The 144,179-nt window shown below is 43.4% G+C and overlaps 1 protein-coding gene across 1 annotated transcript; it reads right to left on the bottom strand.

Moving 5' to 3' along the window:
* Window positions 1-44,918: 44,918 nt before the first annotated feature.
* On the bottom strand, window positions 44,919-138,203 carry arhgef10la (Rho guanine nucleotide exchange factor (GEF) 10-like a; the record flags this gene model as incomplete). The annotated part of the gene is made up of 26 exons (XM_079218260.1): window positions 44,919-45,466; window positions 46,005-46,127; window positions 50,825-50,996; window positions 56,631-56,773; window positions 59,539-59,696; window positions 60,548-60,759; window positions 65,274-65,360; window positions 80,358-80,479; window positions 93,298-93,398; window positions 105,485-105,612; window positions 106,838-106,953; window positions 109,719-109,882; window positions 110,741-110,886; window positions 112,728-112,898; window positions 114,106-114,198; window positions 119,460-119,576; window positions 120,622-120,801; window positions 121,965-122,042; window positions 122,927-123,027; window positions 124,188-124,296; window positions 125,108-125,203; window positions 126,336-126,457; window positions 126,539-126,622; window positions 128,610-128,770; window positions 129,782-129,822; window positions 137,928-138,203. The coding sequence occupies 26 exons, from the start codon at window positions 138,201-138,203 to the stop codon at window positions 44,919-44,921; spliced, it is 3,849 nt and encodes a 1,282-aa protein (XP_079074386.1).
* Between the last annotated feature and the right edge of the window lie 5,976 nt (window positions 138,204-144,179).

Genomic DNA, 144,179 nt, shown 5'->3' with positions numbered 1-144,179 from the left:
AGAGGGTGGGCTGTAAGATGTGGGCTTTCGATATCTATATTTGTGCATTACAGGTGTAAGGAGGACTGGCACAGGATGACCTCGTTCCACCCTCCACAGAAGCTCAAAGGACTTTCCTTGAATGAGTCAAAATTGAAATATTGGAATACGCAGCAATATTGCATCTGTTTTGCACTTGCAAAATAGGGCTGGGAAAGTCATTTAGATGTTTGTGCAGCTTTAGTTTCGGTGCACCTGTGTTCTCCGTGTTTATGCAGATCAGTCTGCGAAAACATGCAGCTCCGGAAGGCCGAGTGGGACTCGGAAGACACGAGGCGGTCATCAGTAGGAGTGCAAAAACGGAAATCAGTTTACAGAAGAAATAATACGGCCGGTGATCGGGTGTGGAGCGCTATTTACCTGCTGGAAATGATGGTATTTACCGAGCCATCACCTGGAGAGAGGCTGCTTGCCTCGCTATGACTGATGCTTGGCATGCGAGAAAAGGGAGAGAGACTGCTTGTGCAAGCAAAACATCGACAAGATGGAAAGTAAAAGGCGATCCGCGAAGAGCACCCTCATCTTTTGAGGTGTTTGGCAGTTGGCTGCCGTGTAAGCCCCCGTGCATCAATCACACATGGCACAGATGTGGACTGTGACGAATAGACTCCTGACAAGATGTGGCGATGACAATCAGCTGGACAAAGAACTTGAATGATCGTTTCGGTTTCCAGGTGCAGTCTGAATGTCCTCGTTTCTCGGAGGAATTTTATCTTACATGCTTTACAGTTGATGTATTCTGTGTTTAGCAGTGAATTGGAGGCAGAGCTCATGTGGCCGAGCTGCAAGCAAATCAGCATTGCTCCTTTTGTCTTTAATATTTATCATCATTTGCATAATGCCATTTGGATTTCAGATTATTTCACACTGCAAAAACCAATTTCAATGGCTCCGTCATGTCGCTCTCCTATGTGGCCATAATGGTCATCCAACTGTGTAATTGGACATTTTAAACTGTTAAGGAAGTCCGTAAGGAGCCACACAGTGGAGCAGACCAGGGCATTCATGTTGAATGACAGTTGAATACGTTAGGAATATGGCCGTCACTGTCCACCACTTAACTGCGGCGTCCGTTTAAAATCCCTGGTTAATGCAGATTATGTCGACATGTCCATTAAATGCTGCACGGAGTGATGAATAACATTACTGCCATGAGCCATAACCCTTCAGAGATGAACTACAATGACTGTCAAATGACCTGAATAGGAATTTGTAAAAAAAAAAAATACAAATCATTCCACAAGATTCTTTTTTTTAAATTTATATATATTTATTTTGTTGTCATATATCCTCTTGGAATATCTGCTAAAGAGATTAGTGGCTGAGAATCAGTTAGAGTTAACTATGACAAGAGAATGACACTTCATTTAGATGGTGAAACTTGCTGGTGGGATTTCTGCAGGAGTGCCACCAAGCTGGGTTAATACTGTGTGTGATGGCAGCTGACAGGCCGCCTTCTGGGAAAGAGCATTTGGGATTCTGACCTTTCCTTTTGACAGAGGTCAGTGTATTTTCTGTGTCAATACATACCAGCTCCAGCTCGGCTGTTGTCACAGCGGGAAGAGTTTCAAAACCCTCCAAAAAAAAAGGGAAGAACGACCAGTTGTGTTTACAGAAATCACATGAGACGACCCACATGTGGGCTCCAACTACCCAGCATGCACGGCTGTTCAGCACTTGATGACCGTACAATGTGAATGGTCACGTTACGATTTATAAAGCCTTTTAACGGACCGTTAAAAGGCGATGGTTGACCGAGGCCACGAATGACTCACGTAACTAGTGACTCACACGGGATACAAATGTCTTCCGGACGAACGTCCTGCGTTTTGTTCAAACACACATTGGGTGTACGTTGGATTCAGACTTCGACCGTCGAGGAAACCACTCTTCCAGCACTCCGGAGGAGTGATCTGTTGGTTGATAACCAATCTGGGCTACAGACACAACCCCATCACTGTAAGTACGTTACAGCACTTCCCGAGCACGGCATCATATTTCTGGTCTTGCATCTCGTGGTCAATACTTGGCAGCACAGCTTCTCCGCACTCGGCCGTAACATTCGAATAGCCTCGAGTTGGAAGGACTTCACTGTGTAAGAGCACCGCCCCCACATCCTGCTTCAGTGAGCTGAAGGACTGATATGCCTAAAAAAAAACACTACAACTGCGAGGTGGAAGGTTGGGTTATTTAAATAAACAAGAATTTGGGAAAAACTCTCAATCACATGCCAAAATATAATGGAAAAGTGCACTATTTTTTCCCCGCTGCTGCTGCACACACTGACACCTCCGTCCTGAACCCTCCATCTACTGTTACTTCTCTCCTTGGTCTCTTTCAATCCTCTGACGGTCTTTACTACCACACAGAGTATCATCAGCGCTGCCGAAGATGAAAGCCAAATCAGTCATCCGTGTTCCAGTCTCATTCACTGAGCAGAATGTATTATATAAATCATATACATTTGAATTATTCCCATTTCAGTGGTTCAATATTTAATTTGGAGGGGGGGCTACTTGGCAGGAGGTTAGTTTATCCCTTGACAGTGCTTTGCGATGGAGGACATGCTCGCACTTTGAAATCATTGTTTCACAGTCACACAACGTACAAGATAAAAATTCTAAAAAGGGGGAAAATTATTATATGACCCATGAACTTTGACTTCATATGGTCCAAAGAAGAATTAATGTGTTGCAGTCTGTTTCACTTGGCTTTTTTTTTAAAGACGCCGCAGAATAATTGCTGCTCGATGGTCGCACCAGCTTATGTTTCTCTTCATTTCAAGAGCATGTCCGCAATTAGACTTCATTTAAAATTAGCTCCAGTCTGTCCATTTTAAATGGAGTAACAGAGCAGAGTACGATTCAAGTTTTCTCTGTGCCTTGGCAAGGCAGCTGTTTGAGCAGATATTAGCTCCTTTTAGCGCGCTGACCACTTCACCAAGCCCGATAATATAAGTCTGAAAATTGGATATGGTCACTGAGGGACAAGGGGACGGAGGAAATCAGAATTACTCCTCATTTGTATGTGATTTACATTTTTTCAATTGGTCTTTAGAAAAAGGCCAGCGTTGGACTCAATAAGAAGATTAAAAGCAAATATAGTTTTGTCAAACCAGGGGCTCGGGTGAGAGCTATTCAGTTTCACGTCAGCTTTAAGTCGAAGATTTGCTGTCAGGCCCGGTTGCTACTGTAGCTTATTGGGGGATTTAAGTGGCTTTTTTGGCCCAGGATCTTTTAACCAAACGCGCTGTGTGTTATTTCAAATCCACATTAAAGTGAGAGTTGTGGGTAAAAGAAAGTAGGATTGCACAAAAGTTGTGAACACTTTTCGGAAGCTACTATGAAGTCTGATATATTTGACGCCGCTATATAGGGCTGGGCGAAATGAAGAGATAAAAAAATCAAACATCGCAATACTTTTTTTTAACCAAAAACATTGATATTGTGTCAATTACGGGTTGACTATTGAAGCATTCACTAAATATTTACACAATTATATTTTTCATGAATAAGCAGTGCGTGAAGGCAAGTCAAGAAATTACATCACTTTACTGTAATGCAGCTTTTAAAACCAGGAAAAAAGACAACACTTATACCATATTATGGTATTCAAAATCTAAAGCAATATTTAGTTCCATATCACAATATACATAATTATAATAAACCAGTAATAAACCACATCAGACCAACCAGTGTCTTCACTGGGAAAGGCAGCTTTAAATGGGTTCAATAATTCAGCTAGAAAACGGATATGATTGGATAACACTAATACATTGTGACCTGCCTGGATTGTACGCAGACTCCGGCTGCTGAATCCATGCATCTGGCCAGTTGCAGTGCTGTCTTTATCAATCTCAAAAGCGTGTACACTGTCACGGCTTTGGACTTTTGGTCGGGAAGTGACCGTGACCGGGTTAAAAAGTAGAGAAAGATGTCACAACAGGCCGCTGGATGGATCCCAACGTAAGCCACAACAGCTTAGGCCTGCTGTGCTACACTTCCTGCTGGCGGGGAAGCGTGCCGCCTTGGGAGGCAGTGGAGGATCGGACTATCCTGTCATTTGGTTGTCATCTGACCCACGTCCCTCAAGTCCCCTGCAGTCACTGCAATGACAATTTCACGCCATGAGCTTCCTCTCCTACCTGGCCTGCAGAATTCCAATGAGTTGACAAATATCAAGAAAACGCTGTTGCACATGAGAATGAACGGTTTCTCATGCAAACAAAATAACCCCCGCCGCTGTGAAGGTATAATACTTATGAAATATAAAATGATGTTGCAGCCTGTGTTTCTGGGAGTTACTTCCTTTTCATTTGTACTTTGAAAGCTTTGTTTAGTATGTCAGTGCTCACTTAGGGTATGAAGAAAACATCAGTCTTTTGCCTCAAGTCAGGACATTTTTCTTCTAAACAACAAACAGATATTCCATGTTTTTTAAAGGGTGTTGGTGGAGAAAAAGGAGAAAAATACAAAAGCTCTGAGTAAATAAAGTGCAGTCAAAAGATAAGTACAGGGACGGATATGAGAGTTCTACCAAGGTAAATCAAAAACAAACTTTACTTTTTTGCGGTGAAATCCTTTTATTCCATGCAGCGCGTCATGATGGCAAAGCTCTGATAGTCTCAGCTGTGATCCATCCAGAAGACATTCTGCCTTTGCATGTTCCTGCAAACCAAGGAAACATGTTCCATGAATGAATACTTTATATGTCAGACTTGCAGAAACACATGCCGAGTAGTGCCATTCAGGTTGTATTTCATGTAACATTGTGACATACCGTAAAAGTCGGGTTACAAGCCACTCCTACCTCCGGTCAGTGTCCCCGCTGTAGCAAGCTAGGAGCCGCGTTAGCTAGCCCGCGCTGCTGCTGCTACCGCCCAAGGTAAATCTGATTTCAATCTGAACGACACAATCATAACATTTATTGTTTTGTATTTTTGTCGCCAAACACAGTCCTCAGCCCGACATCAGCCACATTTCGTCAGCTTTATGAGAAGCAATGATGTACATTTTATGATTATGACAATGTTTTGTTTTTGGTGCAGATTTACCCCTCTGCCCAAGTCGGGTGTCGAGCCTGGTCCCGCTACCTTCGATGGTTTTCGGGGAGCTAGCGGGAGCTAGCAGAAGCTAGCAGGGAAGTAACGGAGCACTAGCAGGAGCCCCAGCTGACAACAGCGGGGAGCTAACGGGGACACTGACCGAAGGTAGTAGCGGCTCGTAACCCGACTTTTACGGTAATAGGTTGTGGTAAGGAAAAAGACCACATTTTGTGTTTAAATCATTCTTATTGTGCCGCAACAGTCTCCCACTTTGCAGTGCATGCTGGGGGAAGGAAGATATGTCTTCTGTATGAACGCTGGTATAAAACATCATGTTATTGACATCACATGGTCTGTGTTTCCTCTGTCGGCCTCAACAGGGCTTAATTGGCCACACTTCAGAGGGACAATGATCCTAAGCCAAAGTTGCCTCAGAAGATTATAAACTGTGAGCTTGCAATCCACCAGACGTAATTGGGTGCTTAAAAAGTTAATAACTTTTGATTAAAAGTGCTCGTCAGCTTTTTAGCACATCACATGTAATCTGTGACCAGGGCTCCACAAGCATGCATGCTAATGACGACCATAGGGATTTAATTAAACGATTTCCCTCCCCTCACAGTTTATTTGACTTCACGTTTCAAATGCATTCCAACTTAATTTCACAGACGGTATGATTTGAATAATGCCTTCGCATAAGCCACTTTGAATTTAATTAAGATGCCTGTTTGTCTTCCCAAATCAACAGATGCCCCGGTCTTAGTTCAAAATGTGTTTTGCCAGCCTGAAAGAAAAGAGCCTGGCCTTGGATTACAAAGTTTGTAGCTCAAAAGGTGTCAGAGGGCTACATGGAATATGAACATTTAATCTTTTTTCCTCCTCAGCAATACATAATTGCATATTTTAGTACACTCTAAAATCAGATGTATTGGCTAAACAAAAAGGAAAAACCTTTCTGAGTTTTAACAACTTTGAAATTTAGTTCAAACAATGAACTACACTGATTTAGGGGGGAAAGCTTTATATATAATACAAAAAGTACTTAATTACTTACAACCGTTTAGAAAAATTCAGTTGCTCCATTTATATTTGCTTCAGAATTGTATTTTCTCTTTTCCGTATTAGTGCTGTAGCTTTGAGGAAATGAATGCATTCAACATCTTTTTTTTTTTAAGCTGAAGTTTTGAAGAATTTGAACACACAATATTTAAACCTAGAGAAAAAACATTTTCCCCACAATCTATAAGTTATTATAAATAAACGTATTACACTGCTAAATAGGATTAGCATTAGCTACATGTAGCAGTACAACATATTCCATCGACTACAGTAACCCAACCTCCGTCCACATGTCCACCTTTTCATACCAACATTATTTTTTACAATACACCCTCACGGCCATCAAGCGGTTCCTCGTAATTCCCCTTTGTGATTCCTCGTGCATGTTGGTTGTATTGCCTTGATGGCGTGTTGTATTTCTTTGTTCTTCTACCCATGTATTGTACACTTCATGCTACATTATGGGCCCCCTGTTCTTTTGTTCCATTTGCTCAGGCAGCTGTGTGTTTCTCCACAGCTTGACCATCTAACGGCGACTGCAACTGATGATGTACATGCCTTGAAAACAATAAACAGATGTTGTAAAATAATAAGTGGTGGTAATAGGTCCCCAGAATTACTTTTTCGAGTGTCCCAGCGACAAGGGAAATCCAATGGCTCGGAGAGTATCGAGCAGGGCCCATTCTCATGACAAACTGCCCTTAGGTGAGGTTCCAGTGGAGAATAATTGAGTAATGAAAACCTAAATCAGATTTCTCAAAATTGAAAAATTGATTTTTCCACTGTGCGTATCCCACTGTTGTGGGAGCTGTAAGTATATCAAGCCAATTCAAGGCCATCCAAATGTGTTTTGTAAAGCTGCATTTAACAATCAGGGTCATTATACAACTCTTTACAAAGCAACAAAGCACATGAATATAAAGGAGACCTAAAAATAAATGAAAAACGGAATATTTAGAAGCGCGCATTTGTGTAATGCTGGTCCAATCCGCAGAGGAATACAAGATAAACCGCAGAACAGGAAGCTTCAGGAAAGCGCATCGCGGGGATAAAGGTAAAACAGTAAGCTGCCCTAAATCAAGGGGTGTTGTTTACGATCCCACTTCCTGCTCAGCGTCCAATGGAAGCATTCTCCCCCCTGAAGGCCTGTTAACACGCATACGATAGCCCTCCTTGTCACCTCCACGACAAAGCCGTGAACCGACGCACACGAAACCCAGAACAAAGCTGCTCCTGAACAAAAACAGGCCAACGCTTTGTTCTGTATTCATCAGCCCGATAAACAGTAATAATCACAGTAATGATGTCTGTTCAAGGGCGCTGGGGGAGCTGCGGGGAGGTGGATAAGGGGCATGTGCAGGGAGGAGAAGGGTGTTGTTAATCTGAGAGGCTTGTGTGGAGTTTAAAAGGGACAGGGAGGGGAGCCACGGCTGCTCACACTGAGATAAGGCTGCCTCCCTGCCACTGGTTACCACCACCTCGGCCCCTTCCCAGTAAGACTGGGCCCCGCTGCTCCCATCCTAGGCCAGGGGTATTTTTTGCCTGCATGCGATAAGATGCTCCCGAGCATTGCGAGAATAAAAAAAAAGCACAGGTATTAGCCTGCCCTGGTCTTCACAAAAGGAATGCCGTCGAGTCACGTGAGGATGAACCGAGAGGAGCCAGACACTGTTCTGGGCGACCAGATAAGTGGGGCTCTGACAAGGGTTCAGAGAGCGGGAAGGACCGCCAGCGGCAACCCCTGCTGGGCCAGATGAAGACCAGCTCACCATGTGGTCACATCAACCACTGCCCAGTCACCACAGCAGCAGATTTATGTTGTGTGTGTTTATCTGGTGGCTTATGCATAGATATATATAGAATAATCACAGCATTATTCCTCCATTAGGCTCGCCCTTTGTGAAGGTTTACAAAGTGTTTCACATTTCACAGCTGTGCCGACGTTTTCCTCGATGCCTACTAGACGTTGCCACCGAAAAGTATGTGGGCTGTTGTTAGGGCACCATTATACAGTTGGAAAAACCGCTCAAGGAGGCATTTTTGGGAATATCTTTTAAAAGTGATTTTTTTGCAGGTATAAAAAATGTTCCCAAGACTTTGCTGAACTGATACATACAATAAACACAAGTATTGGAATTAATTTGGGGTTCCTACGACAACTCAAACACGGGGGATAAGAAAAAAAAGTCGGTTCCACCGTGCTTAAAGGGTTAAAAGGTCAGGAGATTTCGTTTGCATATTCTGAATATGCATTATTACACACACAATTATTGATCATTCATATCTAAGTCTTTTAAAAGGATGAAAGCTCAGCATGTGAGCAGAGTAGATGCATAAAACGCCTAAAAAGAAAAACAATATTATCTTTTCCTGCACATATGGCATTTGTTGCACGATTAAAATATATCCTCTTTTACTTTCCTCCGGGAGATGCAACATCAATTAGCAACCACGGAAAGAATAAATGTCATTGTCAGTATCCCCTCCCAAAATGTCTGCCATATGATTGTACATTGATTATGTATGCTGTATTAATCAGTTTCCCGTATCGAATGGATACTTCTCAAGAAGTTCCTGCACCTGGTACAACTCTACAGTGAGTCCAGGCCGACTTTAATTACAACGTGCACGCTAGCTGCTAGCACACGAGAACTCGCCTGATTGAAGTAAACAATGTGAGATTGTCGGCACATTTGTGTTTAATTATGGGCTGCGGCGCTCGTGTTCGGAGGATCCGCTCCCCGCTGTCTATTAAGTGAGCCGCGGACTCCGTCTCAGACAGGGGAGTGAGAATGTTTCATTTAAGAATGTACTTTCAGGGTGAACACTTGAAGTGTCAGCCATGACAGGCAGGGGGTGGGGGCTCAATGCACCGCTGAAAGAGAGGACATAAAACAGCTGCTGGTGGAGAAGCAAAGTGAATCACCATTAATGCAAGGCCTGTAATTATTCCCCTCGATTTATAAGATGGATACGCTAAAATGCTATAACCATGCATCTGAGATGTTTTTCTTTTTACCTTGATATCACCAAATATCACCTGCCGCGGAAATGTGCTTTAAGCTTGAGGGTGAAACTGCCAAAACACTTCTGTCAAGCCGTTGCAATTGTGGGCCGCTGTTTTTGCACAAACTCCCCCAAAAACAACAGCAGTGTATCCCATCATGTCGTAAACTGCACCAGCCCTCAGTGATTTCTACTTACCTTGCTGTTCTTATCTGGACTTTCAGGAATAAAAGGTCCCTTTAGCTGAGTTGATAGTTACGTTCGGGCATTTCCATTACCGGAGATGTTTCGGGGAGCGGGGGAGCAAGTTGTTTATAACTGGCTGCATTTATCATCTCCCCATTTGAAAGCCATTCAGGTTGTATTTCATTTAGGAGATCTATATGTGAGATAGAGCAGTCTATTAAAATTATTGCACCGATACAGAGCGCCGTCAGCAAACAAGCAAATAAACAAAAAGCCGTAGGAACATACGCTGTCTGATTAATTAAGAGTTAGCAAGCGATGGTGTTAATTAATCCACTTCTGCTCCCCACACACACACACACACACACGCACGCTGCATCAATGTGGCAATCAAAAGTCGAAGATGATCGTTATCTTTGAGAGCGTGCTTATTTTTGTGCGACTGTTGATTAACAATTCTTTCGCAACTTTCTGGTTATCAAAACTGTTTTGACCCTTTTGGACAATCAGCGAGAGATCTTTAATTTATGTTATTTGCGGAAAACAACAAACCCCAATCACAGATTACACAAATGTCCAAACTTTTGTGGAAACTTCTCCCAGGAAGGAGTTTTTGTTTTGTGGTCAGAGACAACACTGTACCTGACTTCAGCCATTCAGTATAATGTGTGCACCAACTGCACATTTTATCACAGCGAGCCAGATGGTGATCGGGTGTAGTGCTGTTGACTCAGAACGCCTCGAGCACCTGCTTTTTAATCCTCACTGTTTTGGCAATATGAAGCCTATTTTATTGGAATGCCACGGCAGTGGGTGAATTCAAATTGCCGTCATACAATATTAATTACACAGTGTCTCAGCAAAATTGAAAATTATAAAATATGCTAGGTCATAAACAGACATTTATTTTGTCTCCGCTTTTTTATTTCTTCAGGAGATTAATAAAAAACTTGTAATTATTATGTATTTGCTCATAGGTTCGAGATATATCTGGATTTGAAAAAATGTGTATGCAGACAGCCTTTCTCATAATATCTTGAGGTGCTTGGTTGTGCGTGGTTAACATTGTGAGGCGATTGCAGTTAGGTTTAGGCTACAAAGCTACTTGGTTTGGGTTAAAATAATTAGGACTGTCCATATTATTAATAATTCTTAGTCGACTAACATTCACACGACTTTATCTTTTTTTTTCCACAAATAATCACACAAAAGCACCACTTTATCTTTAAGCAGACATGCTCATACATTTCTCTGAGATAGTGATTCAGAATGAAAAAAGCTTTATGAAAAAGAAATCTTCCACTGAGACCAAAATTACCTAATAGTTGACGAACCAAAAGCCCTAGAAAAAAAATGGTTTGGTTAAAATAAGTACACTACAGGCATCAGGTCATGTGACTAAAAATGTATTTTAAAATGTAAACATTTGGTTGAGACTTTCTCGCTCCTGATACTACATCCATTGCTTTGAGCATCTCATAATGAGGCAGATGGGTTTTCCTTAGTTGAAAGCCTGGTGTGTCTCATACGGGCGCTAACGATGCATTGGACATACGCAGGTATCAAGATGCCGAGAGTCGCTTCCTCTTGAGACCCAGGGAGTGAGACCAGGGTGATCACTGCATCACAGCTGATACAATAAAATAAACTATAAACATCATGGACCAAATCTCCAGCTGATGAAATACTGATTGGTAAAGAGAAGGCGTGATCTGTCTAAAATGCTAAAACTTTATACAAAATAGCGTCAAACTTCGAACTCATGGCAACGCGGCATCTTTGCACCCAATATTTCACAACATGGGAGGGGACTTTTTTTTTTTTTTACGTTTGACATTTCACAGGAGCAACAAGGATTCGGCAAACTTATACTTAGATACTTGCTCATCTTCTCCGAACATGTCTTGAGGATCCCAGCAGTGCTCACACATTACACACCAGCTCCTCCCTTTATATTGCTTAACAGCATGTTGAATATGACACTTGACAAGCAGGAGAAAACTTTCTGAGCCGCCATAGCAGCTTTTATTGCAGAAGGCTTGTCAACGCAGCGTGGGGGCGTTCTCTGATATTAAACTGGACTCTGCAACAAGTGCGGCGACAAGCTGAACAAGTCATGAATATGCTAAACTGCAATTTCTACCCAGGATATTGAATGTAATTTACCCGCGGCTGCAATTGTTGCACGACGGAGAAGAAACGGATTGTCAACACCTCTGATCTCTGCAGGAAAACGGTGCAGAGACTCCGTGGTTCACCGCAAGGCAATTTATTTACAGCCCTCCACTTGTGGCTGTGTAAATATTCTTCATGAGAGAGGAAGCTGTCAGCAAAGAACTGCACTTCATCAAGAAACCAAACCCTTTCTTGTCAGTGGCTAATGTGAAGGAGTGTATCACGCCCGGACGTACGCCCTCCGAGTGGCGAGACGCGCGGACTGTGGCGCTGTCACGAGTAATGGGCCTCCCGGAGGAACTCCGTTATGATGTGTTCCTGTTTTATGTTGAAAGTCCTTGCCTCTTGTGTCCTCTGTCCCCTGCACTTCCTGCCCATGTGATTGTCTGCCCTGTCTGCTAATAGTTTCCTGCTATGTCCAATAACCTGCCCCTTCCCTGTGCATTTAAACCCTGTTTGTCTCCTGCCCCAGTGTGGGATCGTACTGGGGTTTTTGACTGGGAGTAGACCGTGTTTGCCCTGTCGGATCCCCGGTTTTTGTGATTCCTGTTTCTGTTTCTACTACCTTTTTTCCTCTCGGCCTGTTGGAGGCTTGTCCTTAGTTTTTGCACTGTTGCTTTGGCTTTTGGGTCCTTTTTCTTACCCCACCCCGTAACAAGGAAGTAGCGCCCGATCTATAATGGCAGTCGCCACAGGAAGCAGTGGGGTTGTTGTCATAGAAGAGCCCACCGTGAGTATTTATTGGGGTAGACTCGAGGATTCTTGCTGCTTATTACATCATACAGATAGTTAATGCCAGTCGATCCCCCCCGCCCCCAAAGGCTGGTCACGCTGCGTCTAGAAATGACATTTCTCACCAGTTAGGGAATGACACATCTGCCTCGCTATTACACGCGTCAAAACTGCGTGGGAGAATGAGGGGAAATAAGCGTCCGTAATTTGTCTGTGTTGCGTGCGACTCGCCCCAAGATTTCAGAGTGACCTCCCTAAGGAGCCGTTATTGGATTAGACTGTCACGCCACCGGACGGATGCGTCATCAAACACTTTTATTCTCCTCGGCCATCTTTATTACACAGGATATTTTCGGAGGCTTACTGATAAAGAGCTGTTATGAATCACTTACGGATGGATGCTTAGCCCGCAGTTAGAAATGGACAGTACAATATGAGAAGGAGGCCTCTAATTTGATTTCATTATGTGGCTATTGTGCCATTATCAGGTCTCTTTCATCAGGTTGGGAACCATTAGCATGAAGCCCTTTCTCCCTTCAATAGTCTCTAAATGGAGGCCTAGATGAGGCCTGTGGTCTATTTAGAAGGCCCTCCTGGGGGCTAACGAGAACACCACTCAAGGATGCATAATTTAGCCATATGCCTCATTCCACGACTCTACATGCTACAATATTTGAAATATTCATAGGTTGTTTAAGCTGGTACATTTATAGATCAGTTTACATCTATAGGTCAAAGCACTTCAACAAATGTAAACACTTTGCAACGTCGCGTTTTCTATCTCAAAGTCTGTTGTGGTAGTAACTGATGCTTTATAAAAGCTTAATGCTTATCGTCTCCCGCAGCTGTACACACACACACACATTGGTAATTGACATTAGACAATATATTAAGTGAGTTGTGCCTGACTTCACACTCGAGTAAAGCTGAAAATATTAATTTTTGCCTCCGGTGATGATGTGTTTATAAGCTCCCAACTAACACTGCAGAATCAATAATCACCCCTTGCGCTTTAACAGCCCACTTTGTCATCCCCCGCCTTCTATATTTACATGTACAGTATTGTGTTTTTTGCTCTTTAATGAACACCGTGAGGATTACTTTCTTGGCGTCTGGTATAATTATGTGAAGCACATTTTTGTCGGGCTGTTTAGAAGAAACAACCACCATTTTGACCAAACAATGCGTAAAGAGGGACAATACCTCTCATCACGCAGCCCACTCCTTAGCAGCGGCGTCGAGAGGATAATAGTACCTCTGTAGCCGGGGATGCAAATGCAAGACAACTTGAGAACAAAACCATAATTGCTTCGTGACATGTATTCTCCCAAACATCAGAAGACTCCTTTTGTGCACATTAATAAAGAAAATTCATGTGAGGCAATGACCATCATTTAAATGATTTATCCCGTACTTTTAGCAGACGTTGTGAAGGTCAAAGCACCTGATAGGGGTCAGTTTAAAAGACAGTGCTTTAACTCTCATCCTACTAATTTAACATACAAGGACAAGACGGACAATAATATACTACTGTGACATTTTTAGTTATATGTAATTAATGTCATCTGAAGGAAATAAAGACAATCATTACAGTGACAGATAATTTGCATATATATATATATATATATATATATATATATATATATATACACACACATGTTATTTTTTCCCTATTTTATGTTATATTACTTTCTCCTGCAGACAGTCTACCTAACCTGCTGATGGTGTGTGATCCTTTAAATGAGGTCCATGTCAAACATGGACTCAATAATCTATTAAAGCTGCAATTGGGTGTTTTGACTGGGGTCCCCCCAGGACCCCAATATATTTGAGTTTCAAAAAAAGCAATAATTATGACAGAAACATAAAATACTGATGAAGTCATTAGGAACGAATTGATTAACAAAGTCATGGAACATCAATGAATAAGCGGGTATCCCCAGGCTAAATAATAACTAGAATGATAAAGTAAAGGACATATAAGACGTGACAAAAAGTTGGTCCGATGAGCACCTATGGTGATAAAAAAAAGAATCTGTCGATTTTCATCATAAAGCCTCTATCTCAACATGAAGGTCTTCACATTTAAACCCAAACTGCATCAAGAGATTTGACTTTGAGTTCATCTCTCACTCAATCTTCTCTCTGATCGAGACTGGATCCAAAGCTGGGGGAGAAGAGCTATCTGGGTCTATCCTCAATGAGTTTTACACATGTTTTATTGATTGATGCAACCAGTGAACACACGCTCCCTGCAAACATGCTGGAAGTAGACGTCTCTGACACTGAACAGCGTGCACATAATAATGATATATGGTTTATTACACCATCAATCCTCCAACGGCTGGGCCAGTTTGAGAAGAGAAATGACAGGTTTGGACACACTTAACTCACTGAATGTGTACCTACTACCATTGCCTTCCTGATGACTCTCACACACACACACACACACACACACACACACACACAAACACACACACACACACACACACACACACACACACACCAACCCCCTGGGATTCCAACTGAAGAGCTGCTTGAATAATGTTTCAGCCCCAGAGTTTCTTTGCCCAGGGCAATACTACATATCAATATCAAATGCAGCTAGCTGGGCAAATGCTCTAAGGTAACAAAGGGGATTGTGGTTCGTTATGCCAGTTCAGGTGTCCTAAAGGATTATTATTATTTTTTTAAACAATCAATTTGAGAGCAAGTTCAACTTTCCAGTGTGTTTGTACTTCTCAGTCTGCCGGCATATGGTTTGCTGTGTTTCTTTACCTCCTTACAGCTGGTAGAGGATAGCATTTACATATAGGCTGCTGTCACATGTCTCTGCAATAAAAAGAGACAAATCAGTACCGTTGTGCACCAAAGCACATTCTCTTTAAGTTGGTTAAAAGATTCCTGGTATTCAAGATGCCCATCTGCCACCAGGATTCTGCAGCAGAATTTTAAGATTGTCTTTAAAACTGTGGCTGACACAAGCCACTGGCTCCCTGCAGTTATCTAGGTCTGTCCTTGTGCCCTCAGCTGTGATCAGGACCAATGGTGTTTCTACCTTGACCTTCAACACTTGTCCCCTATGGTCTCTTCCAGACTGCCTGTTGCCATACACAGCTGCTGGCTAGTACAGTCCTTGACACATGTTTTTTTTTGATGACTCTTCTTTTTGAGACAGTGCTAACTTCTTTGTACCCTTTGAGAGGTGTCGGTCAGTAAGGCTGTGTGTACACATCATGTTTTACCTGCTCTGTATATTCTACATCCTCCCCCTTGAAAGCTAAGCTATCTGCATAATGGGCAAAGTATAGCCAACCCCTGCCTGTTTTTCCTGCATAGCTACAAATGTCAAAATGCTTCAGGCACAGCTTCATGTTTTTGCACATTGATGCCCAAATTAAGTGAATACCACCAAATTATAAGAAGCTACACCAGTGTTTCCCACAGGACTTTGTGAGACTGGTGGGCGGACCTCGGCCCTGGAGGGGTCTGTTCTTTTATATATTGAATGCATCAATCTGGAGCACTTTGAGAAGAAAATTAAGAGGCAAGAGCCACATGAATTATGAACAAAGCTGAGTCTGTGTTTCAAGATGGGAATGGTAGCTTGCTGACAGGAGCAGTACGACACGATGGCGCTTTAAAGCCACAGACAGAGTCACGATCCTCCTTCAGCCCAGGCATTCCCAAACAGACCTTCAGCCGGTCGCGTTGGAATGGATGTCCCTGAATTAGTTTCATGGGGAAACTTTGGCGAGACATATGATTCATGGTATGCACGGGGCCGCACCATACCAGCCCAGAGGAGTTGAGGGCCAAGTATCCACAGACACACTGGCCACAACATAACAGACGGTCTCCAGCTGTATATGGTCAAACTATTTCAATTGGATAATGCAGAAGCCAAATAGTCAAATAAATAAAGGCTTTTTTTTTTAAAGGTGTCATTTTATTTATCAACGTTTATGGTGTTAATACACTGCAAACATTGATATACACATATATGTAGAAATGTTGATATGAAATCTTTTTTTCTTATCACTGGTTTGCATTTGAACATATTACGCAACATGTTCCTCTGGCGACTGGGTTGTCTCACTATATTTCACTGTGTTTGTAAGCATCAATATATTCCATGTTGGCCAAAAGCCCACATTTTTGTATGATGATATTCTTAGAGATGTTGCACTTTTCATCGCCAGCAAACATTTGTGTTGCAAGCACACAAATTGCTCCCCATTTTGCCAGTCTACCTCTATGCTGTTTCCTTTCTTGCAGTGAGAGATGCCACAAAAGAGACATTTGGAACTACAATGATTTCCCACCAGTTTATACATCTAAGATGACATCTTTTCACATGACAACTGCAATATGGCACGTGAATCCTGAGGCCAACTGGTATTTTTTGTTGAGCAGCTGGCTAAACCAGGAAGCAGCATACATGTGTTCGAGCATCTGTTGTGTCCTCTCACATGCACCACATTTATATTGTGGATTCAATTGCAGATTCAGGGGAAGAAACCTAAATGAAAAGGATTGTGTGCTTCTGTAGCTGCTAAAGCTGTCTCAACTCAGCCCATATGTGAATCACAGACTCTTTGTAATAGCCTGCCACTGTCAAGAGAGGATGTACCTGTCAAATCATTTAAATTACTACAACCACTGTGGAGATGGAAGCGCTTGGATCAACGCTTCGACGTTGTGGAACTTCCAAGGCCCCTGAAAAGTACGCCTCGCTGAGTTTTGGTGTCTCTGCAAAAACAGAATTATGCTTTGAGAAATGTTTCTGTCCAAACTCATGGAATTGAATCAAAATCAACAAAGTTGAGCTTGGCTGTATTTCATAAGCACTCACTGACTGTACCACACAAACCTGCTTTATATTCTCTGCCAAACACCCACTAGTATAATCAGAGCACATACAGTAGATTAACCTACGGGATGCTGCATAACTGAATGTCTGAATTTATGCTGTTACCATCAATACACAATGACTATTTTGCATGTAGGTTACATTATAAATGTCTCACAGAATAATGACTTTTTTTGTAATATACTCTGCAATTTAGGTTCCTTCAAGCCTTGAGTATTTCTCATAACCTTCTTGACAGTGAACCTATATTTTACAGAGAGTTATAATCTTGGGTTTTAACTTAATTTATATACATCTCACTCTTTCACGTTCGCTATGCTTAATGGCCTCTTGTAGACCCTTGACGGTTCATAAATCAGAAGTTCAGCTCTAGCACCATTACAAATTGAGTGATCTCGCAAAAGCTGCCGTATCCATGAATCTTCTGAGTTGAGTGGAGGAGGAGAGAGGGGGCAACACAAACAGGAGCGCCAACACTATTTCCGTGTCATTATTCCATGTCAGATTCACAGAGATGGGATGAAAGCAGGTCGGATTCTTGGTTGAGTACCCGAACAAAGAGGCTTCCTGCAAAGGCTCCTACCAACTGGCCTCCGAATGGGTTTCAGGAGGAAAGATCCAAAGATGGCCAATGCTTGAGCCTGAGACTGGGACTTCTTTTGAACGTTCATCTTCACAGAATTCATTATTCAGACATAACATACTGGGATCCATTTTCAAGTAAATGCTGCTTTCAACTTATATTCCACTACATTTCAGTACTGGGGGGGTATAAAGTATTTCAAATTAACTCCACTATGATATATTTATAATCCAGTAATATTACTTTCTAAAATGTGCCATTCTTTATAAAGAATACTTGTAGCTTTGGTATTTAAAATGTGTGCTTTTATTTAAAGCTACTTAAAGGAACTCTTTTATTTTGTCCTGATTTTGGCGGCCTCTGTGGACAACAGCGGTAGTGTTTGCCAATCACCAGATTCCCTTTCTAAAACCTCTTTTAGTTTTAATGACAGTCTCCCCCTTCACGCAGTCTTGGTTCTGATTACAAGCTTTAAAAAGTGAATGGGACAGACAACCCATCTTCATCAGAAACCTGCTCCTCATTACTGTGTCGGGGTTATGAATGTGCTGATGCTTCTTTCGACTTCGCTTGGAGTTGTGTGTCCCGATTGGAAACCCTCTATGACGTTTAGGATTATAATGAGTCGGTTGTAGAGTCTAAAGGGATTGCAAAGTTTCAATTAGCATTGCTCTCAATCAAATTCCTACTCCATAATTACAATCCTGAAGGATTAGCTGGCGTTGTTCAAAACAAAAAGTTTCGGGCTCACTTTGTGAAAGTTGATTTCTCGTTGGAAAGGCTGCGTCATGGTTTTGACACAGTGTCTTCGTTACCAAGGATTACATTTTAATGATCGTTGTAACAGAAAGGCATGTCTAGCTTCAGTGAAATGTTTTCAAATCCTGTGGTAAGGACACTGTTGTTATGCACTGGATTCCTGAAGTACTTTCTGAGCAGAGCCCCTGCAGGGAAAACCTATTGCACCTTTTAAAAGAAGTGCCCGTGCCAACGCTGCGAAAGAGACATATGAGGCTGTGGACATCCAATTGATTTCCAGTCAACACATCCCTCACGTAGTCTTTTATGTGTTAAATTATTTAAGCAGCGCAGCTTGAGGGAAGTGAGTTTATATCCTCCCGGAGGAACGGGTAACTTACCTGTGTCACTAAATGTTTCACATCAGGTATTTTCACACAGATTCCAGTTTCTTATTGAAATGTTTTTTCTGCATTGGCCTTCACACCCATGGGTGGAAAAGGTCTTAATTGTGTGCCTCGGGGCACGGCGAATTATCATCACCGGCAAGGTCTCTCTCATCACCGTGCATTAGTAAATGCTCCGTTCCAGCTTACCTCTCCAAGCATCGTTTCATCATAATACAATGGACTTCCCCCCGCAGCGTTGTTTGGTAAATGACCGTATTCATTATTCATCAAGGATTAGTGTCATAATCGATTTTGTCCAAGCGGTCTGCTTTCCACAATGTGTTCTTAATCCTACCCCCAAGAGATGCTGAACTTTGTCACATCTAATTAGGTTGCGCGAGTCTGCTACACTGAGACAGCTCTTACAACTTCTCCATTACACGCCTGATAATCGGCGGCCCATCCTCGGATTTAATCAAGGCCTCTATACATTTGCGGCATTGACGCGTCTCAGCATGCGTGCGTGAAACCAAAACTGGGGCGGGCTACATATGAAACATGATTTTCCTTAAAAGAAAAAAGTGTTTGATTGAATTATCACTTGGTGATGAAAAAAAAAAGGATGAGTGTTCTGCCTTTTCACGTCACCGAGTTGTCCGTGTCTCTTTCTTGTGAGGCTGCCTTGCATCTCCGCCGGCCCCTCCGGTGATGGCCGTCCCGTTCCTCCATTCTCAGCTGCGAGATGGACCTGTGCTGCATGTGACATCTGTATCTGCCAATGGACGTGCTGAGCCTGTCAGCGCCACGGCGCCCGGCCTGTCAGTCAGCCTCGCCGCGAACAGCCCGCGACCACAGCTGTCATAATGATCCAACAATAGAAAAGAACAATCTGCCGATCCTCTCCGAGCCCGACTGAAGCTAGGGGTGTTCTTGAAACGGTCGGCAGCTTGTCTTTCTCAACTGATGTGGACCAGATACAGAACATGGCTTCTGTCCCCGGACAGCTTCGCCGATATTCCGATTCCTCCTCGCTAACTTTTATGTTCTGTCGTGTTGATGATCACACAAACAATGTAAGGGATAGCATGAGCAGAACTCTGAAGATAACAATGGGTATGATGTGGGAGTGGTTAGCATGCCCGTCTTTCAATCAGAGGATCGGTGGTTCGAGCCCCGGCTAGTCCAGGTCATCGTGTCCTTGAGCAAGACACTTAACCCCTAAATGCTCCCCGTTGCCGTGTCTACGGTGTATAGAGCAAAACTGTAAGTCACTTTGGATAAATGCGTCAGTGAAATGTAATGTATGAATCAACCTGCCTGCAAATACAGTTTTAAACTATTCTTAACATTCCTGAAAAGTTATCTTTTGCATTCAAAAACATAGAAAACTAACTTTGCAGTGCTTGTTTTGCTTAGTCATCGCTCTGGTCCTGCTCCACATGCTCCTGGTCCCTTTTGTGCCTATTTTGGAATTTACTTTGACACAAATATATTCCTGACAGTCCTCTAATAGCACTTTTTTTTCAACATTTACAAAGTGCTGTCAAACAAAAAATAAAACAAAAACATCAAAAGCTGTTTGCCATAATAAATTGAAGACTGGCACTGCTAAAACCATTAACACCCATATTTCCCAAAGGTGGGTCTTTGACAGTTATTCATTTCAAACAATCCTGGTCCACTAGGTCTATCACCTTTATTTTCAGTTTGTAGTCGTTCCCTTTAATTAAATGCAGCATTTAGTCATTTTGTTCTATTTTAAAGAGACATTTTGCACCCTGGGTATTAACAGTTCCGGATGCATCACGACCTCGGAGGGTTTCATTGGCTACAGGCATCTATTTGGTACCAGAATCTCAGACACAAAAGATGGACTGCTCGGTGACTCCGTCATTTTTATGATCTTTTGCCATTTAAAGACAACTATGAAAAGGTTAGTGTCTCAGGCATCCTGGGAGGGCGGCTTGTATTGCGGCGCTGTGAGCAAGTGTGTGAATAGAGCTTACAAAAAGAGCCAATTATATTTTAACAAGACTGCTCGAGACTGCTGATACTTCATTGATGTATACGGGTCTAAAGCCTTGAATCCCCTGGGAAGACTAGAAAGGTATAACAAGCCAGTTATTCAGACACGATAAGTTCTGCCAGCCACTCGTTCCACACACGTCACTGCTGATAACACTTGATGACTTGTCTCGTCTCGTAGCATTAATTTGTATACAATATGATTATGATCTGTTTCTCAGTGTGCTGTTGATGAACATCAGATAAGGAGAGCCTGCAGGGTGCATTTTCAAATCCTGAACCTTGAAGGCCACGGAAAATGTCTAATTATTGCAGACAATAATGGCAGTAGAAGTACTTTCTTAACAACCGTGAGCCCCACAAAGCCTTTGTTTTTGCTGCAATTGTTCATTGTGGCCAATACACATATTATAATAGTTCTACATGTTTGAATTCATGGCGGCAGAATATTCTGAAAGAAACTATAATCTCATGGTAATAATAATAATCTCAAGAGTGATTACTGAAAGGGGCGAGTGTGGCTAAATCAGAGGACCGGTGGTTCGATCCCCGGCTCCTCGAACTGGTGGCACCTTGCATGGTAGCCGCTGTCCAGTGTATGAATGGGTAAATGGTGACAAGTACCGTAAAATTCGGGTTATAAGCCACTACTTTTTTCCTCAACTTTGACCCGTGCGGCTTAAATATCTGTGCGGCTAATTTGTGGATTTTTCCGATTCTAAATTTAGCAGCAGTTGCAGAGACATCGTGAGGAGGCGCGATGGAAAACAGGTCTGAAGCAGGGGTCCTAGAGGCAGGGTCCTAACCTAGCGAGCTAGCTAGCGCTAGCTGGCGAGCGCTAGCTGGCGAGCGCTAGCTGGCGAGCGCTAGCTGGCGAGCGCTAGCTGGCGAGCGCTAGCTGGCGAGCGCTAGCTGGCGAGCGCTAGCTGACAACCAGCGCTGACAACATTGTTGTTTACTTGTTCCCAAACAGTGCAGCCACAAATTCTTGTGGCAGCTAGCACTCGCGGAGCTGCAGCTGCTAGCTCCCCGCTAGCGCGCCCCCCGACAACCACCAAAGGTAGCGGGACCAGCCCCTGCTCGACGCCCGACTCTGGCAGCGGCGACGCGGGCAGAAGCAGCAGCAACAGCAGCTTATAAACCGTCGCGGCTTGTTTATGATTAAATAAGACTTTTTTTATTTATTTAGTAGATGCGGCTTATAAAAGGGTGCGCCTTTTTAAAAAGCTCCATACAAGTCCATCCATTTAAATAATACGAGTTCATAAATGTACAATGAAAACCTTGAAAGGAGGAATTGCCTCAAAATATTACAGAATCTACATACAAAAAAAAGCATGTTTGGCAAACACAAAGGCCTTACACATCTGTCTTGGAACTGCACTGATGTTTGGTGTTTTGAAACACAATACGTGAACAAAGGAGCTAAAGGGCCTGAGGCAGCTTTTATAGTGGCTGGGAGGATTGACTTCAGGTGCTCCCACTTAGTGATCAGCCCTGCAGAAACACCCGAGCAGCATTTCACTTCCACAGAGGAGCATCAAAACAACAGATATTTATTTTCTTCCTCTTGGATGCTCCACACACACACACACACACACACACACACACACACACACACACACACACACACACACACACACACACACACACACACACTTTCAGTTATTCAGGTTGATTAGAAGACCTCTTCTCAGGTTAGACATATATTTATATAAAAACAACAAAACATAATTTCCCGAGGCCTGCTGTATTGCTTATTGATGTGTTGTTATCTTCATGGCCCTTTTGTGATGTAAGCACAGTTTGGATCTTTTTCATTTTGAGGAGGCCTTTTTGTTTGGAAGTATTGATGATGTAAGCTCATATTTACTCATTTTTTTACATAAAAGCTGCCCTCAGCAGTGTTGACGGCATTTATCACCATCTTTTATCACATCATCTGTGACTTACTGAGACACACAGGGTATGTGGTGAAGTAGCTACTGGAAATTCACCCCAAAAAGCAAAAATACATATTTCCCATTTTACCAGCAGTGCTATTCATCAATCTATATTGTTTTGGTGTGAGTTGCCTTGTTTTGGAGGTATCAGCTGTAGAGTCTCCAATATAATGAGACCATATAGCGCTCCGCTTGTGGCGCTCAAAGGGCCAAAACCTTTTTTTTTTTAAACGCAACAGCAGTGTCTCTTCCCATTTATCATGATCTGGTTACTCAAGATAATCCACAGACCTCGCTGTGAGAAGGAAAGAGCTGTTGCTGTAGAGTTTTTCATTTTTTTTTTTTTTTTGGCATTACATGGTGTTGGTATAATTTGTTGAAATTAATTTTCGGCACCATGAAAACGATGGCAGTGGAAAATAAATTAGGAATCGTATGTCGAGTATGAGATGCTCACAGCTACTGTGTTGTCGAGTTATATTTTCCTGAATTTACATTCTCATTTTAGGCCCAACATTAATGTTTTTCCTAAACCTCAACGAGTGTTTATCTAAATTGTTTCCTTGGTGGCGGCACATACTTGTACACATCATGAGCGACAGTGTAATTCACTTTAAAAATCCCAAATAAATATATTTTCACGTATTATCTCTGAGATTCCTCATTGCAGTAGATCATGTTTCCATTAAACCAAAATGCGTCTGGCAATACTTGACGTAAACGAAGGAGAAACTCTTGCATTAATTAGACAGGTCACATTTTTTTCTCCACTCTTAGCGTTCAACAAAATGCAGCGAGGACCTGTAATGAGGCCTCTGGTTGTCTCTGCCTCCCGTTACCCAAAGCGGCGTTTTAACAAGGGCGTTGTGGAGACAATGCTGTCATAGTGTACGGCTCCGACTGTGAACACAACGCCGTCTGCATTCCGATTGCGGTCTCACTCGCCCTGCTACATGAATAATGCAGAGCTAGCTAGTCAGGTGGTAAATCCTCAAGTGTAAATCCACAGAGCACATCAGTGAAGTGACTGTATTTTGACAGTACATCGTCAGATGGAGGGGGTTCATACCAATCTGCAGAGAGCTGAGGAGAGAGGAAACACTTCAACGGTAATAGCTCCTCTGAAAAGGCTTGACGTTCAGAAAGGATAAATGATCGGAGGATGCTTTGTTTCCAATTTGGTCGTGGTGATCAGATCAAAACATAATGACATTTCATTCACTGATAATGCCTTCTCAATGAGACAGGCAAATTGCACCAGTGGCTTTGGATCATGGTCTACCAACCACCATTTACTGTGATGCCCAATTATCCCAGCTACTGGCTTCAAGCGTAAACCACTGGCCGTCGCTCAGGAGGCGATGAGTGCAAGACAAAAGTACACAATGTAAAAGAATAACAATAACAATGCAGTGAGGATCCTCTGTCCATCCATTCATTAAAAAGCTCTTCAAAGCTGCACTCCATTATACTATTTTCAGACCAGACTTGAAAGTGCTTAATGTAGCTCTGCAGATTGCACCTTCCTAATCCTATTATATTAATACAGTACGCACTGTGCTTTGCAGTGTATTGCTAAAGTTAACAGAGGTGCTTTGTGAAGTCTTGCCTTACCCTGACATTTACATTTACAACACTTGCAGGTTGGATTGTTTGGATGCTGAATAAAAAAATCTCAGGAAAAGAAAAGTCACTTTGTGTCGTGCATATACAGGCAAGTGTTCGGTATACGAATGAGCCATTAAAAGGGTGCACTCTTTTTTTCTGATGTTTCTTCTGATAAATGATGAAATAAAATAAACAACGCATGCTTTCGACTGTCCTCCCGTCTCCCCCTCCCTCAGCTCTGTAGAAAACAGAAGAGGAACAGAATTGCTTTTTGAACACAGCGGAGAAATGCACTTCTGGTGTCGACAGCCAGGCTAGCACTTATGCGACAAATGACATCGTGCACAGCTTCCGCGCCCAGTGGGATCCCGCTGTTTAAAAGTCAGAATTTAGGGATAAGAATGTTGCCCCAATATGGACAAATACAGACAAATATATACAATATTGAAAAACGCTGTTTAAGACAGGAGTATTCCCCCTTATTAATGTTGTAGCCTACATTTTAAAGTTAAATCCAATATGCTGGTACACTTTAAAAACAAAATTAGGAGGCTCGGTAAAACATGTTGTGCTCTCGCGAACATTCTAACCATAAACACATCGCTTGTATTAATGCTAAAAAAAAAGCCACACCCACAAAACGTGGTTAACGGACAGGCTCTGTATTTCAAGATGGGACAGGTTCTTCATCTTCATCATCATCATCATTATCAACACTACGATCCATTTTCCAGGTCCTTCTTCCTCACATTCAACAAAATAGATTTAAAAAAAATGCATGTCCCTGTTAGTACTTTGAATAAAAAACATGCACTTTCAAATACAATATGACACTACATTATAAGAAAGTGAATAGAATTGTCTAAATATATTACACATAGCATTTCATTGGCAATTTAAAAAGGACAACTAACAGTGTCAGACACCACTCTGGTGGTCCAAATGGGTGAAAACATACAAATAATTGCAAATGCTTGACCATGAAGGACATTTTTGAGAGTCTTGTCAATTGCTTTACGTGGTAATTTATCAACCCAGTGGGCAGAAAATATGTTGGCATTGTTTGTCAAACCCTGTGAAACGTTGAATGTGGACATGAAAATGTCTCACACCGGGCTTCAATCACGAGTCCAGAAACACACAATGATACATTTTAACATTATGAAATGATTAGTTAGGTTTAAAAAGCAACAAAAAAACGTTGGCTCTGTGTTGTCTCAGGGTCGGTGATATTCTTCTTCTCTGACTGTAAAACGGTAGATTCAGCCTCAAAACGGTCCGCTTCCGGTTTCTTAACGTCTCACTCCTCTTCCTGATCAACCGAATGGAGGAAGTAGTCCTTAAAGCGACAGTCACACAATTCCAAACCCATGCATTAACAATCTTATATTTACCTCCATTTTAAAATGCCTTCACTCCTGAATCATTATACAGTAATAAAAAACATAGTGACCTTCTTATGCATACAATTACACGTCCTTCATAATATCCCTTTTGAATTATCATATCCCTGTTATGAATTGTAATGTACACATTAAAGATTTCTTTATTATACACGTGCAAGTCAAATTTTGACAAACTAAATTGTTACAATTCTACACTAGCATCAATAAATAACAACTGCCCTTAGCGGACATTCTAACAAGTTGCGTAACGAGCGCATTACACAGGACACGAATACCAGTCTCCTGAGTGAAAGTCCTGTGTTTGTTGGAGCCCCCTCCTGCACACCACAATTCTAATGTTTTTTCCCCTGGCGACCGGGCTGAATTCATACACGTCTACTACAGTGAAAGAGAAGGAGTAACAAGTGGATTATTGTGATGGTTAAAACTGATATTTTCCAGAAGAAAAATAAAGAATGGAGTCTTTCACATTGTTCCTTTTTCATGTGCTCAGAGTAGACTTAAGTGTGGCTGCCAGCTTGTCGATATCGTAAATGTTGCCTGTGTGTGTGTGTGTGTGTGTGTGTGTGTGTGCAGAGGGTGTACGGGGGAGTGTGAGAGATACAGAGGAGACCATCAGCGGTGCACAGGCGCATACAAGCGTGTGTGTGTACATATGTTACGAACGAGTGCGATTGATGTTTTGCCTACTTCACCGCAGGCTTCTCCTCTCTTCATGCCTCAGTGCTGGAACACGCTATAACCACAAACATCGTCGGCGCAGACGCGCATCTGTCGGTCTGATTTTGGGCCTTCTCCAAAACCCAGCGCGCACCCAAGTGATTTCTAATCACCATCGCCGTAGCACATGAAGAGGCGAACCGACCGCGTCGGCGTGGCGGTCTCATTAAGTTCGCGGAGCAGGCGAGCGGATTTGCACGCAGCCTCGTTGAAAGAGCAATTAAGTCTCGACGCCGCTGACGTGAGTGCAGACTGTACTCTTTCCCACCAGTTTACCTCATTAGGGCTCAAAGGTGCTTCAGTCAGCCTGTGGGAACTGACTCCCAAGTCCTCGGAGCCGTCTCGTACATCAATAGGCTGTTTGAATGCGCTGTGATTGCTCGCACAGTTTCAGAACAGGTGCAGACACACACACACAAAAAAGCTACTTCCCGCCATGAAAATGAGAATCCACCTACTGTTTAATGTGCCATTAGGGTATTGAGTGTCAGCTGCTCCCCGTTTTAAAAACTAAACTTTAGGGTGAAGCTTTTTTTTAAAGTCTGACACCACACAACAAAATATGTGATGTTACAAAAGTGCTCACAGACTGTTTGTAAAGCAAGGCAGACGAACACTGAAGCCCCGTTCGCATGGGACTAGTATTACCTGGGGAGCTCGGATATGTTGTCAAAAAATTGCAAAGGTCTCCTGTATTTTTAAATGCCGGTTCATGAATTGTCAAGTAACAATTCCACAAATAACCTGCCATATTTTGCCAAACACAGACATCATGTGATCATAGTATTCCAGTGTGAATAAGCATCTCTGTGATTTGGGGTATTTTTTATTTTTTTTGTCTTCTCCGTACCGTTAGCTTCTTCCTCGTTCCTGGTGGGAAATTATGGAGACTGGGGCAATTATAACTGAAAGTTTTGTCAGTAAAGTAGATGCAAATTCAGGAGAGGTCTTTGTACATTTTATATACATGTAATTAGGACCTATATAATATCATATTTTTGATAATATTACAAATAAATATCAAATAGTATTATATGTTTAATACAAGTGGATGTTATGCAGAGCCTTGATCTCATAGCAAGGAGATATCAGATAAAAACAGACTGTACTGAATCCCATGCGAATGCGCTGAAAGAAACACAAAGGTCAGGGGTCACTTCTTAATCACATGAGGTCCCCTTGGATTAATAGTGTGGTTTAAATCGGCCAAACATCTGATTTTCATGGCACAGGGTTGATACACATTTTGACCAATGGATTTCTATGACTTTTCCATGACTTTAAACCAAATTTTCGTGACCAAACATTGTGTGAAATCTCAGTGTAAACATGAAAAAGTGGGTAAATGTAGCATTTAAACTAACAAAGAGAATTCCAAAGCATACAGTAAACCTTAAATGACACAAATGAATGAGACAATAATTAAAAGAATAAACATTTATATAGATGCCTGTATGGATGCCTGCTTATATTTTGAGTGTCTTTCTTTTAAAAGCATATTAATTATTTCAACCCTTATTCAGGGTTAATGAACGATATGAACACATGAATATAACACATTTTCCATGACTTTTCCAAAACATTTGGGATTTTATTTTTTTCAAGGACTTTTCCAGGCCTGGAAATAACCATTTTAAAAATCCATGACTTTTCCAGGTTTTCCATGACCGTAAGAACCCTGTGACATCTCTCTTTCATTTTTCTTTCACACCAGTATGTGCTGGTAGTGTTGGCTCCTATATCAGGAATACCATCATCATTTAAAGCTTCGACTTTGGAGAAACAAGCAAGAGTTCAATAGATTTCAAAAGTATCTATCTATCTATCTATCTTGATGTCAGGATGTGAAAACAAACACAATTTAAAATGCATTTAAATAAATGCCTACAGACTTTAAGAGTGCCTCGCCTGTTAAATTGTACTTAACCACCGAGACACAAAGGCCAAATAAATGTTTACCTCCAGCGATCCTGACAGAAATCAGAGGAGAGACGCTCACTCCATCCAAAGATAAAATCTCATTTCATTAAGTGGCTTACTTACCCAGATTAATTTCTGTGCGAATAAATATAACAAGTCTAAGTGACAAATTGGTGAATGATAATGCTAAATACAATCCACTAAATCAGCGAAAGAGTTTATAATATTCAGTGGGACTGGATGAACAAAAAAAGCAGGATTAACAAATACTGATACAAACACATTTCACATGCATTTATTGTACTCCTCTGATACTATTTACATAAGGTATTTACAGTGAGGTAGAACATGTCTGATAGGTTGGAGTGCTTTTACAATGAGCGGATTCTTGTCTGTAATTCCCACCATCTCAATATATTAACCCATATCTCCCACTCTGCAGGAGAGCGCTTGAATATTCACAGACATCTCTTTCATCTCTCTCGGCTATTTTATCACAACTCAAAAGCCTCCTGCACTTATAGGCCAACCACTGCTGACCTTAGCGGCAACAATAACTCACTTCATGCAGTGGTTTTTGGTCAAAATGACGACTATTTTTCCAAGAGTGACGAGGCTGCTGAATCCAAAGAAATAGTCGGATATAAATGCAGCTCCGCATTCAAATCCTCCCCTAAAAAGCACACACACACACACACACACACACTCAAACACACACGGCTGGAAAAACAAACTCCAATCTGCCTCCAGTTTTGTTTCCCAGCATCCTTCCACCCCCCATTCCCATCTACAGTTCTGAACAGCTTGTATCCCAGTGTCCCCTCTGTCCTCCATTTACAGTACATTCCCCAAAGCCCACAACGCAGTCATTGCCTCTATTTTCTTTTGGTAAATAAGAAATGGTCCTCATAAATAGTACTCTTTATCAGAGAGGAGCTGGAGCCCTCTTTGCCAACAACAACTGAGACACAGTTGTTCTCCTCAGTAAAAAGGCATATTTACTTCTGACTTACTTGTCATGCATAGCCTTTACAGAGATGCATCATGGGACCCCGATGCATGTGGAATGTGTCGGCCTACCATGTTTTTTAATGACCAAACAGATATTCTCGTAAATGATAGTGACATCAAGGGGCGCGGGCGCGAGAAGATGAATTGATAATTCCTCGTGGTTGTGTGACGGGGGCGTGGAAATCAATTCTCCATGTGTGCAGAGTTCCTTTTGTGGGATTGCCTGACATCAAACAGGCGGAAGTACAGTTGGTGTCGAGTTGGATAGCAATCACTTAAAAAAAAAATTGAAATTATAAGATCAACAAGCGTAGTGCAAGGCAAGGTCAGTGACGAATTATTAGCGCGTACAAAGCCTGAACCTTGAGATGAAGGGAAATAGCAAAATAACATAAATCTCGCAACCTCAACCGATTTCACCTTAGACGCTTCGGAAGAAAAACAAAGAACAAAGTGATGTATCATGGGGCACTTTGATACTAAAAACAAGGTTACAGTACCTGCTCTGATAATTCCAGTATATTTTATTATTATGTGCATTTGCCTTTCTAGGATACTGTGAATCATCAAAGGGCAATCGCTCTCAGTGAAGGCCCCGACACCCTGTGAAGACGTGGGATGTGGTATCACAGAAATGTACTGTAAAAAAAACACATGACACAGACAACAGATCTTCTTAGTGAAAGGAACAATGTAAGGCACATACAATAGGCAGAACTATAAATACACACACAGTCAGTGCCATACGTATTTGGATTTTTTTCAAATTGTGTCTATTTACACCACTAGAATGGATTTTAAACAAAGCAGTCAATACGTGGTTGAAGTGTTGACTTTAAGCTTTATTTCAATGGATATAGGAAAACTATGTCATTAAATTTTTAGGAATTACAGCAATTTGTACACAGCCCCCCACATTGTCAGAGGTTCAGAAGCAATTGGACAAACTAACATAATAGTGAATATAATGATAATTTGTAATACTTGGAGGAAAATCCTTTGCAGTCAAAGAGTCTTACACCCAAAGTCATCACCAAACGCTGAGTTTCCTCCCTTGAGATGCTTTGCCCGGCCTTTACTGCAGCCTCCTTCAGGTGCTGCTCGTTTGTGGGTATTTCTGCCTTTAGTTTTATCTTAAGTAAATCTTATCTTTTGAAAAGCACGCTCACTTGGGTTGAGATCAGGTGATTGACTCGGCCATTGAAGAATATTCCATTTCTTGGGCGGTTTTCACACGATGTTTCGGGTCATTATCCATCTGCACTGTGAAGCGCCGTCTCATCAGGGATATATATATATATATATATATATATCTCGAGCGAGGTGTTGTTGGTGTGTAGTCAACCAGACAGTGTACCGTGATGTGGTAATATTGAGCAAAATGAGGAACCAATTAAGTAGATTGTAGAAAGTGGACATAATTCCCGGGTCTGGAAGGTGTGATAGTGTGCAAAAACCCATGCTGACAGACGGAGTAAGATAAGTGCAGCCCTGCAATCATGTTTCTGTGTCAAATACTGTCACTTTGTCATGGCGCTGGACGCCTGGCACCACGTTGACTCCAACGTGAACCCATTCTCTAAAATATTCAACACGCAGAGCAACGGCCCCAGTTCACTTGGAAGGTGGTCCGGGGCTCAAAGGGTTACTTTAATATGTTTTAACCCTGGACATCATGTTCCCATGTTATGATGTATAAGGGACTAATGGGAAGGACTCCTTATGAAATTGTTCTGGTATTGAGACAAAACGCTGCAGACGGCAGCCGCTAAACGGGCTGTAATGTAATCCCTCGGGGCAACTCCTTAACCACCACTGACAGGCTCAGATTGTAATTATAAGTGACTGACAACATTATGGAAAAGGACTGCAGAGAATTCTAACATGTCTCTCTACCTTTACGCTTGATCCGGTATGTTTGTCATTGTGCGTTTATCTCTGAGAAGGCTCGTTCTCAAATCTCACGCCGCATCCATATCGTCAAAACCACGCTAAATATTCAACCATGATATATTAACTATATTAACAGTAAGCTAAAGCCGTCTGTGCTCACGACGCAGCAAACTGACAACGCTGCTTGTTTTGTGTCTGTATGTGAGATTGCTGCCGAGTAATATCCTACAAAATTGTACATGTTTATTTCAATGTGTTTTATTTAGATTGAAGGATAGGAGCATGACAAGGTTATTGCAACGGTTTCAAATGAAAAGGCTGCATTTCTTTTGGAAGCAGCCTTTGACGTAAAAGGTGAATTCATTCCAGTGATGAAGAGATGAAGAGCACTTGATGAAGAGCTCCTTTATTATGTTGTCATGTCAAAAAACGTATAAAACCGCTGCAATGGTTTATCAATAAAAGGCAATCAGTAACAGACACAACAGCCACAGATGTGAAGTGTGCAAAATGAATAGCGACGCGTTATTTTCCAGTGAAGTGAGGGTTTTCAAAGCCATCAAACGGCACCCTTAAATTAACTTTCCTTGCACTGTGACTAAAAGCAGATAAAATGTTTGACACTCTTTTGCATGCAATAATTAAAGGTCAAGCGAATTATTATAATAAAGACCACTTAAGTGATGTGTAATGTGCACATTAGCGTCATGCGGTATGCGATCTGACATATCACCGGTTGACACATTCAGTGCGGTGGCATTTCTAGAGTCTCTAAGTCTTAGTTACTTTGGTGTAATTACAGTACGGTAGCACAAAAAGGCAAGTCCGTATGTCACGGGGAAGCCACACTTCACTATTCCAGTTAGAGGTCTACAGCCTGCAGTGGTATGTGATTAGATATCTAATATACAATATTGTCTCCAGAAACCAGAGGTCTTTGAGTCAGAGAAGCCTGCAGGGTAAAAGCCAATCTCCTTTTGTTTTCTCGGCACAAGTTAATAATTTGTGGGTCTTATTGTAGACACATAGCTAAATTGCACTGACCTCATGGAAACATTCGAGTTAAATCGTGAGAGGCAGTTTTTAAGTTAAAGCTACTACAAGGATTAGATTAGATTAGATTCAATTATTGTCATAGTACATACATACATGAAATGTATTCTCTGCATTTGACCCATCCTTAGTATTAAGGAGCAGTGGGCAACCCTATCTATATTGATTTTGGCGCCCCCTGTGGAACAAAGTAGTAGTGTTTCCGAGCACCAGAGTCCCCTTTTCACGGTTCTCACAGTTGTGGAAAACCTGGAAAAGTCATGGAATTTAAAAATGTTCATTTCCAGGCCTGGAAAAGTCCTTAAAAAAAAAAAATCCAAAATTTTTTGGAAAAGTCATGGAAATTTGTTGCATTCATGTGTTCATGACGTTCATTTACACTGAGTTTGAAATAATGAATACGCTTTTAAAAGAAAGACGCTCAAAATATAAGCATGCATCTATATAAATGTGTATTATTTGAATCAAACTACTGTCTCTCATTCATTTGTGTCATTTAAGGTTTACTGTATGCTTTTGAATTCTCATTGTTAGTTTAAATACTACATTTTCTCACTTATATATGGATTCTGGATACAAATATTGAGCAGCCAGTAAACTCTTTTCCCCTGACCTCATATCTGCTGCTTAATGGACTAAAGCTGACCAGCGAAGGGGACGCATCTCATTTCGTGAACATGAACAATTAAGTGCTTCTCCCATTAAATTGCATGACAGAGACCTCAGTTCAACTGCATTTAGATTGCTGCTCTTTTGTGTCTGCTCCACCAGAGGCTACATATCTGCTCTGTAAATCACTTGTCCCGTGTTCTCCTTTGAGAACAAAAAAAAAAAAAATCTGCAAGATAAAAGCCGGCTCTTTTGTTTTTGGGATTTACTCTTGTGCCGTGTGTACACAGCGACACTCTGAACAGCAACCCACTTTAGCTTTCTGGCTTAAAGGGGAACACCACCTAAATTAAGAACTCTTTCATGTTATCTCCATTGTGAGCAAAGTTCAATCAACATTTGTGAAAATTAGCTTCTTTCTCTCTCTCTTTCAAAGACAAAAAGTAAGTCTCAAACTTGTGAGGTCGCCGTCAGATATGTGCGGATCGGCTTTGACGTCGTCTACGCATGAATCATCCACCCGCCGCCCACTTGGAGGAATTACTGTCTCCATTTAGAGACCAGCGTGGACACTCCCACAGTTCCCTGTTGGATGTATGTACACGGGATGACACTGACGCACGCTTGTTTTAAATCGATGAACATACAGTAGATGTTTTTACCACAGATAGAACTTACTCAGGTATACTGACGGCCTCCCAAGTAGCCGATGTATGGAGGAACAATTATATTTTGATATTGCCCAACACTACTTGATGAAATCACAAATGTAAGTTTTTACAGTTCCCTTATAAGATAAACTGTCTCTATTCTATGATTATCTAACCAAATTCATCTGTATTTTTCCAAGACTGTTCAGGGCCTCCAGTGTGCAGAAATATTAAAATCAACCAATTTAGAAATGGTGAAAATAACACATTTATGCTACAATGAAAACACTGCATGTTTTTTTCTTTTTTAAACCGCCTGGGTTCAGCACAAAATAGCACGGGCCAGACTTACAGTAAGTGTAAAGAGGGGAATCGTGGGTTCTCATCCCATTTTTATTCACATATCTTGAGGTTTGAGGTGTAATTTACGCTCCTTCCTGACAAACTGCAATGACTTGGGTGGTACTAATAGATCCCTTAGGGTTTCTAGTTTTCTATAAGACCAAATGCCCGGTGTCTGGCTTTAAAACTGAACCCACTGCAGCCTCTTAAAGACTGAAAAGTCGGTCGAGGCAGCCGGTGCCTGCAAGGAGTGGGAAAGGTTTTAAACAATGTGAATGTTTAAACGTAGACGTGGCAGCAAAAGGTCACTTTGGTCCAGTCAGCCGCTGCTGTGGTTCGATATCTCTAACGACACGCTGTCGCTCCATGACATGTGACATGTAGCCTCTGCGACAGCCACGGTCTGGCAGTCAAGTAGACCCAGCTGCTGTCAATCAAACATGGCCAGGGACACGCCCCTCCAGTCAATGGGAGGACGAGGAGCATTTATATTTTCTTCCTTTTTAATGATTAAAAAATGTGCCTTTAAAAAAAAACTAGACAAGACTAGACTACTAACACCTGCATGCCAATATGATGGTAATGAAAATCAAATGTTTTAGTTTTTCGTCATATATCAAAATTCTTGACAGAAACCAATTTTGACCCAATTACGGTGTTTGGAGAAAGAGCAAGCGATCACCAAAGTTGTCACAAATCATCAAGTCGACATTAATATCTGTACCAAATTTCATGACAATCCATTTTTCATGAACCGAACCACAAATGTCTGAGGAGAAGTCAGAGGATCACCAAAGTCATTCGGTTTAATCGTCTGGAAAACACGAAGGTCTGCACCAATTCTTCTGCTAATTTAAGCAGAAAATGCTGAGATATTCTACTAAATAAGTCAAAAAGTAATCGTCAGGATTAGATGCACCAGTGCATCTAGTAGTGTTGAGATATTTCAAAACAGACATTGAGCTTTGCTTTCTCATGTTGTACCCCTGCTCTGCTAAACAAGCTTGTAGCTGTTGTTGTAACTTCATAAACAAGAGCATAGGCTATCCTAATTTCCTAACAGAAATGCTAATTAAGCCGTCCTTCTTAACACTAATCCCACCCTCACAGGAAACCTACACTTTAACTTTAATAACAAGTGATGGAGAAAGAAAGAAAGAAAAGATGTAGTTCTCACTCAAGCTAGTTCAGCATGTGGAATTCCCATCCACACTGTTGCCTCCCTGTCCACGGGGAGCCTTAAGTCATGTTTCTGAAATGCTTTAACTGTCCCTGACAGCCTCTCGCTGAGCGTTTCATCTTGTATGAGCATAAAACCAGGTTGAAGACACACATCAACCAATTTGAAGAGTGTACAAATTCTTTCTCCGTACTGTGTAAGATTACTTTCTTTCCTTCTGCCACCTGGTTTGTTGATCTCACAATAAAAAGCCCCTCGGGGCATTGTTCTATTTGCCACCTAATTTCTTGAACGTGGCGGGATCCCCGAAGCTTTGTAGCACTTCGAAGGCACGAGCACAGCAAACTGTTTAGTTAAAAACTTGCTACACATGCCAACGGGGTAATCCTGTATTAGTGATGAAACAAACCACACAGAGTCTGGCAAGTACAGAAACACTTCAGACTGTGACAGCGACATAATCGCTTCAATAACCACCGGTTTATTTGTCTGCATGACCTGTTTTGATGTCGACTATGACAACTACCCCAAGCGATGACAAAGAGCCAGCCAGTCCCATCTGTCTCCAAACAAGGCATTCAGAACATGTTTGCTCGCTCTTTGCATTTATTGTGTTATTGTCTCCTAAGCAAAAAAGAAACCAATGGGCTATATGTATTTTGCTGACAGCTGGCCTCACATAAATATATATATATATATATGTATATTTTAAACCTACCCCATTATCCAGAGTGTCCAAAAGAAGGGCATGTCTTTAAACTGCAATTATGAGCATACGTTTGTACGTTGGCAACAAATTACAGTTTAATTGACCGCTCATGAATTCAGAGGGCCGACTGCATCTCTGCTTGTTTATATTGTGTGCGCGGAGCACAGTGGCTGACGGGTATCCTTCAGAGGTGAGGCCGAGCGGGAATGTATTTGTACAACACCTCCGCTGGCTGAGCTCACTGACCCGATCGATGCCACTCCGAAGCCGAAGCCACGAGCCGATCTTTCCCCGTGACGCACGTGGCTTAGCTTTGCAAAGCACGCCCGACAATGCTTTTAGCGTGTTAGTCATCGGAGTGAACTTCTTTTTATTCAGATGCTCCTTGCCCACAATGTTTCTGTTTGTGTCTTTGTTTGGAATGACTTATTGAGGGAAACATATTTTTGCTTTTGAAGAAGGCCCATCACAAGTCTGCGTCACCAGGAGGTCACATTGGTGGATGTGTCAAAGAGCACAGTGCTTTCATGAGTCCCCGATGAACCAGGTACTAAACACAGTAGACCATGCCGAAACATAACCAGGTACCTTTCGTGACTTTTGGGGTTTTGTTACGGTCATTTTAGGCCAAACCATGTTTTTTTTTTCTTCTAAACCTTGTATTGCCAAATGATAAGGAAGTAGTTTTGTTGGGTTACAAGCCGCTCCTACCTCCGGTCAGTGTCCCGCTGTAGCAAGCTAGGAGCAGCGCTAGCTAGCACTGCTACTAGCTCCCCGCTGCTGCTGCTACTGCCCGCGTCCCCTCTGCCCAAGTCGGGTGTCGAGCCGGGGCTGGTCCCGCTACCTTCGGTGGTTGTCGGGGAGCTAGCGGAAGTTAGCGGGGGAGCTAGCATGAGCGCCAGCTGGCTACAGCGGGGAGCAAACGGGGACACTGACCAAAGGTAGTAGCGCCGTGTAACCCAACTTTTACGGTATGTGTTTCAGACTGCGACAGTAATCCGGGGGAAAGTATGTTTCCCTCGAAACATCAGGGCTCTCAAGTTTTTAAGACAGGTAAGCGTGACATCTCTCTCTCCCCCCCCACCCGGACGGAGGCGCGTCCGGGATTACATTTCACCCAAATACAACAGATACGTTTTTCTGATTGGCTATTCGTGTAGCCCATTCCTTTTTTATTGATTGGCAGGGGATTCGGGGGAGACGTGCTTGATTCCTCCATGGTGAGGGCAGCCCGACCAGGTCATGTTTGCGTGCTGCGGCACATTAAATAGCCTAGAGGTTTTTTTCAGCGTGAGAAATACGATGTGTGGCGGGAGGGCGTGATTTAAGACCGAAATGCGTGACAGTCACGCTCAATGCGTGACACTTAAGAGCCCTGAAAAATACTTTGGTTGCATGGGATCGTGGTTGTATGGCACCTTTTGCACCAGATTTGAATGCCATATATATCGTTCACTTCATAAACATTACAAATCATTGAACATGTTGTAAAGCACTCCTTTCTCCACCATAATTTCTCTCATTTTTGCTCAAGACAAACACTTGTGTGACATCCCAAATGTCACAGGAGTGTTCAAAAAATAAACCCCCCTGCTGATAGTTTGAGAACACTTTTGCATATGTACTTATCGGCACGAAACAACATTTACAGATAATTATGAGTTGCTATTAATGTCCAAGGCAAGTATTTTTTCTCCTATCCTTTCATTTTAAACAGGACTCCTTCCTGCGCCAGCCCACTGCTGTGACAATGTTGGATTCCAGGATCTCTCTCGGAGGAGTGAGGGGTATAAAAATAGAAACTGTCATCGTTGGTTACTGTGGATGTCCACCCTATAAAACAGACAGCGTCTAAGCTGCCAAGCTTCCTGCAAAGCCAAACCTCCTCCTCTCCTCTTTTTATCAAGAAATAGAGATGGAGGGGGTATGAATACATATCTTACCTGCCACCACTGATATCGATTTTCTAAACATTCGAAGAACTAAGAGTCTTATCTGCTCCGTGTGTGTGGTTGTTAATCCATAACTCAGTCACACTCCCTCTTTGTAGGACTGGAAATCAGGCTTGATGAGCTGGTGGCTGGGGCTTTTTTCTTTTTTTTCTTATTTGTTCACTTCACTCTGGACTGAAACATGCAATCAAACAACAATCAACACGCGGCAGCTCAGCGAAAAGCATCTGTCACTAAATCACAGATATAGCACTCAATGCATGCGCAGTAAACCTATGACAAGACGGCTCTACGACTTCCTCTTGCATCCCAGCACTGTCTCGGGAGCAGCAATATTTCATTAAACACGGCTGCGTTATTTACCACATGACAATGAAAATGTGTTTTAATAGCCGCCATCTGTCATGCGCGGGGAAAACAGCACTAAAAGGTACGGTACATCTCTTCCCGAGGGAGGGAGGGGGAGAGAGAGGGAGAGGAACTGGACCGAACTGAGTCAGAACTCTTAAAACTATCATTAATGCAGCGGGCTTGAATTGAATATTGTTCAGCATTCCTGTGAATCCTCCTCTGCAGGTGATGCAAGTCTTGCATCAGCGTGTCAAACAGGAGTAAGCCCAGATGAGACGTGGTTGGAGTCGGCGGTTCGAGACGTATTCTGATCCGCCGGTGAAATGCAGCCGGTGTTAAAGCCGCACCCAGCGTGCTATTTACCTTCCGAAACCTTCTCTGGCTGACATCCAAATTCAACAAGGATGCAAAAGAGGAGAGAGAAGAAAAAAAAACGACTGGACCTGAATGCTAACATTCTCATTTTGTTTGAGCAGTTGGAGAAATGTTGGCATAAAGAGACTTGATTCACTGCCGAAACATAAAACGAAATTTTATCTTCTCCGCAGAGGTCCCACCGAGATAGTAGCGGAGAGTTATGGCAATAGATATATGAATTGAAGGTCACCCTTCAAAGGCCCAAACCGTCTGAGAAAATAAAACACGGCGGGACGGAGGGAAGTGCAGAGCATGCGAAAGTGGCATGTTTATACATATAACAGTAAATAAGAGAAGGGATATGAGTATCGGCTCTGAGACATTGTATAAATGTGTTTGGAGGAAATTGCCTATAAAAACTCCTGAGCTGCAGTTCACCTATTATGATTTTACACAGACAGAGCAAAAAAAAAGAACAAATAAAGATAACGTCTTTGCCAAAAAAGAAGGCGCAGAATAAGAAAGCAGTACTGTGACGGAGCACCACGTTTATTGTTCAGTATAGATGGACAACGGGATAAATATTGTGTGAGATTGTAACTATTCAATACAGACACGGTGTCACGCCATTAGAAGACCCCTCTCCCCGGGAGGGGGGGGGGGGGGGGGGGGGGGGGGCGAGTTGAATAATGTACAGTGATCAAATTTTCATTAATCTTTTGCATCATTAAAAAGGGGAGTAAATAAAACATATCTGGGAGCGGCACGGAGAGCACTGAGCACTGAGCGATGCATTGTGGGGGTTTAGTTCTCATCACTGGAAGTTAGGTGAACTGGAAAACAGTATCCTCTGTTAAAATATAGATTCTTCTTTTTGGGTTCACGTGCGACTGTGCCAGGGGAGACGGCTCCACCTGACACCATGATGTGACCCCCACACCCCTCACACCTTCTGCAGGGCTGAGCACTGGATGTTGACAGGCATCAGCTCCGAGCGTTGATGGAGGGCGATAATAACACTCAAGGCGGCGGCGCCGTGGGGGCCTTATCCTCGCATTCTCCGTATGCAAATCATTAGCTACCGCTTCCTTTGTGAAGCCAGGTTTGTACAGTGCGCTCTTCCTCCTTTATCGTCCCAGCTGCCAAAAGCCTGCGGAAATGAAAAGCAATGCAAATATGCCCCGGCTTTTGTAGGAGTCGGGCAGATAAAGCAGGGAGACCTTCAAACCTGAGACGCTTCATCCGCTTCAGTTCAGACTTGACCGAGGCATGCAAATTATACCTGAGACGTGGGGAGAGTGACGCCCGCGAGCTGCACAGGCGCAAAGCTGGGGCTCGAGATAGGCAAATCTCTCCCGAGGCCGGGTTAATTGGCAGAAAATATCCAAAGAAAGGTTTAGAAAAAGCTTCTTTCTTTACTGAAGTCCCACCAGAAAGAGAAGAGAAAAAAAAAAAGCACACACATTTCGTGCCCAACGCCGCGAAGAGTCTTGACCGAGAAACGCTTGCGCAGCATTCCGGCCTCTCGTTTTTTGTCATTCCACTTCCAGGCGAGGAGGATGTGTTTTCCCGCTGACCCGAGTACGAGGCGCAACTCCGATCAGCGGTACACGCTCTCATATCCTCGCTGGAGTTTTTATGGACTCTGTTTCAGGAGCTTTCTGTGTGATCCACGTTGTGTTGCTTGGATGCCGGTTTGCGTGCCGGCTGCTCCCAGGATAGCGGCCATGAGCCAAAAAAACGTTGAGCTCGCAGGAAAAACTGAAAAGAGTACAAGTAAACAAAGCCTAGATTCTACACAGCCACAGAGGACGAACAGGCGTATTTACGGCGACCCTTTTTTTTTCGCATATTGAACTGAATGACTGGTGGAGACGTTGAATTGGAAAAGAAAAACATCCGGGCGTGTTTGTATTTATAGAACAGTTTTGACGTGACGGTATGTTTGAAAGTCTCAGCTGCTTGTGATGAGTTTGTGCCATAATTATCTCAATGTTGCTTTACACACCTGAACCTCCATCTGGCTGATTTAGCCCACGAGCTAACGGTTTCTTTTCGCATCGACCTTTCTAATCTCCTACTGCTGAGGCTGATTTCAGTGGATGTGTCCCTTTATCTGACAATGTCAGCACCCAAGTGGGGGATGGGAAGTGTGTGGGGTGGAGGGCGGGGTTATGTGGCCCGGGCGCCCCATGTGGAGTTGGTAGGAGGGGGAGGCTATTAAAGTAACGTTCAAGGTCAAAGGGCAACCGCACACATTGCCCTGATGATTGGTCATGAGGAAATAGCTTCACCGCTTCATTTCCTACCATGATGGATAGTGGATTCATATTCTTCTTCAACACGTGTCGGAAGAGAGAGGGGATGAAGAAACACGGCGAGGGCGAGAGACATATTATGAGGAGAGAGCGAGGAGGCGAGGTGGATGGCGGGGTTTCCCCTGAGTGTTTGCACCTGCAGTTCTGAAGTGTGCTGGGCCAACGGCGACTTAAGGGTGGATACCTGGGAAGAAGGTGGAGAGGCGTCAAGGATGTGTCGATACCAAGTCATTTAGAGGCCCAACTCGAGCACTTCAATAGTAGACTAAGCAATGGGTGACGTCGCGGTGCTTGCGCCCACTTCTTATTTCCAGTCGATGGGTGGACCAAGAGCGACTGTGGCTCAGTGGGGAGCAGCGTCCTTCAATCAGAGGATCGGCAGTTCGATCCCCGGCTCCGCTAGTCCGTGTCGATGTGTCCTTGGGCAAGACACTTAGCCCCAAATTGCTCCCGTAGCTGTGCCTACGGTGTATGAATCTTAGCTGATGGGCAGCCATCAGTGTGAATGGGTGAATGATGTTAAAGCGCTTGAGTGGTGGGAAGACTAGAAATATACAAGTACAGGGTCGTTCACCATTTACCTGCAACTCCCCCAGTGTCCCCAGTCTTTTGTTTTTCAGGACAGAAATACAGCCGTTTCAGTTTCCCGTTTGTTGGCAACATAAAGGGGTGAAAATGTTCTAAATATAGTGTACACTTAAACATAAAATATTATTTTTTTTTTGAGGTGTTCTGCTGCTCTCGTCCACAGCCGCATTACCTTTCCATCAGACCACCCGTACCGCCGGGCTACTGAAGCCGTTACGCTGCTCTCTTCAAAGCCACAAGATTCAAGGAAGTGTAATACAACCCCACTTCAAAAAAGCCAAGCCAACTCTTTCAAACTCGGCCAGCTGCCGCTGACTCAGCTCGTGCTAGCCTTCACATCCTTCATAACCGTATTGATTAGCTCACTGAGGTGACCTGCGTCACTGCTCTTTACTAACGGCTGAGTGGGCGTTTCCACTTGAATCTCCTTTAACTTAAACTCCAATGCTGCAGTTTGCCTATGAATGAGGTGAAACGTGAATTTAAGAAATTCTTTGCTGTTGCTTTTGCAGCTTAAAAGAAGGGTTTAATGTTTTTTGCTCTTGTGAAAGCAACCAGACATCTATGAACTGGACTATGTGACTCATAATGAGATGCACTGAGTACCAAATAAACTGTATTCTTATTTTTACTCAACATACAGATTTGTGTTGTTATTTCCTGCAGATATAGAGAAACGCTTATAGTAATTTGAATAACGAAACCCCCCAAATATTGGGGAGATAATCCAAATGATACATCAAAGACTGGATTATCTGTTGTGAAGTGTGACATCATCAGCATAACGATGCTGCATATGAACTCCAGCACCTTTGACAACATCGTATCAGAAAAGATCAAACTCAAGTTTAAACATGTTTTTTAATCAGCATAAGCTTGTTAGACAATGTTTAGACATGTAACACTTCACAAGTATTGTACCAAATGGAAATAAGCAGTTTCTACATGCCCGTGAGTGTAATACTTTAATTCCGGTTAATGTCTTTTGTAAGGTTTGGCCATCATTTCAAATCGGTGAGAAACGGGTCAGACGGTCACACAGGTTGTAAAGGTCCCAGGTCTCAGATTTTAACTTATGGCGCCGGTGTCACCATAACTGATGGCCAAATAAAACAAATAAAATAACATCCAGTTCGTAATAAACGAGAATCTCCCTTAAATTGCATAGACTGTCTCATACAGCCTCATTTAAAAACATCAACACTGTTACAGAGTCCACATTACAAAATAAAATGCAGGTTAAATTAGTACAGTAGCAGTTTTAATTAGTAGTACAGTACGTTCATTCATAAGTATTCACATTCAGTGCATGGATGATACCTGTACGCATTGAAATGTATGAGTCACTAGGCTGTACTTGAGATTGAATCTCAGTTGTTAGCAGATAAGCTTGTCCAGGAAATGTCTCTCATCACCTGGTTGAGGAAGAACAAACATCTATAGTGAGCATGAGGGCGTTGTGGCTCCAGCAGCATTGAACGAGGATTCATTTCTGACGCAACATTGAGATTTACATTTAGATGACAGCATACAGCGACAGTTTACATCATGGTATATATATATTTTTTTTTTTATTATGAGCCTGGCTGATCTGATGGTTAACTGCTCCAGTTGTGAGGAGAAGAAAAGGGAAAAATAAACCTCAATGTGCCTCATGGGCGTACAAAACATGAATTTCCATGCTTCACCCGTGTGGAAGGATAAGATGAGATTCCTTGTGTGGTGGAGGGGCTAAGTAGCGATAGAGGTGGAGAAAAATTACATACCATAACCTTCGCCATCTCTCTGTTTATTGAAAATACACAAAGCTCTTCATACTTGGCTACTTGCATGGCCTCCGCCTACTCGCTCAATACACTGTGAAATATATGCACCGTAAAGTACATACTTCTTGTGTTTATCTTCAAGGCGCATGCCAATGTCAATAGTGCATGTTTATAGGCCTGCCAATGCTACCAGCCATTTAAATTAGGAAGTTATGAATTAAACACAATATTGCTTCTCCAGCTCTGATTCAACAAACTCCTGTTGTTGTATTTCCAAATCTCATGATCTGATCAGTAAAAGTGGTTAAAATGTTTTTTTTAGGCCCATCAGGTTAAAGACAGACATCTAATGTTTCACAAATGAAGTTGCGATGTTTCTACCCAACAGGCATGAGAAGATATTTGCATGCATCTTCATATTTCGATCATAAAAACTTTAATATGTGCATTAAACTCCAAATATGTACCAAATATTAGCATGATGGGACACAGTTCACACGACTTAATGTCCTGGAGATCAAATACATCGGCGTGTTAATTGTAATACAGACATATGTAATGCAAATCACCCTTTTTAATCAGAATCATGTTGTATATTAATGTGTAAAAATGCTCAGTGGTGTCTCTCAGGCTCTCTGTGGCAGCCTTTCATATTTCCTCATGTGATTGTAGAGTTTTGCTTTTGATGTGTAACTGAGGTTTCCAGCTGATGTGTGTCGCATAACAACCCTGTGCACACGCGTGTTTCATCTCGCTGTCGGGGCCAATAATGGAACATATATATATATATATATATATATATATATATATATCGGGCATTCACAGCGCATGGGGCAGATAATACTCTAAAATGTGGCACAAAGAAGCGTCTTTTCCAAAATCTGTGCAAAAACTGATTCTGTAATGTCACGCAATATCATCTTTGACTTTTGTACCTTTTGTTTTCCACATCAGTTGTTTTAAAAACAGTTGTGTCTGTAGTACCGTGACCCTCCCCGACAAAGTATTTTCTGTCGCCAAAAAAAATCATTTCTGCAACAGCTGCAACGAGACAGAAAAAAAAGAAAAAAAGAAAGAGAGCACAGATTACATTTTGAGACACAATAGAAGGTATCTCACATTCACATTGTATGGGATGAGAGAAAGGCCGGCGAAGCTAATAAAGTGATGCTCATGTGCTTTGTGATGCGGTGGAAGTCCCCAGCTTTCAGCTCTAAACAGATGGGATCTCTCCCACAGGATCAGATAAAAGATGTCCATCTCTTACTCTGCAGAGCATGGCAGACACAACAAAAGGCCCTCGGTCGCTCACACAGAAGTCCATCGCGTGAAATAAATGTGGCGGAGCTCCCGCCGCAGTGCTGAGGTTAAATTGAGGCATATCCATCTTAATGAAGGCGGGGGGGAGGAAGCAGATCACAAAGATCACACGGAAACTAATCCGCGGCAGCCTCCGCACAATCCTGTACATTTAAAGCGTCCTATAGGCAGACGGCACCGCCGGTAAACGCTTAGCTTCCTTATTCCACGAGCTAAATCGCAGCACGCCGAGCTCCGTAACACAGTGGCGACGCCTTCGCATCCTACATGTTTATTCAAATCCTTTGAGTTTATGGAACGGTTGATTCGAAGCTAAGCTGGGTGGACTACATCTATAAATACCCATCACCTTGCCGTGTGTATTTTTTCCCCATCACACTGTCAGCGGGAGCTGCCATACCATGAGAATGTTCTCTAAACCCTCCCCGCTTGTCCGAGCACCTGCCGCCGCTCCTTCCTTCAGTCTGCGGAAGCCCTTGCCTCCAGAGATCACCGCTGCAGAGATCACCCTGTCCCTGCGTCCGCCGTCCCGCTCGCAAGGACGCCCGCGGACCCACATTTCGGGGTCGTCGCTGAGCTCGTAGATGGACCCGTCCTCCACGCTGTGCTCCAGAGACTCCAGGGAGGAGTCCGAGGCCTCGTCGCCCAGCGCCGTCAGCGGCCGCCCGGGCAGGCCCGACGTGGAGCGCAGCTTGTACTGCAGCAGCACGCCGCGGCCTTTGCCCCGCCCCTCCCCCTGCTGGTAGGACTGCTGCAGGGACTCCTGGGAGGAGGTGTCGCTGCGGTCCTCGCCGCCGAACGCGGAGTCCGGGCCGTCCCCGACGGAATCCCTCTTCAGCAGCTCGGGAGACAGACCGCTGCTGGTGGCCACCAGGAAGTCCACGGGCCCGCAGTGAGCATTCAGAGAGACCATTCCCTTTCCTGTCGGTCGCAGGCAGAATATATATTATATATATATAATATAAAAATGACACATCATCCAGAGAGGCGAGAAATACTGCTCTTACACTTGGCTAAGGTCATGTCATTGTCAGCCACACTCAAAAGAGATTATGACTTGAACCGTGGATCATACTCTATGTCAGTTACCTGCATTTTACACAGTAATACTGGTAGATATAGTGTGTACTGTGTTTACATAGTATTCAATGAACTAGCTCAGAAAAAGGGGGTCATGTATAGTTTGTACAAGTGGGAAACTAACGACCTCATTCACTTGGCATAATTAACAAACCGCTGGCAGGCAATTTTCTTAAATTACCCTGCAACACTATATATATACACACACTATGATTTGTGTGTTGCCCGCCTGGTAATACCTGCACTGATTCCCAGAGCCATAAGAAAAGTGTGAAGTGCGACCTCAATAATGGGCAGTGCAGACTCATTTTCTATCATGGAAAATACAATAAAAACCACACACAAAAAAAACACTCAAGAGGCCGTTCAATCACAGTACCTGTTATTTTGGGGATGCCCTCGAGTTTGGGAACTGGAAGAGTGATAATTAAGCCCTGGGCCGTGCCCACCCATAACAGCCCCTGGCAAATTAGCAGACTCGTGACTCGCATGCTCTTTTGACCTGCAATGGAGGAGAAACAAACACAGAAAATGGATTTTAAGGTCTTCACACTACAGATTATAGGCTCCTTTGAAGAAAGTATAGATGTTGACGAAATCATTGGATGTTGAGTGAATTTTAAACTCTCATTGATGTAGTTCTTTCCAGAAGTTCGTCCGAAACACTGTTTTTCGGAAGCAGTGCAGTCCTAGCAAAGAAAGTAAACATGCTTTGATTGGTGGTTATCAGAGTTAGCTTTGGGTGAGCGTTAAGCTCTGTGATCAATCTGTATTTGACAAGCTTAACACGTGCACAGCACGGCCACCCAGGGCTCTGGGTTACGTAAGATTGTGAAAAATGGGATTTGTCTACTTGCTAGTGACCCAGTTGAAAGAAAAACTCTCAAGGAAGCACAAAGTATAGGATAAGTATAGAAACAAGACTCCGTGGGGTTGCTGTTGTATTTTCTCTGCTCCAAATCGAAGTGGTTTTGATATATTGCGCTTCAAGGTGTTTTGTTTTACCTCCAACTGTTACAGCAAAACTGATGGGCAGGGAAGTTGTCTTTTTTATTGGTAAAGAGACGGACGTTCTAAAGGTCCAGAGACTTCAGACATCATAATCCCTCTCAATAAATAAGGCCCTACGTGCCTGAGGTGCACACACACACACACACACACACACACAGGGGTGTTTTCCATCATTTTGATGTTCATTCAGTGCGTGTTTGAAAGCTTCTCAACCTTTTTGGTATTTTTTTTTTCGCTCGCTGTTTAAGAGGAACGCACAATTTCATGATTATGAAAGTTACGCAAAAACGGCAACACTCACCCAACTTTGACCTGGAAAAACTGAACCATTGATAACCGTACAAAACGAAGATTGTTTTTTAGGTTGAGGGTTTGTTCATTCTTGTAGATGAACAGATCCGATGTCGAGCTTTGAGTCGATGCTCGAACCAGATTGGGTCTGACCTACCGGGTCGGGTTCACACCAATTTTCAGAATAGATATTACAATTTATTTTTATGGCTGTATCATATAGTTTGAAGCTTCTGTCATAACATTTACATTTAAATCAACATTGGAAATCCAAATTGAACATAAAGTGCAGGCTACACTGATATTGTTAGTATCATTTTATTTGGAGAATACGTTTCCAGTGGATTGTTTTCCGAGTCGTGGGATCTGAACATTTCCAAAATCCCAAAGTCTCAATGTATTGAAATCAGAATGTGTTTTTCTCTAACGGAATATGCTGCATCAATTCATATTTGCTGGCGTTTAGCCTTTCAAAAAAAAACATTTTGACACAAAAGGGAGCGCGGTGGTTATGAGCAGAGGCATTTATGTATCTGCAGGTTCATAAAAGGGTCAGGCTTCATTTTTTGGGTCCGATCATAGCTCTAATTGGATGAGATTGGTTTTGGTTCTTCATGAATTTCTCTGTTAATGTGACAAATTAAGTAATTCAGGGTAATTTTCTTTTCCGTTACAGCGGGTGGTGAACTTTGGAATTCATTTTCTGGGAATAAAAAGGTTAAAAAAAAAGTCATCCCGTGAAAGAGGCATGATGCAAGCGTTGTGTTTTGTGTTGTAAAAGCTTCTTTTTTTTCCTGGCACTGCATTAGTGATGGGGGAAAGGATAAATTCACGTTCTTATTATACATGCACATCCTTTGTTTCCAATTAACAAAAGGACTGAAAAAAAAGCATTGTTGGGTATGGATTTATTTGTGCATTGCCTCTATGGTCCCTCAGCTCTTGGCTGCTGCCATTGTGGCCTAGTTATCTATAGAAGCATTTACCATAATATCCACGGCAACCTGTAATTGAATTACACCAGCACTCCTGTGATCGCTACTCAGAGAACGCTCATTTACATGGGTAGCTGTATTTACATGTTTGTTCTACGTCATGCTCAGATTATGAGGATTTTGTGGCTCAACGGTGTCATTAATTAATTCCTTTCACAGAGCAGAGATGAATCCTCTAAAAGGAGGAAACTGATGCTGTGCGTGGAAGAAGAAGAAGAAGAAGAAGAAGAAGAAGAAGAAGAAGAAGAAGAAGAAGAAGAAGAAGAGCGGTGGAGCCACTTTCACTGAACAAAGAGCAGAAGCCTTTCAGGTGGAGTTACGCGTCGTGACGTTTTAGTCAGAAGACGTGGGCGCCAGACATGGCCTTTCAGAGCAGTGATAAAGAGGGATAATGACAAAAGCACTTGAGATTAAGGAGTTATCGTTTAACCTGGAGGGATCTCGCACCTCCATTTTCTGCAGTAAAATCATCAGCGTGTCGTGGGTTGTTATCGTGGAATCCGTTTGAAAAGAAGATGTCTCCCAAGATAAATGTTTCCCTGTGATATGTCACCGAGGACTTTATTTTGGAGTATTATTTTTTCACCCCGAGGACAGAACTATGAAAGGCTCAGCAGTTTCCTCTGCCTCTGAAACTTCTCTGTTGTTTACTGCAACTGGGAGTCCCTGTTGAGTGTAAATCACATTAAGGGGAAAGGATTAAGGGGTATGTCATTACCGCATGTCCTAGCATGAGTCAAGGAGGGACCTAGGGGAGCCGAGACTCATTGATAGGACGAAACTATCAGTATTTCATGCGGTTGTCGAGTGTTGGGGGATCCTCTTTTCTCTTGTGAGCTCAACAAATCACAACTTAAGTCAAAGATCCTCTTCCTTTTGGTTACCCTGAAGACATGAGCCGAGCAACTCCTGTTCTCTTCGCCCTGTAACTTCCCCTTGGGCCTCGCCTTGAGGCTGCCACCCTCTCGCACATCTGCTGCATATTTCAAGGAGAAGCGCTGGTGCTGGGTGAGAATGACCTCTGGGTCACCGGTTTCCTCCAGACACCGCGGCCATAGCAGGCCGCTCCGCTTTAAGTCTCCTCTTGAACAAAAAACAAGAGCGCTTTGATCTGAAAGAGAAAGGTTTGGTGTATGAAACGCGTTCCTGTTATTTATTCTTTGCTCTTTACTCAACTCACAAGAGAAAACCTTTTTTTTTTTCTTCTTATGAGATGAAGTGGTACCACAGCTTTGAGTATTGCTCTAAATACATCAATCACGTTCTGGTATGACTCAATGAAAAGAAGAAAATGGTCTGAATTCTGATGCATCTGTACTACAGATGCACGGATCGCAATTGTCCATTTCCTTCTATTTAAAAGTCTGACCTGCCAATTAGGATTTTCTTGCTCAGAAATATAATTGACAGCAAAGCTTCAGAATAACTCAAACATTTTTCAACTGTCAGTGGAAACTGCCAAGAATTATGAATGTTATCCTTTTACCACATTGCCATCTTTAGTGGTTAGTTGCATGAAAAACACACAATTCAAATGAATAGGAAATAAATGATTATATTTCTATTTAAATAGAATGTCTTTAAATACTTAGACATTGTAGTTTTGATGATATATTATAATCTGTTTAGAGCTAGTGTTAGGGAGTCAGGTCACATTTCCCTCTCTTATATCTATTCTATATTATGTGTATATGTGTGTGTGTGTGAAGTTAGTATTGTCTGTGTGCATAAACTATCATACAGCAGCAGCATACAGGTGTAAATGTGACCTGCAAAAAGCATGGAATTATGACCGGTATCGATCTACCGGTGCATCTCTCCTTCATACCTCCACCTGAAGCTCAAAGAGAACTTCACCTGGCTGTACTGTAGTTTTCTCCATGAGACCGTTTGTTAGGTATGCTTCATTTCTAATAGTTTAAAAAATCAGTTTAAAGCTGCTCAGCGCTGTACTCTTTGAGCAAAATGATTCTGTTTTTTTACTTACTTTTAATGTGCTGCTCTGTATTTTTGAATTGTGTGTTTCATCCTGTACTGTTTGCTATTGTGTTATGTTTGTTATGACCCGTCAAGGGACTACAGATGCTGAAGATATAATCTGGTACAGCGCATCAGATGGTGACATTTATGTTTGAGCTGTACATGGTCCCTTTTAAATGAAGAGAATACAAAAATAAAATAATAAGTTGTTTACCATTGCTCCTCCCTTAAAAAAAAAAAAAGGGAACACTGGCTGATCAATATTTCATTCATCGTGAAAGAAGCCACACAGGAAGTGATGGGCTATCACCGGCATCCTAAACGGACGGCGAGGAGAAGTGAACCGGGGGGTGAGAGGATTTTAAAGCAGATCAAACGGAGAAGGGAGAAAGTGGGACGAAAAGAAAGAAAAATAGTAACTAAAAAAGGCGAGGTAAGTGGAGAGGTACATGCAGAGAATAAGAGGATGAAGCATGGACGCTTAAAGAAAGACAAGCGTTTCCATGGGAACTCCTTTGTCTGAAAATCTTTAAGGCTGCCATTTTACCGCACCTTAATTACTTTATTTTCTTTTTATTAAAACCCATGGCCTTGTTATGGCTTTGTGAAGGCCTGAGACGGATATTTATTCAGGTCAGTCCCCGGAGTGCAAGGACCAAAGGCCGACTTGGGCTGTAGAGCATTGTCAATATTAAATTGGTGTCCTCTGATTGCTTTACTATGACGAAGACAAAAAAAAACTAAATTAAATTGTATTGTGCAATTTCGAAACAATACATTCTCACAATTGTATTGTTGTATTTGTTTTTTGTACACAACAGTGTTTCAGCTGCTCTGCAGGATGGAGGCTGACCTCTGCTTATTGAAGTCAAACCCGAGTGTGTGTGTGTGTGTGTGTGTGTGTGTGTGTGTGTGTGTGTACCAGTGTTCAGCAGCGTTGAGCGAGTGGAGATGTTGAATTCCTGCAGAAGCTCCAGTGTTTCGGTGTGAAAGAGACGAATGGAGGAACCCTCCGAGAACGCCATCCACACCCCTCCGCCGGCACACGCCATGTGTGCGACGCTGATCATCGGGTCTGGGTGGACTTCAAACGTCTGCAATGGAAACACACCGTTATATTCAAGTGATGTGAAATCTGGCCCGTCGCACATGGGATTACAGGACTCTGTTGGTCCATAAAAATGTATTGTGTACAGAGCCTCACATGAATAAAATATACACCACGACATGACTCCATGAAAGATACATCAGATACATCGACATGTGTACACGTGTAGGTGGGGAGGCGAAATAGAAGCACTGCCTTGTGGATGTCAGGTCTGTCCAAATTGTCATCAGCTCAAATTGTCATAAATAGCGCAGGCATTCTTGAGTTATGGCTAAAATTGTCTTTCACAGTAGCCTCGACTTTGACCATAAAAAATCAGATCCTCCTTTAAGTTAAGTTAAGTCCGACTGGACGTTAGTGCCAAATTTGAGGAAATTCCCCGAAGGCGTTCCTGAGGAATGAGAACATGAGGCCTCCGGCTATCGTTTTCTATATCAGTCACACGGCACATTTACCTTTCTTCTTCCGGACTGACGTACCGTCCAGTTAAAAGGTAAGTGCTCACATTTCCTCACAGTTTAGTCCACCTATCATCAGCGCATTGCTCTTCATTCGTATCGACTACTCTCCTAGTGAGGCGGCGAGATAATTGCGGTCTCGTTTGTGGCCTGATGAACAGTAAATTCATCAAATTCGGTCGTAGCAAACACACAAATAGCCTACTGGTTCACCAATCAAAAAAACGGGAAAAGCTTTTTTTTTCAACCAATGAAATGACCTGTCTTGACCTGCATTGGTTTGAATGGCGCTCAAGGGGGTAAACCACGCCGGGTTTGGTTCAACGGGACTAAACAAGTCCGGCCCGGACAAGCTCCACACTCGCTCTTCTGTTAAATGAAGTCTAACTGTGCCTTCTAATTTGGTAATTTCCAGAGCCATATTTTTTTGCATCATTCCCCTGGTTTTAAGAGCACAATGGGAGAGAGAAAAAAAAAAAAAAAAAAAGAGTTGCAGGCACACAGTCTTAATGAGTAGCTTGAAATAAATGCAATGAGCCTTATCACGGCAACACATGCACCCCCTGCGGTCCGAGGCGTGACAAGGGGCTGGTTTGGGCATCGTCTTGGAACCCGTATCGCTGTCAGTGCATGAGTTGCACGAGGCTGGCCAATTAGTCAGTGAGAGCGAGTGACGATGAATATGCACCACCACCACCACCCAAACCCAAGTGCACTGGCGGACAGGGATTACCACCTGTTTGTGTGCCCTTGCCAGTGGGTCCTCCTTTGTTTGAAATTAGGGGAAAGGAGGAAAGCCTTTGATGTGTTTTCTCTTTTAATTGACTCCTCAGAAGTGGGTGCCTGATCCGCATCCCTTCATTTTTCAAGTGCAGCCATCAAAAAAGTCAATCTCCATAATAATAAAAAAAAGAGGCTAATTTCGCCTCCAATATAACTCGTTGCAATTTAAACTACGTTGACACGTTTGTAAAGGATAACACCGTCGCAGTGTGCCGTATACATGCTGCGTGATGATCGCATCCATCTTAAGACTTCTGGCTTATCAGTGGCTGCCATGCTGCAATTGGTAGATGCCATCTTGCTTACCACATGTCTGGAACCACCTGGAAGGCATTCTGGGAAGCCGAATGTATGTATCGTGTTATTCGAAACAACTTTTTTTTTTTTTTTAAAAGTGCCTGAAAATGTATTTAAAATCATTGAGTTCCACGAATATCCATTCCCACTCAAGCCAATATTGCAAACTAGAATTCTCCAGATATTTTACCACGGACAGAGACCGAACGAAATTGAAAAAGCTTGTCGCTCCGTGTCAAATGCGGGATAAGTACAAGCCACAACAGTTGCCCTCAACCAACAACCTGGTATTAGTCTGCCGGGTCCGGCGCTGCTCGCAGAGATGAGGTGGTCAGTGAAGCTTGACAGGAGTAATGTGCACTTTACACTAAACTCGCCGGTGTCACACTAACAGCAGCATCCCGCCGCCGGCAGCGGGAAATAACAGCAGAGCTGAAGTCGCAGACACTACAGCTGGTCTGAGCAGCTCATTAGTCCTTCATTATACCAGGTGACAAGGTGTCTTTGTCCTCTCCTGAGCGCCGCGTCCACGTCTCCTCTCTGGGCCACGGCGAGGGAGTTGAGTGGACGTGTGAGTGATAGGAGAGAGCAGGTAGAAAAAGAAAAAGTAATGGGAAGAGGATGGAACAAGGCCTGCCAGTCAGTACTGATCAAAGCCCGTATGGCCGCGCATGTCCTACTTTGTTAAGGTTTGGTTCGGAGCCAGACTTCCACAGAGTGTTTACAGTTTGGGAAAGAGATTGGCTATTTGAAACTCGCAAACAAAAGCCGGGATGTGCCGAGAATAAGGATAAAATGTTTGAGCAAAATTATGTGTAAAAGCATGCAAAATCATACCAACAATGCACCGCATCATTAGATTCAAATCAGCCCCTGCTGTGTGTCTGTCTGCAAAATACAAAATATTTGATTTGTTGAGTTTTTCCTCATTTTCTCCCCAATTAAGTTGTTTCAAAATCCCATTGTGTGAAATTGTGTTTTTTTTCACTGATATACCCAGGTGTTTTCTTTTTTTAGTTGGGAGGCAATAATCCGTTTAAGTTGATTTTCACATTTAAAAAGTGGTGTCCTCTCGCTCGAGGACACTGATGGTCAGTTGTACTGTTAACAGGGTCCTCTGGTGGCAAGGGGAGCTCAAAACATGCATTTAGTAATTGCAGTTGGGATTACGGTAGATGTTCTTTGTTGCAGTACTGGTGGTCGGCCACTGGCGGACTGATGGGCTCTTAATGCACCATAGAGCTCCCAATAGCAGGAACTGGAGCTGGTCTCATCAGTGACAGTACCTGAAATACTGTTTTAGCTCCACAAGTGGATGACAATGTCAGTCCACCACTTTGGATAAAACATTTTGATGAATAAGAACTTGATTGCCATGGAAATTAGTACAGACATTCATGGTCCCACAGATGATAAAACCTAATGACTATGGTGACCCCCTTGACTTCTTTTTGAATGAGCATATCCCAACATGATGGATCGGTACGACGTTTGGAACAGACATTCGTGGTTCCCAGGTGATGCATCATAATGACTTCTGCTTCCAACGGGTCGACGGAGGGAAAACCTCAGCGCCTGTCGGCTCAGCGCCGGGGTTTCGGAATGAATTGTAATAAATTCTCAAATCCTTTAAAACCAAATACCTGCAAAACTAATTAAATTCACATCAGGCTCAGCGGTATTTTGTGATCAGCGGACGTTAGCGTTAGCGAACGGTCGCGAACATGAGCGTTAGCTAACATGGTGAACGTGGTAAACATCGCACATGCCGTGTCAGCCTTGTCGTTGTGTGCATATCTATCTTTATCTATCTCTTTTTGAAGGGATTCTATTGCAGAGGTTTTGTCAGCAGCACCATGGTTTTCATGACCCCCCCCCCCGGGTCAAGTATAAATAATCAAAGAGTACAAAGCTGAGAGTACACACACACACACACACACACGCACACACACGCACTTTTCAGCAATCGTGACACTTTTGGTTTCTGTTGCAGGCGATTTCAGCCACGCAGTTGGTTGTACAGCCGTGTTTACCCAAAACAGACTGAAAAGGTTATATTTAAATAACACTGTGTCATCAAAGCGTCGACTGTGAAGCTTTATAAAGAGAATGAATTTAGCCGTAGGCTGCGACGACTGGCGGCGTCCAACGAGGCGGGCTGCAGTGTCACGGATAAATGATTCAAAAGTGCAGCAAATCTGACAAAGTGGTGGACATCCGCGGGGGGGGGGGGGGGGGGGGGACAAAAAGTGAAAGCGAACGCGAGTCCGCGACCCGCCGGCCTCGCTCCGCGTCGTGTCTGCTGCAACAGGTGCCAAGCTCTGCTTCTCCAGATCCTGGATATGCACCGACAACCCCTGTGAAGTCAGCCCTCTTGAGTCCATATTAGCGAGGAAGACAAGGTGAGCGAAGAAGTAACCGCTGACCTGTTAAGCTCTGTGGGAGATACAGCGAACCAGAACTGTGGCTCCGTTGCGTGGCCGTTCAGCTGATTAAGCTCGTGTCCCGGGAGGGCCGGGCGATGGAGAAGAGGTGAAGGGATAAAAAAAAAAAAGGAGACATCCACGGCTTGGCTCACTCCGGATTTTAAGGATCCTGAGGCGGATTGGATATGTTTCTGTCTCCGTACAGATCGTCCAGATTTGTCAGCTTTGTTGCAACTATCAAGATCTTTTTTCTTTTTTTTTTAATCTGCCGATTTCATATCTAACCAGAACATCTGTAAATAAATGGTCGTACATTTGCACACTTTCCTGATTCAGTTTTCCATTGACATTGAAATTGGAAAACGAGCGCATATGATGTGGGCAATGAGACGCATCCATTTTGTTTATTGCCAGTGTTTTTTGGTTTGTCTGCTTGTTCAAATTCAGCATCACATTTGTCGAAGTCATCTCCTCGTTTCCATCCAGGGAAGGTTTGCTTAGCACGCACGCTCCCTTTTTCTTTTTTCTTCTTCAACAAAAGCCCGTCTACCCATTAACACAGCTATGCACAATCACATCTGGGAGCTATAATTAAATGGTAATGGTTTGCAGTTTGGTATCTGAATACCATATTAACATCACCCAGAGGAGTTTGTCTGTCATTCATTATTGTCTCCCGCAGCCTTGTACACCTCTAATGACACCCCCCCGCAGACCAACACCTTGGAGAGTGACTACACAAAAATGGGAAGCATGACACAGACAACACCCGGGTTTGATTTTCTGGAGATAATGGTGAGCACAACATAACTCACAGCGCTACAGCTAGATGAAGCTTATTTGTGTGTGTGTGAGAGCTCCGGCAAACATTGTAAGAATCTAAAAAAAAAAAAAGAGTTTGATTCCTTGTCCGTGCGGTCGGCTCCAGGCAGTAAATCTTCGTGGCATCACAGATTACAATGCCGGCTCTCTGAGGCTGTGTGCATAAATCTTTTCAGAAAATGAAAAGCGAGAGGAATTTTTCCTCAAATGCCGCAGAAAACAACAAAACACATAAATAAAGCACCTTGTCTCGCAGTTTCACTCGTGAACTCATCCATTTACGGCTTCAAAACATGTTTTAGTGAAGACTTAGAATATTTAGCAGCTGGAGAAGTGGGTGGATTTGACCTTGTAAGTAGAGATGGAAGGACTATAACACATTAGCTTGAAGCCCTCTCTTTAACTGGTAAGAACATTATTTCAAACAACGAGTTTTAGAACTGCTTCATCACGGCCGCTTTATAAACGAATGAATTTATATACTTTTGCTGTTGTTAAATGCGTCAATTCATCAAGAATGTTCTCTGTTTTTGTATTCTTCATTTACCTTGGAGACATGGGAGAAAAATATATAAATATATATATAAAAATGATCATTTTGGGGGTGAAGTGTTCCTTTAACGTAAATGAGTCATATTTAGAAAATGTCAAAAGTGCATTGAAGCATTGTTGTCATGGATCGACAGTGTCGATAGGCTTCACCTTTAAGGAGGGATAGCCATTTCAATAATATGTAGTTATGACAATTTTCTCAGATGTATGCAGTTTTTCTTTCATGTAAATGAATGCAGTTTTTTTCTTCCTAATGTGCCCATCAATGATTGAGTCCTTTACCTGAGTGCTGAGGCTGGAGATGTCCACGGAGGTGACCGAGTTCCCGCAGCTCGCCCACACCGAGTCATCCAACACCAGCAGCGTCCGCACTGGTTCTGAGCCCAGCTTTACACATCTGCTGGAGTCCGGGTCCCAACAATCATCTGGGTTTGAAAAAAATATAGAATACAATGAACAAAAAGCTAATGCACTGCTCAAAACTCCTCAAATGACTGGCTATAGAGTGGGATGACGTGCAAACCCCAAAAGCATCGCGCGGATTTCCTCGACATGAAGATATTTTTCTATTAAACTTAAAACTTAAAAAACTTAAAATAAGTGCCCGTTCTGTGGCGAGCAAATTAATATGATACTTAAAAGTTTTATTCAGCAAGATACTCACAAATGAACCAAAAATGTGTGATTTTTGAACGCACCAGTACAAACATAACGGGGCTCTAAATGCAGACCAATTTTGCCACTTGCTAGAAAACGCCTTTCTATAAGCCACGTAAAAGCTTCAAGATCCACTGGAGGGGAATTCCTCTAAGCGTGTGATAACCACAGACCTTATTTCAGGCATCTTTACCAAAAAAATAACCTTCGACGAAGGAGCCGAAAGTGCTAAAAAAAAAAATGCTAACTCGTTGCTCTGCACCGCTCTTGCGTCACCGCTCCTCCGAGTCATGTTAGTAAACTCTGAGCACACGGCCTCGCTCCTATTTGAACACTACTGTCACACATTAATCCGGGGCACAATTATGTTAAATTCTTCAGCGCGTTAGCCCGATGTTTGCTATCAGGAAGTCTCTTGAAGTCATTTCAACGTCGTCGAGCAAATACGCCAGCGCCAGCGTGGAGAGGCTCACAGCGAGAGGCTCGTTTGTAGAGAGAGCGATCAACAGGTTGGCCAAATAAAGACGGCGGCTGCCATTTGAAGGCAGCACACTGCCGCTACCTTTGCCCACCCACGTGCTAATGAGTCGGGTGCACACTTTAATCTGCGTTCCACTCAAGTCCTCTCCCTCTCTTTTTGCTTCATCAGTGTGAAAAGGAAGCAGACCCTTTTCCTTTGACTTTTAATCACATCGCAGCTCCCGCAGAAGCACATTATAAAGCGAATTGCATAAGCATTTCCTTTGCTGCGCGTTAATGAAGCAAAATTAGAGAACAGAGTGTACCCAGCCATTTAATTAACATTTTGAGTTGTTTATTTCTGCCTTTCATAGCAGAATAGCTTCACAATGCCTTCTGACTTCCACGGGTTAATTGCTTGGCATGTTATAAAAGGTCATTTTTCCACCTTTTCAAAATGCTCTCTTGTAAATGTCCCTCCGGTCTGCTCGCGCTGAGCAGGACAAGAGCCGCCGCTTCCTCCCCTCTTTAACGCAGCGGGGGGGCGGGACAGGAAGCTCCCCGCCTCGCCGCGCACAACGCTGTCATTGTTGACATGATGTCCGACGCACATATCTCTGTAACGAAAGCCGGAGCGCATTAATCACCAAGCAACAATGTGTTGCATGCTTTCACGCACCTTTTGATACGAGTCTAGACTGAAGCCGTGGCTTTTTTTTTTTTTTTTTAGGCAGTAGCACCGCTAGTCAAGGACATGAATCTTTCACACATGTGTGGAGAAACCTCAAACATCCGCTGGCACCCTCCAGAGCTCTTTAGCTGTCCTTTTCCATATCCAAAGCATGAATGGTAATATTTAATCGGCACGTAGCAGCTTGGTGTAATTAATCATTCTTTCTGCTTGGGAGGAGAGAGGAGGAAGGCAGACACGCTGACGTACTGAGGCCAGGTAAGAAGAACCTAGCGAGAGAGCTATTGTGCTCCCTCTGGCTGTGAAGACTGCAAACCCCCCAATGCCGCAATGCCTGACTAAACATGGCATCTAACACACGGTGAAGTGTTATTTTCATACTTAGAGGAGGTGTGAAAATCAGTCGGCGCCGGGCGTAAAGGGAAAGTGATATCACTTTACAAATACTCTCATTATAAGAATGGATTTACTGGAAAAACGTGTCCCACGTGACACATAATGCTAATATCTATCGGCAAAGTTATTAAAAACTATTTTGATTTGAATGCAACAGATGCTCACTGCAGAGCTGTATGTATAATGTATGAAACAGTAACACTTTTTTGTACTGAAAAAATATGTTTCGTTAAAAGGCCCGTTATAAATTGGTCCGTTTCAGAAACTAAAGCTCGGGCACCCAGTCGAGAAAAACAAAAGGGATATGAATCATCATCAATAAATAACTGACCAAAGTAGAAGAAATATAATGTATTGTTAAATGAATACAACCGGTTTTTCAAATTGGGTTTGATTTGCTTCGGTAGAATTCACACACAATAAGATTGACAGGCCTCATCCTGTTTAAAGTACGGTTATGTTTGTCAGTGCACTTTATTTTAATTGTATATCCTGTATTTAATTGTAAATCTAATATGTTCCTATTTATTGCACTGTGTTCATTATATATTGTTCTGCACCACCCGCCACTTGGCAATAAACAGTTCTGATTCTAATTAATTAATTATTTTATGAATCCATATATAGAGTTTACCATATTAACATACATAAAAAAAAAAGTACCAGTGACAATTACACGTCTTCACTTCAACGGGCAACGGGCAACCTTACCGCTGTTATCTGGTTGTCTGTGCACTTTATTTTAATTTGATATCCTATATTTAATTGTAAATGTAATATGTTCCTATTTCTTGCACTGTGTTATGCACCACCCGCCATGAAAAACTCCCATATGTGAAACATGCTTAATAAACTGTTCTGATTCTGATTAGCATCTTTCATTATTTTCTGATTTACCATATAACATGCATAAAAAAAACTACCAGTGACAATTACACGTGCTCACTTGGCAACGAGCAACGAGCAACGAGCAACGAGCAACCTTACCGCTGTTCCTTCTTCCGTAGACCATCAAGGACCCGTCCCGCAGGCCGGCGAACAGGAAGCGAGCGGCGTGCTTCAGGCACAGCACGGGGCAGCCCTCCGGGTTGCGGAGGGTCGACAGGCACTGAGCCGCGGCGTCCACGCTGCCGTACACCAGCACGCTGGAGGAGCACAAGCAGCACAGGGCGGCGTGATGAATGGCCGTCGTTTGACATGACAGAGTGGCTCGTTTTCACGCGGTTTGATTTAACGGCGCACTTTGGAGCTAACGCATTGTGTGCGCGCAGCCACTCCGTCTTTCTCATGTTGGAAACGCCATCTGAACTTTGCTGCATCTTATTGTCTTCTTCAGAATGATAAATGCACTTCGCTTTTGGTTTCTCTGTCTGAGACCAAAATGTTAAGCAGCATTGGAGATGACAGTCTTCCGAGCGCGCTAAATTGCTGAAATCGTTTTTTGTTTTGTATTACTGTGTCTTTTTTCCCTGGACAGACACTTATATTGAAAGAGAATGAGTCAGCATAATAATAAAAAAAACTGCTGATATATGATTTACGCTCTTATAAAAATGACTAAACACTGCTGTAAAGGAAAGTTACAGAAAAAAAAGGTATAGTGGCTAAATCTGAAATCCAGATATTCACAGTAACTATGACAAAGACTGAGATTAAACCTGCGCCCTGTTCACTACGGAGGGGATCAAAGGGTTTATTGGATTTTTAAAATGAAACTGTGATTTTAGCAGAAGTGACGCTGTGTTGTGGCATCAACTCTGATTTCTTGCTTTGATGAAATATTGACAAGTGAATCTATACTGTTAGAAATCTCAAGGGACCGTAACAAAGGATCACACAGGACACGTTTTACAACAGGAAGTGGAGTATACTGAGAACTATGTTTGTATCCATGTGGTGCTTTTTCATTTCAGATTTTGACCCCATTCACCACATAAAGCTTGTTTCTCATTTTCTCCTCTCGTGCGTCTGCAGCTTTGTGTGATCAGTCGCTCACCGGCCGTCGTCTAAGCCAACGCAAATGTTGGCGCCGATCCCCGAGGCGGCCTTGTGCACTCCGGCCTCCTCTTCCTCGGTCGGAGAAGGTTCTGGCACGTATTCCAGACAGCGGAGAGTGGAGTCTACCTGCAGGCTCTTAACAGTCCTTGGCATGGGTCTGTTGAGGGAAAATATCTCTATCTGCCCATGCGAACCTTCTCCACCAGCCACCTGTCGGGAGAGAGGGGGAAAAAAGCTGGTTGTGAAAGGTCAGGACCCCCATGTTAAGCTGTACCAATGGACTGAATCCTAATTCCACAGGTGATACACTATTCTGCTGAAACAGAAGAAAAAGAGATGGGCAGAGCAGAGAGCAGAACCGGGCCGGCCTCCGTTAGATCATGCTTGCAGTGTGCGTTCTCTCTGTCTTAATCAAATTATGGAGGCCAGAGGATAATGTGTCTTTGGTTAAACATTCTCTACCTGTCAGCAATTTAGATTTCAAAAAAGTTTGAATCAATTCTCCTTTCAGACCTTGTCGTTTGTAGTCCACCCCTCACTTTTTTTTTTTTTAATATCACTTAGAATTTTAAACATATTATGTAATGGATTCACAATGTCATCTCTGCAACATCAAACAATTCTCATAAGTCTGCGATCTTTTCATCAGCGGAGAACAGAGAGGCGCTCGTACGTTTCCGAAAGGCTCTGAGTTGCTTGTCAATGAGGGATTTTTTTTTTTTTTTTTTTAACGTGTTTATGAGATCAAGCGACTGATCTATTGCTGGAGTCAGTTCATGATGAAAACCAAAATGTTGTTTTTTTTTTTATTTCCTTTAGTTGGACTGACATTTGACATTAACATTTTCCAAGGTCACACTGAGCCGTTGAGGTCGCTGCTTTCAGCACCAACAAATAAGCACCCAGACAGATCTTTTGAAAGCCGGGATCTTTTCAGCGGCTCAATTTGGACGGAAGTTCCAACCACTCGACGTCTGTGGATGTCTGTGTCTTTTTGAAGAGGGACTTGTTTGTTTGGCTTTCGCCCTAACAAACAAGAAAGCAACCTTTAGAAGTCATAACAAAAAAAAAAAAAAAAAAAGTCCCACCAATCATACCGAGCTTCCCAGGGCAGTGTCTGCCTCAATGGAGGCTTGATTTCCTGTGCACCACATTTATATTGGCCTTTGTGTACGCCTGTCAAAGCCAATGCTGAGAAAACGAAGACGGCAGGAGCCCTCCAACCTATCGCCGATGCAATTCCAATTAAGGCGGCATTGCTCCCATTCCCAAACAATTAAAGTGTCGCTGTGGGTTTTCAATATGACTCCATTCAGTCATTACTCGCCTCGGTGGCTGTCTAGATAAAACAATGTCCTTCCTCGGAAAAAAGAAAAGCAGGGCGGCTTGCTGCTAAGACACCAAAGATGCATTCCCCCCCTGTATGAATCAAATGGCGTGAATGTGACAGGAGCTAAATATAGTCTTTAGCTCCTCTCCTCCACGCTCACCCTTATTTGCATGCAATCATTTGTTTGATTTGTATCAGCGTGCAGAATCTGGACAGGAGCGATCCTGTGGGCTCTTGAGAATGAGCCAGAACAAATAACGGTCTGTTGCACAGGGTGAAAAAGGAGAAGGGAAAAAAAAAAAAAAAAGATAGGGAGGACTTATCTTGCAGCGAAGAGCCCAACAAAAAAAAAACACGGCTTCAAGTGACTCTGTGCAGCCGGAGGCAAGAAGCCCCTCCCCCCTCACAATTTATACATTCACCTCCCAAACTCCTCCGCTCACCACTATCAGCACTGACGCTGTCAACGAACACTTTTCAACCCCCCCCCCCCCTTCCTCTACGCCCGATATCCAGTGTAAATGCAGTGTCCTGACAAAGTCATCACTAGTAATTTAGCAGAATAGATATCTGGAGTCGTGCCCTGGACAGATCGCTGCTCTCCGCTCGCTCAGGAGAAGCAGAAACTTCCCAAACGGTAAATGCTCTGCCAGCATTAATTAGATTGCTCTGGCCGCGGCGAGGCAGCGTGGGAAAATAGTCACGATGGCACACTCTGCTCGATTGTATTTGCCACATTAGGAGGCCAAAATCGCGGGTCACCAGATTGTTGGTGTACTCCGACGCGTTCCAAGCTTCCCATCGCCGACGCCTGCTGAGAACGCTGGAACGGGAACGGAGCATCCGAGCGAACCTTTGATTGGGTCGCCGAATAGTGGGCGGGCTTTACAAAGCAATCCGCGTCCATCCCGATCTCGGATCTACGACGGAGGATGTGAACGAAAAGAGTGACATGGGTGCTTTTTCATTTCATCTCGACTTTAGTTAATGGAGCTTTATTTAAAACGTGTAAAAGTAGGATGTTTTGAAAAGTGGGACAAGGGAGGTGAAGGCAAACAGGGAAACACCGGGGTATCAGGCTGATTAGACACAATGTCATTACTCTGATCAAAGCACACAGAAATCCCCGTAGCCCATCTCACTTTAACATGATTAGTGTCATCCCATATTTGACAAGCCTGCCAGGGAGGTAGAACCAACTGGGGGCGGGAACGCTCAGCCACTAATTATTCTCGCTGGATAGGCAAGCCGTCACGATTGTTCTTCAGCTGGGGAACCAGTTTGTTTTTGTGCTGCGGTTACAACGTCGTACTGTGGAGTGACATTCACAGAGCTTGAAGGTCAGATGAGGCACGTATCCTCCAAGAGGTACGCGCACCGTTTGCGAGGTCAGTTTACAGAACTTCTGAAAAAGCAGGAATGTCCCATTAAGTAAACCCACTCTGGAGAATTTACCGCCATTCATGATGAAAAACTGCAGAAAATAAAAGACCAAAGCAAAAGGTGGTTTCAAGGTAACATGGCATACGATCTGTAACAGCATCATAATACGGACGGTCCTCTTTCTATTAAAGCTTCTACCAAGAAGCTCCTGATTCATTTTAGTCCAGGGACTACAAAGAAACTTCCTCCAGGCCATTGTTTGCGTTTCCAATCTAAAGACGCAGAGGTAAATACAACCTGCAGCCTCAAAAGGTTCCTGGTCCCTCAGAAAAAGTTCCTGTTGTCGATAAGGGTTGCATGAAGGTTGCTTGTGCGTCCGGTGGAGAGAGAGAGAGATTGAGCATGTTTTTCGACTGCGAGTATGAAGTTAGCCGTAACTTTACAGCCGTGTGAAGGGATGAACAAAATAAACTGCTGGGGTTTCATTTAGGACTTCCTGCACGATAGCAGCGTTCGCCTCAAAGGAGCCACATGCCGTTTGGTCTCGACTGGGAAACATTTCCACGTTATTGAAATGCAAAGTCTTTTTTAGAATACCAAATGCGACTGCCTCTGAAATACAAATATGCAATTATAATTCAATCAAGAGGCGCACTTTATGTTTACTGAGCGACGCTTCATCTCGGTGCACCTCGGACATTTCCATTCTCTACGTTTCACATCCATTTTGAGGCAAACTTAATTGAAATTACTTGAAATTTAAATTAAATGTAATTCGTGTTGACTCGGAAAAGTCAACAAAAAAAAAAAATATATATATTTATTATTGACAAGCCCTCGGGGCTCCTTTGTTCTCTGGACTGAGGACAGACTGGACTCACTATCGGAAGATATTTTCTGCAGCAGAATACAATGAAGTGTTTAGAATAAGGTATAAACTGTAACTTCATCACACTGTTAATCATGTCAGTTCATATTTTTTAGTGTTTTAAAGTAAAACTCTGGCCAGATGTTGACACGTTGCACCTTTTTAATGACCGGCATTCAGAAACTTGCTGGCCAGACTTGAGACTTGACTTAAACATGTCTCAGCTCTTTGCAAATATGCGCTCTACAGATCTCTACTGCAAACGGTTTATTGTGCACGGACGCAGGCCTTCGCTCGCTCTACTGGATGCATGTGCAGCACACAGTATATGGCCGAGCTACCTTTGTGCCTTTTGAATGGTGTGGGAGGACAAGGTCAGGGACATTTAGGTCATCTATTATACTAAGTGCTCTCAGAGAGGCTGAAGGTGAGAGCTCCCTGTGCTCCGTCAAACACTGATACACAATCCGAGATGCCCTAAATGCCCTAAATGCCCCGTATCTCTTTTCCCCATCTGAGTGAGCGTCCAGTCCTCTTTGAGAACAAAAGTAGAAGTCTGAGATATTGAGCCGTAGTCGGCTGTCCTGGAGGACCTGCACTGGATTTAGCCACCTTTTAGGGCGAGAGGAGGATTATCTGTACCTGCTAAACTGCCCACGTTCTCCAGAAGAAGAAGAGGGAACAAAAATTGAAACTTAAAGATTAATAGCAGAATCTCTGCATCGGTTTCCCCTGAATCCCTCCCTCCCCCTTTTCCTAGACCCGGCTAAATTCCCACTAGTCCGGGGATTGTGATGTGATAGTCTGGCGGCACACTTTGCCCCACTCATCATAAAACACTTCATAGCAGTTACCTACCACTAGCCTTTATACTGCACTGTATTAATTCACAGTTTCCTGGCGACATTTTCAAAGAGAAAAATGGTGTGCATGCCCCATTCTTAGCCTTGAGACACATTTTTTATTCTGTCTTTTAATGAATGGGAGCAGAGTGTGAAAAGGGCATTTTAATGGTCATGGTAATTGTGTTAAAAGTTACAAAATATAACTGTAAATTGCATTGTTTTGCCGTTTGTTTCAAGTATTTGGCATTCAAGTGTGTGTGCATGTGTGTGTGTTTAAGAAACCCATTACAGTACTTACCCAAAAGTAGCCTTGGGGTAAGGAGGTGCTCGCTGCAGAGAAGCCCAACAATGCACAGTGAACCGGATTGTGGAGGGCGGCTTCGAGCTACAACAGACAAAATGAACATTGATTTAGTGTGTGTCACGGCTCAATACAGACACCATAGTTTCTTATTCTTTTGACGCAGTCCTAAAAAAAGAAACCTTTTCAATGAACCACAAAACTTCACTTTTCATTGGATGGTTGCGGACCTCAAAGGGCCTCAACTCTGCCACCGACAAGAACTGTGTTAGAGTATGTGAGAACAGTGGCTTGACCCATTACATCTTTTTAAACGTCTGTCTTACATATATTTCCACTCTTGTGAAGATTCTATCTTATAGGCTGACAGTGAATAAAAAACAATGATTTAAACAAACGATAACCCCAATGGTCATATTTAAATATAACATGCAGAGGAAAATGTTGCACTTTTGGCCTTTAACTTTCATTCAACAAATCTAATTTCACCAGTAGTTTGTTTCCATTTTGAGTTGCACTTCTTTTAGTAACCATACAGTTTCTTCACAAGAGGTCAGGAAGAAGTAACTCGTGAACCAAGGCAGTTGTCTAATATCAATAAAACGAGCCAATATCTTATTAAGAGGGAAAATAAATCTTTATTCCTGAGCCATATGGCAGATTTGTTGGCGTGAAACGGAGTGATGGAGGCTGGCATTTAAAGTGTAGAGCCTGTGGCTGATGCATTAAACCCCCATGTGGTGGAAGCTGCTCTTCTAACCAGCAGTCCGGCTGGTAGGAAATGATTATTATTTTGGTGTGCGACCGCTAAGGGTGGGCCATGTGACGGGCACAACGGCTAATTTTGTGTTGTCGGGGTGGTGGTGGTGTGGTGTGGGGGAGGGAGGGAGGAGGGAGGGAGGGAGTGAAGAGAGGGTCAGCGATGAGCACCGCACGTCTTTAACTGTCGTCCACCGCGGCGGCAACCATCAATCACGGGTAATTTATAGCCTCTCCGGGGCCAGGACCCTCCCTCTTTCCTCTCTTTTTACGTGTGTTTGTAAACACTAAACAAAAAGAGGATGCTGGCCAGATCACTTCTCCCCCCCCCCCCCATCTGCACCGCCAGGCTATTCCTCCACTCCCCCCCCTGTGTCTGTCTCCGTCTATTCATATTCACTACGCAGATGTATGGCTCGTCCTCTCTATCAATCTCTCAGTCCCACTTTCCCATTTCTCATTCCCATCCTTCACTCTCTTTTTTTTCTTCTTCTTCTACCTCTGTCTGTGTCTTTTTTTCCTCTCCCTCTCCCCGTCTGCCAGTCCTCCGTCAAGTGCGGTGAAATGTTTTTTTGATAGGTAATTAAGTGGCAGCCATAATAGTGTCCATATGGAAGCCCTGTGTGTGAAAGAGAGAGAGAGAGAGAGAGATTGTGGACCAGAGGGACCTCAGCGCTGTAACGGACGGTGCTGGTAGTTCCATGGTGGTTGGATTTTATCAGTCACCTGAGACTGGCGAGCATCGCAGGCCAATCTTTTTTTTCGACCGAGACGGCTTCATACGTTCTCGCTCTCTGGAGTCGGCCTGCCAGTCCGAGCGGGATCTGTCCAGTCCATCAGACCATCGCAACAGCATCGTCAGGTATTCAAAGGCAGGAATGTGCATTTAAGTGTAAATGAAGAGGCTTGTTCCTTAATGAGATAATTACCATTTGAAAAATGTGATGTGGGTAGCAGAAGAAATTTCATTTTGGAACATAATAAGTGAGTTATTTGCAGATGACACCCTATTAGTCATAGGAAATGTTAAACAGCACTCCTCTAACCGCATGAGACAATTATCTAACTCCACACAATCCCACAATAGTAAGAATGAATTAAACATTTCGACTGTTACATGAAGCAACATTTAATGTGAGAATGACTACTGAGCACCGGGATGGATCGTGTTCCCAGTAAAGGGCAGACAGTGACTGGGATCAATACAGTAAACCACTGGTCCACTTATTGGACTCGCAAAGAGACCGGGAGAACATAACAGAGAGGCCCTGTGTGGATAATTTGCACCTGTGAATGTGGAAATCATTTCCACGGGCACAAAAGAAATGTTGTCTCCAGCAAAGAGCATTGCATTGGCGATCCAGATGCTAATACGGTATCACTGAGACGCCATTTAAAAATCAATGAGATCCAAGCGTGCTCCAAGCCAATCGTCAGTCCTGTTTAAAGCACTCACTCCATGCGTGTGTGTGTGTGTGTGTGTGTATATGTGTGTGTGTATATGTGTTTAGTTGGGAAGTTGAGAAGCTGCAGCTATTCCCAGGTGCGGAGGCAAGATGAGGGAGGAAGGTGAGCCTGTAAGCCGGCTGATGAAGGTATGATGGAGGACTTTGGGGAGCGTGGGTAGGAAAAGGGAGGAAACGGGCGAGGCGAGCTAATTAAAGCGAGATTTGTTGATGTGATGAGAGGGCGGCCTCCCAGCTGCTGGTTACCAGTGACCCAGTGGTCGACAGAGAGTCCGCCCCACCCATTACCCCGAGAGGGCGCCAGCCCATATGCTGATTCCAGGTGGCAATGGTTATCCATCGCTTTCCTGGAAGATAAATGTAAAAATGTGTGTAATTGCACCAATTCCTGCAGGACAGAGTGGATGTTCCATTTACTCCGACTGTCTTTTATCTGCCGTGAACATTTCCTGCCTAGTTACGCACCCACGGCTCTTGGCTCTATGTGTCGACAAATGTGAGGAGAGGTGGTTATTGGTGCTGGTCTAATATGACAGGGAAGGGTTTTTAATGATTCATGCGTTTGGCTGTCAGACTGTCTGAGCGGTGTCCCCTTGGTGAGGGTGACTTCCCCGAATCCAATTAATGTTGTTTTACTTCCCAAGGCTACTCAGGTGCACTGATTTCCCTTACAGCTACATTCCTCTGCAAGCGCTGTGAAATCTGCTCTCCAACATGAGGGGGTGGTGCGATGGGGGCGATTTAGCACACATCCGATTCTTGACAACCGCCATCCAAACAGGGGTCCATGCATCATAGCCACCCGGGGCCCATAACATCATCAATGACAAGACACACTGCAGCCAGCGTCGCATTGCTTGGCCTCCACCGTGCTTATGTAATGGATTCTCTTTATTGGAAAGAGTTCCTCTTCCTCACTTATGAGATACTGCATTAAGCAAAAACTCCTGAGCACGCATTTCTGCACGGCGAAGAAGGGGAGAAAAAAAAAAGAGTTTGCAAATATTATATATTGCACTGTATAGCCTGCTGAAAATCAAATAAAAAATAACATCACCGTAAAAATGGCATGCGTACGGAGAGGTGGGTGCTGTATATTAAACCCAGGGACGGAAAATATGGATGCATTTTTTCCCTCCTAATTCCATAGTCACAGTGCCTTCCCCCAATTCCACATACCAACAATCTTTTACACGCACTAACAAGCACTAATAGAAAACTTCCACTGTTTATTAACTGGTAATTGACTGGTGCTGGCGCTCTCTCCACACTGCAACCGCATTGCCTGAGGCTACAGCCAGGACGGCCACAGAGTGAATTGCCAGTCAACCTGAAATTGCTTACATCCAGAGCAGCGCTACAGGTAATGCACACTAAACAAGCTACCGACATGAGAGACTCTGCAAAGTTGCTGCTCGAGTTATCAAAAAGGCGAGCTCTGATGGAGAGCGGCGTCTCTTCATTGATTTCTTGGCGGAATATGAAATGATGCAGAGTGTTTTTGACCATGTTTTGTCTGTTTTGACCTTTTCTGTCAACATAAGTTGTGTAACTCTAACAGCGCGTCTGCAACATCCATCATGATAGGAATGTGTTCTGCAGCCGGCCCTAATTTAGTAACTGATAATGACCTTCTCTCAGATAATGAACTGCTAATATTCTACATCCATAACATGCAATTGGATCATACTCTTAGGAATAGAAGGGTGAAAGTAAGATCCTTCCTACTTTCCTTCTTTGTTTGCCCTCAGATTTTTTTTTCACTTGTGCTAGAAAGTCTAACTGAAGAGATGAGCGAACAAAAAACAACACCACTGAAACTGACTTTCCTACAGTTAAACCAAAAAACAATAAGAATGGGAATGTGTTGTCAAGAAAAATATGTGCAGCTGGAAAAACAAACAAAGGATCTGTAAAAAAAACAACAAAAGGTGGTGAGATCTGGAAGAACAAAAACAAGATATGCAAAACCTCCTACGCACAGGGTGGAAACATACAACAATCTTCCAGGGCAAATTACCAGGGTCACATGGTCAGTTTACCTGGCTGAAAAAAAAGATGAGTACCCTAAAAAGTGGACCTTCATTTCCGACTATGCTATGTTTCCCTCCTGCGTATTATTTCCCTTCTTCAAACATCTATTTTTGGGCTAAATGGTCCTCTAAACGTACGGTAAATTGGCATGACTGTGGCATCGTCTGAATTCCCTCCATCATCCAATCGAAAAGGTTGGGAACCGTTTCTCTAAAATAAGTCATAAATTAGAATTTCGGACGCTTGCATCATTTTTTCACTGGCAGGTGTGGTGTTGCATGAAGGTAAATTCTGATATCCATCAAAGACAAAGCATTGAATTGTGGGTTTTTAGTACTGAAGATGATACCTGTTTAACAAATGTTTTTGTTGGACTGTGGGAATCTTTGAGGGCGCAATACAACGTATTTCTGAAGAAAAAAAAAAAGAAAATCTCATAATTATGAGACAATAAAGTCAAAATTATGAGACAGAAAGTCATAATTATGAGATAAAAAGTCATAATAATGAGATAAAAAGTCATAATTATGAGATAATAAAGTCGAAATTATGAGATAAAAAGTCATAATAACGAGATAAAAAGTCATAATTATGAGATAGAAAGTCATAATTATGAGATAAAAAGTCATAATAATAAGATAAAAGTCATAATTATGAGATAATAAAGTCAAAATTATAAGATAAAGTCATAATTATGAGATAAAAAGTCATAATAATGAGATAAAACGTCATAATTATGAGATAATAAAGTCGAAATTATGAGATAAAAAGTCATAATAATGAGATAAAAAGTCATAATAATTAGATAAAAAGTCATAATAATGAGATAATAAAGTTGAAATTATGAGATAAAAAGTCATAATCATGACTCCCCAAATAAACCACACTGAGCAAGATAACGTATCGTAGCTTTCCTGCTTTTACCGGTAGCCTCTTTGAGAAACACATGCAACAGCTACATTAATAGCAATGCTATTATTTGTTGCGCTAAAACGTCAACAGTGACGCTTGCATATCGTTTGCGTGGTTAGACCGGCGAGGGGATGAAGAGACTTGTGAAGACAGCGCAGATAACAGATAACAATTTCGACTTTTTATCTCATTATTATGACTTTTTATCTCATAATTATGACTTTTTATCTCATAATTTCGACTTTATTATCTCATAATTATGACTTTTTATCTCATAATTATGATTTTTTTTATTTTTATTTTTTTTAATCTCTTTTTTTTTGTGTGGCGGAAACGGGCTTCCATACCTTATACTGACAGGTGTTCATAGAGCATATATCCGTGAGGGAAGGCTAAATAAGAAAAACACATCTCTACAGTACAATAGCAGCACAAGCTGCATCCTCCAAAATGATCATACAGCTGCCAACTGAGTGTATATGCACTGCACAGGATGTAGTCAGTCTACATAAGCTCTTATATACACACACACTCTCTGACACAACCATACGGGGACAGCAAAACGCTGTTTGCTCATTATCTGTTTTCCAATACATCATACTCTCGTAATGAAGCTAATACAAGAGGACACCAGGATCAAAGTTGGAGCTTTTTTCACGTTATGATTTCATGAGCTCGATGTCACCCTGCGATTTGAAATTCCTCCCGCATCTCCACGCGGACATCAAAGGGCCAACCACCTGCTGTGCTCGCAGGCCTGCGTTACGTTCAGAATATTCAAAGTCATTGGAAGACAATAAGATTAAACCATCTGCACGAGAGGGCTGAGAAGACAGTCAGATGTTTAACTCTTGACGGCCATCAGGTGCTTCAGAGGAGGCAAAACCATCTGGCTATCAGCTGGTTATTAAAACCGGCTCAGGACATTTGCCTCAATTTAATAACCACTGTCTGTACAGTAACGATTCCCTGTCTCCCCTGGCTGTGCCACAGATCATATCGGCAATAAGTGGAATGAAGTCGGAGCGCGGTTTTGCATATCGCCGCTCAGAGCCACCGCCTGACATTGGTAGGACATCACAAACTCATATTCATGACTCGACTGAGATTTTCTCCCTTCGTGTCCTTCACCGCTCCTAGCTGAACGATTGCAACACGCCCAACAAATGTGATGCAAATTCGCTGTGTCGCTATGGCCCCCCTCATCCCCCCGACACACACACACACACACACACACTCCTGCTGACTCCTGCGGCCATGGCAGTTCCAACTCTGGATGAAAGCCGTGTGCTGCCCCTGCATTAATGGGTTCAAAAGAGGACGACGGGCCAAAACTAGTAGTCAATCACTTCCTCCATCTCCACTTCCCCTCCGACGGAGACGGGAGACGTCCGCACGGGCGGCCCGGACAAGCTCTGGATGAGCGCTCTCTACCCACCTCAAACCCCGGGCACAAGAGTGGACCAGGCTTTTCTATAATCCTTTATCAGATGGCAGGAAACGCAGAACAAAAGGGAGCTGTGGCGCCAGCCCGGTCCCCGCCATGTGGCGGCGGCCGCTACTTTTGGCAAAGGAAGCTCTGCATATCAAGGAGCACCTCCCGAATTTGAATCTGCCCCTTTTACAATCCTTGGATCCTAATTCTGTGGCGGCTCTGTTTGGCGCGACATGAGACAAACACAAAATCACAAGTGTTCCTCAAACAGGAATCTGATTGTTCAGCCGCCGCACTTCGGGCCCATTGTTCCAAGCCCGTATTTTCATATTCAAAAGCAATTTACATCTTTTCTAGCCACGATGTTACAACCGTCAACCATTTCATGACAGAAGTCAAATATATATATAGATCAGGTCAACTCATTAGTTAGAACTTTCTAAACGGCATACTAGCTCCTATTTGCACAGTACTTTATAAGAGGGCAGAGGATAAAGACAACCTGTCATTGAAACCTCTCAACACGGGCCGGCACAATAAATTGAGCAGCATCTAGAGTGGTGAGTCTTGAAAGCAAGTAGCAGGAAGACTAATTAACAGAGCAGAGAACAAGGAGCGAGCGTATCACTGCAACAGACAGGATTTGTTTGCCACGATAGGAAATCAAAGAGGAGAGAGAGCCCTTCTCCCCTTTTCCTTTTGAATTGATGCAGTTTTTTTTTTGTTGCCTCTCCACATTGACGTGGAAGGAAGAATGTGACCAAATTAGCACATTTAGCAGATCTGCAGGATTTCCCTTCTGGGTACATAATTTGTTCCCGCATGCTATCTTGACAAGTACAGAGTGAGCAGAGACTCGGGGGCCAGAGAAGGAGGACGCTGCTCTGAGGCATTGCTGGAGCGTCTTTGATTCCCTGTAATTAGTATGTTAACTGTCAGAGCAACAGATCAGGCCCTTTGCAAAAAAGCGTCACGTCAAGCAGGGGGTGACGGGGGGGCGTGTCCACCCGGGCCGCGTCCATACAGACGCCGCACTGCCCTCTGTTGGCGAGGAGAGCAATGAAGGGGGAAAGGGAACGAGACGAGCGGCGCAAAGCATATAACTACAATGTAATTACCATGTAAATTAAAGCAAGGCTACTGAACGTACATGCAGCAAATTAATCTGTTTAGTGCACCTTAACTGTGAAAATCAGACTGAGCGGTTGAAAAAAAAAAGAAAAAGAAAAGAAAACACCCTGATCCTGTCATTACATCGGCAAATTAAAACCCCCAAATCCTTTTCCACCGTCCCTGTTCCAGCTGTTTAGTAAATTAATTAAAAGCTCAGGTGCGCGGGATGCAGTGATGACACGACTACATTAGCATGCTGATGCTAACGCGGTCTCTCTGGGATCTGTTTCAATGCACCTCGTATTCATGTCAACACACACACACACACACAAACACACACACAGCGACAACGCTGCTGCCGCCGGGCACAACAGGTCTCGCTGTCAAAGAGTGAGGGAGAAGAAGGCTGTGCTGTTGACATCCATTCATAATGCAACTCGTATCTGCTGTTATTGGTTGCCTTCTTTTGGAACACTTGAAACCTAAGAATGAATCTGATGAACTCAGAATTCATTGTAACTTATATTCTTTACATTTATGTCACAGGCGCTTATGAAAATTATGAAACGCACAGCTCAGTGCAGCCCCCTCCTGTTAATAATAACAGCCCGTCAGTCACCAGGAGCGCCCGTCACACCTACATTTCTGCCTCCGTGGCTCTTTGGCTGTTTGCTGCTGACATGGGACTTATCGCAAGCAGAGCCAGCAGCTGCTGCTTTGGGCCTGAAAGTACCTTATAACCATTACTTGAGTTTAATAAAATTGACTTCTGAACGCTGCCTCGTCCGGGCAGAGTGTATAGAGAGATCCAGATCTGCAAAGGAGAAAGCCTCCCGGTGCATTAGTTAAGAGGTCGGAAACTGTCACAACTCTCTCTGAGTTGGTCTCTGCAAATGCCAAAGTTTGACTTCTGCCCTGACCTCCGCGAGAGGTGCTCTTTGATCGGGAGTGTTAAGCAGTCAGAGCTGGTGGGCTGTCACTTCCGCCTGTATTCGTGACAGTGACAAGTCTGGTGTGTCTGGAGGTGGGTTTGTAGCTGAGCTGAGCCGCGCTGACCAGGAGGGCCGGGCGGCAACGGGTCCGGGCGGGTCGCAGAAAAAATTAGTCCCGCATTTAAATATTCTGCATGCCGAAAGCTTTCAACGAGCAGCAGCGGTCTGTTGCTTTTCTCTTTTGTGGAGGGAACTGTTTACAGCAAGTGGCTCCAAAATGTACACCTACATTGGAGTTAAGTGCCGGTCACAGTGCGTTTCACCAAAAAACACTTCATCAAATCAAAATTGATCGGGAGATGTTGCACTGAATTCCTTCGCATCTCTGCACAGTGAACCTTGCGAGAAGCCATCAGATACGTTTTACAGAAGAAGAAAAAAAGACGTGTTAGTATCTATGGGTTTATTATAGCAGAGTTGTTTTTGGTAGTGGACCCCACATTAGACTCTGCCACATGCTTGATGCTTAATATTAGGTGAGCATCTCTTAAATGTAGTCTCTGAGAGATGAAACCCCAACGATGAAATGGAAATCACACATCGTGCAGAAACTCACGTTCTGAGTGTGGGTTTAAATTGAAGGTAGAAAACGCATTAAGCAGCTGATGGGCATCCACTGATGGCCTACTGGCAAGATCACTCGTGAAAATGATCATGAAGCCAAAAAACGACTAAATAGAGAACTAAAAGCGTGGCGCAGTCAGCGTTGTTGAGCATCAGCGTGATTCATTTGACTCAGATGATCACAGAAAAGCCAGCAAAAAGTGCAGATTAGCCGAGATGTCTAACGAGTAACACATAAGGAAAAAGAGAACCGCTCTAGATGAGGCTCAGGTCTGGAACACAGGTGCATCCCGCTGTTTAAGAAGGATATTACTGCAGTGGTGGAGAGGGAGCTGCCACGTGTGGTTAGAAGGAGCTTTTAATCCATGCTGTGGCATCCGCTCTCAGCCAAGGCGGCGGATATCTGCTTCTCTGTAAAGGCAGTGGACGACCTTCAAGAAAAACAGAGGGGGAAGCATCGCATTGAGGTGTCGATGCGATGACTTTACCTTGAAGAAATTAGAAAAAAATAAAAGCAGGCGAGAGAGGGGGAGAGGAAATAAATCAGCAGAACGGCGTTGCAGCAGGGAAAGGCCACCTTTTCACACTGTCCTCTTTTTTAATCTATATTTCATAACATAGTATCTCATATGCTGTGTGCTGTGTGTTACAGTGCACACACACACAGTCTTCACACGTAGTTATTTTTCCTTCATCCTTACTGTCAGAGCCGTTGAGTTCCAGACAATGCGGTGCACAAAGTGCGCTTGCCACTCAACAAGCTAATTTTCTGCACACGCGGTCGCTTTCATGTAGTCGAGCTGAATGCACATGGCTGCCGCTGCTTATCTCCTGTTACTCCATCAGCGGGGCGGACGGACGCCGCGGCGAGCGAGAGGGACGTGCACCACATGCCCCGAAAGCACACGGCTAGTCCAAGTAAACAAGCGCCGGCTAGACCGAGTAAACAAGCGCCGGCTACTCCGAGTAAACAAGCGCCGGCTAGACCGAGTAAACAAGCACCGGCTAGTCCAAGTAAACAAGCGCCGGCTAGTCCGAGTAAACAAGCGCCGGCTAGTCCGAGTAAACAAGCACCAGGCTAGTCCGAGTAAACAAGCGCCGGCTAGTCCGAGTAAACAAACGCCGGCTAGTCCGAGTAAAAAAGCGCCGGCTAGTCCGAGAAAACAAGCGCCGGCTAGTCCGAGTAAACAAGCGCCAGCTAGTCCGAGTAAACAAGCGCCGGCTAGTCCGGGTAAACAAGTGCCGGCTAGTCCGAGTAAAAAAGCGCCGGCTAGTCTGAGAAAACAAGCGCCGGCTAGTCCGAGTAAAAAAGCGCCGGCTAGTCCGAGAAAACAAGCGCCGGCTAGTCCGAGTAAACAAGCGCCGGCTAGTCCGAGCAAACAAGCACCGGCTAGTCCAAGTAAACAAGCGCCGGTTAGACCGAGTAAACAAGCGCCGGCTAGTCCGAGTAAACAAGCGCCGGCTAGTCCGAGTAAAAAAGCGCCGGCTAGACCGAGTAAACAAGCGCCGGCTAGACCGAGTAAACAAGCACCGGCTAGACCGAGTAAACAAGCGTACAGTGTGACAAAGACAGATACGATGATCTATCACGTGTTCGATGGATTTTGAGGACTGAATCCCAAAAAAGAAAAAGAAAAAAGACGGACATAAATACAAAAACAATGATAATGGCGATCTGTGTGATCTATGTAAACTAGTGCAGTGTATAACCGCTGAGTTGTGACCGAGCTTTTTTAACGTTTTTTTCCCCCTGAGCCGAGACACAGAGGCTAATCCTCTCAGAAAAAGAGAAAGGAAGCTAACCCTGATGCGGCCCGAACCCTTTCCCAGTTTGTCATTACGCACTTCAAAGCATACATGATGAAATCCCCCAAGGTATTATAAGAGCTCTGCATGGCATAGCAGCCATCCTCAACCCTGTCCCAGCCTAATGCCTCATAAACGGAGTCTGGAAACATGTCCCTGTACTATTTCCAAAGTCTTTGTAGCCGTGGATGTTTAGGAACCTTTTAGAGCCGCAGAGGGAGAGGTGCTTTCCTCCTGGAGGAGATACGAGGCGTGTGAGAATCATTACGCCGCCGTGGGATTCCTGTCCCCTCGCCGTGAAATACTGCACACACATACAGTACGGCCATGCGCCTCTTTGAGAATGTTTAGATCGGGACAGGAAGCGCGCATTGATCTTCTTCAAAGCTCTTTTGAATGAGTGCGTATAATGAAATACAGTGTGCAGGGAAATATGTGTCCTAGATAGAGACAGGCACATAATTTAAGCCATTCAGTTCCTTTCAGTGACGCCATCGAATGCCACTTGTCATACAGCGTGCTGAGCCTTCTGATGATTCGGTTTCATAAACGCTTCTGTTAGAGGTCTTCACACTGCTGCACACGACTGAAAGAAACAGCTGGTTCATCCAGTCAAGCGGGGCGGTGAGGGAAGCAGCTGAGTTAAGTTCTTCGTACAAAGCAGCCAAAAATAAATAGAACTCCAGTCCCTGCAAACAAAACGCCGCTGTTCCCGTTTTCAGGTGATTATTCCTGGATATAGCTGCTACTTCTGGGACAGTGAGTCGGAAGGTCTGCAAACTATCATGTTCATTGTTTCGTTAATCATTTAGTCGATAAATTGTCAGAGAACCATGAAAAGATTCAGATTACCAGAGCTCAAGGTGATGTCTTTGAATGGTGTTTTGTCCCAAACTATCCACTAAGATGAAGAAAAAAAAAAAGGTTGCGGCTACAGTTTGGCATCCTTCTTCGACATTTAATGCATCGATTGTAAAACCAATGGGCGACTTATTTACCTGTCGATTGTTTATGTTCTGTGACACTTAGGAAACAGGCTGCAAATGTCAGAAATGTAGAAATGTTCCAAATGTTAAATATCTGTTTATCTGGAACAATTACAGGCCTCCGTCCTGTTAAAATCAATATCATGCACCGGCGAGCTACTAAAAAAAACGCTTTTAATTCCTCCATATTTAACAGCTGATTCTCCTGGTTCAGCTGCTACCTTTTCCGCTGTAGCATCTCCTAATAATCTCTTAACCCAACTACATCACACTCTCCCTCTGGGCTGCTCTGTTTCATCTCTCCAAATGGCAGAGAGCGAGGGCAACGAAACGGAGCGTGCATCGACCATCTAAACAACAAGGACCATCCGACTGCGGTTTGTCTATTAACAAAGATAACGTCCGGTCCTGTGCGTGTGCGTGTGTGTGTGTGTGTGTGAGAGAGAGAGAAAGAGGGGGAAGAGAAAGACAAGGAGAAAATGAAAGAGATAAATTGAGAGCAGTCCGTCTGCCCCCGCTGTTTTCACTCAGCAGACTTGTGATAAGGTTTATCTCCGGTGCCTAACGAGTTGGCCCAGTAGCCTCTCCAGCTTCCCACAGAGCCGCACACAGCCAGCAGTGGGTTGAGATCCCTTAGGTGACCTGTGCGTGTTGTTCATGCTACGCTGCGTTGGAACTTTTATTTTCTGTTCGGGAAATGGCTTCGGCCCCTTCGGCCACATCTCTTTTAATCTGGGATTTCTTTCTCTCTTCTTTTTTTTTGCCCCCTTCTTCTTCGCCTCCTTTTCTTCATCCTTTCTACTCACTGTAACTCAGACTGCCAAGAGAAGCTGCAAGAGCTGGAGAAAGAGATGCTGCGGAGCTTTGGCACAGAGAGGCGTGTGTGTCCCAGAGGCAGTGGCTGAGGCAAAGATGGAGACACAGTGAGGGAGAGGAGGAAGAGGGGGGAGGCTGCTGAGTTAAGCCCCTAATCACAGTCTGCTCTGCATGGAGGACTTAAAGTCACTCCATTTAATGCTACCTTCTCTTTAGAAAAAGAAAAAAGGGAAAGAAATACTACTGCTTACCTCTCCAGCTTTCTGATACCCAGGCTCCTATCACAACCCATTATAGGCGCCCAAACATACGCAGAGAAACATGCAACTCTAGCACATGCATTGAGAAACTTAAATGAACATGAACTCGCTGACACAGCAGCGCGAGCATTACCGTTTCCCTTTAATCTAAACTTTCGCCTAAATAACAACGAGCGACCGTCACAGGTCTTTACGGCTTCACCGATGTGAGAAACAGACATGTTCGGTTTGATAGCCGTCGGGAGACGACGCCACGTGAAAACCACATCGCTGGGCCGCCGTGTCCTGCACCGGCGTGCTCAGGTGCTTCATTTTGCTCGTGCGAGAAGAGGAGAATACGAGTAGATCCTCGAGAGAATGCAGGGTCCCACTGGCTCAAAATACATTAATTGACTTGGCTCCGCATCCAGCCAGGTGGAACACACTTTGTCAGAGCACTCCGGAACGCCGGCGAGATCTTTTGGGAAATCCCCCCCCCCTCACCCCTCACCCCTCACTGTGTCAAAGTTACACTTTCCGCACTTCCAGCTGCCGTTTCACCGCAGCTTCCTGTCTCGTCCGCTTGGCCGGCAGACTGCGGGTTGGTGTAAAGATCTTAATCTAATGTTGGAACATTGATTTATGCTTGGGTGTCCCACAGCCATTAAGATAATTGCATGATCACTTTATAACATCCTCCCCCAGCGGCCGTGGTAATGCGGCTCCCCCCCCCCCACCGCCCACCTTGCTCAGCGAGACCCATAACCACATTATGGCGCAAGAAGATGTGGTCGGGAATATCATCTTTCAGCCCCTGCAAATTGATTTTATACAATTTCCACTGACTTCGAAACCCCTTTTAGTTTATCTCTCACCTGTGCTGACCATTTGATCTATCGGAGGCTTCTCGGTCTTAACGGCTCGTATTGATCGAAATGCTTCAGCTCAGCATCTTAGGGGAAGCTCTCGTGTCACCTTGTAATTCCAACAGTCGAGGTGTTTTTGAATGAGATCATCGCTGAGACAATGTATTTTTAGCTGTTAGGGCAAGACAAGTGGGCTTTGATTGCTTTCGATGGGGATTGAGTGTGTTAAATGGCACTATGATCTCTTGCAACAAAATCTTTATTAAAGTAAAGATCCCGCCGCCACGATGGACTAATGGCTGCTTATAAGGAGAATTTAGCGTCAGTGGAAGTCAAATTGTTTTGACGGATCGAGCCAAACGGAAGCACTTTGCTTCCTGAGTAGAGACGCTCGGCTCAGAAAGATGCAGCGACGCCGCACTTTAGACTGACAGTTTAAAAGCAAGATGATCCAGCTGAAAAGATCATATATTCCATGGTTTATTCCTACATAGTAGTAATAGTATTTGTGCTTTATTATTTTATTGTGCACATCCAATTAGATTAAACTGATAACAGCCAGAGTATAAAACAATAAAATTCCTTCATGTGGTATTATGCCGTTTACACAGAGGTAGCTTCTCCTTTCTTATAAATAGATCTGCATGATTGCTTTTGCTTTGATATACTGACAGGATTAATTTGCATAAATATAATGAAGTACCTGGTTGTGTCAAGTATTTATTTTACCAATTTATCATGTATCTTTTTGTTTTATATGAGTGTGGTTTCTCTGCTGAATATAAAATAATTTCTGGATCACAAAAAAAAAATATATATATATAATGCAGCGAAGCAATAGTCCATAACACTGGAAATCTTCCAGTGTTTACTGTCATATGGACTGTTGCTTCGCTGCATTGGCTCTACTTTTTTGTGTTGTCTAAGTACAGAATTGAGCTAGTTTTAGTAAATGTGTGCAAACAGGCATGAACAGACAATGACATTCAAATGCCCTCCTTTTACAACATGTACTAACTGTTTAAGAGTACATTTGATTTAGATCTCTTGAAACTTCAGAGCACACCTGTTCTCTCTCAGAAATGATCCTTACCTTCCTCTCTGGTGACTTTGTGGCAAAGACAGGCATGTGGCAGGCGAGCAGCGGACACGAAAACGGGGCCATCGCCTTCCCTTCGTCCTGTCCACATAACCAGCCTGGTGAATTCTCCTCCCCTGGAAAAGAAGAAAAAAAAGAGACTTTTTGCTATAAGTTTACCAACTTGTTTTATTGTTCTTGTTTGACATGCATCTGACCCTCGCAGTGAGCCGTAGCCTCCTTCGAGCTATGACACCACGCAAAATCATCAGCGAGACATTTCGCTATCGCAGGTAAGTAATGCATGGATGCTGTTATCAGCATGTGAATGTTACAATCAGCCAGAGGCGCATTCCCATGTCGTAGGAGGCGAGGCCGGTGTGGTGCCAACACAGGGCCTCAGCGGTGATTAAACCTGCTCTTAATCAACAGCGAGAGTCAGTCCCAGCAGGAAGAATGCAACTGCTGGATTGGAGATATAACAATGTATTGGCTCGGAGCTCGGAGCCTTACAACAGGTGCACCTCTGACGAGGCCTCGGGCCAATCAGCCAAAGTACTCCCATTATGTAATTTTGTAATCATAAATTTCAATTTACAGAAACTAAACTGTGCATGAAATGTAACAGCTTGCTCAAATTTGCTTCCTGCTTTGTTGCCATACGTTACCTCGGAGGAAGCTACACTTAATATCCGTCGCCTGCCTCCGAGGCGCGGCCACAGATGCACCGGACTCATTTGCAGAAAGTGAAAGTGGGGTTTGTTTGATGAGAGTATTATTTGCTCACTCTTTCTTGTGGTAAACCAGTGAGGGGAGCACCTCAGGGCCAAATAGATGAGCTGGCACCGAAGGCACGCAGGCTGTAAAATGTGTTTTATTTCTCTGTTTTGGCCACACAGACACAACTCTTGTCAGGAAAAACTTCACTGATGCTTAGACTGACATTAACTTCTTTTTTTATTGTGTACACGACCTTACAAGAACAATTAAGTTACTCATATTTACTCGTTTCACAAATATTCCTGAACAAACATACATCTGACATCACTTGACAGTTTGCAAACAGGAATCACAGCGGAGCGAAATCCTTCATGTATTCAAAGCTCGAGTGCATCAGAATAAACGACAAAACGCATTCATACCAAAGGCGCACATCAAGGACACACATCATGTGTGAAAGAAGCCTCGTATTCAATGACTGTTTGCTCTTGAAAATCTCATTGTTCCTTTTTCAATCTTTTTTTTCTATAGTATCCAAAACAATGGATACCTCAACACATCTCAGAATAAAACAGAAACTATTCACTGTCCAACCGCTGCACTTTGAAAAAGCTGACAATAGAGAGAGCAAATAAAAAAAATAAAAAACTGGGAAGAGAGCGGAGCGGGAAGCAGACGGATTAGCTAGCCAGCTAGCCGTTAGCTAGCCAGCTTGTACCAGAGCTGGGCTAAAGCATGGCGGAATTAGAAAGCTAGCTCGCTAACTAGCTAGTCAGCCGCTAACTAGCTAGTCAGCCGCCCCTCTAGCGACCTTAATGCTGCACTGGTTCTAGAGAATAAAGCCGGATAAAGTTGTCAGTTGCTGCCTTTACTGTTGAGTCCATAGTTTACTGTGAAGAATGGGGTGTATAATGATAAGGTTTGTAAATCATTCGGTCATTTATATTTACAGTCGTCTCGAGTTGTGCAGTGTTCTTTAATAATTCATATTCCGGGGGAGGGGTTGGCCTGTGGGCCGACTATCCCTCAGCGAGCCCCTGCCAGGATACAGAGAGGTGTGAGGTCACTTAATAAAAGACTTTAATTGAGGGCAGATTGCCGCAAGTGGGGAAGCAGGGGCCAGTGATTTCCTTTACCCCAGAGTAATCATCAACTTCCTAAAGCTAATTATTAGATTAGCATAAATAATGTTCCGTTTTGGGTATGCTGACTTCTCCGACTTAATTTGTGAGTCAGTAAAAAAATAAGTCCAGCTACCAATTTAAAAACAAAATAGAGGCAAATTCACAGAGAGAGAGAGAGAGAGAGAGAGAGAAAGAGAGAGAGAGAGAGAGAGCGAGAGAGCGAGAGAGAGAGAGCGACTGGGACACAAAGTTGATGTGAGGGAACACAAATGACTCTTAACCTTCAGTCCCGTGTAGTAATGATGATGAATAACGCTGAACAAATGAGACGCACACAACGAAATTGAAAACGGCACAAAATAAGGACGCGCAGCCCACTCACCTGAAAACACACACACACACACACAAACACACACACACAAACACAAGTCTATGTTTCTTTATTTACTCAATAATTCCATCAGTTGGACCTCTTCCACAGAGAGTCTTTGCTCCAGCACGTTCCTCTTCCACAGAGAATTACCTGTTCTGATTTTCAGATTTTCTTTTGTATGTATTTGGATAGTCGTAAATTGTAGGATATAACCATAAAAATACCTTCATATTTATTACGCTTGGTAAGAATACAGGCACGTCTTTTCACGACATAGATCCTTGGCTATCTAACGACAAAGCGAGGAGTCTTTGTCCTTTGCATATCTCGAGATCCATTCATCCGATCTTCTTCACGCTTCCCGTGGATGTATTGCTTGGGGACCCAAGGACGTGCGGTGTCAAAGTGCAATATGTAAAACTTGCAGGAGATGGGGATTTGTGCAGCAGCCAGAGGGGGGCGGGACCTCAGGGCTCGGCTGGGCTACAGGTTGCGACACATTGATTGCGGTTCACTTTTGATGGCGGATGCTGCATATACAAATGCTACGGCTGAGAGGCGGCACTTCAATCGGACCGAGCGTTCAACACGGCCGCACGCTCCAAACTGTCACGCCCACTGACATCCCTGCAGGCAGCCATAATGGGTGCCAATCAATCGGCCCATTCTTGGGGCCGCGCTCTCTAAACGGCTCAATGGATAAATCAATTTATTTATTTATTACCTTATCTAATGTTAATGTTATCTGAATTTGATATACATTTCCACTTATTTATTTATGTATTTATATATTTCTTCCCATCCTGTGTGGAAGAGGCGGGGAGAGAGAACGGGAGAGGGCTGGAGTGAGGTTTGCAATAGATAACCACAGAACACTGTTCACACGACTGCCGAGAGGGCATGCTATTCATTTCTGTGCAAAAACCCAGTGAAGGGATGTGGGGGACAAAAAGTCCCTACATCTAAAATACTACTTGAATATATAAATCTTACATTTTTCAACTCTAAACTGTCCTTCATGGCTGTGTTCATTCTGTGTTTCCTCTGGTCCAGTGCCCTGTGAACTGTACCTCACGCTACATTAACATCATGTTGGATTTACCGTGAATAGGACTTACCGACGGGGGATCTGGGGGGGAAGAAAACACACAAAAAAACACATTCACGTCAGCCTCCTAATGGTAATTACAAGTAGGTGCCTTGGACATGCGAGTTGCTGTGGCTCTCAATATGTACCAATTAGTGTCAAGTGTGTCGACGCAGGAAGAAAACTGCAGCAAAGCCACTAATGCTGGCAAATTACAGCCCATACGTTATATTACTACTCATACAGTGAACTGGTTGTTTTGCATTTGGGCTGTCAATTAGTTCAATGCAAAGGCTTGGAATATGATTATGTTAAATATATAAAAACATGCTATTCACTGCATACAGGCCTCATTTGATTCATAAGCGCCTGTGTAAACACAAAACTATAATCAGTAATCCGCTGTAGGAAACAGCAAAGCAAACGGAGCTACATGTGTATACACACTAGATTAACATCTTAAACAAATTTGAAAAAAAGAAGAAAACATACTGTACAGATAATGAGTTTTCCAGAACCTCACACAAAAATATTGTCAGAAAACAGATGAAATGTTGTGATTTCACTGTCTTTTTGTCACATCTGACTTCTTGTCTGTTCTTAAAACTGTTTCACACTGGTCTATATGCCACCACTGAAGCAATGTATAATGAAAAATCAATACCTCAAATAGTAGTAAACTAACAAAAATCTTTGGCAAATCAGAGGCGGGAAGAAGCCGTCTGAGCCCCACATTATTTCATATTTACATCAATGAGTTGGCATGCGGATCACATGACATGTCTCCTATATGCCAGCAGCCTTATCTTACTATTCTCTCCAGTAAAAGAACATCTGGAAATAACAAAAGCACAAGAAGAAGGGAGTAACAGAAAAGATACAGGCGTTATAAATGTCGTTGTCATTTTACTGTTTTAAGTGTGTCGACATTGCAATAAAGAAGAGCCGAACTGAAAAAGACACGCATGCTGAGGCACATCTTAAACTAAACGTGCATGGATGTACAAAGTGCAAAGGGAGGTTTTTACAAGGCAAGTTACTACCTGATTGGGTGGCGAGTGCACTAATTGTGCAGAATAAACCAATCACAAGAGAGTACATCAAAGAGCAACGCTCATACTCTTATGCTACGTTCACTTCTAAAGCGAAGCGAATTTTCACAACGCTTTACTCACATGAGGTTACTCGCTCGACTATATGTGGTTTATTCGCATCATTCGAGCCAGAAAGGGGGCGTGGCTTATCTCTGTAAAAACAGTCACCATTTCCCCAATCTACCATGGTAATAACCACTATTTCTGCTTTGGGTTCAGAATATTACCCGTAGCCTCACACAGCTCGGTGTTCGCAAAGCTTTTGGTGTGAATGCAGCATTAGAGCTAAAGTTATATATCTACTCCTCATATTTCCAGTCCCCCTAAAAATTGGGACACTACATTATTCCTGGATCTGCAGTTGCTGCCTGGGCAGCCAGATTGTCGAAGTGATTCTCAGCAGTGCTTGTACACCAGGGCTTACTCCTGCAGTCGCCGGGGGGTTTGTGGAAAGAAGAGGAGTAGCTCAGCTAGTTTTAAACAATAGAAACTATGATTTTGTAAGAAAAAAAAGGTAACCACACATATTTGTGTTTCGGAAGAAAAACCAACACACAAGCACATCACAAATTGGTTTGAGGCGATTTGATTTGCAGAATATTTTTTTTGTCGTAAGTTTGTTATAAGAATGAAGAGATACCGCAGGCCTAAGGTCAAGGTCAACTCTATGCACTGTGTACTCAATCCCAGATAGTGTACGATATATATGAATAGCAACGTCATTTGTGTAGGTGTGGGGTTGGAATACTAAGGAGGGAGATCAAGTTTCTCGGTTTCTTTATTCCGATCATGCTTTTGTTTCAAGTCTTTTGCTGATGAAGATTAATTTGCAGAGCATGGCTCTCTATCAACCCCAGTGACACAAAGGGCAAAGATATAGACTAATTAAATACACCAGTGCGATTGATATTTCCCATGGATCTATGAGTGTGTGGGATCTGTTAATTAAATCCGTGATAATGTTTACTCATCATAAACATTTTCCCATGTTTGAGCACGGCGAGATGGGGAGATAATCTGTGCCGTTTGACGGATTAATTTTGGGGCTGAGGGAAAATCCCTCCAGCACATACAGAAAGAGAACGGCGTTTCCTATTGTGAGGGGGAGCGTTCTGCTAAATGTTTTTATTAAAAGTGTTATCAAAGGCAATCTCTCCGGCTTCTTCTTCGTCGAGAGGCAGACCGTACTTTAACGGGCAACAAAACAAAACGCTCGCACATAAATTCAAGCTAATGCAATTTGAACAGATGCAGAGAAATCAGCCACCGCAGCAGCCAAGCAATCCGAATCCTCGGGCTAATGAAGGCAAAGCCCTCCCAGTCGCGCCTGCAGCCCACGCAGCGGGGCGGTTTTTGCATTCTCCCCCCCGCCCCCGCTCGCTTGTCTCCTGCGCAGTAACACCGGCGTGGCACAGGTTATCACACAGTGGATTAAGAAGGCGTGTCGGAGTGTGTGCAAGAACCTCCGAGCCACACTCCACTCATCTATTGATCCGTGTGCACGGGCAGAAAAAAGAAAAAAGAAAAAGACAAGGGACCGGCACACTTAGCGGTGTAACCACAGGCAACGGCCCCCTGCCTGCCCTCTGTTCCCTGCAGTGGGACTGATTGCTTGTCTCAATCATCCTTTCACCCACCCTCGCCTCCTCCCCCCCGACCACCCCTTGACAGACACACAAACACTTACGCCCACACAACCTCAACAGCTCCCCTCTCTTTGCCCACATCCATTCCTCTGCTTCTGTCTCCAACGTCTCAGCAGCAATCTCTCATGATTTGACAGCCTCTTGTTCTTCTTGTGAGGGCCGTCAAAGTCTGCAGCCTTAACCCTGTGTGAAAGGGCCGGGACTGCATGGTTGGAAGCAATTAATTCTGCAATGAGAAAGCCCATTAATTAGGAAATGCTTCTGGCTATTTCGCGAAGACCCCCTTCAGAAACAGCAGGGCCACTCGGAGCGGGATAAAAGATGCAGTGGCACGCCGGGTTATTAATGGACCTGGGGGCTTTTGGCAAAGCACCACCGTGGGGTAATTCTCACTTTCTATTTCAAGGCCTCATAACTACAACACGTGCACGCAATCACGTAAAGCCTGACCGAAGCCTGGCCACCAGGGCGGCTTCAACATTGTTCTGAAGCACAACGATTGGCGGCCTGTTTTTAAAGGCCACTAACATCCACGGGCTGCAACTTTTCATGGAAATGCTCGAGGTGCAGAGAGGCTCCGAGAAAACCTCATAGCATTAACAAGGCATTGTTAATGGGCGATTTGCTCATAGGACTTCAATAAAGCATGCAGGAATGTCACTAAAAAGCCACTGATATTCACACATGTGGCAAGGAAGGCTATTAGCTACAGCAGTGGGATGCCGCTGTGTTTCCTTTTAAATGGAGGTAACAGGATAAACACTGGTGCGCAGATGGGTCTGGGGAAAATGAGTTTCGCGATGTCTAATCACTCACTAAATCATGCATGAGAACATTAGCTATTTACGGTGTCCGCCATTCGGGGATATTGCGGAGCGCGGCACCCGTTCCGACCGAAACGAGACCACGGTTCGGCGCGCTTCAAATGCCGATTCCACTGTAGGTCTCCCTTGAGCATGGGCCCGGCCTGATGACGAGGAGGCTTCGATGACAGTGCGCCATCCGTGAAATTAAATCAACAACTCACTTATTGTAATTACATTTGGTTAAATGGGAAGGCAAAGTGTGGGTGTAATACAATTAACATGTAATTGTCATCCTGACCAGGTTGGTGCTGATCTATTTCCCCAAGGGAGCCAATGGAGTCCATGATCCCGCCCTCATCGCTACCGTTTGCTTTTAAATGACAGACTCGGTGGTACCAGCGTGTCACAGCGCTGCTGTGTGCGTGGTCGAGAGCAATTATGCACCTGTGTTATTATCACTGTCCTTTTTTCATCTGTATATTTAGTTAATAAACAGAATTTGAATATTGTCAAACTACACAATAAAAGACATCGCAAAGCTTACTGTAGCTAAGATAATTCAAATATGTGTCACACATGAGGGCTGTCTTGTCTTGGGTTTTTTGTCTCGTAACTTCCTGTTTTATTTTGAAGCCTGACTCTCCTCTCGTTTCAGGTCACTTGCCCTTCCTCATGTGTCACTGGTCTGATTGTCTCCCCTGATCCCTGAGTGGTTCCACCTGTTCCCCATTACCCTCATGTGCTTATAGTCTGCGTCTTCCCTCTGTCCTGAGCCAAAGTGTTTGTCCTTGTCGATGCACTAAAGCCCGTGTCCACAGCCATAGATAAGAATTTTGCCCAAGAGTTTTGTTCGTGAGTAGTTTTGTTTGGAGCGCTTTATGTTTGATGGATTATTAAGAAAGTTGTTTGGAACAAAGGACACAATAAAGTGCGCCAGTACGACTATCTCCTGCATCTGGGTCCTCCTTTCAGACCAGGCCTGACAATATGTAATTCAGGCAACTAAAAACACTGAGGTATGACATAAAAATGTGGAGGTATATATATATATATATATATATATATATATATATATATATATATATATATATATATATATATATATATATATATACACACACCTGACAACCTGCATTCAGTTCCAAACCTTTGAGAATTCATGTACAACATATTTTTTTTTCATCAGATGAATGTTCTTTTAAATGGTCCTAACCCTGAATCTAACCTTAACTAAAGCCATTTTAAAACAGAGATGATGTGAGAAATACAGTATATTCACCAAATTATAGAAAGCTTGAATGACCATTTATAACAAGACCATTGTGTGTTATCAAGAAAAATGCAATTAATAGTTTACTAAATATCAATATTCTACCTTTTAGCTGTTATTAATTTCAGTTCACTTTTTGCATTTATATTCACGATCATGACCTTTGTGCAGGCAGGTAAGTATTGAAAATGTTTTGTCACTCGCACTGTTCCAGTACCATGCGGCAATCTTTGTGTATCTGACCTCTTCGCTCTTAATAGATAATAATGATGAACATTTCCATTAACCTGAGCTTGTGCGGCGGCACGAGAGAAAGGACAGTCTTTGCGTGGGCTGTCGACATCCGTAGGTTTATATACGGCATGCGAGAAGAAGGTACATGTGGAAGGGCCTTGGATTGAGAGCTTTGAGGGGACAAATACTACAATATGGTTATGTTTAGTTAGAACTCCAGGGATGTTAAAACTGCAGTGATATAATATAGAATATGCAATAAGAGTTACTATTGAGCAAATTGTGAAACTACAAAAGCAGCTTTGGGAGCCCATTCCCATTCCCACTCTTAAATCATTGAATACCCACTCATGGCCACCATTACACAGTTTTCACCCGTTTGACAGACAGATACATAACTTTATTCCTATTTGATTGTTGGCTATATGTTGTTATTAATGCCCCATGTCACTGTGTATTTTTGTGTCCTTTATGTCACTCTTACTTTAACGGCAGGTACGTAACAAACATAGTTATTTTACTCATTTTACTTAAGTAACTATACTTTCTAAACCTTACCAAGTAGTTTTGTCGCAAAAGTAAACCTAAAAACAAAGTTTGTTTTGAAAAGACACTATTTTGTATGTAACGAGAGGGAACCGACACGCCATTCCTGACACGTCCAAAACTGATAAGTCATTGTTTGAATTGAAGGGCCGCTGATGAGTTAGGGGCCGAGAATGTGTTGCAACCGCAGAGCAACTGTCAAGGAGCAAAGGAAACATCCTGAAATTGAATCCAAGTTGCACGCTGTCCATCATTTTAACAAGAGATGCGTGACTCAATATCTTCGTAAAGCCGGCCCTCTGGTTGAAAGAGCGTCTTTATTCTGCGCCTTGAGCTTGACTTATAGGAACCATCAAAGGCTCGGTTCAGATCACAAGCAAATAAAATGTGTTTCTCAAATCATGTCTTTTGTTGTTGTTGCTTTTTTCACAAGTGATCAGATTAGATGTGTGTGTCCAGAAAGCAACAACCCGTCTGCAGGAGTTGCTTTGACGCCGGTCGCTATGCAGCTACACCGGTGACGCTGCTTTCCAACGAGGAAGCATTTGCCATGAAAACCACGGCGCCTGTGAAGTTGAAGCGTCGACCTCCTTCCTCTCACCGGACAAACTCAAAGTCGGAGTGAAAGACAAAGTGCCTGCACATGATTTATTCTCAGGTCCCCCGCGTGCTGTCCTCCGTAGCGCTCTGCTAGCAGCAGCATTCAAATCCGATTTCAGCCATCGGTAGAAATCGCATTAGAATTGTATTTCAAAACACCATTAAATGTGGTTTGGATCTGATTTTTACTTTTTTATTTTGCTGTCCAGACTTTCTAAAATCAATCTGGATACAATCTGGAAGGACTAACTGTTGGATGTCTTGACTCCGTAACTCCATTCTCAACGGAAATCGGTTCCACAGAGTTTTGATAATGTTCCGGCGTTAAAGGGTTCTGCTATCGGTTCTGCTATCGGTCCTTCAGAAGTAACAAAGAGTGAAATCTCCTGGCCTCAAACCTCCCCTCTCTGTCTCTGCGCCTGTCACCGGCTCAGTACCTCGTGAGACACGCATCACGACAAAAGCGTGGCTACATTTTATTCGCGTAGATGCCGAGAATTCTCGCTGTCACGGACGCAATAAAACCCCTCAGAATTAAGGGAGGTAATACTGGCAATTTATCAAAACATCTGGCAAAACCAGCAGAACAGAAATGTGCAGTTTTCTAACCCTGCAACCCAGGTAATGCTAGCAATGCCATACATGGAGTTTGATCACAAGTACAAGGTTCATAAACCTAATCATCGAGCTAATTGTTTACCTGCAAATGTATTTTTAAAGCTTTTGGAACTTCTTGACTTTTTATTCACATAAAAATAATAAAGCAAATGTTGACTATTTTCTTAATTATTTGTCTTGTTTTTCTCAGAATACATTGAAAAAGAACAGATTGATAAGTGTGCTAGTATGGATGAAATCCTACCGATACCCCGGTCTTGACTGCACCTCAAAGCCTGCTCTCCTGACACGCGGCTAATTGTCATTCTGCTGATGAGAGGAATCAAAGCTTTTTCTATTGTTTTTCTCATGCTAGCTTGCAGCTGGATAAGCAGTGTTGGCCAGAGGCCTCGAAACCTTTCAACCTTTCCCGTGTCAGTTCCCCCTGATCAGTCGAGTGATCAGAGACTTTTGGAAGTCAGAGAGAAGCAAAGATGTCATGTGTATCTTTACATGCAGCAGCATAATGTCTGGGACGAGCACCCGAGGCTACACGACTTTAGGAAAAAGCAAATCAGACAAAGACCGATTGGCGCTGACGGTCGTACCATTAGAGACTCAATCAATATCAGAGTGAAGACGGTGTGCAATATTTACATTTTGATGGCATTGTATCCTTTGTCTTCAGGGTGAGTTATCCAGGTGTAAGATCAATAAATGTTTATTTGGCGCTTCCCTTGCAGAGTAAATGCCAAAATAAGAGGGACAACGTACTTTCAGTCCTCCTCCAGCCATACTTGACATTGATGTTCTTTGGAGCTCCTCGTCCGTGCGACAGCTACGGATAACGTGCATGATTTGGCTTTGAGGACGTCGCCTATTGTCCACACAGCGGGCATCGGGGAGGAGCGCTGCGTGCTATAAGTATGCCGCTGTCCTCATCAGTACGCCTGCTGCGTTGCTGATAAAAGGTGTGAGCAGCAAAGGAGAGGCTGGGAACTCTGCGCTCGGCCCGATGTTTTTGATGCCACTCGAACACGAACCATATACAGCGAGCTCCACCGGAGTCGACAGATGTAGTGTGAGCTTCTGTACGCCCACTGTGGAGGTATAGTAGGCCGGCAGTGGGGGGAAGGAATCCAGTGTTGTGTGTTCTTTCTTGTTTTGTTCAATGTGCAAGGATGGAGAATCTCAAAATTCAGGTGAGGCGGACAAAGTCTCAAGACAAAGTTTGTCAAGCAGAAAACACTTCAGGCTTCTGCTTCTTCTTCTTGACCTTCATCCAATTCTTTCCGCTGCTAAAAACAAATACATCTCCGGCCACTCATCTAAACGAGACATTTAACTCGGTGTCCTTTAATCCACCCCAAAGAACTTCCTCCTGAAACCTTAAATGTTTCTGACGCTCACAGCCAAGGCCTCTGGGATCTGAGAGGCCACAACAGTCAGATTGGAGCTACACTCAAGCGCAGTGTTGAGAGACGTACCGCATGCACAACAAAACCCAGAGTAAAGTGTGTTTGACACGGAAGAGCGCTCAAGGCGATGCAGGGAGCGGGGGAAAGGATGGGGGAGGAGGGGACCGGAGTGGTGAGTGGGTTGAATATGCGTGCCATCATGGACAAATAAGCAGATTAATGTCCTCGGCGTTCGCCGCTGGATGACAGCGCGCATTGATGAAGCCTGGGAGAGGAAGACCTCCTCTCGCTGCAGCGTGGCCAGACTGCAAAGCGGGCCGGAGAGGGGTGGAGGGTTAGGAAGAGAAAAAAGAAGAAGAAAAAAAAGAACTGTGCTGCTCCCTGCTGGGCAGCGTCTGGCCAGTCTTTTCCTGCGTCGATATTGACCACTCCGCCTGAGTCTCCTCAATCAATGCGCTATAGAGCATTTGAAGAGGGAGACTCCACATTAGAAATTATCGGCAGTGGAGAATTTCAAAAGGAATGTTAACGCCAGCAAACCAAGGTCTCCTGGATGATGTTGTCTTCACAATAGACGGGGAGGCATTTTAGAACGGAGGTTATAAATTTAATATTGTTTGAAAAGTTTGCCTCTTTCCGCAGCACACAAACTTCAGATGACCCAGTTGAGAGTCTCGTTTTTTCACTGATTACATAAGTTGTAATTCAAGTTGTGCACTTAGCCAATAGAGAGTGAACCAAACACTGATGACGTGTCTGAGCCTCTGACTTAAAACATTGTTATTACATTTCATTGCATTACATCATCCTTTTTAAATAGAAACGGCATCGTAATCCTTTCAGTGTGTGTATGCCTGTGTGTGTGTGTGTGTGTAGGGGCGGGGGGCGTGATTAACCTGTCTTGTGAGGATATACGTCTGTTTACACAGCCACTTTGCGGGGACTTGCCTTCCTTACGGGGACAAAATCCGCGTCCCCATAACGTAAACCATTACATTTGAGTAATGTGTGTGTGTGGGGGGGTATAACCCAACTTGTGAGGACATACGTCTGTTTACACAGCCACATTGTGGGGACTCGCCTTCCTTACGGGGACAAAATCTGCGTCCCCATAACGTAAACCATTACATTTGAGTCATGTGTGTGTGTGTGGGGGGCGTGTTTAACCCGACTTGTGAGGACATACGTCTGTTTACACAGCCACGTTGCGGGGACTCGCCTTCCTTACGGGGACAAAATCCGCGTCCCCATAACGTAAACCATTACATTTGAGTCATGTGTGTGTGGGTGGCGTGTTTAACCCGACTTATGAGGACATACGTCTGTTTACACAGCCACATTGTGGGGACTCGCCTTCCTTACGGGGATAAAATCCGCGTCCCGATAACGTAACCCTTACATTTGAGCCGTGTGTGTGTGTGTGTGTGTGTGTGTTCTTACGTTGTGCGATCTTGGCCAAGTGCAGACGGTTGACCCAGGAGATCTTACTCAGGGGGCTGGGAGTGTTGAGGACCACCATGAAGCTGACAGGACGCCCCGACCTGCACAGAAACACACAGATGGGCTGATATTAAATGTTTTGTCACAAAATCTCCACCAAACAATACAGAACATGAGGATTATTGCTGGTTTTGTCTGTTTTTTTCATTCCATAATGTGATAAGGTCAGACAGTCTCTGTTGTTGAGGCCCAGGGGTGATCCTGGTCTTTATTGGGATTTGACACCAATACAGATGGGCTGCATGTTATTGAGAAATCCTGTATCCTGTATTGTGTAATGACAGTGGAGCTGAACCTTGAACCAAAATGCATTCCCTTCACTAGGGGGGAAATTCTCAGAGAAATCGTTTTTATAAATGACGCTTTTTCTCAATTTTGTTGTGCTGGCCAACATAATCACAACAATTATGTTCACAGGTACAGTGGGTTGTTTTAGGATTAATTAACTCTTTCTCATAGTTGCACAGTAATGCAATATCTGAGATTCTGCTGGAAAACAAATTAAATGCATCGTCAATAAACATTTTTGCATTAATGCCATCAGTTCCTCATAATGTCCGTAGAAAGTGTCCTGAACATTTCCTGAATATTTGTCTTTACTTTTCGAAGACAGGGTTGTTGTTTTTTTGCTGAAGATTACCATACATACTAAATCATAGATTCTGATTTTAAGCATCACAATCAGTTCAGGTCATGGATGAGTACGGCAGCATTTGTGTAAAAAGTGAGAGGAGTTTCTTAAAGTCAACTCAAGAGGAAACGATACGGTTTGAAAATGAAACAAATCTATAGCATGGAGTCAGAAAGAATTACCAACGCCGCTCATCTTTGGTTGAAGGGAGCATCTGCATTAGCTGCCACTAGCATAACACATCCAAATCTCCAACCGGTGGGTGAGGTGCATTGTGGGTAATGTAGGAACCAGGATGTATAGAATTTTTGTTACTGTCCATCTCTAGTCCAACAATTTTATAGGAGTGCAATGTAAGTTGGTGGGGTACCTTTTAATGTAAGCATAGCAATCATGGGCAGTGACTTTTGAGTAGGTCCTCGAAATGCAGTTATTACAGCAATTAGACTGGATCAATTTTCCATCCAAGCTATTTCTTCCAATTATTTATTCATGCTCAAATATCAGCTTACAGCTCATCCATTTGGAAAAATGTTAGAGAAAATGTCCATAAAGCACACTGTAAACCAATATAAATGTGCCGGCTCTTGAAAAAGAGTTGTTTTTTTTTTCATGCCACCATCAGCAGCAATGGCCTTAGATAAACAAATTGAAAACCAAAGCATTCCCATAAACTCTGTAACGGGTATGCCAGAAAGGAAAAGATTAAACTATTTGACATTTTAACAAAACAAAAAAAGTTTCAATATTGTATTATTCTAGTATTATCTTCTGTTTTGCATTTAATATTTCAGTTATGATTACAAAAAAAAAAATGGCAACGTCAACGATTTTCATTTAAATAAATTATTGCCTGACTTAGCAAAAACACAACAGTTTGTTTTGCTGCCCTAAGTATTCTGGGACCTGTAGCATTAAACCGCTTTTTTTTAAAAATCCCACATGTAAATCAACCAGGACTGAAATCTTAAAGACTTTAAATTTCAACCTAAAGCTCACAAAGTGACGCTAAAATAATGCTGAAATGAGGATAACACAACTGTGCAACCCCCTCTTAATTTACCCTGAAAAGCAGGTTATAATCAACGAGGCTGTTTGACTTCATAACAGAGCCAGAAGGTGTAGGCTTTTATTATAAAAAGGGAGGAAAGTGCATGTTTGACATATACTGCAGATGTGCTGTATCACAACAGAAAGCGTAAAAATGCAGTCAGAGAAACAGGACAGCAACAAAGAGAAGAAATGTTTCATTTCATGGGAATTTAAGTTTAATACATCAAGATTGTTTCCTTTTTCTGTCAGAAGAGCTGCTCGGCTGTTTGTAGTTTCACAGGTTCAGTCCAGTAAGCTTTGGTGTGATGATTTTTCGACTGCAACATTCAGGGTAGGTAGCGACGACCACGCAGCTCGGTCACAGTAAATCGCTTCGAGGTGGGATCCGACGCTCAAAATGCCAGTAATGCGTGGGCTCCGCTGGAATCGGGCACGACTAGTACAGGTTGTGATTAGTGAAGGCCTTTTGGTTCCAATTCATGCTCAGACACAGTAGGACACCCGATCGTGCATGTGTGTGTGTGTGTGTGTGTGTGTGTGTGTGTGTGTGTGTGTGTGTGTGGCAGAGACAAAATGATGGCAACCGAAAGACAACAGAAAAATGTTCGACAGGTGAGCTTGAGCTTAATGATCCTCCTCTTGCTGATGTACAGCATCCAGTGAAATAAGAAACATTTGCTTTGACAAGTTCAACTCATTTCAGATTTCAAAGAATTTAATGATCTTTAAAAAAATTAAAACACTACAATACAAGGCAGAGCGTACTGTCCCAAACAGGGCAGGCAGTGCATTGGCTGTTGGTGACGTGCGTGGATGGAGTGAGGTAAAAATCAACGCCGACGCCGAACTGTTTAGACTGCAATACTCTGAGGAGTTGTCCTGCTACACACACACACACAAACACACACACACACACACACACACACACACACACACACACACACACACACGACTCAAATGTAATGGTTTACATTATCGGGACGAGGATTTTGTCCCCGTAAGGAAGGCGAGTCCCCGCAACCTGGCTGTGTAAACAGACGTATGTCCTCACAAGTCGGGTTAAACACGCCCCCCACACACACACACAGGATATGCTGTACATAGCCCAAATCATTAATATGTATAAGTCGTAATGCTAATAATTGTATGTAATTTACCAATTTTATTATCTACTTTATTTTATTATATGACATTGTTATTTATATTGGTATTTTATTATTAGTTTTTATTATTCTAATTAGTGTTATTATAATTCTGATTATCGTCGTATTTTAAGTATGTAATGGTAATTGTGCTTTGGCAACACATGTCAAGTGTGATCCCAATGAGGTCAATTTAATTGAATTACAGAGAGAGAGAGAGAGAGAGAGAGAGAGAGAGATTATATTTGTGCTGGCATCAAGTCTAATCTGTATATTGAACAAGCTTTTTCTTCAGCACGTTTACGTGAACAAAATAAAAAAGTCCATCCTAACTGAACATTCTTTACGCTGTTTTGTGAGGCGTGAAACATTTTTCTTGGCCTGCCTTGAAAATCTGAAAAACTCTTTCACCCGGCTCAACAAAGGAGAAAAGGGCATGTAACCAGACATACAAATCGACAGGAGGGGGAAAGTATGACGCTGCAGAAGCGGAATGAAACGTCTCCACGGACCTCTTTCGCCTTGAAACTGGGTCGGCGGTGGAATCCGTGGGAAGAGCCGTGAATGCAAGTCGACTGCAGCGGCCAAAGAGCAAGCGACAAACTTTCCAGAGGCACCTTTCAAGCCTCCAGGGGGACGATGGTTTGATGCTGAGGACGTGGATGCTTTGGTCCTTTAACCTCAAAACACACACAATTCATTCAAAAAGGCATTGCTGCTCATGAAAATTAATGACGGCATTCAAGAGTTTAATGAATGAAAACAGAATCATTAACCAAAAAGGTGAAGAGACAGATGTTTCGTCTTGGGCACTACTGACTAATTTAGGCATATATTTTTGTTATGAACGTTGAAATATGTTCCGTCTTTCCTCCACAATGTAATGCATGTGAGCGTGGCTCGCTTGGTTCCGATGCAGAATTCAAGCACAGACTGTTTGCCAATGTCACATCAAAAAAACTGAACTAAACTCTGACTATTTCTTTCAGAAAGTAATGAAAAATAACTGAAAACTGCATTTAGGAAATTGCGATCTGAGGGAAATTAGAGCCAAAATAAAATGAATCCAAATACACTTCCGCACAGCTACGCAGCCACTAATGACACACACACACACACACACACACACACACGTCAGCACGTGGTAAATACACGTGTCACGTTGTCCGTTGTCGGTGAGGCAGTTCTTCAGCGTGACTGAAGAAGACATGGAGCTTGTTAAAATGAGAAATACTGCAACTCATTTTCAGTGGGATTTATTGGCCAAGTAACCTGGAGGAGCACTTTAAGTTTTGTTTGAGTGACGGTGAGAGAAGTTCCTGGAATTTGACCTTTTGGTGATAATGGGAGTTACTTTCGCAATCACATTGTCATTATGACCATAAAATAGAACTCCAATTTTCCACGGAAGAAAAAGTTACAAAAATGTTTGCGAGTGCTGTCAATTATAGTTCTGAGGAAGAAAAACAGAAAGCGGAAGGTCAGACGCAGAAAATCTTCAGCTCCGAAAATTGTCGTTCTGTGCATCTCTTGTAAAATGTTATGAAACACAATGCGTATGATCACAAAGAACTCAATGCATAACCGAAGTGACAAACAAACTGAATACCACCTTTAGTGTTGAAAAAATGGAAACGACCAATGAATAATAACCATCTCATTTGTCTCACGAGAGATTCAAGGCAGTTTATCAGCCGAAGTCTCTCCCGGAGAAAACATCTTCTCAAGAGGTGTTTCTTCTCGTGAGCTAAAAGGGAGCGCCGTGACTTTAACGCCATCAAATGGCGACTAATGAACACAGGATGGACGTTATGTATGTTGTGTTCCATACAAACCCGTCTCACGGCGGTAAATTCGCACCTCAACATTAAACTTCCTTCAGCCATTAGCTGGTGAAATGTACAGCCGCCTCTTGGACCACCAGCTATGCCAAGTGTGCTTAAACATTATGTTATAAATATTGCCCTGTGTGTTTAAATATTTCTCTCCCCTGTCAACTAAAGTAAAGTAAAGTAACCTCTTTGTGCTGCGCCGGCTAAAGTCAGACCAGCAGCTTCGGCCCTGAGTTAGCGATGACTCATCTGGTGTGAGTCCATTGAGACACTCTGTTGTCTGGATTGATCAGGATTTAATGTAATACAAGCACAAGTGTCTGGCCAAGGATGAGGTGTCGTTTTTGAAAAGCACTAAGCAGCTTTTCCACAAAATAGCAGCATGTATCAGTGCACCTGTGCGACTATTCTACAGTGATTCTGAGGCGATGACAGAAAGAAAGAAAGAAAGAAAGAAAGAAAGAAAGAGAGAAATACTTTACAATTTGTATTAATATCAACACTGGTTTATAAATCAAGCAGATGCTGGATTATGTCTATATTTGTGCTGGCATCAAGTGAAATCTGTATATTGAATGAACTGTACTTCAGCACATTCACATGAATAAAATAAAAAAAGTCCATCCTATCTGAACATTGAGAGAGAGATTACAGTCGGGAACAGGATGAAGTGAGATCTCAAACTTCCCTGACATGTTGAGAAAGTGGAGCTTTCACAAGGAGGTGTAATTCATACCATTCACTGCTTAAATATAGCGGGGGTAATTTGCCAAAGACAGAAGGGGAGACGGCGTGTGACGAGAATACAACTACTCACTTGGTTGGATTCTCTCCGGCGGCGCTCCGTGCCCACACGGCCTCAAACATGCTAAACTGAGCGCGCTCTCTCCGATTCATCCCTCCTACCCGCTGATTGACAGCCGCAGTGCAGGTGTGGTGCATTGCCAGAATAGAGAACTAGACTCGGGCACGCTGGCAGAGGAGAGACGGGGGGGAGAGCTGAGGAGAGTTGAATAAAAAGGGCATGGGGAGAGAGAGAGAGAGAGGGAGGAGGCGGCCCAGCTGATTTATGGGAGCAGGTCAGTGCCGGAGCACACATGTGACACTAATGCACAAGGACGGGACAGATGCAGGAGTGAGTGCTGAGTGGCAGCCTGTCATGCACCCATCCTTCAGTTCACCTCCGCCCTCCAGAGAAACAAACAGTCGGGGGAGAAGGCGCGCTCTGCAAACAGCGAGACGAGTTAAAGGAGACGCTTCGGCGGGAGTTCGTTGATCTAATTCTCAACGGACCTGACAATCAGCCGCAGACAAACATTACAAGAGAGGATGGTCTTGAAGGGGGTTCAGACTGGGTGTGCACACAAAAAGAACAACGTAGAGCGGATGCAAAGAGACACGGGGAGTTCTGTGGAGGCAGAATGAAATAAGCACGCAAATAATCGAAAATAAAAACGAGCTCCACGTAAAACGTTGTTGGAGCTGCGTCTGTGCCGGCAGCGCATTGGCTGTTTGTGTTTGTGACGTGCGTGGAGGAAGTGAGGCCGACTCTGAAGCCATGTTTGGACTGCGATACCCTGAGGATTTGTCCTGCTGCACATACTCTCACACACACACTCACACACACGTCAACACAATTCCTGTGTATGATGCAAGATAATGAACATATTCAATCTGGTTTGACTTGGCGTGCCGTTGATTACAAGTTAATACCTGGCTGTCACTTTTTCTAACATCTGCTGAACCAGAATTATGCCAAAACGTGGAGAAATATCTGCATTACTTGCACTACTCTGACTACTCTGTTGTCTTTAACTATGTTGGCTTTAATGTCTTTTTTATATTTATCTTGTTTATTGTATATAATATGTATACATGCATGATGAGAGCTACGTGAAACCATGTATGTGTAAACACACATGGCCAATAAAGATGATTCTGATTCTAAACAAGGCTGTTAAGTTGAGTTAAGTTTGGGTGTAGTGTTTATTCTGAGGTTAGTGACCACAGGGCGATGACCTGGGAAAGTATAAAAGGTTGCCTCTAAATATCTGCTTGAGGTTATCATCACCCCGTTGTGGATGTAGAGTATAGAGAGGTATTTACTGCGTTTCCACCGCTCTGTGCGACATCAAATAACAGCATAAAAATTCAGGTTTGTGTTTGTGGAGCCTATTTTCTTTCTCCACTCACCACACCAATATATAATTTCCTTGAGTGGTGTGTTTGCTGAGAGGAAGGCGCGCTTTGGCCCCGCTCGTCTGTTCAACATTCATGTGAGCCTTGAGAAAGGCTTGTGTTTAGTCTTTCTGCTCACGCAGGTTGCGTGTAGGAGGATTTTAATTCCCTGACCTGCTTGACCCTTTCAGAGGAAGGTGTGCGCTTCCCCTTTAAATTGTCTTTGTGGGTAATTTTCCTTGTGTCATGTGTGCCAGTTCCAAAGACGCGAACGCCTACTTGTGTCTCTGCTTCGCTAACAGTATTCCCGGCTTGCTTCGGCCTCTAGAGAGGGAACACGTGATGAGTATCTGTTTGTGCATTCGACTAGTAGTTGGCTCCAAAGGAAGAGAGATCGATGTCACCGGGGTCTAATTCCAGAGATCCTCCCTGATTGGCCACAGACGGCAGGTGACACGGTATAAAAGGTCATGGAAGACAGCAAGATGATTGAACTGTTTTTCACTGTCCAGGAAAATGGAGGAAGGCCAGTGTTTTGTGCACCGGAAAGTGATACTACTAATTATATGGTTTATGTTTTTTTTGGTTTAAGGAATTAAGAATTAGAGAGTATAAAGGTGTCTGTACCACATAGAAGGATCCATCCATATTAAAATGAATCTAGGGCAAACAATAAGTGAAGATGAGATAAAATAACTACGTAAGTAAATGAGCTGAGGAGTACGTTTCCCAACATGCTATGAAGTACAGAAGATGTAGCGTAGGTGACCTTCAGCACCTGAGAACCGACTAAAAGCAGAGGACTGTGGCTATTCTCAGTCGCTACCAGGTGTGAATGTGCCTACATGTGTGAATGTGGAGAAAAGAAGGGATAAAAGGCTGAAACAGTGCAGAGCGGAGGTGGGGGTGGGGTGCAGAGGCACAGTGCTCTTCACTTACCATGACACGCTGAGGATCTAGAGATCGGCTGCTATAGGAACACTGCCGCCTTGAGAGGCATGTTTTGACGTATTATTTAGAGTTCAAACAGTGAGATCAGTCTGGGATACAAGTGTTCCCTTAAACAGGACTTTGTCAAAAACCTCTGGCACGGTCAATGTGCTGAATTGTGGCCAGATTGTTCCCGGAGATAAATCAGCGGTGGCATGAATGAGAACTCTGGATATTAAATGTCATCTGCAAATTTTCTGTCGTGGTCCCGGTAATTTTTGTCCTTCAAGTAGCGAAACGCAGAGCAAAAAATGACTTTCCTGCTTCGGGTTCACAGCGGTCGGGAAGCAAGTTACATTTACATTTGGGTCTTGAGGAGCTGGAGTGTTTATGAATGAACAAACTAAAAAAAACACACCGTAGGACTCATTAACTACCGCCGGGCAACTTGCCTCTCTGTGTGAATTTTAGAGCATTAATATAGCAGCAAACAAGTACGTGTCATGTAAAGATTTAGTGTGAGCGTGCCCCACTGCTTAGCTAACGGCCGCTTTGCACCGCTCTCACGCGGTCAAAAGATTCCTTGCACTCCCTTGCGTACTTTCTCACTCCACTTACACTCTTCTTCTCTTTCTCTAGTGTGATTGCCTCTCGCTCTGTGGGGAGAGAAACAACCGCTTATGTATTGAGAAAGTGGATCAGATGGTTGATCGCTGAGGCAAAGACCTTTCATTCATTTTTGAAAGAATTCATTTTGTAGCTTAATCACTCACCCACTCATTGACTCACATGGTGACTTTTGCATGAATAAGGCCGGCCTCCGCTTTGCTTCGCAGCGCTAAAAATAATGAATGGCGTATCCAAAAGGAAGAGGAACCCCAAACAGACCCATTGCATTGAGGTGGAAGCAAAATACTGAGCGGTTAAACGTCTCAAAATCTGGACAAATAAAACCCAAAATACCTGGAATGCTGCAATTTAAGACAATTCTGTAATGGGATTCTGCCACAGCACACCTCTCTTCATGCAGTACACAATCAGAGAACCCCCTCTGTTGACCAGACACTGAAACATTTTCATATGGACTCGTCTTTTGCATATCTGTGAGGTCTGCCATTCGCCTTGAAGGTAGCCTGCACAGCCTCCATAAAAGGGGCCCATGAAAAAAAAAAAAGCGGCTGCGGGCTGTACAATACTGTTCCTATGTGCCTGTGCCTGTGGTTGCTCCAGCAGACGCAGTAAAAAGAGGATGTTAATGAACTGCTGTCACACGTAGGCTGGTGCCTTTGAGGCAGCAGTCAGGATTCTCTCCACGTACTCGGTCTGTTTGCAGTGCGGAGGCTGTGATGTGCTGCCTGACTGCAGAGAGTCGCTTGCAGCCAGACATGAGGGGACCAACTCAGTACAGGGGGGTCCCTGCTGCGGTCCCACTCTCTCACCAGCAGAGCAGAGGCTCAAACGTGTGTGTGTGTGTGTGTGTGTAAGTGAGTATGTGTGTGTGCGCGCTTCTTTGTCTGGGAAGCAGGTGCATCTGTCAGCAGGAGGTGCGTGTGAATAAATGTAACGTAGGTATACAGACACGAGGAGGAGCACTCGGGTGCCCTGTAGATTGTTTCTCAGATTACTAACAAAACGGATAAGGATAACATGGCGAAAAAAGGCAATGTGTTGCGTGCGATTGTGTGCTTCTGTTTGTAAGAGAGAGGAGCCGGAGACGGTCTGCCTCGCCGATCTCCCCCGCAATCTGCCACTGCTGCACCCTGGGTAGTGTCGGGATGGCTCGGGCTCCCGCTGTGCCACCTGTCACCCCCACAGCCCCGCAGGCTCACTGCCGGTCCAGCCACCCGACTCCAAGGCCCAGCCTCAATTAGATTGCTATCACACAACCAAGATTGTTTCTTTTTCCCAACAGAAGATATCTCTCTCGCTCTCTCTCTCTTCCTTTCTTTCAGCTGGCATTGTTACAACAACTCTGTGGCCGTCTCAGGGTTCAGCACAGGTCTTGCTCTAGATTATTAAAGATTTAAATGCAGCTCGGACATATGTATGGGTGGGGAATCTCCTTGTCGCTGATGACATTATCACCGGAACTCAGCAAATAGGGGACCCCTCGATGGGGAAGTTGGGGTCTCTCTCGTAAGCTAGACATCTGGCTCCACCAAACATCTGAGTAAGCAGATTGGCCCTGCAGGCCCGGTGTGACAGCCGACGAGGAAGCTGCGAGATGTGGGAGAAGTGATCTGCACAGCTCCGCTGCTCAAGCTGTCACTTTGGCTTGGCTTGGCACAGTTTGATTCTCCCTGGCTCTGAAGCATTAGGCCCACTCTTCTGACTGCCGCTGCCCTGCCGGCACCAAGCCAAGTCTTTCATGGGGGAGGTCGATCATCACTCTCACTCTTTCTTTCTTCCTCTCCTTCTCCTGCTTAGTCTCTCTCAGCAGGGCTCTGGCTTCTCTGTCGCAATCTTTCCCTTTTTGTCCTCCCCTGCCTCTTTCTTATCCTTTCCCCACCAGAAGCCACAAAATGGAATCCATTATAATCTGCCATTATTTGCTATTCCCAGTTCCTGTGCAGTCCTCTAAGCTACTCATATGCTCTCTCCTTGCCATCTTTGTTCTTCTCTAAGTAGGCATTCAGTCATTCAGTAGTCTCTCCACCCACCAGGATCCACTTTGGCACGTTATCACGACCACTTTAAGATCCTTAGTAGACAAGGAAACTGCAGTGGATTGGATATATGCTCAGCTGAACAAAGATGTTTGGACTCACCAGGTAAAACATTGACAGTGTGCATAAAAACTAAACTGCATCAATTATTAACTGACAGTTTACTTTTCATTATTATCTCTTATGGAAATCTGATATTAAAAACAAAGTGTTTAACGTTTGGATACGACACAACCAGGAGATGAATTATAGCATTTACTACTTTGCCAAGTGCAGAACATTTGGCTTCTCAGCGCAGCCACTGTAAACATGAAATAATATGGCTCTTTGTTGAGTAATTCCAAAACGTTCTGCACTAGGGTCCAATATTAGGCGAAGGCTAGTCCTGTCGACACAGAGCTGAGTCAGCGCAATAACAAAAAAAAAGGTCTGGCTCCACACTATCATTCTGTTAAAGGGGAAACGCTCTGCTTGTTTGTATTTCTTTAAAACATCGTTTTGGGCATTGCTGAGCCCAGGATACGGCGAAAGTGCCTAAGTATGTTTAAAAATTAACCGTTTAACCAAAAATACCAATTTTGACCGATTAATTTGATCAGTTAAACAGTTTGGCTGAAACTAACCAACTGAAACTTGTAAAAGAGCAGAGGAAAACCAAGAGAAGAGCGGCTTGTCACTTAATAGCTGGTCCACCTCAAAAGGTCTGACCACCTGACGTGAGCCTAGGCCATTGTTGTTGTTGCTAGCGCTTGTGCTAACCCGATTCACTTCAGGCAGCAGGCTAGCTGCACAGCTACGTTCACAGCTGCTAACGTTACTGCTAACTCCATGCTCATCGTCACACACTCGCTAACGTGACACCTGACTTGCGATACTCTGAAGTAAACTCTGACAGATTATGCCAGACAGACACACAGCTGACAACCTAGCAGCTAATTTACAGCTAACATTTCTAAACTTACTGGGGAAACTTGTGAAACTTAAAAATAGGTAAAATAGGTAAAATAGGTAGCACAGATAGCGGACGGAAAGGAGAATGATGCGTGGGATGCGCGGTGGCGGAGGCTTATACCCACAGTTTACATCCGATGAGTCAGACTCGGTAAAAACTGCAGCAAAAAAAAGCATCTCAATAAAATCCTTCTAAAAGGAACATTTTGTGGAGGCTACTCAACATTCTGTACAGAGAGAGAAGAATTTTTTGAATCAGGTAATTACCAAGATGTGAAAGAATAAACTGCACCCGCCTCTGATTTGCTCTGAAGTTCAGAGTGTCTTGTTGACCAAGAGATCTTAGTACACAAACATCACCACATGTCCTATTTAAAACATGTTTTTATCATCTCTCTCATTCCTCCGACATTTTGTGCCATTTTCGGATCAAAACAATCCTTCTTTTTATGTACATTAAAATGTTTGTCACTGGCCGTTATCTTTTTGTGGCGAACATGACGGCCTGCTTCTGCCTATATGTTCTTCTAGTTATTTAATCATTAAAACCTCTTTGTGGAGTGTTTGCTGTACTTCCATCTTCAGGAACTTTTGCAACTCCGAAAGTTACAGAAAAAGCCTCGGGTGTTGCAGCTGCTAGTCCTGATTTGTTGCCGTTGCTGCTGTGGTCATTTATGTTCTCACACCCAAACATACACAGTACATCTTACTTAGAGCACCTATATAACGTGAAACACTACTCACTTGTCTGGCCTGCCGGGCACCTGCAGACGTAAGCGACATTTGTTTGCACTCTGGAGCTGTTCTTCTTTGATGCGGATAAGCCTCTGCAGAGCCAGACACCAGTCCTGGGCCACAGTGGTGTTCAGGTTCTTTGATGGGGGGAAACGCACACAATCAAAACTTGTTTCTTGGCCGTAGTGTACAGTAGCTCAAAGTGTGCAAAGCAGACTGCAGTGTTTGTATATTCATATTCTTTTAGGCAAAAGACCACTAATGCAACCCAATTGACGCTACATGGTTGTGGTATTTTTTTATCCCCTCATAGTTCACGTTGAATCAACCTCATTCTACAGTAAAAGCTAGTTAAATACATTTTCTGAAGCCGATGAACTGAGCAGAAGTATTTTGTCTGTTTGTTCCGTGGACAGTATAATAACTAGGTGGAAAATGAAAAATCAGTAATTTTGTGGCGGGCCAATATCGCTCCTCCTGAGGACAATGTACTCATTATGCAGCAGGGCTAAGGTGCCACCATTAGCCTGAGAGGCTCTTTGGTGATTGCTGGAGTGTCCCTCCCTGGCTGTGTTATGTAGAGTACGGTGCGGTTAATGTGCTAGTGGTAGACTACTGGGAAATGTCCTGATTTGAACACTGCAGGAGGGACGCTCCCGGTTCCTTTCGGAACATAGCAAATCTGACACTTCTATCTGGGAATATCAGAGTGAAAATCTCATTCCCGACACTGTTGCACTGTTAATGAAGAGACGGACGGGAGACGTCATGCTTTTGGAAATCGGCGATTCAAAAAGAACACGAGGCTGCTCTTTGATCACATTTTACAACATCGAGAATCCTTTTTTTTTTTTTACAATTTCTTTAAAAGAGATAGCAGACTGAGATTTCCCCAAATGGTTATTTCTTGTGGCATCCAGGCTTGACGTCTTTAGTGTGCACTGAATCCGACCATTCTCTTCTCAGGGCTTAGGAGCTCTTGTTAAGTACTCTGCCTCTTACATAACACACTCCATCTTCCATATACTCATATTTTCAAACAATATCTTGCGATAACTAGCTTATACATCATTTGTGTCACTGAAAGCAACTTTTGCATAAGGGAATATCACACTTGAAGGTCAACCAGCTCTGTCAGCTCCTAAAGAAAGCCTTAAGAGAGCAGCGCTGTGTTGAAGGTAACAAACTGTGACTTCCCTGGCGTGGCCTGCAGAGTCAGCTGGATTGAGGAAAACTACGCCTGAGATCTTACCTTTCGGCTGACTTTGGCGCATTACAGGCTATATGTTGTATGATACACATTTCCCCTGTGAGACGGTCCCAGGCACAGTAAAAGTGTAACATGAAGTGACATGTAGGTACCTGGTACATCCCCTGCAGGGTGCCCACGAGGAGGGTGACCTCCTCCACGACGGAAAGGTCATGTTGCAGCTCCTGCAGCTCCTGGTAGAGCCGTGGAGGGCCGAGGTTGGCTTTGCCTGAGAAGTGGGCGACAAGCGAAGCCTCAGAGTTTGTAACATCATCATCGCAATTGCATATTCTTATGCAAAAGAAAAAGAAGCACACTTAGTTCATGTTATAAAGTAATGAGGGAAAAAACTGTTTCACAAAGCTCAAGGGCGTTCAATACACATCTCAAATTCTCAACTTTGAGAAGCTGGAACCAGTTTGACTGAAAGACTTGATAAACAAACTGTTGACAATCAATTTTGATAACTAATCAATAATGGATACACTAGACATATAAACTATCTGATGTTGGATATTTGAAGTCTTCTAAACAGTGAGAGGACACGATGACATTGCTGCTGAGGACGAGTGGAAGTGCAGAGGGAAAAGTTCCCTTTGCTGAAACTCCAGTGGCACTAATAAAAGAGGTTCGATGTGCAGATAGATCAATCTCCATTATTTGTTGAACTACAGAGAATGAATTTATGAGTTAAAAAAAATAAAAAAAATCAGATGGAAAAACTGTTATTCGGAGCTATGATGCCCTTTTGCTGGCCAAAAGCAATGCAGGTGTCTCATTAGACGCAAAATTCAGCATCGATTTGAGGCTGGCTGCCTTCAAACTCTCTCTCTCTCTCTCTCTCTCTCTCTCTCTCCTACTGCTGCGAATCGATAGCTGTGTCTCCTCCTGTCTGCCGTCCTCCGTCCTGGCTCCCCTGGCCCACATCTCCCCAGCAGCCTAATTAAATTCTGCAGGTAGATTTTGCTCCGGAGCTGTCCTGCACTGTCACCGCTGCCACATAATAAAGTAGCAGAAAGAGCTGAGCCGGTAGGCGGGCTTAGCGAGGCATGCTCCTCCGAGGGGACCCGCCGTCTTTTGTCTATCCGTGTGCATAAATGGAGCGAGAGTAAAACCATAAGAGGAAAAGGAGGGGGGTGAGAAAAGGAGAGTGGTGGGCTTGCATTGTTCATTTAAAGAGCTCTATTGTAGCTTTTGGGGTTTAATGGGATCTTTGTCATGGGCCGCCAGTGACATCTGTCAACTGTGCAAAGAAATCAATAGGTGAGACATCTGAATATAAAAGGGTGCGCTGCGAGCTGCGAGAACAATGTCTTTCCTGTCCTCTCCAAAAGGGATTGCCTGGATCCCTGCACAGGTCCCGTCGAGTCCTCTGGGGCCCGGCTGCTGGCTACGGCCCGAGAGGTGAATGTGCTGAGTTGTAATCCAGCGTAATCCCGTTGGTGAGGCAGGATATGGTTTTCAAACTCCGACATGGCTGTTCACATCGACCGCCAGGCACGTAGCCGGCTGGTGTGCGAGGCCGAAGCCCAAAGGTTGCTGTGGAATAAGTCTGCATCTCGCACTCCAGCGCTGTGCCAATGACGCTCGCCAGTGGATTTAAAGGCAATGCGGCTTTGCACACCTGCATCAAAACCCCTGTCTGATCCTCAGCCAAAGCCCCACCGCTGTACACTTCTGACAAAACAAAAGAACTGCACTCCAGACAGCGGGTCAAAAGCGAAGCAGCAATAAGGGAGATGTAATGGGGACAGAATAAAGGTAAGGCGGCGTGAGAGTAAACAATTGACACACACAACAAGAGGCTTTCTGTGTGTTGGCAAGAAGAGACGGGGAAGGGAGACGATAGGGAAGAGTCCGATAGACGGGCCTGCATTTCCCTAAAGAACCGCTTTCTTCAATAAAAAAGGACACCGGGGCCTGCAGAAGATGAAAAATTACTCCATTTTGAGCCATGCTGAGGGAGCGCAGGATTTAGAGCAGACACCCCACTGAATGACATCACAGGGGATGAAACTATAAATAGATGGGGCAGGCTGTCTGAAGGAAAATTTGGGGAACGGTCCCACGGATGTTCAGGGAGGTTTCTGTGGAGACATGATTACGGCGTGTTGGAAAAAGTGAGAAGAAAAAAAAAAGAGGAGAGGATGTCAGAATCCAGCTCCTCTTTGGGGCATAACATTTGCAGAGTTCAACACTAGTAAAAAAAAAGAAAGAGAGACAGCGGCATTGAGATCTAACCTTAAATGATCCCCAAGCCTTTGCTGCAGAGTTGTGAGTACACACACTACTTGAGCGAAAAAGCAAAAACATTAATCCGTAGAGAATCCGAGCCCGGCTCTCAAAACAGTAGCTGCTCGCTGAGCATGACACGGGGAGCTCTGAGGAAGCCACCATTAATATTTAAGTCATGGAACTGCAACTTTAAAAACGCCTGTGCCATTACATCCTGATAAGGCTTTGTATCTCCCTGTTCCCATGGCACATTTATAAGGGATCTCGTCAAGGTCTGTATACACCGGGGTTTACTGAGGGCTGGTGGGAGAACTAGTGTTTCAACCAGCGATTCCTATCTACTGCTACTGGCTCTCTAATTGGGCCTGGAAAGGGAGGGAATAATCTCTGCAGATTGATGACTCCACTCCCAGTGTGTTTGTGGTCTATCAGAGAGTGAAATGAGACTGTGGGGATGCTGAGGCAGGGGGCTCTCCGCCACCCTCATCTCTCTCCAAGATAAAACACCCGAGGCAGATTGGAACAAGTGACCGTCATCACTGTCCTCCTCACGAACACGTCCTCAATCAGAGCGACAAGCAGCGCGGATGCGTCTCCAGCCCCTCTGCGGGACACTTGAGAACAGATACAGATTAGCCTTGCTGAGTCAGAGCGAGGGGCTGAGACTGAAAGTCAGTCCAAGTGATGAGATTAACTACAGGGTGACACGTGGGGCGGGAGAGAGGAATGGGACTGGTTCACATTTTCTTGAGTGTTTACCTGAGGTGCAGGCTCGCTTGGCCCCGCTCTGCTGGAAGAGGGTGTCTTTGCTCTGAGAGCCCTCCTGGCCCACCTCAACTACTTGCACCTGCTGCAGGGGGGCGCTCCACTTCATGGTGTACTTCGGGCCGACAGGGACCAGGCTGCTGATATCCGGAGGCCCCCTGGTGGAGATAAGACAAAACAAATAAATTAAAAAAAACAGGAGTTTTAGATGCAAAAACAACCCCGAGAGAAATCCCCCTCCACGCTCCGCATATGCTGCTAACAGCGCTACACCCGGCGCTCCGTAAGCAGGAGAAATGTCATGAAGAAAACTTCGAGAGTGGGAATTAGAATCCGTACGACGATCACCCCCTGTTCCCTGCCAAAACTGTACCCCTGGCTGTGAGGAGGAGTTCATTGCTATTCATGTATTCCTGTAATCACGCAGACAATCAACATTGTGATCGGTTTGTCAAGATCCTGGAGGGCAGACAAAGTCAACTTCGGGACACTCGACTTGAATGAGACGTGGAGTGATAATTACTTTGAAGGCTGAACAAGAGGGCTTTAAGCAACATCTTTGACAGGGGCTTTGCGAAATATACAAAATCCCTTTCCTGTTTACTTCGAGAGAGAGAAAGAGGAAAAGAGAGAGAGAGAGCGATGTGATCAATGGCGCTGTCGCAGGAGATAAATTGGAAAGAAACCCAAAAATGTTTTATGTGACTCCTGTGGCTGTAGTTAGTCATTCTACCATTTGTTTAAAGCTGATAAAGCTCCTGCAACTCCAGATAGGGCTCAAAACCCCTCGCAGCTATTTCTCTTTCCAATGCAGTTTGCCAAAAATATCCTCGCAAAAGAAAACCGAGGGCATCACATTAGAGCGCAGTCTCACCTAATAGCTATTTTCTCCAAACTGTGCAGTGCAGCAGACTCTCCTTTTCCAAACTCACGCGTAACTTCGCGCTAAAGAACTAAGCAGTGCGAACGCATTAGCGAAGTGTTTTTGAACGCCGAGGCATCCGAGAGGGACTTACTTGACATTTATGTTGGCACAGATGAGCACGTCATCAAAGAGGAAGACCTTTCTCTCCTTCGACTTCAGGACTTGCCCCCTCTCGCCGTACACCGTCTCAATAAGCGTCTCACAAAGGACCAGTGACCCCTGCTCCGAGTTCAGTTGCTAAAAGGGACACAGCAATCAGATCAGAGGCGGCGGAGACAGCAGCACAAAGGGCCAGGCCTCCAGAGTTCAATGCCTGGAGGACGCAGAAGTCAGCCTTGGAGGAAGAGATGTCTCATCAGGGATTAGCAACACATTCATGCTGCTGAAGGTCATTTAATGTGCATACAACACACACACACACACACACACAGGACGCACGTGTTCTTTCGCTATCTCTGCCCAGCACACGCGTGAGGAGAGGCACCTCAAGACTAAAACGTCATGTGGCGTAGCAGGAGCGGCTTTTCTAAATGAACTATTCCAGCACATCCCTTCGGATCGCTCCGTCTTTTTGTCCGTGCCGTACTGGTGAGTCCAAACTGGCTTAGCTCAAGAGCACTGGGACACACAATCCCTTCCACCACAACGAGGCAACAACACATGGATATAGACGCATAAACTGTTTGCTGCTTGCACACCTTTACACACACACACACACACAGTCACAGTAAATACAATCCATAACAGATGCAATTTATGCTACAGTATTTTTAGCACATGCTGTGCTTTCATGCATCCATATGTCGCACGGTAAAAAGAAATAGCGACGAAAAGCTTTTATTTTAACTTCTTATTTTATCACTTTGGTCCAGCTTCTTTTTACGACTGCCTGAATCAATACTTTTACTTTTATGCATACTGCGCCAATTTAAGCTCGGCTCATCACAATTTATACTGCGAGCAGCAGGTTCGGTCCAAATGCGGCTTTTCCCCCCCCGTCCCGATACGTTGATGTTTGTGTTTTCGCTCAGCGATGAATCTCTCTGCTGGGTCCGCTCTACAACCTGCAGTGCAGCAACGCATGTGACCAGGTTTCACAGAAGAGGATGTCCTATCTGCAGGCAATCTGTAGCTGCTCTTGGCTGCGGCTCAGATAGCACACAAGATGAGTCGTTAGTCCGTGCGGGGCCGCCGTTTGATGGCCACAAAACTGTACAAGTCCCTCAAGAGTTGGGCCGCTATGAGAATCCACCCTTAAAGTCTTCAAGCGTCAATAGGCACAGAGGGCATTGCACCGTGTGTGTGTGTGTGTGTGTGTGTGTGTGTGTGCGAAACCTATTCTCACTCACATTGTTATCTGTCCTATTCCGGCGACTTAGATACTTTGAGACAAAGAATGAATATTTCATTGGATGGTTATGGGGGCAATAGAGGAGACGGTTTCCTATTGGAATTCTGCAGAGTCACCGCGGCAAATGGAATTCTGTGTGGAGTGGAAGAGATTGGGCGAATCAGCTCATCTCAGAGTCCTGGATAGCAAGGGGCTGATGGAAAGAAATAAGGAGAGGGGGAGAGAGATGCAGTCACACTAGAGAAAGAGAAGACGAGTGTGTAAGTGGAGTGAGAAAGTAAGCAAGAGGGGAATAGAGGGGAGGTAAAGTGGAGAGAGAGGAAGAGCGACCGGGTGAAAGAGATAGCTCTCTTACAGTTTCCAATTAAATGTCTCATTTACCCCCTAATTCTTCTTATTCAAAGCAGCATTTGTTCAGATTTGCAGCGGCAGGACTGTAATTCCAGAGTGGTAATGGAGAGGCAACGCCTCCGCCATTGCATTTGGTACTGTTTAGGAATGATAATGGGCATCATTTCTAGGAGATGATTTCCCGAAATAAAAATGCCTCCCCAGATTAATGTGCGGGGAAAGTGATACAAGCGATGGCCATATACTAGTTTAATTTATAGGTGTTTGGCTCACAGTGATAACAACTGCAGAGGAGGTAAAGGGCGCTCGGGGGCCGGCTGGCGGCTGATTTGATTGCGTGCGTGCGTGCGTGCGTATCCATGTGCTTTCCAGTCACCTTACTGAGCAGGCGATCACTGACGCTGCGGGCCAGTTGCTGAGTCTCCGCAATCTGGTCGGCGACTCGTTTCTGTTCATTCAGCTTCTCAGCCAGCATCTCCAGCTCTGTCAGCGCGAGCTGCAGGGGCAGGCGGTCCACGTGGCCCTTCGGCGTGTTCTTAAGCATGTCCTGGAAAAGGTCACGGGGGGGAGGGAGAGTTTGCAGTTTAAAAAAAAAGAAAAGAGAACTTTCCTCTGTGTGGGCTACTGTGACATTCTGCAAAAATAAAGAATGTGTTCTTTGAAAAGTTCAATCTTTTTGGAAGGTGGGGACATTTTTGAAAATAGGGGGATGATATTTTGTTGGTTAAGTGGGAGCATTGTTTTACAAAACGAGGACAATTTTAGCAAAGAGGGGACATTTTTAGAAGTTCAGACATTTCTTTTCTGACGTCGAGCCCTCACTTAGGGCTCATAAAATAAGATAAGATAAAATAATCCTTTATTAGTCCCTCAGTGGGGAAATTACAGGATTACAGCAGCATTGCTCACAAGTGAATAAAAGAATAAAATAGAAACAAGTAATATATATAAATAAGCAGTAAAACAGTAGAATATTAATATACAGACTGAATAGAAAAGTATATATGAAAAAAAAGTACTTAAACGTATTGCACGTAATATTGCACCAGGTGAATGCTGAAGATACTCATACTCATATTCCAGCGTTGACAGTCTTCGCCACACTAACCTTCTACTGGTTGTGTAAGCTTTGTTTGTGTTGCTACTCTTTTGTAAGCAGAGTTGGTGAAAACCAACGAGACTAAGCGTAGGCTTTTGTGACTCGTCTATATTTGCCCTGCATCTGTGACCCAGAGAAGGCCTGATATGCATCTCAGATGTACCTCGGTGCCTTGAGCGCTAGCTCCCTGTAATGTATGATTTAATACATTCACTTCCTATTTGGAGTACCGAGTTTAGTCTAGAAGAAAATGCCTGATTCACATTCATAACTTATCTTTTGAATTCATGGATAATCAATGCCTACTGAGGGATGAAATGAGCTTCTGCAGATCCAGCAAGTCAAGCTCCAATCCAAATCTTTGCTCAGAATGGAAAGTGGAAGAGTAGAAGAGGACATAAAACCGGCAATATGAAAAACTGATGTGGCTAGCTACTTTTGTAGCTCTCGGTAACTTTAGACTTCTTGTACTTTGGATAAGTCAAAATCCATAATGGATTCTGTGACCTTGCAGCTTTGCATCTTTCTACGTCTACGTGCTGCTGAATCATTAATTTGACTCGTTTCTCATTTTGGAAGTGTTTAGCTAGTAAAACATAAGGGATCCACTTCATTAAAATAAATGAAATAGCCATTTACTAACAACATGGTATACCTGCAGGAGCAATATGAACTGAGGGAATCGCTGAATGGGCTTAACCATCAGGCCGTACAGAGTGATCCGGTCAACGCTCGACGCCTGCTTCTTCTGGAAACGAGAAAGAGAGAAAATGAAATGTTTACAGTACATGCAGTTGGAATAATATTCTTGCACGGAAAGGCCATTAAGAGGAAACTATGCTATGCCTACTTTAAGTGGAGCTTGTCAGAATCCTCAGTAAGCCTTGTGTAGGCGTGTGAGTGGGTGAATAGGGTATGTAAAACAGGGTCTGTTAGTCATAAGAGAGTATTAAAGAGGAGGGTTTTTTAGTGTTGTAGTCTAATGTATTACTGTGAGCGTAGGTCAGAAGGAAATGGTTTTCGGCGCAGTGTCAAGTCAGTGCCACGCTGACACATCATAGTAAAAAGACAAATCACTGGGCACATTTAATAGATGTATGGTAGTAAAGGTCGGATAAGATCAACTGTGAGACAGAAAAAATGTGTACAATACAGAGCAGTGGCTAAACTACAATCTGTTTTCTTTACACTGAAAGTATACTTATTGTTCCTTCTGGTTATTGCACTTTTAAGATGATAGACACAGATTAGAACTGGGTATCTGTTTAACTTCTACTTCATATTACAAACCATTTTTTTTTTTTTTTTTTTTTTTTTTTTTATTTTTTTTTTTTTTTTTTTTTTTTTTTTTTTTTTTTTCTTTTTTTTTTTTTTTTTTTTTTTTTTTTTTTTTTCTGATATGAGACAAGTTACTGCCTGAGATTTGGGTAATTGCTGCATCACGATCCAGACTAAATGTGTGCTTTCCAAGAGGCAACCTTGACTTAAACTTGTATTCTCTCTACTGACCAGCAGGGGGCGACTCCTCTGTTTTAAAAAACAAGTCAGATTGTATCGAAGTCTATGAGAAAATGACTCTACTTCTCTCTTGATTTAGTCCCTCAGTAAATATTGTAAACATGAGTTTATGGTTTCAAGTCTTCTTCAATACAGCATGATGCTCATTTAGTAAGTTATGGTCCCATTTGGATTAAAATAGACCATAATAATAATAATGCATTTCATTTTTATCGCACTCTTCCTTCAAAAGAATCTCAGAGTGCCACACATATAATAAAAACAAATAAAACATCAATAAATCAGGGTATGCTTTAGGGCGGGGCTACCTTGAGATTGACAGGTTGCCGTCATCCATGTTTTCATTTTTGAACTTTTAGAAAAATGTCTTATTCAGCGTACGATTATACTTAGCTCGTGTTGCAAATAAAACAAGATAGCGACGACAACAATGTAGATTTAGAGGCTTCAGAACGTCAGTCACAAACTAATGGTGACGTCAGAGTGACTTTGTCCACTTCTTATATACAGTCGCTGTTTTTCGAGTGTTGCAGTCTATTGAGTGCCAACGTCTGAGTGTATCTGATACTTCCAGCTGAATAAAATGAATGCCTCAACTTTTCTGGTCCCGATGGCATTCACATCAACACAATTTCAGTCGCTGTCACAGAGTACATCATCACATACTGGAAATGATCAAATTATAGTAATAAACTTCACACCTTTTGATCAAATGGTCAAAAATCTCCACCATTTTAGAAAGGTGATTTGAGCTTAGAATTGAAACCAATAATTAACATTATTAATATACGGGCATTAACTTGTCCTTGTTGGGAAATGCTCACCGGATATGATATGGATATACAGTATGCAAATGAACAATGTACTTATGAAGATTACAGATTGTAACCATGGGTTTTCAGCACCAGTAGAGGCCTTTGAAAGGCTCTCAAGGAGCTCATGGAGCTCACTCATACTGGCATGTACTTAACCAGGCAATAAACAGTTCCAGCCCTAAATACAGTGGGAAGTAATGTGGCCTAACTAGTCACCCATGAAGTCAGCAATTTGCAGAGAGGCATGTAAAGATTACAGGGCTTCACCTGTGGGGAGCCATGTGGAACAACTTGACTGAATTTACACAAAACTCAACACCCACAGACACATTCTCACTGGTCAATAGACTTGGAATTGCCTATAAACCGTGCAATGAAATCAATTTAAAGTTATTTGCATTGCCACCCTGGGGGAAATGGGTAAAAGAGTGGTTGCCAGTGTATTCTGCATCCATTCCCTTTGTATTGCAAGAAGCCGGTTTATACAGCAGTCACATTGAGTTTGGTCAGCCGGTCTTTGGTCGCCGAAGCTCTCCGTCAGCCATTTGGGGTCTTTGTTCAATCAAATACATTTTTTGATTGACAATGAAAGATTTCACCCCATTTTCTCTTGTTTTATTTTCCTCACGGTGTAAGGAAGCCCTCTGGAAGCTACACAGTGCAACCACCAACCCAGCAAGACACCTTTTACACAATCGCTAGAGGGAGACCACAGCAGAGGCTAGGCAGGCTGTAAAGATGCAATATTTATCTGCACGATCCGATGTTTAATAACTGGACAGACACATAATAGCAGAGCAAAATCTGTCCACCACACTTGCCCAGCTCAAGATGAACAAAGGAGATGAGCTCTCTCCGGCTTCAGGTGGCTGAGTGGAGCCGGTTAGAGAGGCAGTTGTGGGTGAGAGGGGTTTTAAAGAGAAGCTCTCTATCTCTCTTTTGGAGGGCAAACCCGTCCTAACACAGATGCTGTATAAAACCACAACACTGCCTGAGATCATATCAATACAGCAGCAGTTCAGCCGCCTGAACTCTTAGGACACAAACTGAAATGTCTCCATTGATAGAGATGTCTTGTCAGTAATAACCACCAACAGGAAGAAAGAGAAAACTGCCAAACCTTCCATTGGCGCCTGGAACATTGACGGGATAATTTTGACTGATATCTTTCACTATTGCTCTGCCTTTTTGAGATGATGGTGATGTATTTATGCTTGGCCAAGAGCACAGTGCAGTCTTTGCGTAGCATATGAGGAACTACAAGCTGTCGATGTTTCTCCATGAAGGAAGCAAGGAAGCAAGGAAGTGCATCCGTAACCGGCCAGAAGGCGCCCAACAACTCGGGGTTAGTTGGGGAGGTGGAACTGAGAGCCGCCAGGGGAGGAAGGGCCCCGTCGTCTTATCTTGGCTCTGTGTGGATATATCTCTGAGCCACATTGATCAGAGTGGAGTAGCTATCAGCTCTGATCTGGTGGTTTGTAATAATCAACGCAGCAGAAAGACGGAGGGTTCTGTGAAGTGCAGGGGAAATTACTGCGACGGTTTTTCACTTGCAGCTGTTTGCTAACCAGCGTTGGTGTTCTCTCTGTCGGTCTATGGATCGGGCATTGTTATTATTTTCGGCTTCGTGCACGTCAAGTTTTCCACGGATCCATTTCAGGTTGAGTCCAATATGTTGGACACGTGAATACCTCTGCTGTAAATCTCTTCTCTCCCACACCTCCTCCTCCTATAATGTCCTCTGGAGAGAGAGCTTTGCTACATTGGTCAATGGAGGTTGATGTGGGAAAGTTGGCATCCCCGCTGTCGGTTGAGCATCTGAGGCAAAACAACCCCAGGCTAAACGACCACGAGCCTCCTGAGCGCTGACAGTGGCCTCCTCACAATGAGGATCAGCTGCACCCAGAAGCAAGGGGAAGAGAAGTGTACTTTCCAGCAATGTTATGGTTTCTTTTCAGTTACCGAAGGAAAGGGAGTTCTAGGACCACTGGAAAAGATTAGAGCTGACTGACTGAGCCGGCATTGCTGTAGGAGCGTGGTCAAGCTTTATCCCATTAGCGGGCAAAACATGTGCGAAAAAAGAGCAGGTTGTGATTTTTTTATTTTTCTATGAATACAGAAAACTGATTGGATTTGTCAGTGACTATTTATATTATAGTTAGGAACGCTTGTAACCAACTCTTCCAATGCGGTAGAAACGTTCTACTTTAGTCTGTAAAATATATTTCTGGCAAAATCACCTACCATACGGAGTAGATTTACATTTTTTTGCCAGGCGACCATATCAGCATTTACCGGTACTGGAACAGATGAAACTCTCCCTTATGCTAATTTGGGGTTAAACCCCTTGACACCTACTTTTGATGTCAAGAAAAAGGGGAAATGGGCAGCACTGGATATGTCACTGGGCCTGTCAAGTGGACACTTCCCTCCAGAGCTGATGGGAACTAGATTAAGCCGCTGACACCTCCAGCAGGTTCAATAATAAGTCCTGCCATCCGGGCGTCAGCTCTCACCACTGAACTGGGTGATGCTGCGCTACACGAAACAGCTTCACTAACTTGTAATGACATAATGAGACGCAATCTGACCTGCAAACTGTATCCAAACAACGAATGTGATGATCCCTAACGATGGAACTTGTGGTCATGTGCGTGCAGTGAGTGCCTCCACAGTATTTTAAACACGACTTAATGAAGCCTGTCATTGATTCAGTGTTTTTTCTTTTTTTTTTCTAGTCTAGCCGATGTATTATTTGGTTTGTCTTCACATTGCCGGTGAGAGCTGCAACAGTCAGGAGGAACCTTTCACCAGAAAGGAGAGGACACGTGTTATCCGGGGTAACATGCAGGGCTGTCAGCTGTGGGATCTGCTTCTGTAAATCAGCATTACAGCTCAATGATCCAGGTCACACTCATGCATGAATGCTGAGCGCACAGGGAATTGTCAAACTCAGCACATTTGAATAATTCCTTGGCACTCTCCCTGCACCCTGGCATCCTTTTTTCCTCGCTCATGATCCCTAATTAATATCTGAAACATTACGGAAACAGTACAAGAGATCTTGTCTATTAGTGTAAAGTTGTCCAACCTCCCATTTCCATTTCAGAAAACCAACAAATTAACAAAGTGTTGCAACGTCCTCATGTTTTTTTTGTGAATCAGCCTGTAGGTCATGCATTAATTTGCAGATATCTGTACTTTATTTTAAAAGCTTTTCAAGATATAGTAAAATATATATTTATATATTGCTGTTGTCATATTCTGAGAATAATCATATTATTATAACATGAATACAGGTCATTACCAGCACAATCTTGGACTCTTCCAGGGATTAACTAGCACAGTCGGGTTATAGAAAGCTTCCATCAACGTCAGAGAAATACAATTTTGCATAATCACTTTGACACTATGCCATCTATGGACTTAATGTAAATATATGTTATCTATTTTGTGTATAAAACCACCTTTTTACACACTGAATTATTTGTCTGTTTTGGAGATCTGAGCGAGTTATGTATTATTTAAGCCTTTATCTTTGGGGTTTACCAGCTTCAGCATATGACGAGCATTACAACAAACAAAGGAGCTAAAAACACAATTGGTTTACTTTGAATTTTAGAATCGAGAAGAAAAAATAAACACGTAAAAACATGTGCTCACGGCTGAAGCTCACCTTTAGGAATTCAAGAAAAGCCGGTTTAGACATGCACGCCTTCTTAATCAGAGCCATGGCGTTGGTGAAGTTGTTCACGTAATCACTGTACACATCCAGAACCATGGACTTGGAAAACTGCAAAAACAGAAACAAGCATATACATACATGTTTTGTGTATTAGTACCAACAGCCCTACAATAAGAAGGTCTGCTGCTCCGCTATGTTTGATTATTGTGTCTTAACACCGGCATTCACATGCGCAGCTATGTAATTTCCTCTGACATCTTGACTGTTTGGGTAACCATCGAGTGTGCGGGGCGACCCGAGGGCAATCTCCATGTAAAGAGAGGCAAAAAAATGGACATTTAAGTATAGTACTTAAAAAAAAAATTCTGTTTGTTTACCGTAACAGTTACCGCGACACCCTTCACGAGCCATTTAAGCAGTCGGGCAAGGAGGGATGAGGTGGCGGAGCGTGAGAAAGAGTGTGTGTGTGTGTGTGTGTGTGCAGCAGTAGACAGTTTAATTGGGGAGAGAGAATAAATAACACCACAAAAATCGCATGAAGGGGACAACTCTTTTTGTTTAGGATCGTGCCTCTCAGATATTACCACAAGATACGAGAACACATGAATATATGAAGAGGGGCAGCTCTTTTCCAATGTAGTCTCACTTGATGGAAGGCCATGGTCCTGATGACAGCCCAATAATGGCCAGCAGAAGAGGAGGGGGTCAAATCAGCCCCTCTAATAGGCAAATAATGAGCGGCCCTTATGGATGAGCACGCTGCAGTGTACTCACAACAGAGAACCTCACACCTCACACTATTATTCTCGAGCCAAAATGTGCAAACGCGTATCCCGGAGAGCGTTGGTTGCAGTGGAGATATTCATCACAGCTGTAATTGATTGCATGTTTGGGGTAAACTATCCCTGTTTGCTCATCCTAAAGCGTGCAGCTCATTATGACTCTGGGAGCGGCGATTGTGTTATGCAGTTAGATAGATATGCCAAGGCAAATTTGAGTTCCTTTACCCAGAATGCAAGGCTTTGATTGCATGTTAGGGAAAAATAACAAATGCACACACACACACACACACGCGCACACATGCAGCAAATAAGCCTCCGTCTCACAAACATGAAGATCCATACCAAAAACATGCACATGCACGCACACTAACCGAGGCAACAAATAAGTCTCCGATTTTCTCACTGCTGTCCCACTCGGCCACGCGGGACGCCAACGCAATCTGAAACATGGAGTGGCACTGCGTGATCTCCCTCATTCGGTAAAATATAGGCCGGATCTTTCTCGTGCTCAAGATGCGTGGATCAGCCTCCATCAATGGCCTCTGGTATTCCTGGTGAGATGGGGAGAGAAAATTGGGTTTTTTATTGTTGTTGATGTACGTGCGTGGGGGCGGGCGCGGAAAATGAATCAGCAGTCCACCTTCCTTAAGCATCTCTGCTTTTCATAAATAGACAACTGAGGGGTAGCACAAATATCGAATAAATCAAAAAGAATGAAGAAATGTAGTCATGGTGCCTGAAAGCACATCACTCCAACGGATTTACCCACGAAACAGCATTCGCCACGAGCAAACATGTTCAGAACTCAAGGTGACTAGTAATCATGACAGCAAGAATAATAATGGCGAAAAAGCCGCTCTCGGCGGAGTTCCAGATGCAAAATGCAACATGGTGAAAGAGTCTTGATTGATTCTTCAGTCGGCAATCACCCTAAATGTTAGCACGGCTGAGAGAATGGAGTCGACGGGCTCCTCGTGGAGGATATTCTTTGTGGGAACACGACTTCTTTGAATCTGAAATATAGATATTATGTACAACGTGGAAGATGAAACGCATCTAATCAAACAACGGCGGTGGTCATTGTTGTCGAGGCTTCGCGAGTCTCACTGTATCTCCGCCGATAAATCATCGACGGAGGGAACACGATCGGCATGAACTGTGCGATCTGTTTTTAACGGCAATAATTACGTGCACTTACGACCCTCGACGGCTAAGTCTTCTTGCTTCGCTTGTGGCCTTTCCTGCTCTTGTTACGTAATCTCTCTGGAGACACTGTGTTTACTACTCGGGCCGGACTCTCTGAATAAAGAAGGGAGATTTCAAAAGAGCTAAGCCCCCCAAGTAGCACACGCAATCATGTCGCTCGACAACAAAAGGTAGCTCATTGTATCTCGACAGTGAAAGATTCTGGCACGAGGAAGCCATTGATTGCTGCTGATTTCATTTCAGTCGCTTCCTCTTATTTTTCTGTGATGAGGAGATAACGCGTCTCCTTTTCCCCCCCACTAAAGACAGATAAAAGAAAAGAGGCTGAACCCATTCCTCTCTCTCTCTTAGCATCAGCACACAAATGAGCAGGGCTTATATTTATGCTGAGACACCTCTGTAATTTGATGGATATCACCACTTCTCTTTTCAGTGTAATTCATAATGGCTAAATGGTGGAGATATTGCATGTGGCACAGGAGGACAAACGGGGGACTTAACAGCTCACCTGCAAGATCCTCCGGAGAGATTCCAGGTAGCTCCGCTCGCTCTGAATGATGGAGCCGAGGATATGGCGTCTGACAACCTGCGCAGACAACAGAGGAGTCAGGAAAGCTCGCACTAAGAGGACATGATGGGGCTGCAGTGCCTGCAGTTAAGCACAGCGGAGGGTGATGGATTGCGCCGTAATCACATGCTTGTCGTAGGAGGAAAAAGACTTAAAAAGAGAAGCAGGTCTGCTTGAACAAGGCCGCCGTCGGCGTTTTGGAATCATTTGGATTTCCTGTGACGTGAAGTCGCGTTAGCTAGCGGTGATAAAACACACTGCTTTTCCGAATAGGGTAAAGAGAATAGAGCAGATATATGTAGGAATACTGAAATGACAATTACAAATGGGTACAGAATAGGTTCACATCAATGATGTCACAGTACATGCACATGTGGGTTACATTCAGAAGAAAAGCTAATATGCTTGCTCGTAGCATGTGTTCGTTTACGATGAAGCTATACTTAAAGGACTTTTTGGAAACCGCTGTATACTGGCCACTTGTGGCGATTTAACATGGCCCTTAACATTGCTTCTTAAACTTCCACAACGGTGTAGTGCCAGGCAAATGTCCTTAAGTGTCGGTGTGCCCAGCTGCTGTCCCCTAATACGAAATGGCGCCAGTTGGCATGCGGTTGCAGTTTGCTGATTACTATTTTTTCGATATGAAGAAGCTGTTTATGCATTTCCATTTAAAGGCCCTTCTCGGGACAGGCATTGGAAAATGAGCAGTAAATGCTGTGATCAATGGGAAACTATTGTGCAATTCTCTATGTATGTTTTATATATCAAATAAACATAGAATGAAACACATTGTATTGTTTGTTTAAATGTAGGACACTGTGGACCCTCACTTTCTTTCCTTAATAATATAATAATTATTAACATTTTTATATTATTATTATGATTATAAATTGTTGCACCTGGTGGCTGGTCAGCCCCTCTGGCATGGGGCTCAGCTGTGGAGGAGGATGCTTCAATTCTGACACGGCCACGTCCAGGTATCCTGCATCATCCTCCTCTTCTGCACACATTCAGACATAAAGCAGGAGAAACATACAGAAAGGTGAAAAAGAGGGTGTGTGTGTGTGTGTGTGTGTGTGTCAGAATAAGACGGAGAAGGAAAAACAGAAAGGCAGCTTTCAAATCTCACTGCAGCTGGAGACACATTGCGACCCACTAAGTTTATTACCTCGAAAATATGAAGAGATTTCTATCGTCTCTGAAAAAGAGATGAGTTAGAGAGAGAGAGAGAGAGAGAGAGAGAGAGTCGTGGAGAAAGGAGTGAAGGAGTGAGAGAGAGAGAGAGAATGAGAAAGAGACAACGAGGGCTTTGAGAAAAGAAGAAGAAAAAAAAGCTAAAACTTTCAAAACAATACTGTATCTCTGTAGGAGTAAAGGAAGCACACAGAAGCGTGTCTGCGAAAACATGATCCAACACATTCTCATCTCTGCATTGGCACAAAGACATTCGGCAGTCCCAAAAAAAGAAGAGAAACAAGACCCCCCCCCCACCCCCCCCCACTTCACCCGTAACCATAAAGACACGGAGACCAAAAGCTTCCACCGTTCCAATTAAAGACTTTGGAATGATAACAGAGGATTGGTGGAAAAGAAATATAATGCCGTGCAGATTTCCCTCGATCAACACCTAAAAATAGCAGCACTGGCCTCTTTACCTCTTTGTGATGGCTCGGAGATTTGTTTGAGGCGTGGGTCTGGTATCTATGGTTTATGGAGCTGCTCGATACTCCATTAATGGATGGTAATCTCTCTCTATTGTCAGGCGGCGGCTCCTATAACACAACCTATATTGCGCCGCATGAGTTGCTTTATCCCTCTCTTACTCACACATCAAAAACTTTACTCGACCACATTGTCTGTCTTCAAACCGAGAGAGCCTTGTCTGTTTTATTTATTATCGCTACAATCAGCGGGATCTTTCTCTTTCACTGCCTTTTTAATTTCTCCCCAAAGGGATTTGTGTAAATAAAAAGTAGGACTTTCTACACTACTTGGCTTTCCTTTGCTTTGCACACAAGCAAATAATTAAAGGCTACTGTACGGAGTTTAACCCCAGACTTCATAGCCAATACCCATTATTAAAGAAATAGTATAACTTTCATTCAAAAGAAGCCAGCTGACCAACATGTTTGCAAAGTTCTCACACATTCCAAAATTTACCCAATTGATCTTTTCTCTGCAGGAAGGAAACTTTGCGCATGACGGCTATCTTGGTCTTTTCCAGCCCGTCCTTCGTGCCGCTTCTCGCCGCCTTCATGAGCTGCTGGACCTGGTTGGAGGGAGCGAGCGGAGAGCACAACAAAGGGAGCGTTAGAGTGCGAGGAAAGTGCCGCGCCGCGGAGACCCTGTGACCCTGCGGCGCTCCCCCCGGAGCCCGGCGTGGAGAAGTGGCGCTCGGTGGGCTCATCAGGAAACTTCACACCGCCTGCGACTCCCTGCGGGGGCCGAGGCGCAGCCTCTAATCAGAGAGACCTACGAGCGTGTCACAGAGCGATTATGGTAACAGAGCGAGCTCCTTATCAGAGCTGCAGCGCATAAAGCGTGGGAGAATTCAGATGACCACAGACTCCGCCCCCGAGCGGCGCAACCAGACCCCCCGGACCAAGAATACACACTCACGGGGTGCTAGTATTTTTAAATGGTGCTACTTCAGGAAAGTAGGTCATTAATTGGAGGGAAAGTTGCACTGGTGTTTATGGAAGTAAATACGCAGAATATTATTTAATTATTCATGTGTCCCATAAATGCGTCTTGATGTTAAGCCAGGCAGGGAAAGAGAGAGAGAGAGAGAGATAGATAGAGAGAGAGAGAGAGAGAGAGAGAGAGAGAGAGAGAGAGTCTCAAAGCAAAGCCACAGTCCAAAGGAAAGCTTGGAAGGATGGTGCAGTGAGTCAGTTAAGCCTTTGAGTCAGCTGTGCATACAACACAGCATATTTCAGCTCTGGGTCATCATCAATCCTTTTGACAAACATCTTGCAGAGTGATTGGGGCTCTGCGGAAAAAGAAAAAAGAAAGAACAAAAAAACAAAAAAAAACAGTGTGATGTAGTTGTGTTTTCTCGCTTGCTGCCGGAGATATACCTTGATGTCATAGTTGTGCTTGCCAGACAGCCTCATGGCCAGCTCGCGCTTGGTCCTGGCACACCGCTCCCTCAGCCGGCACACTTCAGGAGAGCGCTACAGGTGTTGGATGGGAGGGGGCGGGGCATGGGGCACGGGGGGGTGGGGGGGGGCGGGACACAGTTTAGCCACGAAAGAAGCGAAGAGAGGAGGAAAGGAGGAAACAGGAAAGGAGAAACGGAGGGAAAGTGAGCAAGGCAAAAACAAGCTACGCAACATTAATCACAAGCATGGACAGGGAACGCTTGGGTCAAAGGGGTTGTGAGGCTAATGGACGCTGGTTTATAGACGGATGGGCCATTTAGGCGGTTACGGGCAATTATTAAAAAAGCAAACTCTATCGCAGCGTTCCCAGGCACCCCACCGTATGAGGCAGTGGACTGAACAAAAGAGAACTCCAGGTACACTTGCTGAAAATTAATCAGGCGAGACTAATTAAAAACTATGTGTTTTTGATGAAGGACGAGCTCGCCCCAAAAGTGCCCTAATAGTCAAGGTTTCTGCGTTACTTGTTCAACCAGCGCAGCTGAATCCTTCCCTTTTGTTCAGTGGCCTGGGACACGCATTGCCGAGCGAACTGTGGGGGGTTTTAACATCGCAGCTTCCTTCCTGTCATTAGCCGAGCAGCGACTTATTTTCAGTCCCTATAAAACAACCGTACTTTGAACTTTTACCCCCATCCTTCTGTTTCTCAAGGCATTGATTTAACGCAGAGGATTACAATGGAATCAAGTCCATACATGAAGAAAATAAGTAGAGGTGGGTATAAATCTATACATTAATAATGATTCAACTCAGCAAAATAGTCCTCTATGACTCCCAAATGTGCGCCGTGTGCACACAGTGCCATCATGTGGAAGGCTGACACTGCGCAGAGGAGAGGGGAGAGCTGAGGTTTTTCAAACAGAAATGCTTCTTGTTTACTTTCATCCGACAATGAAAGTTTAAGGCCCGGCCGGTCTGTTATGCATTTTTCATGTTCTTTATGGTTTCCTTCCAGTTCCATACATTAGTAAAGACAACCGCGCCGCAGGAGCCGGGGATGAAATATTCTCTTTGATTATGTTTTTAAGTGCTGGAATACCAACCGAAACAACCTGGCCGGTCGTGTGGAATAAACAGAGGCGGTGATTTGTGTGAGATGAAAAACACACACACACACACACACACACATATTTGCTAATACTACCTTGCTCCGTGCTGGATGTTTGGTCTCGTTATCCGACTGCTCATCGTAGCTTTCGAACTCACTGGAGCTCCATCCGTTGTCCAGAGGAGCGGCGTCTCTCTGAACATCCTCATAGATCATATCTGCTAAACACACATCAGAAGCTCCACGTCAAGATGCATGACACACACACACACACACAGGGTTCTGTCGCGGCTGCTCACCTTCATCGGGAGAGAGGGGCCCCTCACTGGGAACGTCGTCGTAGATCACCTCCGAGGCCTCCGGCGTCTGCGGTTCGGCTCGAGCTGCCAAAACAAAAAACCAGTCGCATCAAAGTAGACAAACACTGTTTTAAATAGAAAAAGAGCGCTGCCCTTCTATCTTTCATCTCCCTTTCTGTTTGATAGCTGCACCTCCCGGTGTCAGATCAGTCTTTTTACACTTCTCTCCCCCCTAAAAAGCAACACACACAACAACGTGCACGCTCGGCTCCGAACCTGCATCGCCTGAAGCCTTTTGGCGAAGCGGAACAGATAAAAGACGGCGGATCTTCTCGCCTCTGGTTAGGAGTTCACGCAGCCTTTTCAATATCTACATACTTATTGTATCATTTGCATTTGAAGGTCTTCTCCCTTCGGGGCGGGGGAGGGGGGATCTGACACATCGCTCGCGCACGTTGCCATGACGCATTGCGTGTTTGAGGTATTGACCCGCTCCGTCTCCGCGCTCGGAAGGATTTGTCATTAACTGCTTTGAGAGTGTTTCAGCCTAATTTAGCTCAGTGAGCTTTATTGATTTGGTTTTAAACTGCGATTTGTCTGTAACACTTACTCCTAAGCCCCGAACAGCAACAATCACTGTTTTCAATTAATCTGATTGGAGATGTGTCTTCTGTCACGGGGTGCAGTCTAAAATTTAAAATAACCTTGGATACAATCCAAGAGATGAACAAAGAGCAACTGTCTTTTTTTTTTTTTTGCTTCTACAAAAGAGGATTAGAGACACAAATGTTCTTTATATATCGCTCACTTGCCTGCGCTTGTGCATTCAGAGAGGATTCGGAATAGAGAAGAAAACAACTGGATTTGGGCTATCAGCCTGACGACTATCAGCATATCTGCAAAGTGACTGCGCCTCTTGGGAACACGGCTTGTTATTTCCAACGCGGTAAACCAGAAGTTCCTGTCTGTGTTTTTTCTTACTTTTATTTAACTTCTTTCTCTGCAGCGGCACAGTAAACTCATCCGAGGTTCACAATGACACCGCAGGCAATCAGAAAATACACAAACAACAAAAAAAACCTCCAAAGAACAAACAAAAACAGCAAAGTATTTGCAATCAGTGTCAGATGATCACATCAGGATGTGCCAGGGACATGATTGCTTTTTAGCAGGAAACATTTAATTATTCACAAAGATCACGATAAACTAGATTTGGTCAAACTGTTTTTCTGCACAATAAACCTGTTTCCCCTCCACAGCAGGTTCATGCATATACAAAATATATCCTGCAGTGTTGGAAAACAAAGATACATATTTTAAACACACAAACAGAACATCGCAGTAGATTTCTCAGTAAAATCAATACAAATGTTGTAGCTTGCTTTTCCACTTTCTGTATCATAGTTAGATATCTAGGAGAGAGGTTTAATATAATTGCATTATTCCATTAGTTTAAATATACTGTACACGTTCCAAATGACAGCAGAGGCCTGTGTGAAAATACATCAGAAGAGTGGGACATAAAAAAAAATGTCGCGCAGCATCGCAGGGCTCCTTTACATCTCGCATTTCTGAGCCAGCTTCAAATAACGGCTGCACTGCTGACGGAGTCGAAATCCAAAAGCAATTTTCCCTCATGGAAATGGCTCCCTATTGATCCTCATCCTGAATTAATTGGATTCATGTCATGTCTGTGTCGAAATCAAATCATGCCAGAGAATATGTGAGTATTGTGCCGGTTAGTGTTTGAATAGAGTGTGGCTGCGCGTGTGTGTGTGTGTGTGTGTGTGTTCTGTGGAGAATCGATGAACCATAAGAAGACCATAGGCCCATTATATGGTGCTCTTGCCACCTTTGATCAAGGTCAAGAGACACAGTGTGCCGTGCTAACAAAATAATGACGCACAACATACAGTATATTGTGTGTCATTATGGTCTGGCGCCCAGCGGGTTTTCTGATCCGTCCGCAATGTGAATCCCATCTTAAATGTGATCCTTTTGGTCTGGAATTGAGCCCTTGATCTGCAACATAAGGTGCACACGTCCCTGTAAATATAATTGTGTTCTGTACCTGCACCAGAGGGGTCCCCGGCCTCCGAGCTTTCCTCGGCGATGTCTTTGCTGCCGTCTCCCGCATCGGTCGGCGTCTCGACAGCTGGCGGCGCCGCAGGAAGCTCCTGGAGCTCCTCTCCCACACGAGGAGCGGAGGAACTGGGCTCTGATGCCGAGGCCCTGCAAGGCGCCCAAATATTAGCACACTTAGACAAACACGGAGTGCTAAATGCGCCTCATTAGGAGTTGACTTCCCTGAGAGGAAGGGGAGGCAGTGGATGGAGGTGGGGGTCAAAATAGTTATCTGATACCCGAGCATGCACATGCACACTCCCTAAAGTCTGACAGAACACATCCTGCTGGTGTCAAATAACTGATTTAGTTATTTCCATCCAGGAGGCTGTGCTTTCACTTCCTCTTGTTAGTCTGTTTATTTCATAGTTAGCAAAAAGAAGATTCCGATGAAATTTGGAGGAAATAGAGGACACAAGACTACGATAGCGAGTCCACACTATTCACACTGTGGATCAAGAAGATTTCACAGAGTTACTACGTATTGAAATATACTGCTCAACTGATTGAAAAGGATCCGGCACATGAAGGCCATGATCGCCTTCCCTTATGCATATTTAATGCAGCTGTGGAGTCAGATACAGATGTAACACTTCCTTTATTTCATATTTTATTCTTTAACAGAGCTTGGGGGTCATGATACTGTTCCACCCAGACAGGACCTTTATAAAATATGAGTGGCTTCCATGAAGTTATTACTCAAGGCAACACTTTCTGCCACTTTTTCTTCATAAGCTGCGTTAAAAATGACAGCTACAGCCGTGGGATAAGTTGCTGATCTACTTATTCAGAAGAACTTTTGCAACGTGTAAAGAAGAAGTATAATCACACCTCCTGCTTGTTGCTTGAGTTCCTTCACTTGCCCCTGAGCACTGTCAAATCATTACCTGACATGCCTGCGGCTTACCATAATCACCGCTGGCTTTTTTGACTGAAAACATGGCCCGAACCAGCTATTAAAAGCCGACTCTGACTCTGACAAAGTCTTGTTGATACAGCGATCACGTGGCCCGTGTTGATGCTGCCAGTGAGGGACGTCCTCCCCCACATGACTGATAACATGACAGGATGTAGGAGAGTCCCATCTCCACTAATTAAATCTGTCCCTCTGCTAAACACCTCAGCGACGCCGGCAGCAGCTCCTCCAGAGTGATGGGCAGCTTAGAGATGAACAAGACACGCGAGAAAAAATGATGTGCGCAAAACGCCATCAATTTGGAGCCGTTGAGGCGGAGGCCTCGCAGACTCTCACTTTACAATACAGTGGCAATGGAGGAAAGACTATCTGTATTCAACCAGCTCGCAAAGCATCATCTTTTCTTGTCAGGTGCAGTACCAGGTGAACAGTGCATTATGAGTCAGAAAGAAAGGAAAGCATGCCCAGAGCAGACAATGATGAGCAAAATAACAGGAGGTAGTTTGAAGCATCCGTGTTCCCAAACACTGAACAGTGAGAGGTTAGATTCACGACGTTGGAATGATTGAGAGGTAAGATTCACTACGTTGGAATGATTGAGAGGTAAGATTCACTACATGGGAATGATTTAGATCGTGTCAATCGCAGAAAGTGGTCAGGTTAAAAGCTGGATCAGCGAACGCCAACAACTCCAATCTTGTCCAAAATGAAGGAGAATTCAAATCGTATGTGTAAATATAATGATGCACGCAAATAAATGCAATTAAAGCATTCTTACACATTTTTAGAGCTGCAAAAATGTAGCAATAAGCTGTCAACTATTATGTGAGTCGCAAACTATTTTGATTGGTTTAAAGAAAAAAGTCAAAATTCGTCATTTTCTTGGTCTTTTCTCATATATGACAGTAAACTGAATATCTTTTGAGTTTTGCACAAAACAAAACGTTTGAGAAAGTCATTTGTTTTTTTTGGGAGAGTTTTTGCTGATCCGATCCGAGGTCCCGGGACAGAGCATGTTGTATGTGTACTAATTGTAAAGCCCACTGAGGCATTTGTAATTTGTGATTTTGGGCTGTACAAAATAAACTGAATTGAATTGATCCACTTTTTTTTTTTTACCATTTTTTGACATTTTTATAGACCGAACAAACTTATCAATGAATTGACAATGTAATGGACCATGCAAATAGGCGTTAGTTGCAGCCCTAAACATTGTAAACGTTGTCTAAATATAGTCCGAGGTCTGGTGCGCGCCACATATCTGGAGGTAGATGTAATGTCCTGTCAGTAAGTCATATTAGAGCTACTGATAGCAGCCATTTGGTTTTGCGGCGGTGTCAAGCCGCAAAAGACCGTAAAGTATCTCTCTGCTGCATTCTCCATGATGCCGGATCATTCGTCTCAATCTAAAGAACAAAAATGATCTCCACCCACAAGAAAACAAAGTAAAGAGCGATTTGTCAACACGTTCCTTACGATAAACTGATCTCTTGTCGTTAAAACTGCTTGTGTGGAAAAAGACCGTAGCCTATATATATATATATATATTAATATATATACAAAGCTTGTCTGCCTCACTGTAGGCAGCATCGTGTCGGCCGTGAGTGATTTGAGCCGTGCCGCTATCGATCCAGGCATATCTTTGTGCAACCCCCTCACAACTTATCTGCGCCTATGAGCCCCAGTGAGTCATACAGCTCCACGAGAGACGCAGGAATCATTTTTCAATGCAAATGACACAGCCGGGGGGCAGAGCGCAGCTTAAAGGAGACGCTGCCTGAATGCAAATCTCCCTCTTCCATCTGTTTCCATTCCCTTCAGCCGCGGCAGCGCTACCTGCAACGGCTCCACCTGTTTTACCCCCCGGGTCGCTCTTGTAGCATAGCTGTTCTTTGTAACTACACGAGCGTTGCGCTGACCATACTGATGGAGCTCTATTTGTCCTCCGGTCATAAATCGCCTCCGAAAAGCAACCGTTCCCACAATGCACCTGGTTTTGCCGCCCCAGAGTTGTTTCTGCACATGACACTCTTAATTAGATGGCCGTTGAAGCATTTGGTTCATGGCCTCTCGGTATATTTGTTTGGTCTTTAACCACCTTTCTTTCACCTTTCTTTCGCAGCACGTCCAACGGAGGCGAGTACATCGAGGTGAAGGGGGGTCTGTAAAAAATAAATGTGTTCTGGGAGCATTCGGTGAGTTAAGGGCAAAAGTCAAAAGTTCTGCAAGGCTGCAAAAGGTGAGCGAAAACAAACAAACTAGAAGGGAAAAAAAAGTAACTTTGTGGCAGGAAAAGAAAAAGCAGTGGATGTTCCACTCTCTGCTCGATGAGAGCTCTGTGCACAAAGAAACAGAAGCTCACATGCTGCCACGTTGTCATGGCATCCTTTGTGTGGATCGTCTTCATTGCTGATGCGTTTAATGAAAACTATCTGTCACGGGGTAAAAAGTGAGAAGTGAAAAAAAAACACATAAAAAACTCTCGCAGGAGAGAAACGCTGCCTTGAGCTTAATAGCTGTAACGAGCTGAGGCGCTGTCATTGCGGTGTTAAGAAAAAGCCGTATCTTCTGCAATAACAATCGCAAAGTAATTTTGGCAATATTATTCTAAAACTGCTGACAGATCTGGTGGATGTGCTGACAGTCTTAACACCTTGATGGTGGAAAGTGCAATTGATAGCTCTTCTTTAAGGCAGACTATTGACTAAACCAAAGTGGAAATGTGCACTCAGCAGAAATCTCCCAGCATGAGAAATTGTCAAGACCTCAGTGTGACTCTCCTCCACACACACACACACACACACACACACACACACACACACACACACACACACACACACACACACACACACACACACACCTGTGCACGAATAAAGGCTTTTCTTTTCAGCACAGGAAAGCCCACAGGAATCCAAACCCTGCATGGCCAGAGAGGGATGCTTCTGATTGGATCTGGCCCCAAAAATAAATTCCTTTTTTTTTTTTTTAGCTTAGAACATTTATTTCAATCTCGTAACTTGGAACAAGCAAAGAAAGTATTTTTTCCCTTTCTGGTGGTTGAAGCAGTTCAGCTTTTCCCCTGTATGAGGGTGGTATAAGCTTTACAGATATAAACTTGATCTCAGTGTTAATACATTTGTTTTATATTTCTGAAGGCATTAAAAGTCTGTCTTTGGAACGCAGAGCCTCGGTTCAAGCAAACCAAAGGAGCCTTTTGGAAGAAGTACCTCTGTCTATCAGCTCCAGGGCTGCGGTTCTGTCGGTGACTTTGGCTGCGGACCTCCCCGTGGACGGTTGCAGGCAATAATAGAAGTTGCTTTCAACTAATCAATAAACTATCACATTATCATTTACTGTGCGGAGGCCTTGAAGCAAACTGTGTTCTTGAAATTCAGGAACAACACTGTTTCTGCAAAGCCCGGTAGGTCTTTATTCACTGTTCATTAAAACGCTAATGCAGTGTGTGTGTGTGTGTGTGTGTGTGTGTGTGTGTGTGTGTGCGTTTACCTTCTGCAGTTAATGATGCACTAACTTACTCTGCTAATGTTAGCGCCACAGGTTTTATGAAAGTATATATATTCTTCCAACCTCTCTGGGTAATGAGTATCAACATTACGTAGTGTTTAAACCATGACTAGCTCGATAGTTGTCGGACCCTGGTTGGAGCTGGCCGTTTCTACACATTGATTGGCCGGTCTGCGTTCCAGGGGCGGGACTTAGCGGAAGCTCAATTGACACGTTTTATGCGCTATCACGCCAAACGTCCATTTTCTCACGCAGAGAGAACTCATTTATAACTACAACAACAAAACATATTTATATATCCGGTTTCAGATCCATCCGGTCTGTCCTCCACATCAGCAGCTGTCCGTACTTTCTCTGCACAGAGCGTCTGTTTTTATCGCTTTATCTCCACCAGTCAGTGGTTTCTGCTGCTCTGTGCGCACAAGAGGACTCGTGAAACGGCCAGATTGCCGTCAAGTGCGCTTTGCCAAGTGTGTCGGGAGCGTGCCAAGCCCCTTGTCGTACTTGCGACAGAGTAGGATCAGAAGGATTATTATTATTAGAGCATTACAGGTGCTCTCCCTGTCTGGACGCACCGACAGTTTGGAAAACTGTTGATGTGCGACAAGAAAAAGAGAAAATAATTCATCAAAACGACACGTTGGATGTGGACGTCAGCACGGACGGGGCTCTGTGGTCATTCTAATAACTGTCGGATGTTGATTGCACAAATTTAACCAGCGGATCTGCATGTGTGTAATTGTGACTTAACAGTGTGCAACATCACTCCAGTTAGAGAGTGCAGATGGAGCAGACACCTGCTGCCGTCAGACGGCTTTAAAAAGAGTCACCAGTGCAAAGGAAAGGCCTTCAGTATCGTGTTACTGTCATGACAGACGGAACTTTATTCTGCCACACTCACGGCCAAATGTGGCTGCATAATAATAAAGCTTTTAGTTGTAATGTTTCCATGAATTGATGTACTCTCATTCCTAAATTCCTCATGTAGTTTGTTTAAGTTTTATGTGAAAAGGTTATCATTTGAAGGTATTCTCCTTAGGCTTTGCACCAAGCACCAACCTCCAGTTCTGAAGAGTAAAGCCAATGTGCAAGTGTCTTAAACTTGAATTATTTCAACTGGCCACCAGGGGGAGACTCCTGAAAAAGTCTGGTTGTATAGAAGTCTATGAGAAAATTACTCTACTTCTCACTTGATTTATTACCTCATTAAACATGGTCAACATGAGTTTATGGTCTCAATCTCTAGTGCAGAGTCTTCTTCAATACAACATGATGTTCATTTCATAAATGGCGGTCTCATTTAAAATAAAATAGACCATAAAGTAGAGTATGCTTTAGGGCGGGGCTACCTTGTGATTGACAGGTCCAGTTATCCTCTTATATACAGGCTATGCTCTGCACACCCACTGAGGTGTTTTCGGTTATTCTGGCTGATTAGACCTCTGCTCAGGTTGAAGGTAGGTGTCAGAATACAAAATTATTTAAATCATCACTGTGGATGTACCGTAGGTGTGCAGGGCTTTCAGGTTGTGCCACCACCAAACACAATGAAGATGAACAGAACTTAATTTGTACAACTTAAAGCAGTTGATGATCCGCACACTGTAGAAAACAGTTCCCATGGACCTTTTTTTAAGGAATACATTTTCCCATGTCACAGCAGCAAACGCACAGGTGCAATTAATGACATTAATTAAGCCTGCATTTGGGCTAACGTACAGGTGCAATTAATGACATTAATTAAGCCTGCATTTGAGTGCCCCAATTGATATTCCCCTGTATTGTGAACACTAGCTCACTGGAAAGGCTTATAGGGAGACTTAATTGAACTCAGTCATCAATGTTATTAGTTACACCTGTTTATCTCTAGCAAAAACCTACATGTTTTCAATGAGAGAGATTTCATATTTCTGGAAGGAGAATGTCATTATTTAGTGCTTTGAGCATAAAATAAATGACTTTCTAGTGAACCTCCCCTGACTGTACTGGTGTGGCAGCAGAAATCTTCGAGATGGCTCACTTAAACCTTAAGCAGACAAAAAATCTGTTTGCATACATATCACTAGGGTTACATGAAAAAAAAAAAAACCCCCGTTGGGTGACTGACTTTTTAAATAAAATTCATCTCGACACTGCATTACAGAGTGTAAGCACGGATCATCACGTTATACTGTACGCATCATCATACATTTTTGCAATCCTGTGATTTTTACCCCCAAGGATTGTATCCGCAGCATCACTGTACTTGACACTACCACTTGTCACTGTGGGCGTGACATGCCATCTGGCATCTAAATGTTGTGCAAATAGAATGCGGCGCAACTCCAGAGTATCTCATATCCACTGTGGCGTGTGTGGATGGAGTGTGAGCTTGACGTAATGACATAACACTGATGTGATGTGATGTTGAGTTTCTCCACCGCCCTTAAGTCTTTACCCCCCCGATACTGTAATAGGAATTGAAGGCAACTTACCCGCTGGGTGACTCATTAACTGGAACATCTGTCAAAATGAAAGAAGGAAAATACATGAGACAAACTATTCCAAAGCAAAGGAAGTGCATGTTTCAAAAATGACAAATGCAACCGTGTGAGGAGTTTAAGAAAGACAGCTTGAAAGACTTTGACGTTGTGTTGTAATTACTTATTGCCTCTTACTTCTTGTATGGAGTAGAGCTTCTAAAAACCTAACAAAAACCAAAACATTACTGTCAAAAACTAAATCACACCTGCTTACACGTAGGACACCGAGTCTGAGACACTTAAGCAGATGGGATAAGGCAGCCACAGTGATGATTTAGCATGGTTGTATTGTATTTTCAAAGAAATGCCCATGAAACAAAAGTATTGTCTTTAGATTGCAGCCATGTAAACGTGTGTCATCTGGTGAGGGATTGATCTGTATTGCAGCTGCTCTCCGTCATCGATTACATAACAGTGACCGACCTGTACAACACATCATCAGCGCCCAGAATTCCCCAACGCATCACCACAGCCCACTTAATGGATTACCACACACATAGACCTGGTAATTAAGCATTAATCGCTTCACTTTGTCCAACAGAACTTCTCCAAGGTCTAGATCTCTTTATCTGGGCTTGTAATTATACCAGGGCCGGTTTGGCAGCAATAGCCAGGTAGTAAATATATCATACTTATATCAACGTAACTTCATCCAATAAAGGGGAATGTTAACTCTGCTCTGTCCACCCGAGGCGCAAATTAAATCCGGTTATGGAGATATTAAAACTACACATCGGCTACGGTCACTCACACAGCATGTGGCTCAGATACGTTAGCTAAAGAAGAAACATAAAACCTTGGAGGCAGCTTGTCAAAGACAGATTATTGTAAAGTGAACTAGGTAGTGGTTCAGTGATTTGCCCAGCAGGCAGCAGTTTGATGACAGCGGACATGTTGAGAGGATAGATAGAGCGTGTGGCTTTTGGTTACAGTACAGCAACTTAAACCACTATTCCCTGTCGTTAACTGAAGCCAGATGGTGTCAAACTGTCAAAGTCCACATCCATTAGCAGTGGTAGAAAATAACTGAGAACATTTTATAATGTACTTTACTTAAATTGAATTCCCTTGTATTTCTCAATGTGTCAGAGAGGCCAAGAAAATGTTCCACATATGTGAACAATATAAATATTATATTCTATTCTATTCACATCTGTTTTACCGTATACTACATTTCAAAGAAATGTATTGTACTTGTTTATGTTTCTTCACATTTACATTTATTCAGCAGCTGTAGTTATGCGGTACCTATTATATAAAAATGTGAATGCAAAACTCTACATCTCACCTTTGTGAAATAGTATTCATTGCTAATATGAGTCATTGGACAGCTAGAACAGCAGTATAGACTATAACCTCACGTCTAGTGTACTAGCTTACCTAAACCTACAACATAAAAATACTCCAACTACTATGGGTCTATGCATCAGTAATATTTCACAAAATATTTTATTTACAATAATACAATGTCAATACTGAAGCATGTTAAAGCACAACAGTAATGTCATTACGTTAGCTAGCTAACGTTAACTGAGTGTCTCGTGGCAATTAATAATTCATAGCTCATTGCTTTACAGTTAGTAATATTTTTTGGGTGGCTTGTTTGTTGTCTCATCATGAGTTGGATGGAAATGTTGATTCAGATAGCCTATTACTTTGGTTTAGTTCGGGGTAGGTTCTGTGGCTAACAGCCCAGGTGAAGTCGCCGAGGCTAAGCTAGCCGTTAATAGCTTAACGTTACCGCTAAAGTAGGCTGACTGCTCGCTAGTTGTCTCTTCTACACCTGTTAGCGTTAGCTAAATACTGAATATATGAAAGAGTCTTGGAGGGGAATTAACCTTTTTTACTTTAATAAAAAACCAACAGTCCTTCAATTCAATTATACTTTGGACTCTCCCTTAATAATAATAAATAAAGATAAAATAAAGAACATACATCTCGATATAACAAAACTAGAACCCCCAAAATGCTTCATAAAAATATTCACTCAACATCCAATGCACACATTAGAGGAAGTGATTAATTTTATGTTTATAAGGAATTTGTTTACTTATTAATTCATATTTATTTTAAATCAGTTTTAGGAAGTGACTTAAAGGAAGTTCTGTATTAGCCTGCAGCATTTAGTGTTGGCACATTAATTTGAGTAAATGGCGTACATCTTCCACCAAAGTGTATCACTTTAATGGACGGCTGACCCAGAGCTGTAAAGTATAGACGTGAACTACCAACATTCAGCACCAGTTTAAAAATAACGTTATCATCCAGAGAATGTGTTACCTGCTGTGGACATTGCAGCTACGTCCTTGGTGAGGTCGCCCTCCTGTCCAGCAGGAGGCGATGTTCTGAGAAGTTGTGTGCCGTCTGTGCCTGTTTTTGACCCACAGCCCGACATCTCGCTTTCCTCCTTTTTCGACAACTGGACAGAACTAACGGAGTCAGAGGTGATCCCTTTCCTGTCCTCCTGGAGCTTCTCCTCATCCGCACTGTCCTCAAAAGAGAACCCTTCTCCTTGCTCCTCATCTTCCTCCTCTTCCTCCTCCTTTGGCGGTTGTTTTTGACCCATCCCAGTAGACATGGTCCCTGAAAAAGAGACAAAGGTCACCCGTAAATAGGCTGTTCCAAAATGTGATGTCCACTTTTTGAGTTGAAAGTGACACTTTTAGTGTAGAAAAAATATTTTTATTGATACGTGCACCTTATGGTTTTCAGAAATGTGTGAATAGGATCCATGAAGGAAGTGGAATACAGCATGTTTTTTTTTCCCCCAGGAATGTCTCCACAGAAAGTTAGTGTGCAAATATTACAATCAGTGGGCTATAGGCTCAATAATTATTGTGTTATGGTTGAGTTAAGGTTTGATGCTTTTGTCTAAGCATTCACTAATAAATACAAAATATATATTAATATATTGCTCTAATACGATGCAAAGCACAGACAAAAAACATTGCAATCATGTTGTAACCAGTCAGCATCTGATCATAAGCTGCACTTAATATCGAGTATAATAGAGTCCTGACTTTCTATAAAATAAAATGTTTGTATAAAGACATAACAAAGATAAATGGACTGAAGGATTGGAATGTTCTCTGGTCTTTATAAACATAAGCTGCTTAGTTTATTTTTGTTTAGTTGTTTTGTGATTAATTGCACACTAAAAGTGAATGCTAAGATAAAAGCATCAAACCTTGACTTTTGTGTAGAATAAATAAACAAATAAACAAATAAAAAGCCTGAGACAAAGGCACCAAAAGAGCAAACACAGTTTCTGCTTTGCACTGTATTTACAATTTGACAAAACACTACACTACACGTATTCTCACATTAAACACGCAAATGCAAGAACGAAATCTCTTGCAATCATTTGGAGAATAATATGTCTATTGAAAATGTTAAACAATGCCTGAGATCGGTAACACCGACATTGTAGTGATTACTGAACTGTAATTCTACTTTTCTTTGTGTTTGTTTGGTTGCTGTTAAACCCTAAGCTATGTTTTCTTTTTCTGAAGCCTTTCTATCTATTTGTGTGTGTTCACTTAAACGTAAGTAGATGTACTGGAACAATCTTCCATCACAAACGCCTTGATGAGAACATTTTAAAGATATACTGCAGTGTGCTGCTTTGAAAAAGTAATTCAAAAAGGTCGTTTTGAAAAAGGATTGTTGGGATTTGATTGCTTTGAAACAAAGACATGTTAATTTCCAGAGTTTGAGCAATTAAAAAACAAAAACAGCCGCATGTAAGTTCTAAGTTCTTGTGCTAAATACCACTAAACTGAGATGAACTCTTAACCCTGCAGTGTGCTAACAACTTAGTGTTTTCTTACTAGTGCATAAAAACACAAAAAATGTTGCAGTGTTTTCAAACTTGTTTGACAAATTAAAATTGTAGTAATGTGCACTTACAACTACTCCAAGTTTCTGATAAACACACAGAGAGAAACAGCGTCCTATCACAACAAACATGACATATGGCATTTCGACAGACTGTTAGTTAAATTAAAGAATCCGACGAGGCTTAGTGGCAGATTAATTAAGATATCCACACACCCGCTGATGAAAACATGTGCCCTAACATTACAGACCTCAATTATCTAAGAGGCTCATTTAATCTGGTCTTATCAAAGGAAACAGGTACGACAGCAGACAAGACATTTAGGGAGTTGATGAAAAGTTAATGAAAAATCCACACAGTCAAGTATTTGCAAACACGTAACAAAAACCCAAGAGCGTGACAATAACATGTTTTGCAGTGATTTCATCAGCTGTAATCATGGAAATTAGAATTTTTGTTGACGTATTTTCTAAAATTAAATGGACATTTTCCAAGACACATGCACAAATTGCTGCACATAGTAATTGTTTCCTTATTACACAAAGTGGGGGCTTTCTGTGACGTGTGTGTGTTGCACGCTAGTGCACCGCTCAATGGACCCATCATCTGCTTTGCATTTCAATCGGCAACGAACTGCTTCCAATGCTGGACCATTCTTTGGCCTGATGGGGCAGTTTGCTGGGCTCCTTTGGGGGGAATGACAGCATGGAGCAGAGGCGGCTGCATAGTCACTGTCAGCATTTGTTGTTTCTCCTGGATACAGAGGCATGATGTCAGTTCAAGCTCTCGCTACATCGCATACTGCTTGCTGACCGCGGAATTCGGGTATGGTTGTTAGCTCTGTTTTTCAGGAAGAGCGACGGCTTTGAGTTTCTTTTCAGTCCTTATAGGCGCAAGATACTAAAGTGGCAGCATTTTTGATTGCCTCTCAACGGCTCTCAACATGGCGACGCACAGCCGGAGGCCCACAGCCAACTGTGCTAACAGCGTCAACAGTTCAAACAATGGCAAAAGCGCTGACAGAGCTAACGGTGTTTACCTGAAGGGGGAACCGGAGGGTGGCTCCTACGCTACCGCGACGTTGTGGGCGAGCCTTGAGCGAGCCAATCAGGCACCCGAAACACGCACTAACTGGTTCTCAACCTTTTTTCAGTGATGTACCCACTGCGGTATTTTTTCAGCCAAGTACCCCCTAACCAGCACAAAGCATTTTTGGTTGAAAAAAACTATGTAATATACAGCGCTGTGCCATCAGTGTCTGATTTGATATAGAATATATCAAATTCAGTTTAAGAACTTACACTTAAATTATTGAATATTTGTTAAATAACTATTTTTAAATGATTTTAGAATTTATGCTAATCTATAATCACTAACCCCTGGAGTGCCTTCAAGTGCCCCCAGAGGTACTAGTACCATCATTTGAGAACTTGCAGTACATGCAGTAAAAGCCCTCCTGGCTGGCCCAGCTATGGCAACAAAGGATAGAGACGCTCTGATAATAACACACACAGAAGGAGAACGATTTTATTCTCTGCTCAGGTAGACGTTGCTCCACTATAATTTAACATAGCAAACAGTTGTTTAATGCTATGTTAATGTTCAGAATGTTAAATACAGCTCCTTTTAAATTACAGAGGGAAAAAAAACCTATGTGAAGCACGTGTGTGTGCTTTCTTTAGAATCCGTCTCTCTGCGTGTTAAATAGTGTGATCTGCCACTGCAGCCTTTGGATCCAGACGCCTACTCTGTACCACAAACACAGTTTTTTTTCAGTCGGCCCACACTTTGGTCAAATCAACAATGACTCTTTTGTGGGGGGTAAAACTTCAGCTCAGCCTCAGAGAGCATTGTTTGTACATTCGTCACTGCAATGTTGATTAGCTCACAGGTCATTTGGGTCATGGGCTGTGCCGTCTATGGTTTGGCTCATGAAACTTTGGCGGAGAGAAGAAAAAAAAGGAGGATTTTTGTCAGAAGAAAGCAGCATCCTCTTTTAATGGACATTATAGAAACCATCAGTGGGAGATTTCTATCGAAAGTAACCGCCACTATACTTCCACAGATGAAAGACCTTCTTTATATCATATTCTCAAACACTGGGTCGCAGGAGATTTTAATAGGGTCGCCAAATTAATTTGCAGAACTTCTTCATCGTCTTTTATTCCACATTTTTATCCACAGTAAACCTTAGATCCGCATGAGGGAGCCTGAATGTTCTGATAATTGTAGATTACGTGAATCTATTATGAAAGGGAATAGCTTACATTCTGTTGGTTGTACTGATGAGAGGAAATGAAAAGTATGAGATATGCATTCATAAAGTATTGAACATGTGTATATGTGTTTAATAACATGTGCATAAAACAAAGTCGTGATTTATCAAATGTATAAATCTCTTTGAAACGGCTGGTTTATAAATTCAAGATAATATGAGAAATGGAAATGGCAGTAAAAATGGTCAGGAACGTTTAATCACGCACACATTTGCTGCTCTCGTGATTTAAAGATAAGGCCTGTAGGGAATTGGGTTGCCACGGTTTATCATTTTTACAAAGGACTACCCAGAAACAAAGTTGGGTCAACTTTCTATAATAGATGTTTTCACATTATTGCAATCAACAAGACAGCTGGTGCCTTGAATACAAGTGTGGGCTTAATCACACTAATACAAAACTGGAACCCAAAAGTTTTTTCTCTTACAAAAACCCTCCCTAGAGTCAAAATGACAGGTACTCTGAGCAACTTTCTTTGAGGGGAGGCATTTGGACAAGCCATCAAACGCACTCCAGTTAAGAGAAATAAAGAGCCCCGAGGGTGGAGCTGCGTGAAAGCTATTCTTGAGGGGAAAATAAGATACATCACAGAAAAGAGATGAAACCAACTCCTACACACCCTGTCCCTGACCTACATAGAGCTCTGAAAACTCTCCCGCTGTGTACCGAATGTGCTAATGAGTGGAGGGCTGTTTAATGGGAATCGAGGAAAAGTGAGGTCTGTGTACTTTCATGGGTGATCCGTGGGACGCAAGGTCACATCTTTGCCGCATCTGCAAATCGCATCATTTCACAAAGCAGCAAGGATTCAATTCAGTTTATTTTGTGTAGTCCAAAATCACAAATTTGCTTCGGAGGGCTTTACAATCTGTACACATACGACATCCCCGTCCCGAATCAGGAAAAACTCCCACAAATAAATGGTAAAAAACCTTTCATTGGGAAAAAAAAAAAGGGAAGCGCAACAGAGGAGGATCCATCTCCCCGGATGGACATTAGCAATAGATCTCATGTGTACAGAATGAACAACGTAACAGAGTTTTTTAAAGAAGAGATGTGCAAATTTAGTTCTAGACACTTATTTACAGAGTCCTGTGTTTGACCAACCGCATTGGTCAGTGGCAGTCGGGTATATCAATAGACAAGGGCATAGAGCAGCAGCTGGTGACGACTGAATAAACAGCATTGGAAAATCTAACAGAAAGTCACTGAGAGCACCGCTACTTGAGGCCCTTTTCCTTAACGGGTAATGGCACACAAATGCTCCGCAGACAATGAGAGACCAGCCGACCATTGACAACAGCAAACAGTGCCAGGCGGAGACTTTTCTGCTCCAGGCGCTTCTTCGTTCTTCAGCTTCCCCGAGGATATCCTATCAAGAGATGTACGCATGTGACTCGGCCACTTTAGGAACCGCAAACAGCTCCTTTGAGAACAGACGGAATATATCTTTCTTTGGCTGTCAGAAGGCAATCTGAGTGGGAGGCTGTTCACAGACATTTGTGGATTTCATGGCTTTGCTTAAACATATCAGTTGCCCCTCCAAAGATTTTTAGAACACAGAAGAAGCGAAGCCTATTGCATTATATATCATGAATGTCATGAATATTTAAAATTTCACTTGAAATGAATTTCTGAAGACTGTGTGCCAAAGGCCACGTGGACTATCACGTCACACTGTAAACACACCATGATCAGAAGGTTGTCTGGGCATATTTGAGATACTTTCCCGCAGGTTTGCCGTCCTGTTGCCAGTGTTAAGACATTCAGAGGCATATTGTTCACTCGGGAGCCATATCTGGCCTTCATATGCCCTCTGCTGTGGAGAACAGCAGTGATGTGCTGATGGTGTCACATTAGTCAAGGACACAGTGGGAGTAACCTCCACCTCCCATCTGGCATTTGTGCTCACAGCGTACAATGTACAAACACTGAGCAGATGAGACTGTTTAACCTGACAATGTGTCAAGAAAAATGACTATACATCCAGCATACGACGAAAACTAAACATGGTTGAAAATGGCTGACAACCCCATCTACTGTTCTAAATCCGCTCTAATCTTGCGAGGCCAATTCTGAGATAAAGTCGACCGTTTGTGACTAATCTACGACATGAAATGAATGAATGATAACGGCCTCTAATCAGACCTCGCTCCTCGCCTCTACAGCACAACACAAGTCTGTTCTCTGTGTCCAGGAAATCCAGCTATCAATACATGACAACATCTAAATAAATAAGTGCTAATGACTGATTATCCGGCGTGTCCTTTCCTACGCTGTGACAAGAGTGTGTAGATGACGTTTAGCGGATGGCTAGTTAGCGAGCAAACATTCGCTTGCTAATTCCACCATGTTTTCACGCTAACGTTACACTGGTTGCGGACAATAAGCACAACAGCAGGCTGGTAACCAGCTGGGTCCCTGCTCCCCGCCTCGAGGA

Source organism: Taurulus bubalis, assembly GCF_910589615.1.
Source record: "Taurulus bubalis genome assembly, chromosome: 5".
Classification (NCBI taxonomy): domain Eukaryota; kingdom Metazoa; phylum Chordata; class Actinopteri; order Perciformes; family Cottidae; genus Taurulus; species Taurulus bubalis.
This window is presented reverse-complemented; position numbering and strand designations above follow the sequence as displayed.